The 105,674-nt window shown below is 38.4% G+C and overlaps 8 protein-coding genes across 14 annotated transcripts; 3 read left to right on the top strand and 5 right to left on the bottom strand.

Annotated features, from left to right (window-relative positions):
- Positions 1-12,308: 12,308 nt before the first annotated feature.
- helt (helt bHLH transcription factor) lies at positions 12,309-14,028 on the bottom strand (the record flags this gene model as incomplete). Its single annotated transcript, XM_083924772.1, has 4 exons — positions 12,309-12,784; positions 13,048-13,144; positions 13,318-13,422; positions 14,002-14,028. 4 exons carry the CDS (start codon positions 14,026-14,028, stop codon positions 12,309-12,311), a joined length of 705 nt encoding a protein of 234 aa, XP_083780898.1.
- A 6,711-nt stretch (positions 14,029-20,739) lies between these two features.
- acsl1a (acyl-CoA synthetase long chain family member 1a) lies at positions 20,740-44,828 on the top strand. 4 transcript variants are annotated; one of them, XM_083933432.1, is made up of 21 exons: positions 20,740-20,799; positions 33,820-34,032; positions 35,568-35,682; positions 35,764-35,828; positions 35,921-36,022; positions 37,739-37,838; positions 37,969-38,144; positions 38,394-38,426; positions 38,656-38,707; positions 38,796-38,869; positions 40,230-40,307; positions 41,002-41,136; positions 41,357-41,491; positions 41,709-41,804; positions 41,897-41,969; positions 42,066-42,154; positions 42,532-42,648; positions 42,767-42,910; positions 43,001-43,102; positions 43,183-43,254; positions 43,662-44,828. In XM_083933432.1, the coding sequence occupies exons 2-21, from the start codon at positions 33,838-33,840 to the stop codon at positions 43,800-43,802; spliced, it is 2,094 nt and encodes a 697-aa protein (XP_083789558.1). In that variant the 5' UTR covers positions 20,740-20,799; positions 33,820-33,837; the 3' UTR covers positions 43,803-44,828. The 4 variants fall into 4 exon arrangements, with proteins under 4 accessions (XP_083789558.1, XP_083789560.1, XP_083789559.1 ...); XM_083933434.1 differs by lacking the exon at positions 40,230-40,307 and adding an exon at positions 40,092-40,169; XM_083933433.1 differs by lacking the exon at positions 20,740-20,799 and adding an exon at positions 30,310-30,392.
- A 411-nt stretch (positions 44,829-45,239) lies between these two features.
- Positions 45,240-49,412, bottom strand: primpol (primase and polymerase (DNA-directed); the record flags this gene model as incomplete). The annotated part of the gene is given in 14 exon segments (XM_083931908.1): positions 45,240-45,473; positions 45,586-45,632; positions 45,766-45,865; positions 45,869-45,925; positions 46,345-46,454; positions 47,044-47,130; positions 47,215-47,312; positions 47,405-47,567; positions 47,770-47,918; positions 48,009-48,105; positions 48,181-48,328; positions 48,798-48,936; positions 49,038-49,132; positions 49,239-49,412. Coding segments are annotated over 14 exon segments (1,698 nt in total).
- Positions 49,413-53,754: 4,342 nt separating this feature from the next.
- LOC310961760 (ecto-ADP-ribosyltransferase 5) lies at positions 53,755-57,560 on the top strand. Of its 2 annotated transcripts, none has more exons than XM_083933971.1 (4): positions 53,755-53,829; positions 54,625-54,722; positions 54,840-55,549; positions 55,913-57,560. In XM_083933971.1, exons 1-4 carry the CDS (start codon positions 53,790-53,792, stop codon positions 55,986-55,988), a joined length of 924 nt encoding a protein of 307 aa, XP_083790097.1. In that variant the 5' UTR covers positions 53,755-53,789; the 3' UTR covers positions 55,989-57,560. The 2 variants fall into 2 exon arrangements, with proteins under 2 accessions (XP_083790097.1, XP_083790098.1); XM_083933972.1 differs by lacking the exon at positions 53,755-53,829 and adding an exon at positions 54,335-54,421.
- A 1,280-nt stretch (positions 57,561-58,840) lies between these two features.
- Positions 58,841-64,250, bottom strand: LOC310964498 (neuromedin-K receptor-like; the record flags this gene model as incomplete). The annotated part of the gene is made up of 5 exons (XM_083937644.1): positions 58,841-59,054; positions 59,155-59,351; positions 62,111-62,261; positions 62,383-62,571; positions 63,883-64,250. The coding sequence occupies 5 exons, from the start codon at positions 64,248-64,250 to the stop codon at positions 58,841-58,843; spliced, it is 1,119 nt and encodes a 372-aa protein (XP_083793770.1).
- Positions 64,251-70,737: 6,487 nt separating this feature from the next.
- LOC310962172 (N-acyl-aromatic-L-amino acid amidohydrolase (carboxylate-forming) B-like) lies at positions 70,738-76,674 on the top strand. The gene is made up of 7 exons (XM_083934553.1): positions 70,738-70,972; positions 72,997-73,217; positions 73,351-73,543; positions 74,162-74,255; positions 74,346-74,453; positions 74,563-74,675; positions 75,986-76,674. The coding sequence occupies exons 2-7, from the start codon at positions 72,997-72,999 to the stop codon at positions 76,175-76,177; spliced, it is 921 nt and encodes a 306-aa protein (XP_083790679.1). The 5' UTR covers positions 70,738-70,972; the 3' UTR covers positions 76,178-76,674.
- Positions 76,675-76,900: 226 nt separating this feature from the next.
- cldnd1b (claudin domain containing 1b) lies at positions 76,901-82,080 on the bottom strand. 3 transcript variants are annotated; one of them, XM_083935649.1, is made up of 5 exons: positions 81,960-82,080; positions 80,976-81,441; positions 80,331-80,438; positions 79,724-79,861; positions 76,901-78,317 (listed from the first exon to the last, which is right to left on the bottom strand). In XM_083935649.1, exons 2-5 carry the CDS (start codon positions 81,259-81,261, stop codon positions 78,097-78,099), a joined length of 753 nt encoding a protein of 250 aa, XP_083791775.1. In that variant the 5' UTR covers positions 81,262-81,441; positions 81,960-82,080; the 3' UTR covers positions 76,901-78,096. The 3 variants fall into 3 exon arrangements, with proteins under 3 accessions (XP_083791775.1, XP_083791777.1, XP_083791776.1); XM_083935651.1 differs by having other exon boundaries at positions 81,003-81,441; XM_083935650.1 differs by having other exon boundaries at positions 80,976-81,264; positions 81,960-82,049.
- Positions 82,081-83,521: 1,441 nt separating this feature from the next.
- On the bottom strand, positions 83,522-94,445 carry glb1 (galactosidase, beta 1). The gene is made up of 16 exons (XM_083924401.1): positions 94,280-94,445; positions 92,173-92,342; positions 91,161-91,311; positions 89,895-89,955; positions 89,723-89,817; positions 89,448-89,628; positions 89,114-89,172; positions 88,902-89,023; positions 88,696-88,736; positions 87,410-87,522; positions 87,177-87,251; positions 86,936-87,025; positions 86,733-86,846; positions 85,109-85,240; positions 84,640-84,873; positions 83,522-84,369 (listed from the first exon to the last, which is right to left on the bottom strand). Exons 1-16 carry the CDS (start codon positions 94,328-94,330, stop codon positions 84,088-84,090), a joined length of 1,971 nt encoding a protein of 656 aa, XP_083780527.1. The 5' UTR covers positions 94,331-94,445; the 3' UTR covers positions 83,522-84,087.
- Between the last annotated feature and the right edge of the window lie 11,229 nt (positions 94,446-105,674).

The raw sequence follows: 105,674 nt of genomic DNA, 5'->3' as shown, positions 1-105,674 counted from the left end.
GTTTTTTTAATCTGTCTCTTGTGATGGGGGTTAATGTTCAAATGCTTGCATTAAACTTACCACCACACCACCATATCGACCATGTAGGCATATACAGTAGTTACCCAAGTAATGTACTTAAATTCAGTGTTGAGGTACTTGTTATTTACCTGAGGATTTTCATTTTATGGTTACCTTATGTTACTCCAGTATATATCAGAGGAAATATTGTAACTTTTACTTCATTGCATTTATATAACAGTTACTAGTTACCTTATACGTAAAAAATCAATATGATTACATGATATGATGCCATAGCACACTAACGAATGGATTGCCTCCACATTTATGAACTACAACATAAAAACACACTATTAAAGAATATTTAACGCCATGATGGAGCCATACTGCATAATGAGTCTTTTATTTTTGATACTTCAAGTTCCTTTTTACTGATAATACTTATATCAGAGTACTTCTACACTGCCTTATTACTTCATTCACTTAAGTTAAATATCTGAGTACTTCTTCCATCACTGCACTTGCTCTTTTATGCACAGTGTGATGGGGAGAGAAAAGTGTGTTCATCTCAGTAACTGGAGTCACATCAGCGTGGATTAGTGGCTGCAATGAACAGAGAAATTGGTAATTGTACTTAAAAGAGACAAGTTTTTAGGGTTAAACACCCCTGCTGTGACCCAGCCTGTCCAACGGAGAACATTTACCCAGGCAAACAGTGGCCTCTCCCCCGCCCCCACCTCCACCTCCACCCCAACACACCCACTATAGTGGATTGTCGCAACCCCAGGAATGAAAAGAGGAGCACTGACTCAACCCTCATCCTCTCCACCACTGTCCGAGATTAAATCATGAAATCATTTAGTGTTTGTGTGGTCTTCTCTTGCTGTGAGGAGAAAGGATGGACTAGGGAGACAGGGAGAGAGAGAGAGAGAGGGGAGAAAGGGATCCAGCTCGAGTCAGTGTGTGGGAACCACATAGGGAGAAATCCCTGGCTGATCCTGGCCAAAACACTTTGTTTTTCTCCCCTCCGCTCCCTCCCCCTTTCCTCCCTCTCTTTCTCTCCATCCATTTTTGGGTTTTCATTTTTATTCATAGGGTGGTCGGGGTGGAGGGAAGGGTGTCAAGAAAGCAGGGGGCAGTTGTGTGTGTGTGTGTGTGTGTGTGTGTGTGTGTGTGTGTGTGTGTGTGTGTGTGTGTGTGTGTGTGTGTGTGTGTGTGTGTGTGTGTGTGTGTAGGAGGAAGGGATCGTTGGTCGGCTGATGCCAGTGGATGTAGGTGCAGGCCTCAGACCAGGCCTGCCAACAATAGCCACAGTGTTGTTTGGGTAGTTGCGTCCAGGACTCTTGGACATTCTTCCCATGTCAGTATAATCACTACTGGGAGGTAGCTCCATTACGGATTACCATATCATTAATAGTATCCATGACTTTTGTTCAAAGGCTACTTGTGTAATGTTGCCTTGTGGATGACGGCTAATCCTCTGAGCTGCAGCTGTAGGAAAGAAGAGGGGTAGATCCCACCATCAGTCTCTCTCTCTCTCTCTCTCCACCTCACACGCACATACTCACTGCTCCACACATGCTAACACATATAGAGGCATCTCTCTGTCCAGGCCCACGGGGATCAGGCCCCTGAAAGACAGATACAAACAACAGTCAAATACAAAGTTCCCCCCATAGAGAAAAAGAAACATCCATTCTACACTTCCCAACTGATCCCCTCCTTAAAGCCAAAGACCAACCCCCTGCCTCCCCCCTTTCTCTCCCCTTCTCCTCCCCTGTCCCTGAGTTGGCTCTCGTCCTCCCATTAAAGCCCCCCGCTCTTTAGCGCAGCCCTCCTCTCAGATGGTGGGCCAGATTAGGAGGGGAACAATAACAGTTTTCAATGTAAAATGTGCATCTTGTTAGTCCTTTTTCTCTCCTCTCCGATCTTATGATGGGGAGAGAAAAGGAGAAGCGTAAGCGGCCATTCAGAAAGTTATCTGTGGGTGTCTTCTCCTCACAAACGCTGGCTTGTTCTGTGGCTGTTTTTAATCCTCCTATTTCAGTCTACCGCTGGATTTCAGCTGAGAATACACAACCGAAACCTATAGACCAGGGTTTCCATAGGCATTACAGATCAGCATTCAGCAGATATAAAGTTTTAAAAGGATGCATCTTTGTGCATTTTCCTGCTGGAACTATTTTGGAATGAAAATAAAAATGTCCTCCTGTCAAGTGAATACGTTTTGAATTTGTTCTTATTTCATAATGATTCGTTGAGCTGAAGTACATTTGAAAGTAATATAAATTGAATATAATTCGTTGTCTTTCTTTAATGGGTTTTGTCCACTGTAACAGCATCACTTAGCTTCAATTATACCTTTGTGAAATCAAGCATCTTTCGTTTTCTTTGTAAGACTGATAATGTAATGGAAACCTCTTTCAATTTCTTTTTTATCACACAATGGTGAAAAAAAACACAATATTTTTACAACCCTAGTTTATATTTGTTCAGAAATTTGCTATATTGTCTTTACCAAGCAAATAACAGAAACCATGTACTTTCGGTTTTGAATAGTAGTGACGCTGAATACTTTTTCTAGATTAATGTCTCATACCAAACAACGTAAAATTGAATCTATGTGTTCAGACAACCACATGAGCAGTTTATTTGATCGTTGTTTGAATGGATCCCGGCCCCTCCTCGGGAAGCCTGATGTTGGCATGTTGGTTGAGCAGAGCTGCCAACTCTGATACCTCTGAATAATGCACTCTCAAGCCCTTGTTTGTTTTCCTAATGGGTATTAATGTTGGGTATAAAAAAACAGTCCTTGTGTGTGTGTTGGCGCTGTGCTGATGGGGAGAGTTTAGAGGGGGTGCCAGGACGGATATTCTGCAGCAATGTCTTATAAATGTATAGAAATCATATGAAAAATGATTCCACAAAATAATCTTAACTCAAAGTCCACTTAATTTTATTCCCAGAGTTTCTAACTGCATCTTATCTTTATTGAAAGGCTTTCTTATAATTTCTCATTTCATTTTTGGGTTCATTTTGAACTCTTTGGTCTCACTGTGCTTTATTCTCGACACAGAGAATAAAGTAAAGTGTAATCCTCGCTTTTTAGATTTATTCCTCTTTTTCTATGCTTGCCTGACTATTCAAACATTACTGTGTGTTTTATTGTAATTTTTAATGTGCTATACACTTTAATTCTTTATTATCTCATGGTCTCATTTAAAGCTTCAGATTGACCTTCAAATTAAGATTATTTTGACACCCTGCTGTTTCCCAGGTTATGAATAAATTCCTCTCTCACTATCTATGAAAAAAAAAATTTTGTTTGTTTAATTCATACATTTACCTGCAAATGTTTTTGGTGATCACTGGGAAAAAATGTGTAAGCATAAACAACTCAATGTTTGTAAAACAGTCAATCAATTCAAATGTATTACAACTGAAACCTGAGGATAAATTAATCTAATATGCAGTACTGTCATTATGATGTTTTAACATCAGCTACTGTTAAATGGTCTTATAAATAAAAACATCATTGACAAAAAAATCCTTTTATTTAGTTTATTTCATTTTAGGTTTAGAGAAAATTTACGACAAAAGAAATATTTACAAACTACGAACAATGAAAGAAACGTACACAGTAACAATAAAACTGCTGAAATGTAACAACATACGTAAAAAACAAACAGCTCAAACAAAACAGATGTAGAATATGTAGAAATAAGAACTCTTTTTTTTAACTTTCCGGTCATTATAATAAAGGTTATATGCAATTTGTTAAACTTGATAAACTGCACCAACTTCAACTAAAAAGTGCTCTGAGATCCACATACTGTGACCGAGGCTGGGAAAACAGGGTGGAGGATAGAATAAATAACGTCTCTTAATTATTATCAGAGACACAAGTGCACCCTGGTGGCTACGGGTTTAAGGGTGGCCATGTCATCACAGTGTGTGACATGTCGTTCTCCCTCTCTCTTCTCATTTCCTGACATCTCTTTATTGCCATATACATAAAGTCAACAAAGGCCCGACAAATGCCTTTAAAAACATTTCAGAATCATGGAGAACTGCCTCAGCAGCTCAGTGTTCAATGATCAATCAGAATCCCTGATTTTCTGGCAGCTCGGTCTGTCTCATGTGATGACCCACTTGTATTATTTCAAACTGATTTATTGCCTTATGTGGTTGTTGTTCCATAGTCTGTGTTGTGCTGCATCATGTTCTCGGTGTCGGACATGGGTGCCCTGCTGGGAAGGTCATGGTGAGGTCACTTAGGGTATGACCGCTTCGCCCACCACCCCGTTGACCGCTGACATACCACAAATTAGACTTTTAAAACACTGTAAAAACCAAAAGGAAACACTGTATTGAAACATAATATTGTGTCTAATTTTGTAAATAGCTCCCCTTGTCTCTTAGTGTCTGTCCTCTCGGTGTCTGGATGTCTTCTTGAGTTGCTTTATCTTCATTTATCCTTTAAAAATACCTCTTTCAGCTCAATTAGAAGCACCAGTCTCACTATCAGCATTCATTCAGAAAATGTATTTGCTGGATCTTATTCAGTTTGATTGCATGTAGTCGCCTGAGATGAAGTCTTCGACCCTCACTGGTCGCCAATCTCATTTTGTCTTTATTTCTTTTTCTGGACTGGTTACTCAGATTGTGACCTCACAGGGTGACCTGTGGCGCCCTGGGGTCCCCCCTCGCTGGCCCTACGCTGGCCCCGGACACAGTTAAATACAGAGGAGCGTCCGGACAAAAGGGCAAACATACCATGCTCGCCTCTCATGAGTCCAGCCAAGCGCACAGGGAGCACATTAAGACCTCTGGGTTTTATTTACCCTTTCTTTTTGGCCCTGCAAAGAGTCGACTGGGGCGTCAAGTTTGTCAGGTGCCTCGGCTGTGACCATCTGACCACATCACACACAAACACACACACACGCCTTTCACATTCCCAAAGAGCTTCATGTTGCATTCTCCTGATTCACGTTGTCGGTTTTCATATTCTCCGTTCGCCACTGAAGCGTTATGTTTGATAAAGATTTCTGACAGGAATAAACCAGTCTCAGTACAACCTAAAGGCTTTCTCAAAGAAACCTTCACACGTGAATGCAGCCTCACAAGCACGAGAGTGATTGAAGCTGAAAGGGCGGCTCTCCTCATTGAGTCCCAAGATGGGAATTCCATTGCTGCTAGAGATCTTGAGCACTACTTGCAGAAAAGAGGAGAAAGAGGCGAGTTAAGTGTGCAATGCTGGGAAATTAGAAGTGAAGTGACGACGGGCACGAGGGCAGTTTACAACCCAACAGGTTGATTGAATTATTTTCATTTCGAAGCAGAGATAAAAGCTCTGCTTCTCGTCCTGCAGGATTTCAATAAAAAATAAAATAAATAATCCTTAACAAGGAACGTAGAAGCTATTTTTATGAATACTCGCTATATGATTTAAAAGGCTGGTTCACCCTATTCACAAACAAGCATATTTTCTCACTTTCTCCGGTGGTATATCTGCTTTTTGATTCTGTCTTTGGCTTTGAGAAGATAAAATCACAGATATGTTCATTTAAGCTAGGTAAAACTACTTAGTTACAAGTAGCAGTACCGCAATGTACAAAACACTTCTTTTGATTAAGTTGTTTAACTCAATCTTCAAGTTGTTTAACTTACACCTTTTAACATTCATGCACAGTCGAGACCTTTTTCTGCTCCTTAACATGGAAACATTGGGGTTTTTTTTCTATTTGGGCAGTTTAACTGAGAGCAGGTTCAATGAGGAAGTTTACTCAAATTTTTTTGTGTCCACTAGATTAATCTCAGACATCATTTTTGAGTACCTCCAGTTTTTGAGTACCTCCAGTTTGGCTTGTTTGAATATTCAGAGTGATTGCGCTCCATTAAGAGAACGAATGTTTTGAATAATGAGAAAAAGTAGCCCATCCATGGGTTTAGATAAATCATTATATTTGCTACAGAATATTTGGAAAAGTTAGATGTAATAAGGTATGTTTTTATTTATAGTATATTTGATTTGTAAACAATGCCAAGCAGTGAAGTCCAGTGAGTGCAGTATGCCTGTAACAGCCGGTGAATGAAGCTCAGTGAATTGGAGACGAGTTGTGCGAAGTGTTTTGCACATTACTGTGTGCGTTACAAAGTTAGAAATCCCTGAGAGCAAGCAGACGAAATACAGAGTCAGAGCCTTGACATCCTAACAAAAGCAAAATATTGCAAGAAAATGTAGATATTGCATTTCTGCTGTTGATTTTGGAGTGCAAAATTAGGAGAATATCTTTATTAAGGGTTCTCTAATTTAACACATTCTTCTAAATATGAATAATTTATTGATGTTGTCCAACTTAATGCCATTAGTCTGTAACAAAAAGGTCTTAAATCATAGATTATGCCACTCTATTGGAGACGTCTTGTGAAATTACTCACATGGTGTTGTTGTTATATTTGCCTCCTCTTTACACATACTCCCTTTATAAACACACACAGGAACTGGAATGTATGGCGCCCTTTGTCTAACTACCATGCAAAATTACCTGATTTATCTCGAGCACTTTCCGATGTCACACTGTCTGTGCTCGTGACAAAAGTGTCCCTTGTTGTGGCACACCAGATAACCAAACCCACCCTCGTGGAGCTCACAGCAGCACCACATCTAAAACACGCTCTCTCTCAACCTTTTGTCCCCCAAAAACAAAGAACTGCACTTTCTCTTGGCAAATGATGCCTTAATTGTGCAAGTTAACAAGCTTGCTCTTTTTTTCCCATGAATAACAAAGAGTTTGGTCCCAGTTTGTTTCTTTTTGTTTGTTGTTTTTGTGTCTTTAACTCTTTTTTATGGTGTGTTGTTGCAGGCTTGTTGGACTGTTCCCATGCTGCACTCTGCTTCCATATTTCTCAGATTGTGAGTGGCGGCGACGGCGGCAGTGCTCTACATGAGTAAAACAAAACAACAGAAGAAGACAAAGAGCAAGACACTTGTGACTGAAATGATGTTCCACAGTGGGACGTTCTGTACAGTATTCATTATGTTTCATTTATATTGTAGATGTCTTTGACCCCTCTCCTGCTCTTGCTCCTTTAAAACACTGCTCCTTTTATCACTCTATTCATTTTTGGCTCAAATATCTCAGTTCTAAATGGAGGTACTGTTGAATGGGACATCTCCATGGATTTGCATAATCTGATGGCATTGCTGGTGAGCACATAGAGGGTTGTGCCAAGTGCAAAAAGGTGAAGCCCTCATCCCTTGGCAGGGGGCAAAGCAGACTGTGAAGAAGCAACTTAGTCAGATTTCATATCTGAAATGTCAGACACTACAAAAAATCTGTTGAAAATGATAATATATATATTTATTTTAGTTGTGTTTACCTCCAGAAACGTTTGCTTATCCCTTTGCTTATCATTGCACCAAGTATTGTCACTTACACTATACACTCAGTGATCATCAGGATCACTCCCGATCAAAAGGCATTCATATGTGTTTTCTTTTCTCCTAACAGACTCCATTCATGTCTGCTCCCTTCTTACAGTGCCCGTCATTCTTCACACACATTGCTGGTGCCAAGGCAGTAGGATGGCTGCCTCTTTCTGATGGGAAACTGTTGCTCATGTGCTCTGGGTTGGCTGCCAAGTTTTGGCATTATTGGTAAGAGGAGGAGGGGGAGGGAGGGAGGAGGCGGAGGAGTGGGGGAGGTGTACAGAAAGGAGGCCCTTTAAACCCTGTGAGATAGTGGTATCTGTTGTGGGAATGATCTTCACCCCTTTCCCCCCTTTTCTTAACACTCCCTCTATCTCTCACTGTTTCTGTTTCTCTTACTCTCCCCCATCCCCCCCCCCCCCCCCCCCCCCTGCTCTGTGTCTCTGTCTTTTCATGCTGGAGATCAGACGACCATCCTGAGGTGAGCCGGCAGAGATCCGATGCCACACGAGGACTTTGATTACTAACCAGCAGCACTGGCTGTTGGATTTCTCACAGCTTGTGTACTTTTTCTTTGGCTTCCGTCCTAAAGCTGAACTGTACCCCTTTTTCACACACACACACACACACACACACACACACACGCGCACACACACACACACACACACGCACACACACGCACACACACACACACACACACACACACACACACACACACACACACACACACACACACACACACACACAGGCAAAACAAACACGACACCATGGTAAAGGAAAGGAGATTTGCTGTTGCACTCTCAGAAGCTTAGCTAACCGTCTAAGTCTGGCTTTGGTGCTCATACGGGTGCAAAGATCAAAACAGCAGCTCTCAGACACTTACGGGTCCCTCTTCGGGCGACAGCAGCCAACTTTTTGAGCACACAAGAGATAGATGAGAGGGTTGATACTCTAAAGTCTGTCCACTAAAGCAACAGCCAGCAGGTGGTTAGCATAGCTTAGCACAAAGACTGGAAACGGTGGTAAAAACAGCTAGCCTGGTTTTGTTCAAAGGCAACAAAATCTGCCTACCAACAGTGTAAACATTTAAATTATTACTGATGCATTTATGTAATGCCAGTATTTTATGCTCAGTGGTGGTTTCATACTTGTGTTTTGGGTTCATACTCAAACATGTTTACATGATTTAATTTTCAAAAAACACTTTATTTTTCTTATACTGGCTGAATATACCTGTATTCACCCTCTGTCTGAAACGCTCTGTTTTAAGCCACCCTCCTGAAAAAGCCCAGTCTGCTCTGATTACTCAGCATTACTAGGTCTTCTGTATCTGCACTCTCATCGTCTCTGCACCACCATTGCAGCTGGAGAATGACTGTAACAACACTGTAGCATCATTTGCTACCTATACATCACAACAGTACAGAAGTCCTGACGGCTTGTTTCAAGCAACAGTTTCTGAATATAGACTGTTTGCCTTTCTCTGTGGATTGAGTGTTTTCATACTTTCAAAGTATTTTTTAGAGCATCTCAACGTGCTTTTTAATAAAAAGGAAAAATGTCTCACTTTTTACAATATAGGACCTTTTAAATATCAATATTATAATGTGGTAGTAGCTCAGTCTGTAGGTGCCTGGGCTGGGATCCGGAGGGTTGCTGGTTTGAGTCCCTGCGTGGACCATGAATGGAGTGTGGACTGGTGGCTTGAGAGGTGCCAGTTCATCTCCTGGGCACTGTTGAGGTGGTGTTGAGCAAGGCAAAATTGAATTTCCCCATTGTGGGATTCATAAGGGAATTCTTCTTCTTAAGAATGACACCATTCAGTGTTATCATTCATCTTCAACCGCTTATCCCGGGGTCGGGGTCGCGGGGGGTGCTGGAGCCGATCACAGCTGACATTGGGCGTGAGGCGGGGTACACCCTGGACAGGACGCCAGTCTATCGCAGGGCACATAGAGACGAACATAGACCGACAACCATTCACACCTACGGGCAATTTTAGAGTCATCAATTAACCTAACGCTGTGAGGCGACAGTGCTAACCACTACACCACCGTGTAGCCCATCATTCAGTGTTATCTTGTTATAATTTTTTATTTTTATCACTGATGCAATAACGTGTAAACAGAATTTTAATGTTTCAGTTAGACTAATGTCAATGATTTTATATTCTGCTCGGTCATTTAATCTGTAAAAAGACATCATATTTTATGAACTACTGACTTGTATGTAAAATCTGTGTGTGTCAGATAAATGTAGTGGAGAAAAAAAGTGTACCAGGCTAGTACTTTCCCTCCGAAATTTACCACATGAAATGGAAATACTCAGGTTAATACCTCTGTTTACCTGTGTCTAAATAAATAAATAATTAAAAAAATGTAATGAAAATGCACTTCTATCTGCAGACACAAGACTTTTTTAAATGGCTGTTGGTTGATTTATTTATATTGTTGCACTTCCGTGTGCACGTAGATGTTTTTGTAATTGGATGCACAAGGCTTGCCAAAATAGCATAACTGATGTAAAATTTTGTTTTTGGTTTACTGATAAGAAATATTTTACATTTATAAGATTAAAACAAAAAAGAACAATAACGTCTTGGACTTTATTGATTCCCATCATCGTCCCTCTTTCCTCATGGTGATCAAACGTCTTTGGCCCCCTCATAAACTTTAATGCTCATCACGGTTAAAGTGTAGACTCTGAGAGTGAATTGAGTTTTCCTTTGACATCCCAGTGATGAATAACTTTTCTTCAGGGCAGATTGTTAATGTTCAACATGTGATATTAATGCGAAAGATAAACATTCCCACAGTCTAGCTTTAACACTATGGCTCAGTTTACATGACAATAAATGGTTTGGAGTCCCCTTTTTATCCGTGCTCATTTTATTATTATTCATGTGATGTGCTTTGGTTGAGTCTTTCCCATCTGGCTGAACATGAGTCTTCTTTTTCCCTGTTTAGAGTCAGGATTTAAACCAATATTGGAGCTGTGGGGATCCAAGTATTCCCTCAAAGCCTTTTCTCCTTTATCGTATTGTCACTTTTCCATCTGCGTGGACACTTGTCTTTCATTTCTTTCATTTTCTCTCTTGTTGCTTGTCGTTTGGTCAATGTGGGTTTATCCAGCCATCCAGGCGATTAATGTGGGCTTATCCATGCATTTTTACCCATCCAGCCAGAAAAGATTCTTCCCGTCCATCATATCCCTCCATATATGTCAACATGAGGGCTCCTGCTGCACACCTTGCTTGCTGTGTAACAGTAAAGTAAGGTATAATTGCCTATGTTGACACAGGAGAGATGCATGTTTAATGATGTATTTGCTTCTAAAGGAAAACTGTGAGGAAAAGGTGTTTTCTTGAACACTTCTCAGAAAGAATCTTTGATTTCATGCTCTTGATTATTTTTCTTCGCAATCACTCAAGGATAAACCACAAGAGACGCAGAGATTGTTCCCCATTCAGATGCACTACAATGGGGCTCCTTACTCGAAAAAAATACAACAAGGAGTTCCCTCCTGCTCCTTTTTTAACTCCTCCAACACTTTAAAACTTACTTAAAGGAAGACAGAAGGAGCCTGAAAGCAGTTTAATGCATTCATTGAGACTCTGTGGTCTCATATAGCAGGCACAAGGTTGTCAAAAACAATTCTCTTTTGATCAAAGTAATTCCTTATTCTGTTGGAGGCAAAGAGCCCTTTCTGTCAGTAACTTTACCAATATGGCTTCCCTTTAGAGAGAGAGGATTTGCAGTCATTGATATTTTCCTGTTGATAAAACGTGTCGTTGTAAAATACGTTTGTATTGTTCATGTCAATGTAGAGCTGCTAGATGTTTGAATAAAGAAATTACACATTTTACATGAAAATACATCCCACATTTTAGTCTGGGTGGCTCTGTCTTCCCTGTATAACATCCCTCTTTACTCCTGATGAATAGTAAACCCTCATTTCCCTAAACAGATGGAAATAGTCAAACTTGGCTAAAGTTCAGGAGGAAGAACTTTTATCTTGTTTTGACACTTTCTTCTGTAACGCTTTGAGATCCTAAATAAAACGTTTTTTTCAAACACATGGTAAGTATTTTCTTTCCTTCATTATGAAACTGTGTGCCTTGTATGGACATCTTTATTGACTTATTTTCTCTTATTAGGTCCAAAGATGTTTTGTATTCAATCACAGATTTGAATGCTAAGGAAGGGGGAGTGTTGGGTGAGTGAATGGTTTTGTTAACTGCAGGTTTGTTTAAGTCAGGAGCTGGTGGCCCAGTGGGAATCAGGCTCATGTCTGCCCCCTGGAAACCTGCTGCGACACCCATTAAACCCACAGATCAGCCCAGAAACACAGCTGTGGATCAGGCTGAGGAAAACTAGTACACAAATGAGCCTTCTGATACAGATTTAACCCAGCATTGTCCCAATGATGCATTTTGCTATGAAAATGACCCCAAACAGTCTTAATGTACTTCATTGTTTAATTTTGGGTCATAAAAAAGACATATAGGCTAAGCTCTGGTTCAGGCTAGATATGTGTTTGTTTAATGATGAGTAGATATACAGAAAATAATGTGTAAGGCAACCCCGTAGCTATAATTCACTGAGGATGGAAAATGTCAGAAATATTATATATTTTCACAAAGTTTCACTGGAAAATGTTTTTGCTATCTTCTCTTCTCTTTTTTTTTTTATTCCTGCATGTATTTCACTATTATCGTGGAGATTTCTGGACGTATGCACTTATAGAGCGACACCTAAAACTGAGTGTAAATGATCACAAAAAAGCTGAGTTTGAGTCAGAAATATTTATTCATAACATGTACAAGATCCATTTCCATCATTCACAAATATATAAATAAAAACAATATAAAAACTATTTACATAGCGTGTTGCGCACTGTGCAAACTGAACGTGTTTGCGTGCGTGTGACCGATGAAGTTGAAATAGTGGTGATCGAGTCCCTGCACCGGTGACAAGTAGCCACCGTGCTGCTGTGTGTGCGCAGACAGCGGCACTGTTGGGTACGAGATGCCCGGGCTGCGGGTCGAGCTGTGCCAGGAGAAGTGTCCCGGTGGACTCTGCTGGTACACTGAGTCAGACGGACTGTGGCTTTGGTGCTCCGGAGAGGAGTGCAGCTGGTTGAGGTAGTCAGAAGGTTCTGGCATCGAGACGACAGAGCCGAACACAGGCTCGGTGACCACACGGGATTTTGACTGTAAGAAGGCAAGGATCCGTGCGTACTTGATGTCTTTGGTTTCAGCCCTGTCCTCTGTGGTCAGGTAGTGCACCAGGTTCTTCATACACTCGTGGTATCCGTAGTGGAAGTAGTTTGCAAACTCAGACAGCAGCTCACCTGTAATGAATCACAGTAAACAGCGATTACAACTCTGCGCGTGAAATGATAAACGAGTCCGACGCAACATAGTTTTTGTGCGTAAAGCTTGACCCGCAACAAAATGTATACATATAAGTTCGGTTAAACTAAGGATTACATAAATACACACATAACCCAGAGTTATACCTAATCAGTATTTCAGAAATGTCGACACAGTCTATTATCAGAAATGCGGGATTGGGGTGCGTAAAGTGTTGGGGCTCCGTAAAGAGTTTGCTCACCTTTTTCTCTCCCACGGGGGAAATCCGCCGAGTGGAGCGCTCTCAGATACTGAACTGTCATTTCCAAGATTTCAGCTTTCTCCAGTTTTCCAGAATTCTACCAAAACATCAAAAAGTTCAACATTAGAGATAGTTTGACTGCCAATATTACATGACCAGATTCTTCGATAAACATTGCCTAAGAAACCATTTCTTGCCTAATTATCAACGTTGTAGAATGAATAAGATATATCCAACATATGATTTACATTACACTCTACAACACCATACCTGTTTTGCCAGGGCCATTGGTACAGTTTTTCCTAATTCATTAAGGCAGCGGTTAATGCGGTCCCGTCTTCGTTTCTCAATGACTTTGTGAGAGATGGGAGTTCTCTGTGAAAACAGGAGAGGGAATACGTGAGCACACAGAGAACATATAATACGCCTCATTTACAAATATTATTTCAATCAGAAACACGAACATAAATCAAACAGGAAGGTATTAATTAAAAGAAATGGAGCGACGAAATATTTTGAAGATCTATAACTCTCCAAGAGTTTTGCGCCGCGCGCTGAGCTGCTCCAGAGCGCGCGGCACAAAACTGCGCTCCGAGCGGTTTCCATAACTCTGAAGCCATATTGGTAATGTTTTATATCTCTTTTAGTAAATTTAGCATACAATAAGTGTTTGCACCCCACTTAATTCCATAATAAATGCCAATTATTCGGTAAGTGTCAGACAGACTGTTTTACACCAGCAGCACGCTGTAGTTCCCCTGTAACGCGTGCCACAGAGGCGATGGACAATAGATTTCCCACCACTAGCATGAAAATTACTCCAAGCTGTGGTCGAACAATATTTGTAGTAAATACTGAAATACAAAATTCCATAAAGTGACTCAAAAGTGTGAAAAGTGCAGCGTTGCCAAAATGTTAAGTCCTCATAATGCAGAGCGCACATGGAGCGCGTACCTTCCTGTCTTTCATTTTAGATGCCATTGACGAATGTCTGAAAAACTTCTGAAAAAATCAGTTGATCTGGATGTTGGAGGGATGAGGTCCTCTAGCTGGAAATGAGGCAGTCTGAAGTTTGAGGGGAAAGCTGATCCTTATAAAGGGCTCATCCAAGGGACTCTGGCATTCATGGTGTAAATTATTCCATGGGATTAGAGCCATGCATTGGGTAAATGTGTGCATTTAGGATCAGTTAAAGAAATAGTAAAAATCTAAAGCCATGGGCTAGCAGGGGGGCAAACCTGCTTTGTTAATCCACGTGGCTGTTCAAAAGACACGTGATTACTTTTGGAATATTATTTGCATAGTAACAACCCAGGCGGGAAATAAGAAGTGAGCGTTGGGATCGCCTGATCCGGCGGGGCGCACTGTGCGCACTGAAAACAAAGCCGGCGAAAAAAGAAACCCTCTTTCTTCCAACTCGCGTTTCTCACACGATCGCCTGTTTACAAATCCCAGCAAGCGATCTTAACTCTCATCCAAGCCCGGTCCGAGTTTTAAGGCCTGTCCAGTGTCATTAGAGTAATTAAGTAAGCCTTTAATAGGCTGTTCCGCCAAGTTCAGGGGAGATCTTTTGGAGACGGAGTCCCCCCGTTTGTTCTCGGCGTTTCTCACACGACTTGGTGACACGTCCATCTTTTATGAGAGATGGCAAGCTTTTTGTTTACATTCTTTATTTTGTTGGACTCCTCGGCAGGTGTGTGATTAGCCCTGGCACACGAGCGTCGTCTGCGTCAAGGCCAGCGTCTCCAGCAGCCTCTGGCACACGAGGGTTACCCACCACTGGAGACTCTTTGGAGAGGCTCAATTTGTATCCTATTATCCTATAAGAAAATGTCTATTCAGTCGAATGAATAGTTTCATTGGCCTAAATTTTAATAATGCTGTGAAAGAAAGGGAGAAATAAAGAAGAATGCAGCTGGTGTGAACGCGCATTATTCCCCGTCACCTGCAAGATGGGTAGCCTGGAGACCCCTATTCATTTGCCTAATTTCGGTCAACTTAACAAACTTTGGGAGAAATTATACTGCCATTGTTATGAAGGGTGAAGCTTTCTGATCGAATTAACAGCATGTTTTGATCCGGTAAATGTCATTAGAAAGAAAGAAACAATCGCGTTTAAAGGGGCCTGGGTAATGCGCCAAGTGGAGACGCCAAAGCGCAAACTGCACAAAGGGTGCTAGTAAATGCCACAGGGGACTTTTGTACCCTCACATTGCTCAAGTTTTTCCCCCCAAACAAAGGGCATTATTTTATACTTGAATACATTTCATACAACAATTGGCTGTTTTCTTCAAACATATTTTCACAGCAAGGTTAACAACAGGTTTATTGTGTGCGCTCCTCACAGATTCAGACTGCTCCCATGCGCCAAAACAGTTTGCTCCGATTCTTTTTTTTGTCACTGAGAACGTTTTAATCTCGAAACTTTCACTGTGTTTAGATATATTTGATCCTGTGAGCGATGTCGAAGAATAAAAAGCAGCGGTGGTTGAGAAAGAAAGACTCACAAGACATCTAAAGCGTTTGGAGAGTTTTCAGAGCACCATGGAGAGAAAGGCGCGAGCGAGTGGGACCGGGGCATAAAATCCAATTACTTCACTGTGCAGTTTTAACACTTTTTATGTGTTTGTCCTTTAAAATATGGAGGGACTTGTGTGCTGTTTCTTTTTTTGTTTAAACTGAATTAAATACTGGAAGTTTTTGCTGACAGACTTTGTAACCCGGGTATTGCGTCACAACGATGCCAAACGATGCGTCAGGATATATTGTACAACTGGGATGTGAAAATTGTATTTCCGTGTCAAATATTTAGTTGAATTATGTAACCACTATCCGATATTGTTAATCTTTTGATATACTCATATTTATTGTAGGCTTTTCTGAGTAAAACATGTTGTTATGAGTTATTCAGAATGGCTGCAATATTTGCGCATGTGACAAATTAATGTTTTCACAGTTTATCGATTTTTAATTTATGTCCTTATTGCATTGATCTAATTAGATGTTTTTGACACTAATGTGCAGTATGATACAGCAGAATATTTAACAGAATATTGAATAGCAAAACTACCCTGAGTCATAGAGAGATGCTGTACTCTACATATTAATACAACTACAATAATTTAAAGGATGCAGCATCACCACAAAAAAATACTTTATAACAATACGATGCAACATGGAATACACAAGCTTTAAGGAGTAGGATTCACTGGTGGACCATATAGAAATACTGTGGGCATAATTGTTGTGTTTTCCTTTCTGGGGGTCCTGCAGATATGCTGCCCACAGCTTCTGAGTGAATAATAGAGAAAAGATGGATAGAGAATACATTTTACTTTCAATTTTGGCATTTTTGACGTACTATCCACTGTCTTACACAGCAGGGTACACGGTGCTGCACATTCAGCTCTGGTCCTATCACTGCGGGTATTGAATTTACAGAAAATATCTTGTGTGCACCAATCAACCAGTTTAGTGTCTGGCTATTTTCCATGCAACCCAGAGCAAGAAAATATAATATAATATTATATTAAAAATGTTCAGATCCCTCAACAACTGAAATCAATCAGGTGGGAGCAATAATACAAGAAACTATCGTCCTTAATTGTGTGATATGAGGCAGATATTTTCAATACTACTATATTATACAATTCACAATATTCAAATGAATGAAACATATTTGACATGTTTCTATTGCTACTATTTACTGTTTCAAATCAAGCAGCTTCTTTTTTCTGCATTAAAACAAAACAAAAAAACACGTTTATTGGCTGTATTTATATTGAAACGACGAAAACTATGTCTGTTTATACGTTTACTCGTCTATTTTTATTCTCCGGTGGTATCACTATAGGACTACAACATCACTAGTCCACCAATATAAACAAGCCCCCAGTCAAGCCTAATTTGTGACAGCAGCTCTGTGTGTGTGTGTGTGTGTGTGTTAGTGTGTGTGTGTGTGTGTGTGTGTGTGTGTGCGTGTGTGTGTGTGTGTGTGTGTGTGTGTGTGTGTGTGTGTGAGTGTGTGTTGTCAGGCGCTGCGCTCTGACCCGTGGTGACCTCTGAGGGTCTCAGACCCAATCCTTTGGCTTGGTGCGCCACCCTCCGCCTGAACTGCAGCAGTTCACACGGTCCCCATTGAGCCCCCAACGATGTAAAGCTGAGTTCAGACTACATGGTTCAGCGGCTACAGGCCCTTTTGAAAAACAAATACAGCAGCAACAGAGGCTGAAGATTTACTCATTAAAGCTTGTAAACATAAGAGCAAAGTTTAAGATCACTGGGTCTGATTTTCTATATTAATTCAACCCTCTAGGAGCTGAATTAATAGATTGTATTCCTCTCACAAAATGTCTAGTGGTATTGTAATACTCTATTATAGTGATCATCCAGAAGGTAGAACTATTCTAAATCACTATGAACTCCTCAAATATTTACAGGAAACATCACAGTGATTTTTGTATTTTTATCACACTAGGATAAAGATTTACATTATGACAATATTTCTTAAAACTCACTTTTTACCGCTTACTCATTATAAACTAATATTTAGCAGAGCTATTTGCACTAAAGAGTAACTACATGTGTCTGTAGCCAAAATAAAAGTTCCATTATCCTCCTTTTAAGTGCTAAAGTGCTCCCTCCGGTGGTACTTTTTGGAAACGTCAGTGTCGGTTCACTGGAAGATATTTAAAGATGCACTGAGACTTTTAGAAACTATTGTCTATTTCATTTAAATTAAAGTAAACCTATTACTAATGTTACAGGGATATTTATGCAGACATTAGAGTATGAATGAATTTGAGGTGTCAAATTAACGTAACTCAGATAAAATCCATCAGTAATATAATAAATCACAGATTAAATCCAATAAAACTGAGAATCATGTCAATAACTTTATTTGTATAGCACCATTAAAAACAAACGTTTACAAAGTGCTTTGACAGGCAGAGCAAACACAAAAACACATACAACCCATACATATATAGACATATAACAAGTGTGAGAGAAAATTAAAAATATCATATTGTAATTATACGAGATTAAATGGGTAGAATAATACTGGTCATGACATATATTTTTAGACATTATTTGAAAATGTGATTTCTGGTTTCTAGCCTTCAGCAAAGGTTATAGCTCAAAATAATGTTAGTCCAAATCCAGATAAGAAGCTATGACAATGAATAAATAAAGCAAAGTTCCCAGATGCATGGGGAAGAGTAAAGTCGATTTCAACGCATTGGCCACATAATGAAGTTGTTCTTTTATAATGAAAATGACATTAAATAGGTTTTGAACCCAAACATGATGCTACTGTAAGTTTAGTTCAGTGGTGAAAGATCAGATCCCTTACTTTAGTAAAAATAGCAACACTTCAATGTAAATTAGTAAAGGTCCTACATTTAAAAAATACTTAAGTACACAGGTGTGGACATATTTAAAGAATTAAAGTTAAAGTTCTCATTATTGAAGATGGCACCCTTCAGAGTGTTTTATGGGATTCTTATGGGATTCGTTATGAGATTCTTGAGACCAATGCGGATTTTAGAGGGGAAAAATTCACCAATTACCGACTTTCAGTTTGCCTCCAAGTGCAGGATAGGCTGCATGTGCCTTTTTAGCATGTGCCTGTGGGTAAAGACACTCTGAAACCTTTACTTATACATGTACAACAACTTAAATGTATTTTATTGAATTCAAAGTGTATGTTATAGTATCAAAAAGAAAGTAAAAGTAAAAGTAGTAGAAAAATGCCCATATATATTGTTATATATGACATTTTTATTGTAAATGATGTAATAATGCTTAATTCTAACTTTCTTAATGAAACTTTTGATCAGTTCAATCTCAACAGTGCAAATGTCCCAATCATGTAAAGATAATTTAGGCTATAATTGGGTCCTAATGACCTTCTAAAAGAAGTGAAACATCTGTTAGTGCAGTTAGTTCAACCTGTTTTTATTAATAAATAACAAGTCTAAAGTGCAAATGGCTATCTTAAAGCAACAAGGTGTGCCGCTGTAGTAGAATTATGAAAATCTTCATTTTACTTAAAATAATAACAATAACTAATTGATTTGCATTGAAAACAGAATATTCTCACTGCACTGGGTGGATTTTTAAAGGAGCAATAATAGTAGTTTAGTTGAAATAAAGTAGAGTAGAAGTTTAGGGTAGAAAAAAATGGAGATACTCAAGTAAAGTAAGCAAGGGTGAAAAAATGACTCAGATGTTTGACTTTAAATATAAATGTACTGTATATTAAGTTAAAATACCAGTGTACAAATACACTGTTATAAGTCAAGTCCAGCCTTCACAATCTTTAATAAAACCACAGAAGTATAAGCATAAAAATATACTTAAAATACAGAAAGTAATGCAGTAGTATAATAATACATAATCATTGTAATAGTACTCATTATGCAAACTGGTCAATTTCAGAATTGTAATATTACTGGTTCCTATTTTGCAGCTAAAGGTGGAGCTCATTTCAACTATATATATATATATATATATATATATATATATATATATATATATATATATATATATATATATATATACATTATATCATAATTTATTAGTTTGTTATCTATTAATAACATTAATCAGCAGAGTTACTAAATGTGTCAAATAAATGTAATGCAGTAAAAAGTACAATATTTGCCACCAAAATGTGATGGAATAGAAACTAAAATGGAAATAGGTCTCAAGTAAAGTAGGCTACAATAAAAAATAACAAAGAGTACTTGATTAAATGCAGTTGTGGAAAGTAACTGAGTACATTAACTCAAGTACTGTACTTAGTGCAATTGTGAGGTACTTGTACTTTAGTAATTCAATTTTAATCTACTTTACACTATTACTCCACTACATTTCAGAGGAAATATTTTTATTCCCCTACATTTACTAGTTACTTTACAGATTCAGATTATTAAAACGAAATATTATCAACAAATGAAACATAATATATTGTTTTAGATTAAGCTACATTGAAGTATAAGTAAATAAAATTAGCGCCACCTTTATCAGCTGCAACATTAAAGTGATATTTACATTAATCTGTCGATAATTATAATCTAATAATATAATAAGATATTTCTTTATTAGTTCCACAAAGGGGACATTTCCTTTTTACAGCAGCAAAGTGGATAGCACACATAGAATAAGCATAAATAAGAAACAATAAATTGTAGAAAAATGAACAATATAAACACAGGGAAATATGTACTAGAGGAATAACAGCAACTACTGTATATGTACAATATTTTAATATGAAACAGACAATTCTGCATAATGAGCTCTTTGACCTTTTGTACTTTAAGTATTTTTTGATGCAGCTACTTTTGTACTTCTGCTTCAGTAACATTTTGAATGCAGAGCTTTTACTTGTAACAGCTTATTTCTACAGTGTGGTATTATTACTTTAGCTGGAGTCAAAGCTCTGAGTTCTTCTTCCACCACTGATTTAATGTGCTTTCTAAGCCACCGTACTTATCTACCGCTGCATGCATGTGCTGCTCCTCAAGATGCCTATTCCGGTTATAATCATAATACAAATTTTGTGTGTGAGTTTCCGCACAACATATTGACCAATGACAGCGCGGCTCTCACACTTTAGGCAACGCAAACACGTGTGGCGGCTCCTGATTGGCTGAGAGCCGCAGCAGCCGCGTCAAACGCAGACAGCTGCAGCCGCTGTTGCTTCCTCAAGACTCAGGCTCAAGTCTCCGGATCCGCTGCTGCCCACAGGTCAGTGCGTAACATTTCACACCTTTTCTGCATCAATTATTCACTCGTACATCGGCGTACACGAGATGATCTTATTTAGATATTTGTTAAAAACGTGATGCTTTTACGAGACCGCAAGAAGAAAAAAAATCCTTCTCGTCTTCGCTTAAAAAACGAGCCGAGCCACGTTTTGTATCTTTTCTCCACACCACATCTCCGCTTCCGATTATCTCCTAATGTTCACATCGAGGGCGTGTTCAGTCCATGTCCTGCTTTAGTCAGAACAACGTGTCCATGTCTTTTACGTGTCGGTATCGCTGAGATCCTCCCGTGTAAGTGTCTGAAGCCCATGCCCTGAAATAACAGATTTACATGGGCACGTAGCATCTGATCAGCCACTGTGTGCGTGAAATTATAATTTGTTTGGAAACTTTTTTTTTTTAATTTAATCTCCGCCTCACCTGCTTTGTGTGTGCCCAACTTTCCTGCACACTGACGCCATTGTAAAATAAGATTACAACCCGGGCAAAACAGGAACAATGTGACCATTATCAGGCGCATGTAGAGGCACGCATCCCCCGCCATATCCGTTTACTTCACTATGCGTCTGACCTGGTAACCTCACACCACCCATCCCACATGCACGAGAAGAGTTTTATAGCACATCGAGGAGTAGACAAGTAAATACGGATTTTCAGATTACAGCCACTCCCAGTCTTTCATACAAAGTCTTATGAAACCTGTTGGACGTGTATAATCAATCATCACAGTGAACATGTAGTGTTAGGCTAAGGTTACCTTTATCATCATGCTGTTTGGTAATGCACGACTGTGGGCTTTTAAAGGTGATACCAATATTTGACTGAAAGATCTGACGCATATAACAAACATAGGGCATTCCTAAAGTAGTCCACTGAGATATTAGATTATTTTTTCCTCCTTTCACAACAGAAATAAATAAACTTTGTGAAGCAGATTCTTATTCTCAGATCAGTGTGCAGTGGCAGATAGCCCACCAGCCTTTTATGTCCTGATACCGATATTGTTATTATTATTGTTATTGGAACCACTTTGTTCAGAATCATCTTTATTGACCAAACACTAATGGGGCACCAAAGGTAAACATTTTGTGACACTTTTCCAGTGTTATATTCTGGCAATGGAACCTACTTTTCTTCACATTTGAGACCGAAATTCATGTAAAATAACATGTTATATGTGTTAACACTATGCTTTTATGTTAAAAAAATAAAAAGTTAAGTCAAATATTGCTGCTGTTTGCGGGGGCTGAAGTGAAGTCGCTGAAGGTCTCTCTCTGAAGCCTGCTCTTCTGCCGGTATTTATAAGCGTAATAAGTTTAATTAACAGTAAATGTATCTAATTCAGTGCTCCATATTGTTATTTTCCAACTTACTTTAGCTGACATGTTTAACAGGACCCACATTCAGTGCTGTTTCCATGGTAGTGCATCTTTAGAGGCTTTCCTCATTGTGTGTGTGTGTGTGTGTGTGTGTGTGTGTGTGTGTGTGTGTGTGTGTGTGTGTGTGTGTGTGTGTGTGTGTGTGTGTGTGTGTGTGTGTGTGTGTGTGTGTGTGTGTGTGTGTGTGTGTGTGTGTGTGTGTGTGTGTGTGTGTGTGTGTGTGTGTGTGTGTGTGTGTGTGTGTGTGTGTGTGTGTGTGTGTGTGTGTGTGTGTGTGTGTGTGTGTGTGTGTGTGTGTGGTTTACACTCATTTCTGTCCCAGATGTGAAAAGTAAACGATAGCAGGCCCATATGCAAAGAAGTATGGAAACTTAAGTCTGCCTGAACTGTAGGAAAATAACATTCAAAAATCTAATTTAATTGAATTTGATCAACAAAAATGTGATATGTAATTTTCCGTTAACTTGCAAAAATGCAGATGTGGTCCTTTTTTAAACTTCACTGCATACTGTAGAGAAACAAACGTTATTAAGATCAGAGGTTTGACTGTTGGAGGTGGGTGGAGGTCAGACACATCTTGTATTGTGAGCAGGTTTTCAGAGCTCAAACTTGCTGTAAAATGAAAGTTAAAGCAGATCATAACCCACCAGGAGGTGTTTTATGGCAAACTTCCCCAAACAGGAATGTGTGGAATGTAGCTCGAGTGGGTGTTTGTCTTTTCCTCCCATCATCATTTTTAAAACACTAGGTAATGCTCTTTTGGCCATGGTCACAGACATGGGATAGTTGTAAAATGACTGCGCAGTGACTCAAATCATGTGTGATTTTGCCCTTGAGTACAGTAGGAGCTTTCATTACAGCAAACAGAGAGGGACACTGTGGTTTTGTGCTTGAGGGGCAGTTTGGTCATTTGAGAATACCAGCATCAGCTAATCATCCTGTGTTGGTGTTGATGGCATGAAAACGAGTCTATGTTTTCACAACAACGACTCTGATGCGAGACCTTTTTAAAGCAGGAATTTCAGCTTGGGGCATGATTTTAGAAAAGTCATCCAAACCAACTTCTCCCTATGTCACTAACTGATTAAAGGCAATTAAGAAAGAATCATGTGAGAGCAGTAAGTTGAAGATCCTGGTTAACAAGCTAACCTCAGTTTATCAGGCGTCTGCATGAACGTTGAGAGAATATTGCGTTACTGTGAATGCTGTTTCTTTTAAACTGGAGGCATTATACAATATCAGCTAGTTAAAAGAAATCATCCCATTTTGGGAAAATAAGATTCAGTTAAATAACCAAAACACCATGACAATTCATATCTCGCACCATTTTGTACATTAGTCACTCATCCAGGGGACAATGTGGTCCTGCTTCACACGACTACTGTATATATTGAGTGTAATGTCTGTTCAGGTGCTGACAGTTTACTGTGGTACTGCTACTGAAAAACTACTCATCATTAGCTGATCGACAGAATAATAATCAGGAACTATTATAATTGATTCATTGTTTAAGTAATTTTCCAAACAACAATCCCTGACATTCAGAATCCGAATCAGCTTTATTTGCTGAGTAATTGTGTACACAAACAAGGAATTTGACACACTTTTTTTTTGTTACTCTCAATGCTCATAGACAAAAGAGCTAAAGACAAGGCCAACAAAACAGAACGAGGTAAACTTCAATATATAAACTGTCATTCATACTGACAGTGATGATATTTAGCAGAAGGGTATGTAACTGTAACCTTGTATGATGTGATGGTAAACTGCATATTTGGTAGTTTTGCACTGTTTGTTGGACAAAATAAACAATAACACGTCATTAAATGTGATTGAGATAAACCTTTATTGATCCCCAGTAGGAAAATCTGGTTGTTGCCGTAGTTAAAGGCCAATAAATAAATACAGATAAGTATAGAAAGTGACAGAAATATATAACTAAAATAAGAATAGAATAGAAATAGACTACACAAGACATGGGGCCAAAATCACATGGTGAAGTGACAGTGGTGTGATAATATCTGCAGAGTCAACAAGTCTGTGTAAACAGTGTAGTCCAGACCAGTCTAGACTATGTCATTGTGACATTGTATTGATTAAATGACTCAACAAATAATCAAGAAAGTAAAAGACAGATGCATTTGTGGTGAACAGAATAGCTGCAGCCTGATTTTAAATGAAAATTTAAAAACTAGCACCAAAAAGTTAGGTGGAGTTTTTCATTTTTATTCCAAGTCACTAAAAATTAAAGCTGCGTGCGGCGGTGAACGGGCCCTTGTAACCTCCTGCACATCGGATTGCTGGCAGGACGCTGGTCGCTGCCTCCGTGCATTCCCACTATGTGGTGTTAGACATCAGGCACTTAATCCATATCAAGTGTAGACAACACAATGTAAATTTAGTGCCAATCTGATGTTTGTCATATAAGGCTGACTTTGTGTTGGCAGTGCTATGAATGTGAGTGAATATTAGCGTGTAGAATTCCTCACACCTGGACTCTTATCAAGTATGAGATATAGGGGGCAGATTGGACAATGTACATTCAAGTTGCGACAACTTCCTGTTTCCTGTGCAAAATGGCTGCCACAGTGTTGGGCAACATAACATGCACGTAACATGCATTATGTTGCTCTACATCAATGTAAATTTCATGTCAATCAGATGTTTGTCATATGAGGCTGACTTCCTGTTACAAGTAGAGTCACATGTTTTCACATAGATGTTTTCAGGCATGAGAGGTTTGGGAACAATTTACAGTTTTACAAACCACTTCTTCTTTCTTGGTGAGACATTGAAATTAAAGGCCCCACCCTTACACGTAAACTCAAAGGCTTTAAAATCAAGCTTTGGGAAGTTCTTTAGATTTTACTGAGTAGTAGGTTAAAGTAAAGTGCCTGGAAGTGTTTAAAAAAAACAAACACTGAAAATACTTGGGCTGCCCCCGACCAAGGATCTTCTTGGTCGACCAGCGGTCATCATTTAAATCGATTAGTCGACTAATGGACCAATGAGTCGACTATTTGGGGGCAGCCCAAGAAAAGACACTGAAACCTGTTGTTGAATGTGAGTTAAATAGATAGATAGTCAGAAACTTTATTGACCCTGAAGTAAATTCATGTTTAAGCTGTACTCAAGTAGCAAGAAGGAAGTTTACAAAAATATAGAAATAGAATATAGAGGAAAAATATGATAAGAATGTACAGTTGTGCGGTGAGTGTAATATTGGCGTGTGCGTGTGTGCGTGTGTGTGTGCGCGTGCGTGCGTGTGTGTGCGTGTGTGTGTGTGTGTGTGTGTGTGTGTGTGTGTGTGTGTGTGTGTGTGTGTGTGTGTGTGTGTGTGTGTGTGTGTGTGTGTGTGTGTGTGTGTGTGTGTGTGTGTGTGTGTGTGTGTGTGTGTGTGTGTGTGTGTGTGTGTGTGTGTGTGTGTGTGTGTGTGTGTGTGTGTGTGTGTGTGTGTGTGTGTGTGTGTGTGTGTGTGTGTGTGTGTGTGTGTGTGTGTGTGTGTGTGTGTGTGTGCAAATAGCAATAAAGTGACCAACCAGCAACTATGTGTGCGAATGAGACTCAAGTTCTGAAAGCACTTTACCGCTAAGGCAGAGATGCGCTATATAAATGGTATGTATTATGTCTTATTTAGATTGTGAGTGGGTCCTAACTGTTTGTTCATGCACACAAGGATGTGATGTACATTCCTTGTGATGGTTTCATGCTATTTTGCTGATTGACAGTTGGTGGTAGTGGCACATAAAGAGTAGCAATGCAGTCAAAATGACTAGTTAAAAGTGCACAATTTAAAAGTCAGCTTTGAATGTTTTATCAGTAAAGAAATACATTTGCACTTTTGTAAAACCTTAAGGAACCAAACAATGTTGTGTTAAGAGTGAATCTGAAGATAACGTTTGTTACTTACCAAGAAAACTCTGACCTTTAAGTTTGATTTGCTATCCAGACTCTACTGAGACTCCTGCACAATCATTTCAAAACGCCAGCACGTTTTCTTTGACCTACAGTGTTGTAGAGGTCATGTGTCCTGACGCTGTGTTGGTAGCTGCTGACCTTTGTTCCACTAAACAAATCCCATCCTCCACCCTCCCTTTCCCCTATATTTCTCCACTGAAACCACGTGACTGGGAGTGTGCGATTTCACCAGGGAGGTCGGGACCTCCAGTGTTTAGCGTGGTCGTCTTGTGCAAGGTCAGCCTCTTGTGTCTCAAAACTGGGGTTGAATGTCACTGGAGGAGGATGGACACGAGTCAGGCGGAGGGGTGAAGCAGATGAAAAGATGTCACACTGAAGTCACATGAGCTTCAACCACCATCCATTAGACGTGCAGTGACAAACGTGCACTGAGAGGGTTTAGGTTATGGCTTCCTGTTCACGCTTTTACAGCTTTCCTTTAGAGTGCCACTCATCCACCACAGTAATCAGGAAAAACTGGTCAATAAGTTGTCTTGGTGCATCCTCATGATACACTACATAATACCTGCACAGAAATACATTGACTCATCCTTCTTTTTAGATTACTGACATGCTGTACTGTAACCATTGAAATATCGTTGAGGCATTGGTAGCTCGACTAAAGCAGATCCAACAACAACATCCAATAAATCAATAACGCATGATTTTCAGATGTCAACGTTTTGCATTTTTAGAACAGAGTCAATAGTGAACGGCTGTATGTGGTTGTTGGTTTGGTTTCAGGTTGACACACTTTTTTTATCGAGCTATATCGGGCAGAAAATCTGTAATGGAGAAGCATTGATGTAGAACAAGGATGTGGAGGAGCTAATGTTTTACAGATGTCTATGACATCCGGGCTCCAACTAACTATTCATTTTGTCATCTATTAACCTGCTATGGCAGCGTCTTGCTACCATAATAATAAAAAAAGTACTCTGTGTCTCTTTGATATACTTTTCAATTCATACCAAATAATTTGGTTTACAAGACCAATAACTTTCTCTGTGTATTAAGGCTGTACTAAATAATTTGAAGCTTAATTCAAAATAATGTTCACATTTCAATCCTAAAAAATTTCAATACTGCACAGTTTTGTTGTTTTTGCTTGTCTATTAATAAACCACAGACTTGTACCTGCACAGTTACAGATAAAGATGAGACTAACACAGGCTTGTTTCAAGCTAGTGTGATATTCTAAACATCTTTAATATCTTCAATAACTAACAGAGCGTTGTTTCTGTTGTAGCACAATGTTGTTTAAGAATATAGTTGGGATTATTGGATTAGCCTCCCGCCTACATGTACTGTAATGTACACATATGTTGAAGAAACATACTAGTTATATTCATTAAAGAAAGTTGATTATTTTTTTAGGATTATATTTTGGCGGTTTTTCAAGCCTCTTTATTAGACAGGAAATGGGAAGAGAGAGAGAGAGAGGTCAGGGTCGAACTCGCCCCAAAGAAAGTAGATTTTTGAATCTGATGAATGACTTTATTCAATCTGAGACTTTTTTTTCAAGGATTTTCTTTTTCAGACGATGATGACATCATAGACAGACATTCGCAGAACAAGTCATGATTTTGCTAGATAAAATGACAAATGTTTACTAAATGTAGCTAGCGAAGTACTTACGCTCACGTTAGCTCGATGAGTTGAAAACAGCTGTCTCCTGGTTGACTCTGAATAATTAATAATCTTGTATAAAGGTTCTAAATTAGATGCACTTGATGGCTACTTGTGACAATTTGCTAAAAACTTGGCTGAAGCTAAGTGTTCAGGCAAAAAGTCGGCATAGTAACCACTTGATGATAAATGTAGAAGACAATATTATTGCCATGATGTGCTCCTGAGCTATGTTAACTACTTACTAATGGAGGTTGTAAGCTAGTTAGCCAGATTTGTTAATATACATTCATTAGATCTGTGCACTTGTCTTCTTTGTTTTGGAAATTCTTAAAAAGGCACCAAACTCTTTAAAGTCAAGTATCTCTATTACTACAGCCCCAAGTATTGATTTATCCACTAATTATTTCAGCTGTGTGTGACATAAACCATCTGAGAGAAAGCTGCCTCTGAGATCTGAAAGTGTCCTTGTCAAAAAGGGATTAAGTAAAGTTTGTTAAAGGGCTCCATGTGTTGCTCCTCCGGTGATAAGGTTGTAATAATGAGTTTAGTTTATCTGACCTGGTGCCAAATAGCTGCGTGGTGTCACATTGCTTTTGGTCTTTTAGCTTCTTTTTTTTTTCTTTCTCTCTGTGTGCCGTCCCACGAAGAGGAACTCAAACATTTTTGAGGAAATCGAGTGTGACCGGCCGACCACGTGTTGCAACTTCCTGGCTGTGGTTTCAAAATTACAGCTGTAGTCTGCTCGCAAGCTGCAGTCTTGATGTTCTGTTATGTGTCAAATGAACCAGCTGCCCTCTCCCCCTCTTTTTTCCAATGTCTTGTGTGCTTGGGTGTGGGGTGACTGGCGAGCCGGCTCTGCCATTGGCTTGTAATCTTCCCAGTCCAAGTATGGAGGGCAGAGGTGGTGGCGGGGAGGGGGGGTGTTGCATTACCTTTTGCCTGTCAACCACTCTCTGCCAAGCAATGCAATCAGTGGTGTGTGTCTGCACTTGGACATCTGACCGGAAGACAAAAAAAAAGAGAAATCTGGACCCAAATCCCAAGATAACATATTTCCAAAGACCAATTCATGTGTTAAATTTGCATAGTGATTAATCGACTCAGTAATTTCCTAGCAAAAGAGTGAAAAAAAACGGTTCACACAGATGATTTGCAGCTCCACTTTGTCGCATATAAAAATAAATAATAAACTGAACTAATTCGTGTTTTGGACTTATGTTCAGACAAAAGGAGAAACATTTTTATTGGTATTTTTACAATATCTGACATTTCGTAAACCAAACAAATAAGTTTATCTAAAAAATATTTGAAATTAAAAAAGTTTCAGCTTTTAAACTTTGTTTGATATCATACAGGGAAAACAATGAAATCCTGTTATTTCTAAAGCTGTAAATAAACAATTTATAATTTGACAAATCACTTATGATGATTAATTCATTTTTTTGGGTCATATTGCAGATTTTAGTCAGAGTGGCCATAAGAAGATTTAGCATCAATGTGATGAAACATCTCTGTTTGTCAGGTATTTCATTTGCTGAATCTTGTTTTATGTTTAATCCTATCCATAATATCCTATGTCTATCACCAAAAACATTGCTAATTATTGTATCTGTGCAAGTTAGACACTGTACAAGGGTTAGTTTGCAACTTTATGACCTGCTCGTCCAAATCCAACGCAACTGCCTCATGAAACATACGTACATAGCATTTTATTCATACCATCCTACTGCTGCATTTCAGCAGCATTATCATACACCTTTCTGTTCCACTCCAAAAAGATACATGTGCATTTTTCTTGTTATAGTTACAGCTGAAGACACTTAGTTCACTCTCAGGCTTGATACTTTTTACTCTGTCTTTGTTGTAGCAGACAGTTTAAGCAAGAAATCCACATTGTGCCAACAGTCTTCATTCGTCTCAAATTAATGAATTGTCTCAAAATACAAGAAAAAGAATGTGTCGTCTCTCAACTGTAGGTAATTAACTGGAAATGATAACTTATTTTTCATCTTAGACTCCGTGGAATCTGCACATGCTCAGGCCCAGTTTAATCAGTGTTAGTGCTCACATACTCTGGGATATCAGTATGAAAACAGGGGGATTTCTTTGTCAACATGTCTATTATGTAGAATACAAAGACCTTTTTTGTAATTACTGCGTAATTCTTTGTCTGACTAGTTTCACCAGTTTGGATGCTTGGCAACACAAGAATTGCACACACTGTACATACACCAGATAATGTGTGATAAGATATTGGGCATTGAATAAACATTATTGAGAAATGTTGAAGTCACTCAGATCGACCATCAGTTCACAACCGTTACCTTTACACTAGTTTTACACACAGACAAGTGCACTAAAAAAGCTCAGGCTCCTATCAACCCACTACTCCAGTGAGTGGGTAGTTTTGCCTCACGCGTCTGTGTTTCTGTTTGAAAGGGGCGTGTTTCTGCTATTCATAGTTGTGAGAACCTCAGAGGTCTATTAGAGGTTAGTGTGAGTCCTTCTAATAGCAACTGCTGCAGCAAAGGGCCTGCCAGATAACTGTACCTCCGCACCATTGGAGACAGTCTGTACGTTTCTTCGTATAAAACACTGTGGGACTGTGAGTAAAGAGATTTATTATATCCTCGTTTGTCAATAATCAATAGTGTTTGTTTTTTTTCTTTACTACTTTTTAAGTTTGTCCTGGTGCTGAGAGAAGTGGTGTGATCATCTTGTCTTTCATAGTGGGGATTAGAAACACCTGTACGACTAGTGCAGCATTTGTGATGTTTAATATGGCGTTTTGGTTATTGCGTTTTTTATTTATGGCACAAATATAACAGGACAGCTTTCAGGATTCTTTCTTTTGTTTTGGTATTTGAATGTATAAATTAAGGAGATTGTAATTAATCTTTTTTGATCTTTCGGCACATTCAACAGCTTACTGCTTAAGTTGTCATTAAGAGTCAATTAAGGTGGCGACTTGTGAGATTTTGGCGGGTTTTGTTTCCATACGTGTCTTCATTCAGGCTAGTTCAAAGAAAACATCCAAAATACACATGCAAGTGTTTATTTTGCTACACTCTGTCTATTTGCACCTGTAGATTTCTCCTTAACTCACCAAATTAGCATTAGCTAATGCATCATTTGCATATTTACACAACATTTCAGAAAACTTTTAACAGAAAAAAAGTCTTCATTTAAGTAACCAGCTGGGAAGGTTCATTGTGATTGTTTTTTTATGGCGATTGATAGTATTTTCAGTGTGAACTATCCTCAGTTAAAACCTCTGTTTAACTGAGGATATGTTGACAAATATGTTGACAAAATGAAACAGGATTTTTTTTTTAAGATAATGCCTCATTTCAACATAGCATTTCAGATAACATGTAAAACAAAATAATTGTCTTAATGAAAGTAATTAAGTTTCTTGGTGATGTCTATTACTCAAAATTGTTACCCTTATCACCTGTACTGTCTCCCTTTAAAGAAAAGTAGCGTGTCGACTACTACCCTCTCAAAGTTGGCACTGGTCCCAGTTGCCATGAGCTCTGTGGTAATAATAGAAGTAGGTGAGAAGTCAATTGTTACCTATCATTCGCGGTGGTTGTTCGTCTACCTTCAGGGCTGTAACAGTCAAATCTAGAGGTCAAACAAGTTGAACACGATGTACATAAAGCTGCCCAGTTTGATAATAAATTAAAATTATAGTAGCTGCCTGGAGAGTTTACATTAGTCCTTGTTGCCACAGGCTTGTCTAATCTGCATTTTTTTATATTAACATGTAAAAAGTCTGACTGACTCACTTCCCCTCAGACATCAGCAGAGTGTTCAGCATACAGTGTCTGTGGTCATGTCCTTATACCCCCATGGAGGCTTGTGATGTGCAAATGTGTGTGGAGTCATATTTCCTTCCTGTGTCTTTGTTTCCAAGTGCACAGCTGTTGAATGGGATACCACATCTTCCTTTTGTATGCGTTGTTTGTGGATGTGCAGAACAAGAACAATGGCCAACGTAAAAGAACTTTCAGCAGCGTATCTCTGTGAGAGTTTTGTCGTTGAAAACAATCTCCATCTGTCTTTTTATGGATTTAAAACATAAAGACAGCTCAAGAAGTTTCATTACTACTATTGTTTAACTTTGTGCTCAGGTGAATAACTCACATATACATATTATCTCACAATGTTTATAGGCTACTTTTTAAAGAAAGGAATAAAACAAAAGTAGCTATAAGATTTCTCTGAAAAGTGCAAGATCTAAACCAATTAAAATCAACTTAAAGTGTTTGATTATGATGATTTCTGAACTATTTTTATTGAAGGATAGTGTTAAGGTCATTAAAAGGTTCCTGCGGCAGAAAAGTTTGGAAAAGGGGAAAAGAGTTTGGAAAATGTTTCTAAAATAAAATATATTAATATATACAAATCAAAACAAGTTTACTAACGCGACGAAGCCGACCTGTAGATGATATGAAACTAATCAAGCTGGCTGTAGAATGATGTCAGGTTACCATGGTTACCATTTGTCCTGCGACTGCAGTTCTCATTTTTATTGGATTTTCTTTCCCATGCATGTCGTCGGCATTTTATTTATGATTTATTTTAATTCATTATCATTTATTTATTTACAATATGTTTACTCCATCTAAAGCCAACAGAGCAAAGACTGTTTTCCTCTTTTGTTCCTGGTTAATTGTTCATTCCTACTGTTACTGTCTGGGCTGCAGGTACACAGTTATTAATTTCACTCTTTAAGCATTTAGTTTGAATAAAATGCTGTGCATTGAACATGTCTCGGTTTGGAGTTCATTTACTTATATGAGCTACAATGCGTATGTAAAAATGTCTTTAATTACTTTGCAACCTAATGGCATACATAGTCAGAATTTAACATAAAAAGTTGGATTTTTTAAACCATTTATTATTATTATCCCCGAGAAGTGTGAACATTTCTGGAAAAGTGTGGATTTTTGAAACGGAAAATGTTTAGGAACCCTGCTCATGACACAAGTCAAGTCTGAATAGTTGAGACAGTAAACAGTGATATATCTGTAATCTGCCAAATAATCAGTAGCGCTGAATAGTGCTGCTGCTCTGTACGATTAACTGTAGATTTATCCTTTAAGCTTGTTTGGTTTCATACTGTCTGTTTCTCTGTCATTATTAAATCGTGCCAGAAACAAGTATTCATACTAGTGCTGTATTATGTCAAACTTTGCGTACTGTGTGTTGCTTGACAGCTCCAAGATAAGAAATAACACTATGCTGCTGTTGATTGGAAATATATTTGACAGAAATTGTCACATTTGAAGGCAAGAGAAAGTTGGATATTTTTTTAAAACTTGAAAATGACTCGCATAGTATTATCTAGGGCATTATCTTTGATATATTCATAACTGTTGCATATCATATCTGCTATTTGTTCCATTGCACTATTTATCCTGCTGCACTAAATAATTAGGCATCATTTATACTATCCAATTCTAATAGTTTTATAGTTCAGTTGTACAGCATTATTTTTTATTTATTTTTATCTATACTGTCTTATATTCACAATAACTGTTCATAGTGTTTTTGTTAGGGATTTTGTTTCCAAAACATATGTGGAAATGACAATTAAAACTTAAACTTGAACGAGTAATTTGCTGTTTGTACTGTATCTTCCAAGCTTTGAAACTACCTTTTGAAGACATTTTAAACATTTATTGCATTGGGTGTATTCACAGATGGGAGTGGATTTGTCTATAACTCTGAATGGGCCCACTATTTTTCTTCAGCGTGAGCAGGCTCTCATGTTGCTGCGTAATGGTCTAAAACAATAGACCCATTGATAAAAAGATAAAATACTACCACATCCTGAAGGAACCACATTGTAGACAATTTCCTTTTGAAATGAGAAACCTTCAGTTTAATAAGAAATGACTAAAAGAAAGAAGTCTATGATTAAACTCATCATGCATGTTAATTTGTTTTATTTTGTGTTTAAATCATACGTATCTCAGAAAAACGTGCAGTTGCCTTCTGTAATAATGTTCCTGTCTCTGTAGGGTCAGTGCAGAACAGTCATGCAGGCTCAGGAAGTCCTGAGACAGCTGCGCATTCCCGAACTGGATGATCTTCGGCAGTATGTGCGCGCCTTGCCCACCAATGCACTCATGGGCATGGGTGCCTTCGCCGCCATAACCACCTACTGGTTCGCCTCCCGGCCAAAAGCCCTCAAACCACCCTGTGACCTCGGGCTGCAGTCTCTGGAAATGCCAGTAAGTGATCTTTTTTCTTTTGGTAATATCAGAAGTCATACATGAATTCATGCAACATGGAAGTACAACACAGAAAACAAGTCTGTTCATGCACCGTCTAGTAATCATGTGCGATTGAGGAATAACTGAAGCATGATCCAACTACTGGAAGGAAACTAGTCAGCAGACCTCATTCAGCAGGAATTTTCATGGCACACGTCCCAGAAACTTTAATCCCAGCTGAAGTTCTTGAAATTGCAAGCTTTGTCATCCTCATCTCACTTAAAGTGCTAAAAAGATCATCTCAGACAAGTTATCATTGGCCGTGCTCATACTGTAAAGTGCACTTAATCAATATTTTTAAAATCCTTTCTAAAAAAAATAGAAATTCAAGCCATTAATTAGAGCAGCTTCTAGGTTGCCAGGTTGTGAAAAATCCCTTTGGTTGATGTTTATCCGTCAGCAGGACACTCTCTTTTCAGCTTTAGCTTTTAATTCATGAACTGTTGACCTCTGATCAGCTAATTTACAATTGCAGACCTGATGGATATAAAGCCTTTATAACTTATTAACAATAACTGCACAGTTAATGGCTAAGTCTCTTTTTTATGATTAATGGACATTTATTTATTTAAAGAGGAGCCAGGTGGGTTTTTTACAACCTAGCAACTCAGTAGTCATTCTCACAGTGTGAGTGTCTGATAATTGATCTATAAAGCATTAGTAAATAATGACTAAACTATTAATACAGCCATTAGTTGCTTTTAAACCCCCTCTCAAAGGAGGCTTTATTAGGTTGCAGTACCTGCCGCATTATATTGGAAATATTTCAGTAGAGTATACATGGCTGGCACCAACTATTGCTTCTTTTGTCCCACTATTTTGTGTCATTACTCAGCTCAAACTACACCTGCTGCATCATGAACACATTCTCCTGAGTGCAGATATACCACAATATAAATCCAAGCTCTGCATCATCTCACTTGGACCCTGTTTACAAACGTGTGTTGGGCGATCGAATCGTGGACATTGCTAAATAAACTGTAAACGACTACTGAGGCGCAATGTGATCCAGTCAATCTAACCACTTGAACACTTAACCTCTTGGTGTGAATGCCAATGTGTTGTGATGCATCCCCGACAAGGACATAAAAGTAAAATAAGTAATCGATGCAGGACGTGGTGACAGTGCGGCACTGGCTTTTAATTTTCCCATTTTACCACCAGCTGGATGACGTTTTGCATTACTGTTGTTTTGCTCTAGGGAAGGAGATGTGTTGGATTGTGCTGATATCTCCATGTATCTGTTACACACAAGAAAAACGCTAACTTGATTGACAGGAGTGTGGACCCAATAACTACATGTATGTGTGCGGCCATTTGACCTGCCAGCGGACATTACGTAGGCAGTGAACAGAGATGTGTCTCGCCTGTCCACACGTGTTCGGAACACATAAAATGGCTCAGGATCAAAGAAACGTGGTAATGCGTCCTGAGGTAGAGGAGAAAAAGGTTCAGTCAATGCTGATCATAACTTTGTGCTATTTTTCTCCTAGGGTGGAGAATATGCAAGGAGGTCAGTACTGAACGACAGCGATGAGCACATGACGCACTACTACAGCGATGCTCTTACGATGTATGAGGTGTTTCAACGAGGGCTCCGAGTATCAAGTGAGTGTATCTCTTGTATCTGTTACATATGCTCAAATTCTTTCAGTGAATTTAGAAAGCGAGCTTTATTTTCTTTCGCAGATGATGGACCTTGTCTAGGTTCGAGGAAACCAAACCAGCCGTACGAGTGGCAGTCTTATAAAGAGGTGAGAGGTGGACCACAGACATGGAACTCTAACGTTCAACATCAAGCCAATACCTTTTAAAAATACAAAAAATTCATTTTTGTTTTGCACAGGTGGCAGACAGAGCAGAACACGTCGGCTCTGCTCTCCTTCACAGAGGACACTCACATACAGGAGACAAGTTCATTGGCATCTTTTCCCAGAACAGGCCAGAGGTACAGCAAATCAATCATGCGTTAATATGGCACAGTTTTGACTCAGATCATCCCATAATGCAATCCAAGAAGTTTTGAGTGGCCAACAAAGCTAATTGCTATCATACATTACAGAAACAGAAAAAGGGTGAATTTATATGACCGCAGGATGAGAGTAATGACCTGAGTAGTGTCCTTATTTGTTCTTTAGTTTCTCCATTTGACAATGACATATAGCCTGGTTCCCCAACTTTGAATCACCCACAACTCCCACGACAATATTTCCTCAACCTGATTGAAATCTTTCTGATTAGAGATTCCAACTTCACTGTAAACATGGATGTTAAACTAAGTATATATAACTGTTTAGACTTGCTCACAGAGGGTGTGAGGCGTCTAATCTGAAGGAAATATATCAGAAGAAGACGTTTTTGTTGGGTTTTTTTATACGACGTTATTGAGAAAATGTAATAAATTCAATACATTGAGTACAGGAGCAGAATATTTGGTTCCTTCCTTAACATAAAACACAAAACATTTTTTATTCATTGGTCAATTCTGAGATTTTTTTTTCAGTCTTGTGGAAAGAAAACGTTCAAAATACACATTAAGGTGTTTATTTTACAACCGTGTCCGTAAATTCACCAAAAGTTAGCATTAGATTATTACTCAATTACTAAATTAAACATTCAGAACTTCAGAAAACATAGACTTTTCTCAAAATATTTTTTTTCTCATTCTGAGCCAGAAATCTCCACTTTAGTAGCATTTACAAACACCAAGTTGTGCAGTTTTTTTCCAATCTATATTCTGAAGGTTTTTATTGAGGGGTTTTGTTCATATATCATTTATAGCCTGATTTATATACATTAACACATTAACATTTTATTCCTAAAAACCTTTTATGGCTGTTTATTTTCTGATCAATGGAGTGATAGAGAGATATCCAAAATCCCCCCAGTAAAAACCTTTGACTCTAAGATGTCCACAAAATGAAACAATAATCTTTAACCTGACTTTATCCAATGTTCAGATTTCTGTTCTGTAAATATGCAAATAGCACATATTTTACAAGATAATGCCTCATTTGTATATTTAAACATCAAATTTGACGACTGGTTCAGTTTCATGCAGATATTTGCAAGTTCATCTGTAGTATCTCCACTTAAACAAAAAAGCTGTGTCAGCAACAGATGACTTTTGTTTTGTTCCTGCCATGCTTTGGTCCCTCGTGGAAGCTACGTCATCCACGAGGGGTAAAAGAATATATTTATGTCAACCAGAGAGAAGCGATCAGATTAAGTTTTTACATGATTATTTGGCGCTTTTTCCTATTGAATGGATTATCAAAGGTTTATACCACGTCTCTTAATCAGATCTCTCCAATCAGGCCGGTGTCTTATCATTGTGGTGGTAACATGAGGCATTTTTATTCAAATTATTACTTGAATATTAGGGTCCATGTAAATGCAGCTGGTGCTATTACACTATATAACCCTCCATATAGAATTGTTGTGTACAAGTATCCTGGTCATGATCAGGATCCTGGTTATGTTTTGCAAATGTTAATGGCTAATCCTGGTTTCAGTAGTCTTGATTTACTACGTGGAGTTATAGCCATATGTTATAGCCATATTATTTGCTTTTTTGTTTTTGTTTTGGTGGGCGGTGGGGAAGTAATTTCCTACAAATGATTTTTTCCCATTTGTAATATGGACCTTTATTTTTGTTTCTCAGTGGACCATTTCAGAGCTGGCCTGTTACACATACTCCATGGTGGCAGTTCCGTTGTATGACACACTCGGCATCGAAGCTATCGGCTACATTATCGATAAAGGTACAAAAAAAGTTTACATTTGAACTCTGACCACACACCACTTGCAGCGCTATCGCAGCAAACCAGATCAAAGAGACTAATACTGACAAACTGAGTGGTTAATATGATGCCATCTGTTTTTATTTTTCAGCTGACATCTCAACAGTGATCTGCGATGTACCCGAAAAGGTTCAAATGATTCTGGACTGTATCGGCGAGAAGGGACGAACGGTGAAGACGATTGTGCTCATAGAGCCATTTGACAGCGAGCTGGTGGCCCGTGGAAAGGAGTGCGGCATTGAGATTCTGAGTTTGAGGGAGTTGGAGGTGAAAATAACAACCTAATCTTCCTCTGTACATCGTTACAACATCTATCTACTGAGCGTCAATCGTCAGCAGATGTTCAGGAAAATGAGCTGTGTCTCCTGTTGTGGCTATTTGAGTCACACTCAGATATGTTCTGGTCGGAACTAAATGGAAAATAGGCCCTGGGGCGCTGTGTTTTCAAAGCATGATTATTATCAGCATGTCCTGCAAACATGCTATATCTCACTGTATGTTTTGTACTTGTTCCAGGCCTTGGGTAAAGCCAACCTCCAGAAACCAGTGGTGAGTAGGAACAGCACACTTTGTTTGACGTGATTATGTGACAAAAAAGCTCTTTATTGCTGCAGTGAGAATCATCTTTTCATCTATGATAATTCATTTGTAATCAGCAGGACTCTGAGAAGAAGATTAGGTTTTACACTGTTATAAAATATATTATCTTGCACATTTTCTAATGCAATAGCAATGCAGGTTTCATATGCATTAGTGTAGCTCTGTGATCTGATTACAGCCCCCTAAACCAGAGGACCTCGCAATTATCTGCTTTACATCTGGAACCACAGGTACTTACACAACTTATTTACAACTTAAACCTTTTTGAAATTGTACTATTGACCTCATGTATAATCATGATCATCATTGTCCTTTCAGGAAACCCAAAAGGTGCAATGCTTACTCATGGAAATGTAATCTCCAACACTGCAGCTTTCATTAGAATAACAGAGGTAAACAACCACACCAGCCAGACAATATAAGATTGAAGTATTGAGTCTTAAGATAAATGACACTGTCTAATAATGTAGGTTTGATTTAAATCTTTGTTCTTAAGCAGGCTTTTACTTCTCTTAATTTTGTATTAATTTATGCAAAGTGTGATTTCCACTGGTGTTCCCTTCACTTTTCAAAATCTTTGTTTTCAGTCTCAGCTTGAGAGTAAGACTGCCAACACTTAAAGCTGAATAAAAAAAAACCTCCACCTCCTCTGCATGCATGCAAATAATTTAATCTATGTTTTGTTTACAGTTAATATTACCCAAAAAAGACAGTTGAAATGAACATCACAGATAAGACTCTAAAGGACAGTAGTCTTTATAAAGAAGCAAATACTATCTTCTATATCTTGTTTATTTATTTGTTTATTTTCGGGCATTTCAGTTAGATAAATCATCATCACAAATTATTTCTGTTTACAATTCACATGACCCAAAGGGAAAGCGGGAGAAGCAAAAGCTTATCTAGTCCCGCCCCCAATTAAACATGTGATTTAGTGAATTAAGAATGTACCGATTTACAAAGCAAGTTTGTTATACTACCACTGTTTTTTCAAAGCTAAAAAGCTATTTCATCAAAATTTGGTATTTGCTAGATATGTCTAAAAAAATGCAGGAAATACCATACTCATAGTAGTAGTACCTGGCATTATGCAGAAAGTATCAAATTATTAAGTCATCTTAAAGTATGATATCAATACAAAATCATAGTATAGCATGTCATAAAAAGTCATAGTATGTTGTAAAAAAAGTATGTAATAAAAAATGTCTTAAAAATCATAGTATGTTGAAAAAAGTCATAATATAGCATGTCATAGAAGTATAGTATGTTGTAAAAATGTCATATAAAGTCACAGAATAGTGTCGTTAAATGTCAAAGTATATTATGTTATTAAAAGTCAAAGTATGGCATAAAAATGTCAAACGTCATAGTGCATACACACACACACACACACACCCCAGACATACATCCTTGTATCCATGACGTTTGGATCAAATATAATGTAACATGGAGCGGTTTGACAAACCTTCCTCAAAATCTAAAATCCCTGTCTGACTCAGGTTGACCCTCGACCCTTTTTATATTTTCCTGTCCATCTTGCCTCTGTTCCTCTGTCCTCTTTTGTCCGTTCCTCCCTCCTCATCTTCCTCACCCTTCATGTGTGTTGTCGTCCAGGGCATACTGAAGCCCAGCAATAAAGATGTGCTCATCTCCTTCCTCCCTTTGGCCCACATGTTTGAGAGGGTGGTGGAGGTACAGTACACCATGCTTGACCTGCATACATGCATGTGTTTTGTTTTGTGTGTTCTGCAGGTGCACTGCATGCTGAACCTCCATGACATTCATGTATCCTATCTCCCCCTAGCTCACATGTTTGAGAGGGTTGTGCAGGTATGTGTTGGACTTATTTCCCTTCCAGTCTCAGTATTAATGAATGCACACAGAAGGATTCAGAAATGTATTTCAGGATTTACATATAAATGACTTCACTCCAAGTGAAGAATTTTCAATGCACCAAAAAGTGGTTATGGTTGTATATACATATAAAAAAGATTCTTAAAAAATATTTCTGATGCACTCAAGTATTTTTCATTTAAAACCGTAGAAATTCACAAATCTATTTAAAAAAAATCTAGCTTAATAGTATTTGCATATTCATCAAAAACATGGATTTGGTTGTTGTTACATGTATATACAAACTGTTGAACCTGTATTTACAAACTGCCATCTTTGAAATTACTGCATTTATGTTTGTTTTAACAAGAAACAATCTGTAGCCAGTCTGATGGCTCCTTCCATTGTGTGATCAGCACGTTGTGGTGTTATATCCAGAGATATATACACTATGCACGATATTTTAAATATAACTGCTGATCCTTTTGAGAGGCTTGTTTTATTTCTGTTCAATGTGTCCTTGACCTTCAAGGTGACATAGTAGTGTGACCAGAAACAGCTTCTGACTTGTGAAAATAGTGCAGTAGGCTTTTGCAGTGAAATGTTTGTATCAACACTGCCCCCTTTTGGTCAAATTGTCACACTGATTTAACTCGCAACAAGCAGGAATGAGCAGCTCTTTCTTCATCAGGGTGTCATCCTCATTCACGGGGCTCGAATTGGCTATTTCCAAGGGGACATTCGACTTTTGATGGATGATTTGAAGGCACTGCAGCCAACAGTCTTTCCCGTGGTCCCACGTCTCCTCAACCGCATGTTTGATAAGGTCAGAGTTCATCTGTTACTCATGTAAGTCTATAAGCCATAGTTCAGAGACGAGCCAGCTGATAGTTTTCTTTTGTGTTTTTCTTCAGGAATTTCCGTTTTCGACAATTGTGTTTTTTATTTTTAATCAGTTAATTTACATAAGTCCCATTCCTCTACCTTGTTTAACGTTTGATATAAAATGCAGTGACTAAAATAAAGCCTGTCTCAATCCTCCACAGGTATTTAGTCAAGCCAACACGCCGCTGAAAAGATGGCTGCTCGATTTTGCTTTCAGGAGGAAGGAGGCAGAGCTTAAAGGTGGTGTGGTCAGAAGGGACAGCATGTGGGACAAAATCATCTTCAAGAAAGTGCAGGTAAATATGGCATCTTGTCTTTTTGTTCAACTCAGCAGATGCATAAACAGAATGATAAATGTCTAATTATTTTTTAAATATTCGATGATACTGTTAAAGGCACGTTAATTACTTTAATAACTTTTTCTTTTTGAAGTTCCTTACAGCAACTTTAAGAATTCAATCATCAGTTGGTTTTACAATATAGAATAAACAACGGTTTTCCTACACTTTGCAGGCGAGCCTGGGCGGGCGTGTCAGACTCATCATCACAGGAGCAGCGCCAGTGTCTCCAACCATCCTGACGTTTCTACGAGCTGCACTGGGCTGTCAGGTGAGCCACAGCCACTCGCCCATCTCATTGATTGTTTAAAGATTCTTCATCAACGGCAGTGAGTGTCACTAAACATATGTTCTGCACTCCAGTTTTATGAAGGTTACGGCCAGACTGAATGCACAGCTGGGTGCTCTATGTCAATGCCCGGGGACTGGACAGCAGGTGAAAACCCTTGGTCATTCTCATGTCCTCAGTGAAGTTTGAAGTCTTGTTTTTCGTTCACCATGAAACTGTACTGTGTCTATTTTGCGTCTGCAGGTCACGTCGGGCCTCCTCTGCCCTGCAACGGTATCAAACTGGTGGATGTGGCAGAAATGAACTACCTGGCAGCCAATGGAGAGGGAGAGGTGAGGAGTGCTTTTTCAGTAACTATCAAACACATACAGCCAGTGGGTAAATGTATTTATTTGCTTTGTATCCAACAAAGGATCTTGTAGAGATACTGCCAGCATTATTTTTAACATATTATAATTATTATAATAAGCAAAGAGAGCAAATCAAACAGTACATTTCCCCTACTGATCAGTCCTGTCTGAATAACCAGGCCTAAAAACACATCCATAAGCAAGAACCATTAGTATATAAATAAATACGCCATACTGTTGCATTTGGGGATACATACTCTGTAAACAGACATTGCCTTCCCTAAAACTGTGCCACTAGCATGGCTAAAAACATAGCATGAGTGTCAGAACTTTGTAAATGATATCATCTCTTCCTCTAGATATGTGTCAAAGGACCAAACGTATTCCAGGGATACCTGAAAGATCCTGAGAAAACTACAGAGGCAATTGATCAGGATGGATGGCTGCACACAGGAGACATTGGGAAATGGCTTCCTGTAAGTAGCGCAGGCTCAAGGGCAATCTTGTCGTTGTGGATGGATGTATTAAGTCGAGTGGCCTAGCATCAGTCGCAATCTTAACTTCAAGTTGTGTTTCTCTCCTGGTTTGTTGCAGAATGGCACCCTGAAGATCACCGACAGGAAGAAACACATTTTCAAGCTGGCTCAAGGAGAATACATAGCCCCAGAGAAAATCGAATGCGTGTATAACCTCAGCGACCCAGTGGCTCAGATATTTGTTCACGGCGACAGCTTACAGGTAATTCATGTGTAACTGGTGTAAATCATAATGCACAGTTTCTAGTTTGTGTTTCACTGATCTTCATGTTATCTGTGTTGGATTTTTCAGGCATGCCTGGTGGGGATAGTGGTACCCGATCCAGACTTTTTACCTATTTGGATCAAGAAAAAAGGGATTGAAGGCTCTTATTCTGAGCTGTGCAACAACAAGGTGAAAGTTATAACCATCAGCACCATTAAACACACAGCCATGTGCTAATACATGCTAACATTTTTCTGACTGTTTTTTAGGATGTGAAGAATGCCATTCTGGAGGACCTCCTGAGGTTGGGCAAAAACGCAGGACTCAAGTCTTTTGAGCAGGTGATTGTTGCCATGTTTGATTACAGTATCTTCGAGTTCTGAATTTTCCCTTCTGCTACTTTTGGTCTGACAGCAGAAACTTATTTTTGTGCAACAACATTTGTCATTTGATCCAATAATAATTCTTTATTTCCCATCTTTTAATTAGAGCCAAAATAAGTAGCACATTAATCTATTTAATCAGCCAATTGAATAATTCAAATCAATTATAAGCGATTTTTTTTTTTCTTTTTAAAAAATGGCTTATTTACAATTCCTCAATTGTAACAATTTGCTGCTTATTTTTGCAGAATTTGTTTGGAAAATCAAGCAAAACACAAATATGTTTGGACACTTCATAAACCAAATAATTTAGGCAAATATTTATTAGGACTTTTTTTGTTATTCATTCTCCTTTTTCTCTGCAGGTTAGAGATATTGCGTTACATCCTGAGCTGTTTTCTGTCCAGAACGGCCTGCTGACTCCTACTCTGAAGGCTAAGAGGAATGAGCTCAAGAGCCATTTCAAAGAGCAAATTGATGAACTCTATGCCAAAATTAAGATGTAAACTGGGATCGAGATGTACTGTAGGGAAGGTAACAATCACTTAGAGCACACCAAGTTGTTAATTAAGGGGGATTTTTAAATGACAACCTGAGATAATTCATCTCAGTCTTAAGTATGTATTGTCCCTGCATCATCTGGTAATTGTACCACTACATTTTCCCTGCAAACACTGGCTCATTAGCGCATAATGTGTCATCATGTTACTGGTATAATCTAAGAGAAAACGCAACGGAGAATGTGACTTGCTCATGCCTTAAACTGCCATTAAGTCTGGCTACTTCAGTCAGAAAGGTGAAATCTTGTTTTTTTTATTCTTGGGAGCTGCAGAGAGGAGAAGTCCTATAAACATGCTTTTAAAGTGACTTATATTGACTATTTATATACCAGACTATTTAAAGTTTTAGTCCATCTATTTAAGTTGGTATTTAATGTAATCATTAAACATGTAAATAGTGTATCTGCTGAAAAGTCTATTTGTATGCAGAGTATTGTGCCTGATACTCTGTAGTTGTAATTCCCAGCATTCCTGTGTTTCTCAATGCTGAAGTGTACAATTTGTAGTTAATGGCCTTTTGGGAATCATGTTGCTTGATACTTTTATTTTTCTTTAAATACTGCATGAGAAACATTCATTGTTGCTATACTGCACATGCAGTTCTTCCTTTTTAGACTTTCCCATTTCAGTGCCACAGGTTTCAAGATAAAGCTGCACACAAGTTTTCAGGGTACATATTTCGAACAGAAAAATGAATTCCATGTCCTTGTCAGACTTTTACATTAACGTTTCTGGTGGAAAACGGAGCAACATTTCAGTTGTTGGACAAGATTATTGTGAATTCAGATGTTTTTGACTAAATTGTATTAAATACACACATCTAAATCATGTCGAGGCCTCCTTGACAGTTCAAGCCATATTGTTCTTTTGTTTTTATTTAATGACTCGTGTTATGAGAAGGTCAAAGGCGCAGTTTGTGTTGAAGTTTCAAGTACAGTATATTTATCTCTCAACTGTACCAAATAAATACTTTCTTCCAAAAACTGTGTTGTTTAGTTTTTGTCTTTAAAAAAATATTTTAATGGACCCCTTGTTTTGAATTTCTTCCCCTAGACCTATTTTTGTTTTGTTAGAGTGCATCAACACTTTAGGTCCCCCTATTATCTATTTCAACATTTAATAAATGGTTTATAACACTAATATACCCAGCTATAGTGATATTTTAAGTGTTAAGGTGAGCTCTCCTATGAAGACATTTTATATTATATAAACTATTTTACTTTGTCATTATTGTTTATACACACATCTTCTCCAACTACATTATGGTGTGTTATAAACCATTACACGTTATACTGCTTATAAATGCTAAACAGGAGGACAAAGTGTTATGAGTGTCTTTGGTGCTGTTTACCAAATGCAAAGTAACAAACCATAACTCACCATTTACTGGGGGTCAAAATCTTCCATACATTTGAGCAGAAGCTGATCAGAGATATCCCCACTGTTTTGTTCAAAGTTGTCCAGACTCTCTAAATAGTCCTGGTCTTCCTGTCTGTCTCCCCACACGTCAGCAGACCCCTCCTCTGGACACACTTTTCTCTGTGTGGCCTGTAAAGGAGCCTGGCTGCATTCAATGTTGCCAGCATCGTCCATTAAGTAAGCCAGGTCCTCCTCATCCTTTAAGTGAACAGAAGACATGATCTTACACACGATTTTGAGCTTCAAAAGGATTTACCTGGCATGTTAAGCTTAGTCAGTCAGGATGGTGGTAAAGGTAAAGCAAACCAACCAGTGCCATGATGTAGCTGACGCAGATTTCCTGTGGCAGTGGGTAACCTGCGGCATAAGAAATGTTTATCTTACACAGGTTGTGTTACCACCATCGTGCAATTTATCACACAGATCATGAGCCCTTGTGTTGTTTTGAATATAAAAAGTCAGGATGGCAGCTTCAAAGCTGGTAACTTACTTGAGGACCTGAAGTTCCTGCATTCAGGATCGTGGCACTTCTGGTACCACACTTCCTCTTTGAGATCCACAACAATCCTGCAGAGGGGGATGAGACCAAATCACAAGGGAAGCGGAGCACGCTTAAAGTCATAATCCGTAAGATTTGAAATACTTTGTTTCTAGCTGATTCTTTGGCGATACAATGTAATTGCAGATGAGCCTGTTCTTTCTATGTTACCCTCTTAAATCCACATACACTTTCCCATTACAATTCTGACTTTACTACAAGCCTGACTCAGAATTTGGAAGTTCCAGATTTCAAAGTACAAGTAAACGCAGCTCCACTGACCAATCGCTGTCAGCATCGTCACTAACATGGCAGTCCATTTGAATATAGAAGGGAATGTCTCCACAGACACACAGATTGAAATACTCGTGAAAAAGGCAGGTACAATTGCTTTCATTAGTGGGTCATGTGATTAGTCACCATAGTTTTAACTCACTCTTTGATAGAAAGTAACTTAACAGACAATTAACTAGATGAAAATCTTATGGATTATATATTTAAAGACTGTAAACAAAACATGAGACACACTTACATGATGTTGTTGCTTTTATGAAACCTTTTCACATTTTCACACAGGCGGTATTTTGCGATGTCGTAGACAAGCAGCTGCTCAGCAGCAAAGTAGTTCCACCGTCTGATGCCTGTTGAAGTTAACATAAAAGGCAGTCCTGACATTACTTATGTAAACTGTTACTGTTGCATAGGGATTTCAAATCTAAGAAAACACAAGTTCAAGTTATAGCACAATAGTCACTAAATGTCCTCACGGATAACCAAAATCTGCGATGATATCTAGTATCACATCCTGATATTAATAATATATTGATAATATATTAATAAGCTCTACGAACACATTTCACACAGTATTTTATCATTTTCATTTTGCAACAAAACAGCCCATGTGTTGTGTGGGGCTGATACAACCAATCAAGCTAAACATTGATATGTTGCAGTTTATTAAATATGAGGGTTTTCTGCTCTTCCATGTTTTATAATTGTGAACTTAATATCTTTGGACTGTTTGGAACAAGACACCTGAAGTAATTACATTGGCCTTTAGGAAGTTGTGACAGGAATTTTTCACTTTTTCCTTTCATTTTATAGACCAGTTGATTCATCAAGAAATAATCGGTAATCAAGAATATAAATGATCAATAACTGCAACTCTAGTACTCAAACAAGACATGCAAATTAAACTGACACATATTTTGCAAAAGCCAAAACACTTACTTCCATGTATGCCATCTTTTTTAACACAAGTTAATACAAAGTTGTCAACTTCTTGATGAGGGGACGACAGGCAGCCAGACAGTGAGCCTGCAAGTGATGGACAGGAACATTTTTACATGAATATAACATTTATATAACATACAGAGAAGCCTGTTGTCAGTTCAGTGTAACCTGGATCTGTGGCTGATCCCTGCTGGCAATGAGGCCTTGATGTTTTGGATTCCTTTGTTTCTGGGACGTCTAACGTAAGAATTCTCTGATCTGTGAAACTGATGATAAACAGAAATGAACAGGTGTCATGGCTTTATGAAGGTAATATTTTCAGCACGCATAAAACTGACTTAAAAGGTGTTCATCATACCTCACATTACAGACTAAGGAAGCCAAGAACACACTTTCCTCCGCAGACAATCCCTTCTCAGGTTTGTCAATAAACTTGTTGTCGTCTGCCACGGTGAATGCAGCGTTCTTTCCCACTTTTGATGACTTGTAGAGGCGGAAATTTCTGTTCTTGGTGTAAACACCTGTTTTTGTAAATTATAACCAGTTATATATATATATATATATATATATATATATATATATATATATATATATATATATATATATATATATATATTCATATAGGAAATATTGTGATGCCTAAAAAGGGGTGCAGCATTTAACCCAAGTAAGTGCCTGGTATAAGTGTAAAAAAGACGAATAGAAGCTCATGGTTTCTTTTACCAAGATCAACAAAGAGACCGTCTTGGCCATCCTTGTTTTTCACCCGGAGGAACCCGAGGTCTCTCTCTTCCTGCTTGCACCTCTTGGCCGGTGGACTCCCGGCCATCTCATCTGCTTTTGCTGGCGTTGACTCAGAAACACTACGTGTTCTGCTGTCAGTACATAATTGACAAGAATTAAACAAAGTGATTGTTGCAAAGAATTTTGAATAGTTTTTTTCCAGAGTCTAAAAAACAAACCGTGTTTCACTGTTTTCTGCCACTGAATTCGTCTCAACTTTCAGGCAACTGTTGGGTGTGCTCAGGATGTGGTGAAGAATTTGATGGATAAAACGGCCTAAAAAAAGCCAGAATAATATTTAGTAACATTAAAACATTTTTTTTGTTGCCTCCGTTCAACACTAAAACATACCCATATGTATGTTGTCTTTAAAAGCTGCATTTTGGAGATTGAAGATGAGATGTCGACTGAACTTCTCTTCTGTGCTGGAATCAAGATTGAGGACATTTTCTGCAGAGCATTCAATCCCATAGACTTCCTTTAGCTTGTCACAAACATACTGTCAACACACAAAACACAGACAGGTAAATAAACTTTATATTTTACATTTTCAATGAAACAAAGTAAGAAAATAAACTACACATGATCTATCCAGATGTTTCTCCCATATGTGGCAAATTCCAGAAACTTTAATTAGTTGTGTCTATAGGATAGGTTTATAATTATCAAGTCTAGTATAGTTTAGAATTATGGTTTTGATTTAGTGAATTACAATTAATGTCATTATCATCAGTGTCTGTTTTAATTTCTATTTCTAAAACTATTTGTATCTTTTGTATCACTTCCTTTATTTTTACTAACTGGTTGATTGTCAAGTTACTTTGAAACACTGTTTTGCTTTATAATTGTTAAATAGAAAAACATCTGAATTATTGTTATTTTGTATTGAGCCGCTTGCTTCACATGCAGATATGTTTGAACAGAATACAGTACGATGTCTTGTCAATGAGGATGTGAAAGTACTCAACCTGGATAAGAGAAGAAACCATAGTCTTCCCATCCGCTGCTTTGTTGGAGGGCTTGTGGAACTCCAGGTCAAAGTAAAGCTTACACACAGCGCTCTCTGGTATCACCTCATAGCAGTGCATCAAGGACTGTGTGTAAGTCCTGCAAATAAACAAGAGAAAAATCATTATCTATGCACATCATTGCATTTTCCCCAAAAACACAAAAAGGAGATGCACCTCATTTTGCAATGTATAAATTACCTGTAGTAATGCCACAGCTCACTGTAACTGGTAACCAGGAAAATCCTTTGACCCAGCGATGCCTTTTCTTTTTCAAGTGCAAACACGTGTACAGCCTAGAAATACAAGTCATGTTTTTTTTGCTTTTACATAGTAAAAAAGTAAAATCTAAGGTGAAAACTGATGAGAAGGTCAAGCATCGGAAAAATATTGTGTAACTACCTCTTTGCAGCTCTGAGTGAAGCTGATAGCCATACTTTGACGAGGGAAAAGCTTCCAGACGGAGGAAGGCTGACACGGCCACAGTCGAGGTTTGTAGTGTGCAGCCAGAGGATTCAGCTGGAACGACTGAGCAAGCTGCTCAACCTTCTTCAGTCGGTCGCCCCACTTCCTCATCTTCAAGAGCTTATCAACCACTTTATTGCACTCACAGGGCAGCTGTGGAGCTGGTAGAAATGCAGTGACTTGCTCAAGGGAACTTCAGCAGAGTGGATGGTGGAACTTTGAAACCTGAAAAAAATCTGCATAGTTAGGGTGGACAAAAGAATATGAACAACTGTCAGTATAACACGCTACAGTTACACAGCACGCAAATGACGTCCTCAAAAATGACTTTCTAACACAGTTTCGATAACAAATTAACATTATAATCACCATGAACCTGAGATAAATGAGATCAACAGCAATAAAATGTGCGCCGAAATGGCTAGGTTTCTGCTTAATCGGTAAGCTAACTTTCATGTTTACTTAGCTGTAACGGTAACTGTCGGTCAAACTCCTCTGCGATACTTGTTTTTTATGATGCGATTTGCCGAAGGGGAAAGACTCCGGTCACCCGTAGGCTACTGGGCCTGGTCTGACAAACCTGGCAACCTCACTGCTAAATTTATTTTTTGTTGTCACGACTACGATCTCAAGACACTAGATGGCGTTGTTGCTCGTTCTCCATATTCAACCTTTAAATATAGTTTTGAAAGCAGATCTTTAGTGGAGTACATATGTTGCAGAACTGCTCTTTTTTTTTTACCCAGCGCTAGAAGACGTATTCATTCATTATATTGCTGGACTATTGTAGTCAGGATGCATTAACTTCGTTTACATTTCCACCAATTTTACATACATATATATATATATATATATATATATATATATAATTTGATTGAATTTTTATTTATCTCAAACACTCAAAATACTGTGACAGAAGAAGAAAAATAAGATACAAACACAAAGATAATACACAAACAGATTAATCAATTCTGATTGATTCCATCAACCAAAAACAAAAAAAATCTAACAAAAAAAGTATGCGTTGGAGGAGCAGGCAGAGGCATAGTGTTTTTATAGTCCTGCCCCCACTTTACAATATCATATAATTACATAATTAAATATGTATGAATGTATACTGCATAAGATAATGCAGTTCATACAACAGCACTAACATAATTATTATTAGATTGTCATATTCTATCATCTTAGCTGGGACTGTTTCTACTGTATTAACTACCATAACATATAAGTCATATTCACATTACTATAGACATAATTATAGTTGCTGTTAGTTTTGTGGTTGCTTGCATCTCTGGGACTGTCTGTCTGTCTTTGTCTCTCTGTCCATCTGTCTGTCTCTTCTCTCTCCTATTCTTTCTTCCCAACCGGTCAACACAGATGTCCATCCTCCATAGAGCTGGGTCTGTTTGACGTTCCTGCCTGTTAAAGGGAAAGGTTTTCGTTGCCACTGTGTACTCAAGGGGGAATTGTTGGGTCTATGTAAATCATAAATTAGTCATGGAGTGTGGTCTTTACCTACTCCTTATGTGAAGTGTCCTGAGATAACTTTTGTTATGAATTGGCACTATAAATAAAATTGAATTGAACAATACAACACTGCAACATCATACTGTAAAACAATAAACCGACCAATATTGTTTTCCTGTATTTATTTTTGAACTGTATAATATTATGTCTTCGATTGCTCTTTCAAATCATTTATAGTAATTTATTATAATCTTCAAACGAGCTGTAAATTAACTATACATGTTAAAGTCCAGTATTTACCATCGCCCTCTAGAGGACAAGAACTCTGAAATTAAACTATTTAAGTTCAAGAAACTTAAAAATGTACTTGAGTGAAGAGTTAGTTTCTACCCATTACATTACGTGTGTTAAAGTAAATAAATACGTCTTCCACTACAGACTGACGTCATGCTAACTGACGGAAGTACAAAACGACTATAACATTAACTTTAACGTTCATTTATTATTAAAATGTCTTTATAAATAAGTTTGCTACAACTCACCATTAACTTTATGACTCGATGGTCCAGACAGTCCAACGACACAACACTACAGTAGGTTACATTTCCGTGTTGTTTGTTTTTCTGTCATAAGTTGTCACTGTAGCAGGAAACAGTCGGATTCCTATTTTCATTTTGGCGCGACTGGAACCGGAACCGGAAACAGCGCTGCTTACGGTAATAAAACAGTCGTTTTTTATTTTTTATTTATTTAGAGTTAACACAGTCGTCCCCAGAAAACAATATTGTTTTTTCCCCGTTGTTAATTAGACGTGTCATGAGCGCTTTTTAAAATTTTATTTAAAAAAAACATAAAATATAAACATTTATTTACTTACATGTTCCAGTTATACACAATACCAAAAATGCATTTCTAAATGTATAAATAATAATAACATACATTAAAATTTACAAAGAAAGTAAAACATAGAAAAAAGAAGGAAGAAAAACAAAAACATATGTGATCCGCTAAACTAAGGGAGTAAATCGTTTTTTGCAGATTTATTATTTTTGAGTTTAAAGTTTTCAATTATGGTTGAATATGATTTAAAATCTGAATCTTTTAAAATGTAAAAAGGAGGGTAAGTGGTAAAGCCAAATAATTTTATGGATATAGTATTTTTCTAAGATAATGATCAAATTAATTATGTAAGTTGCATCTGCCGAATTATTTTTTTATTTTGATGTTGTTATAAAAATAACAATAATAAATAGTAATAAATCCATCTTTGTTAGAATAACTTTTTTACCAGCGTTTTTCAACGCTTACAATCCATCATGCATCGTAATCTACACACTACCAGCTACATTTTTCAAAAAATAAATAAAAGCCTTTCACTTAAAATGATGAGTTAAATGTAGAAATGGGAATAAATACAAGAACTATGAATAAATATAAAACCACCTGGGCTTGTGAGAGACGTAGCGCTCACAGCCCTTCCATATTAAAGGGAAATTCAATAATTTTCAACCTGGTCCCTGTTTCTCCATGTGTTTCTGTGAAAGTGACTATTGGCGACATCGTCCTCTCCTATTTAGCTGCCGGTTGTCCAATGGTCTGTAAGGTGCAGTGTTGGGTGTTATGAGGATCCATTTGTAGCACAACTAGCCAAAACTTCTGCCTGCATCCCAAGTAACTTTAGTTTATGAAAGGCAATGAAACATTGTGTAGGCACAATTGGGAAATGTGCCTATACAAACCATTATTCTAATTAAAAAATCATTTAGATAACACAAAGATGCTTACACTCCCTCTCTGACGTAGCCACTAAAAAATGTGTAGCCTATAATTATTTCAGACTACATACACTGCCCTCTAGGCTACCACAGCCTGGAACTGTTTCAATCTCGAGAGGATGGGATCTAAAATTCCTCTTCCTGCTTCTCAAACTGAACAGTTTTGATTAAAGAAAATACTGTTTTCATAGAGTAGGTCCTCTGCAAATTTGAGCTTCAGCAGGCTCATACTGTACCGGCAAGGAAGGAAGGAAGAGAGGAGGTCAGCAGCTGGAACATAACCTTCCAGAAGAGGAAGCAGTCGTTTTAAGGAACAAACTCTAGGGAGCACCAGCGAAAACTACAGTAATCAGTCATCACGTAAGTATTTGAGCAGGAAGAACTGCTATTTTAATTAATCAACAATAGAATATCCAATGGGCATCAGAGGATCTTTTTACTCTTGTTTTACTTTTTAAAGATTGTATTAAAAGGTTCTGCAATTCAAGATTCAAGATTCAAGATGCTTTATTTATCCCGAGGGAAATTATTGTGCAACAGTTTCAATACAAAGATGGGAAAGGATCAGAGTGACAATAAGCTAACATAATCAAATAATATAAAGCTAACATAAAATAAATCAAACAATAACTAAGTGTGACAGAGTGCAACAGACACTGTGGTTAAGCGTAGGTATATACAATATACAACAATACGCGCTGTGCAGTTTAGCAACATATTGAATTAAGATAAGTACAAACTAAATAAGTGGTAAGGAGCGATAAGTGAAAACAGTGTTAAAAATGTAGCAGCATTTCCTACAGAACTAAGTAACAGTAAAGTACAGTGAAGTGTAGCGGCAGTAAGTTACAGTACCACTAAATAAAGTGATGTAGTGGTGATATATACTTTACTAATACTTTACAATAAGCTAAGTGCATTTCTTCCATACTGAATACAATATATGAACGCATAATGTAAGTAACTAGTGTCTGCAGCAATGAGGTTGAACTATAACTGAGTTCTGAGTTATAAAGTTCTTGGTTCGAATCTGGGCTGGGGCCCTTCTGTGTGGAGTTTGCATGTTCTCCCCGTGTCTGCATGGGTTCTCTCCGGGTTCTCCCACAGTCCAAAGACATGTCCGTGTTAGGTTAATTGATTAAAAAATTGCCTGTAGGTGTGAATGGTTGTCTGTCTCTGTTTGTCTCTATGAGCCTTGCAATAGACTGGTGTCCTGTACAAGGTGTACCCCGCCTCACACCCGATGTCAGCTGGGATTGGCCACAGAGCAGAATATTCACAACGTAAGGTGTTTGACCTATTGATATCTGACTTTTAGTAATTCCTTTTTATTTACTTTCAATGAGCCAATGTGCACAACCAATCCCAAAATAGTTTTGTGTGCAATTGATTGGATGAGACTTTTCTTTTAACTTTGGAGATACCGCTTGATTTGTCAGACTGCTGGGCCTAACGCTAGGAGCTGGTTAGAAAGGGATCTTTTTACGGCCTGTATGAACAGAAAGAGTGATTAAAGCATAAACTATTTCAGATATGGGCATGTGAGCATTGTTAAATGAAAAAAATACAAACTTATCTTTTAAGAAACAAACTAAGAAATCCAGTTTGTGAATTTATCTCAAAATCACAACTTTATGTGCATTGAAAGCAAGAAAGAAAGCACAGTAACTCAGTAGCTGGAGCGGAGAAAATAACTCCACATCAGGGCTCCCAACGGCATGTCGTTTCCTTCTACAGGAAAGGAAAAGGCGTTGCTTGGTGTGATAAGTTTTCACTTCCCCAAAGATAGTGCTCTCCAAACAATTATCATTGCTCGGCAGTTTAATGTACTCAGCCTTGATTTTTGCTCTAAGAAATTAATTTCCCCTGCTTAAGGTATGTTTCTACCATTTTACTGTTTAATTGTTTATGCTTATCTAGGATGGGAAGGTGGGCGCTGTGAGGAAAATGGGAAATAGATTGAGGGCTTGTCTAAGCAAAGTATCTGAGCAACAAGCTGGATCAGCCCAATTCTGGACTGTGTACAACTATTTATTCAAGTTTGGTCCTGCAATGCTTTTCTTGGATTTGTGTTTCAGTACTCTGTGCAGACGGAAGACAAGAGGAGCCCTTTATAATGTGTGACAGAAGAAAACTGCTTCTAGCTGCAATCACTTTCACAGCTCTGTGCTACAAAGTAAGTAGGCTCTTATTTCTATTATGATTAGCCCTTCAAAACTCACAATGTTTTGTCATAATTTAAAAACAGTATCTTCTCTTGAAACTGTATTTGAAATTCCATACTCAATTAAAGGTGACAAGCGCAAAACTGCTGGACATGGCCCCAGATGCCGTAGATGACATGTACAAAGGATGCCGTAAAGACGCCATGGAGAAGTTTATCCATTTGGGCCTCTTGAAACAAGAGCTAAACGGCAGTGAGGGATTCCAGAAAGCATGGAGTGCAAATACCCAGTGTTCAAAGTTGATCCCCGGAGGTACTAAGGAACACACTGCTGCACTTTTGGCATATGTTAATGGGGATAAGGATTTTACAAAGAGCTTTGACGATGCTGTAGAGACAATGGGTGGAAATGTTAGCACCTATGAAAACCACTTCCATTTCAAGTCCCTTCACTATCTCCTCATGGATTCAATGTTCCTGCTGAGTCAAAAGAAGTGCAAGACTGTGCATGCTCTCCAAGAAGAACAGTACACAGCACATCAGGGCTCAAAGGTGAGATTCGGGAAGTTTACCAAAGTTTATTCAAGCTATAGTGGCCTACGGGAAATGGAAGATTGGGACGGACAAGTCCTCTTTAATATCACTACTTGCTTCTTTGTCAACTTGGGAGGCGACATTTGCAGTGATGACCCGGATATGGCACTCTTATCTCCAGCAGAAGTGTTCACTGTGAAGGCAGTAAATAAAATAACTGATGACAGGAATGACTCTGAATACACGGTGATCGTTTTGAACTCGGAACAGACAGACAGCTCGCACAACTGTTACATCTTTTCACGGTAAGACATTTTCTTGATAAAAAAATAAAATATTTCACTCAATACTATGATTATAAAATATATCTTCTTTGTCAATACGGTGTGTGGTAGTTTTAAATTTTACAGATTTATGAATAATTAATGAAGAATTGTTTGGTGTCAAATATTTGAAATGCAAAGTACAAAGAAGACCACATACATTTCCCTGAATTTATGTAAATTTGAAAATCACTTCACCCAAGAATATCCATGATAGTCCCAAGCTCATCTAATGAAGGATAATATTGAGTAAATAAGAAAGGTTTTCAGGGCCTTTAGGATATTTTGATTTTACAATATTAAGACATTCATCTATCTCTTTGTCTCTCCATCTCTCTACTGTAGGTCTCCAGCTGAAGTCTCCACCCAGTGGCTGCTGTTCATGCTTGTGGCTTTATCTCTTTTTTTCTTTAACTACTGAAAACTAAAGAAAAACAATTATCAGTACAGATTGCACTGAACTGAAAATTATTAAGACAGAAAACGCTGCTTTGTTTGTACAGTTGAACAATGAACAATATTTTTCACTGTGATGTTTGCTAATTACGGTGCAGTAAGCTTTAGAGGCAGCTGTAAAAAAAATATAGTCAAATCGCTCTTTTTCCTCAGCGGAGTTGGAATCCCTTAGGCCTCATGTTAGGTTTACGTCTCAGTTTATGATTGCATGCCATGGTCGGCACCTTTGCCTCTTTAAGCCATCTGGGTAACCCAAAATAAGGCCATTTCTGCTTTTAAATCAGCTTTTAGATGCATGAGTGGAGCTTTACATAAACAAATAGAATGGTCGAACTTCTCTAGTCATGCCTTAATTTTTACAACTATATGTACATTCCAAGACTGACAATTGAGCATCTTTTCATGTACGATACACAATACAACGTATAACAGTTTTTTTTATTGTAAGCCAATTTCTGGAGTGAGTTTCATGACTGCAGTTCAGAGAACCATCTGTGGAGGACAGCAGATGACAATGAAAAAATTTGGTTGAGTGAAGTTGCTACTTCACAAAGTACAGGGGAATGGGAATGGTTGTAATATTTTTGATATTACTGTCAGAATCTTGGAGCTCTTTTAAGCATTTGTCATCAAAATGTGCCTCAAACTAAACCATTGGGGCTGCTATTAAATAGTATAGCTGCTATCTCTGTAACACAAACAGAACATGTATGGTTTAGTCTCAAACACAAGGAGGGAAATGTTACAATCCACCCCATAGTTCAGGTTAATAAAACATATAACAAGCCTGGGGGGAAATGTAACATTTTGAATTAAGGATTATGATTGTATTCAACATTTAAATGGCTTTTTTATACAGGCTAAATGGTGTGTATGTGTATGTTTGTGCCTGTTTGTCTTGCAATGTCTGCTTTTCTCTGCTCTTTTACATCATTTGATGCTCTTTTCAAAATGTTAAGAGGCACCCATCCTGTCACTCTTTCTCTTCCAAGACTTAGGCATTCTGAAATTCAAAGATAAATATAACTACAAATACAATTTTGCTTAGGGTAGCTTGCAATGGTTTGTCGTTACAACTGCCCCAGACTCTTCTAGCTATGAACTAGCTGACCTTACAGCCAACAACTAAAACATGACAACTACACCACATAATACATATTTTATGTTTTGATAAATATACCACAAAGCAGATTATAAAAAAACTTTCTTACCTCAAAATTTGTTTCCTAGCTGGTTCCTGATTGGATAAATTACAAGTGTTACAACTATTCCCTGTTGCAACCATCCCTGGTCTCCCCTACTCTGTAAAACATCATACAGGAATTTTGTGGAATCAACTAATGTTTTATCATTTAACTCAATGTATATAAATATATACTATATATATGTCGTTTAGTAGACTTCCCGGTTTGCAATGTATCAGTTAAAACTCTAAAGAGATGCTTCTTTTTTGAAGAACACAGACATGATGGAAAGTTAAATTTTGTCTTCAAGATCAATGAAGTCATGGTTGTTGCTTTTCATGATAATAAAAAAAATGAAAACCATGAGGAAGGTTGGTATTGAATTCAGTCCTTAATACATCAATATACGTATTATTAAAGCAAAAACTCTGAGAGTAGCATGCAGGTGTTGTGTTTCAGCAGTCACATACAACTAAGATCCAAGTGTTAAGTGAAGAACAGACTCTATACAGGTATTTATTTGACTTAATATCTTACATTTATTACATTTGTTTTCTAACGTTAGCTTAAGTTAACTCAACTGCTTTTACATTTTCCCAGTAAGTCTACACCATAATACAACCATAAAACCAACAACAAATTCCCTACAAACACTTTGTATAATTTGTCTATAGTGTGTGAGTTTGCACCAAAATCCCATAATATCATAACACATACTGTGCATACACGTGTTATATAAACAAATAACATACTAACAGTTAACAGCAACTTTAAGAACAGTCCCAAACAAGTCGATTTTAAAATGGCACACACAAAATTATAGCAGCAAGCACTTGTGAACTTACAACCAACGAGGATCGCTCAATATCAATGTCACTATTAGATTTAAGGGCATTAACGCTGGAAGAGCAGCGTTAATCCTGATGCTGCAGTTATTGTCGATGAAATCCTGAGTAATGGTCTGATGGCATGAAATGTAATGTCTACTGCAAGTAGAGCATTTAATCAAATGATCATACTACCGTGTTATATTATAGCATACTTAGTGTAATATTAAATGAATGTGATAACAAAATGCCAAAAGCAGTTGAAAGTATATGATGCAGGTATAAATGGCAGGTATCTTAAATTTTTTTATACTTTTGGTTATATCTATAAAAGAAAATAATAATTAAATTAATTAATGAATTAATTAACAAAAGAGATTTGTTTTAGATGTTGGCAAATTGGCACTATTAAAATGATGCATTCAGCATAGAGCTTCGATTCTCTGCCCGAACACGATTTTTTTTTTTTTAGCTAAGCAGGAATGCTTCATTCTATATCTTATAATAATATTAACATTTTTCACTTTGATAATCCTGTTACTGACAGTTGTCTAGAACAGTCAAGAGACTCCCACCTCTCATTAATGAGGAGAAATGTTAAGCAATATTCGAGAAGGAAATTAAACTGAAAAGACTCTATCTTGTCTTACATTTGTGAATAATTTATATGAGAAATTCAGGGTTTTTATCCGGCTCTAGCTCAATACTATACCCATATTTCTAAATGTTCACCACACCCTTCACAGTTAATTATCAGCTCTATAAATGAACAAAAATAAACCTATTGAGCTGACCAGCAGAGACAACTAACTGTCTTTATGATCGGGCTCAGAGCTGAGTCTTGACCTGTGTCCCCGGGAACAAGTGCTCTTGTTTTTGCTGAGAATGCTGGTGTTGACGCGAGAGAGGGTGCACATGCTGCTCTGGTGAAATCTTGTGTTTCGGAGCTCCAGCTCATCGTAGCTTGAGACTCGGACAAAGGGACACCACCGGAAAACACGTTTGAAGCCGGCCCGGAACCTGCACGCAAATCAGTCCATTATGTTATCATGCTGCTGTGTACAAATACAACAGTACATGCGCGTTTTTGGGGTTGTGGGGGAGGCTTCTTTTTACTCACCTGCTGTTGAGGCAGCAGTAGATGATGGGGTTGTACATGGTGGAGCTCATCGCCAGCCACAGAACTGACAGGTAAACCTGCTGGATGTACTTCCACCTGCTCAGACCCTTGTTGAGACCCGTCACAATAAAGTAGATGTGATAGGGGAGCCAGCAGAGGGCAAAGGTCACCACTACGATGATCATCATCTTCACCACCTGCAAACAAAAGACAGAAATACTTACATTATTAGCGGGACAGCACTTTACCTAGACACCTTTCCTCAGCATGCAAATTGCAACAAGTGCAGGTCTGCTTTTCAGCAGGAACAACAAACAAAGCATCCTGCTTCCTCTTTATTCACTGAAATACCAGGCTGGAATTTTAAGATTTATATATTATATAGGCTATTTTGGAAAAGTTCAAGATTTGGGCAAGAAAAAGTGTTGTAGTCGAGATAGAGTGACAAGGTGTGGACGTAACCTGAACTAAAACAGAAACTTTACGGGCTGTATCACCAATACAATGAGTTGAAAAATAGAGGCATAGACTCCACACAGATGGGAGCAACTGCAGATTCCGTTGGTAATTCTCTCAGTTTGTCACTGTTGATTGTTGATTAGTACAGCTCAGAATAATTCAGTTTTTTATTTCTTCCCCTGAGCCGTGTCTGTGCGCTTCAACTGGAGAAACATCAAATGAAGAAAGAAAAACTCTCTAAATGCCATTTCACTTTGATTTTGAATAATTGAAGCCCGTGGCAGCTTTTTTTATGCACATTGTCACTGAAGTAGCGAGTATGTTGTTTGTTCCCCTTCATTATGAATAGAATGAGTTTTCCGTTCAATGAGGCCAGAATGGCTGCCGCAAAAAGGGAGGGAAAGGTCAGCGATGACGCACCTCCAGATCCAGCAGGTTCCAGAGGTAGGACGGTTGAGAGCAGCACAGAACTCATCAGTGTGTTGCAGGTGTCACAATGCAGGAGGCACAATGCAGAGCTGCGGAGGGCAAACAGGAGCAGGAGGCTTTTATAACATCAGCAGAGGCTCATCTGCTGGACAGAGACTTATCTTAACCTCTCATCTCCAGCCCAAATGGAGTGGGCCTTTGAATTGTCCCGACATTGTCTTGTTCCTTTGTTTCCTGGCATTTAGAAATATCTCTCACGGCTCAATTTTTCCAGCAATCTAAGCCTCTGAGATTTTTTTTCTCTTTATAAAGCCCTTGAAAAGATTGTGAATGGCAAACCTGCACCTGTCGCTTTATCTATTTCTGTAGACCCAATATATGTGTGTGTGTGTGTGTGTGTGTGTGTGTGTGTGTGTGTGTGTGTGTGTGTGTGTGTGTGTTTGTGTGTGTGTTTGTGGCGCCAAACATTAATACTAATGCAAGTCTATGTGGGCAAATCTATTTGCTGTTTGTTTTGTTTTGTAGTCCACATCGTATTTCAATACACTCATTTTACAGCATAAAGTTTAATTAAGATGAAATTGATAAGTGTAATTTGGCCATTTAAAAAATAAGTTGCAATATTTGCATAATTTATTTTCGAACTTTCAACCAAAACCTCCTTTATCACTGAATAAATCCGCAGTCTAATGCTTGTGTTGTCTTTTTAAATAATCTGGTGCGTTAACCTGCAATATTTGTGATGTCTATCAATAAATTGTACTCTTTGGTGTTAATCCCGAAGCTGTCTTGTTAGATGCTTGTCATGACAGCTGTGATGACCTTAATCCCTGATCAACCCAACCCTCACAGTAGCTACTGCAAAGCACACTGTCTACCCTCTGGACGCTTTTCTCTTCCTCTGGCTGCAGTTGCAACCGAATAAAAAAAGCGATATTTTCAAAAGTCCGTATTAATACATTAATACAACACATTTTGCTGATCGAAGCTGCACAGTAAGTAGTCCACAGTGTTTTGGATCAGTGCAGACCTGACTGCGTGAAATGTGTTTCACTTCCTCCCCAACAGCTAAATGAAATGTAGAGTAATGTAATGTAATGATCAAACGTGGGCTGGTAATGCTGGTGATGTTTGTTGATATCCTGTATTTCTTGTCATCATTTCTTGCAGAAAGGGAACCATCTTTAAAACTATTTTCTTAATAAGCCTTTGCAACATTTAGCCTACTGGATTGCATCTTTTCTGTAACATTTTTGCTTTTATTTTATTTTCAAACTCTCAATGTGCATATGCTTTCCAACAAAGGGACTTGAACCGCAGTCCTTCATCTCCCTACATGACTTATTAGACTTATAAATCAGAAATGGCTGTCATAGCCATAGACAATTAAAAACTGTTTTGAGTAGAAATGTGTGATCATGGTTGCGTTCAAAATTCCATGATGCTATGTAATAGGCTAAAACAGTATGTGAGATAGCTTTTTGGGGGATGTCTGAAGCCTAAGCATGAAACCAATAGTATGTAAATTGCATACTTTTAAGGTGAAATCCCACAATGCAATGTAGTACCAACAATGTCCATAACAGACAACGAAGCAGCTCTGAAACGTCCATAACGTCCATAAATCTGTAATTTCCATGGTAGAGTATAGGCTTACCTTCTCCAGTAATTTAAGTATTATCTGGCAATGCCGTTAGAGCTGAGGTTTGCACGAGTCACCATGATTACACGTCTCCAACCAGCAAGGAGGAAGTGATGCAGTAATTCCAGTACAGCTCAGTGCATCCAAAAAGACACATGCTACTGTTTTATTCACACGAAAGTACAGTATGTTGAATGATACAATACATATAGTGAGTATGTAGTGCATTGAATGTGATTTCAGACCAGAGTCAGTATCTGCTAGTTATACACAGGGGTTAAAGCGAGAAACAACTTTTGATTCTGAAAAGTTATTCAGGAGGAAATGTGTGCACTGTATTGAATTAATATGAGTTTAAAAACAACTTTAATAACATTAAGCCCTGTATACGCCATTTTGTGTAGATTAAATAAATGTGTGGTTTACCTTGCGTTTGGCTCTGAGCTGCCCATGACAGTTATCAGATGATTCTCCTGGGATCTCCCCTCCCCACAGAGTCACCCCCACGATGGTGTAAGTGATGGCCATCACCACTAAGGGCAGCACGTAGACCAGAACTGTCACTATGATATGATACCTGCAAAAGTGGAGAACAATGAAAAACATTACAGCCCTGCTTTGCCACCAATGATGATGACAATGACGATGATGATGATAATGATGAGGATAATAATGATGAAGTTTGACAGTATACTTACATGAAGGGGTCGTCGGCCATGCGGGGCCAGGCCACATAGCAGAGGGTCCTGCGTGGCAGAGTTCGGATGGTGGAGAAGTAGCAGAGAGGGAAGGCCAGAACCACGGCAAGACTCCAGATACAGACGATGACTCCTATGGTGGCCTTCGCTGACAGGCGATGCTTCAGGGGATGGATGATGGCCATGTATCTACAGGTCAGAGGTCACAACATTGGCAAGAGCTTTGACTTTGTTAGTAAACACAATTCAAACATTATGCAAATAATAACACTGTCAGTATGTTGCACTTGATGCAATCCTTACCACATCTGGCATTTTGCAGGCTAGGTTACTGTGACTCACTCAGTATATATACGTTCAAAGCGGTTCAATAAAATGGGTCAATGCTTCATGAAAATGTCACATCACCTTTGAAAATCACCTAAAATCAATGAAGGGGTTAGCGATGATGCTTATTAGTCATCACTGTTTTTTGGGGTTAATATTCATTCCGCCCTTTCTGGCTTGTCTTTATTTTCTACAGAAAGGTAGCCATCTTTAAAACCTTAAAGCCCTTGTCACATTTGAAGTTTCTCTCTGATAACATGTTCCCTTCAATTAAAGTCTCTCAATGTGCAGATGTTTACGAACCAAGTCCTTTATTTCCGTCCAAGTTTTATTACGCTTATACTCCGAAATGTATAATCATATCTGCCAGTTATACACCATTTTGTTGTCTTTTCAGGAAACAGTTAAGGAATCTTAACTTTTACATTTGGGGTAATCCTAATGTGCATGTGTAATCTGTTTACAGATGTGCCCGTTTGCTTTCTCTCCAAAGACATACAAACAAAATGAATAGGAAAACTGTCAATATAGGGTGTAAATGCACTTGAAATCAATGAAGACATTAGTGATGATGCTACTATTGGTCATCACTGATTTCCCACTTGTGTATTTTTTAGTAAAAAGTGCTCAGGCATCTTTGAAGTAGACGAATAGATAAATAAAAGCACATTCCATTGTCTTACTAAGGTTAAATCAGTGCCAGTAATTTAAAAAGATGTATTTGCTTCAAGTTTTCCATTTTTTAACTGAGTACTAGACCAACATGAAAACCTTGATAACGAAAAAAACGTGAAAAATGAATTAGGGTCAGTAGGCCTACATGGAGGATGCTGAATATGTAACTGATCCTCCATATATAATGAAGTCACAACCCCTTTTTCATTCAGAGCACTTCAGCAATCATTCACTGAAAGATGGCTTAATATCAAAATATTTGATGTAGGGTATTCTTACAAAGGTGACCAAAACTGAGCCAAAGTTCTGCTTTCAGTAACTAAATTACTGTGAAAAGTAAATTGCTAAATGACTCAAATTGTAAAAACAATCAGGAGGCCTGCAGACACTATAATGGAAACATAAATAATGAATGATTCATATATTAATCATCGTTAAATAAATCCCAGTAATAACAGTTCCATGCCTACAGTAGGTTATCACATCACCTACTCATACCTGTCGATGGATATCGCGGTCATTGAGTAGATGCTGGCGAACACAGCGGTGACCGGGAAGAAGTTGTGAAACCTGCAGTACACCTCTCCAAAGTACCACTCTCCGTGAGCCGCGTAGATAAAGTTGATGAGCGTGTTGAACGCAGCCATTGAAACATCGGAGAAAGCCAAGTTCAATAGGAAATAGTTCGTGACTGTTCTCATCCTCTTGTGCGCCAGAATGATCCAAATCACAATCAAGTTCCCGAAAACGGCCACTGCCAGCACCGTGCTGTAAGCCACCGACCACAGCGCGATGCGCCACGCCGGCTGCACGAACTGGTTGGTCAGATTTCTGGTTGCGTTGGATTCATGCCGTTCAGAGGCCATTCCTCAAGTGTCCTCGGACAATCTGCTTCAGTCGGCTGCTGGAAGGCGACGCAAATCACTCTGGCAACTCAGATGCGCAACATACGCTCAGGAGTGTCCAACATGTGACCGGAGAGACAGAGAGAGTGGTGCTGATGCAGCCTGCCATCAACTCATCAGCTCACACAGATGCAGTGGAGGATACAAACATATAATTTCAGTTTATTAGTTTTGTTTTTCTTTCTTTCATTTTTTAGCCTGGCACACTCCCTGGTTACATGCTCTATCAAAGGCGGCCAAGCTGATATGAGCAGGAACTGCAGGCTATTTTAAAACATTCATATTTCATTTATTTACAGTAGTAGGCTATGATACACAAACACATATGTAAATGTAAAAATGTAAAAAATAGCTAGTCCTGCATTGGGATAGTTAACTTGTGTAACAGTATTCAATGCAGGACAATTTCATTTGTGACTGTTGTCCTATTGTGTATTATAAAATAATGCATTAATGTAAGATTTTATTGTGTAAATGGTCCAAGATGGAGCTCATTTGGAATTCCCTTATATTGAACAGACTCATTTCATTATATCAACTTTTTTATTTTTTCAATTAATCAATTTGATTTTGTAAAAATAATGAAAATAGTGAGAAATGTACCCAAAGTGACACCCTCACAATTTTTGTTTTGCCAATCAATAGTTACAAACCTCAATTATTATAAAATAATTTACTAAAATCATCTGACAAAAATCAGCTGGAACAATGAAATGTTTTAGCATGAAAAACGAAAAAATCGATTAATGTACTAATCATTTCAGCTATACTTGTACTTACACTACGTTGGGTAGTTTAACTTATAATAGTGTGCCATATTTTATAAGTTAATCATATGTTTTGTGTTCAAACATTTTAATTTGTAAAGTTCCTAAATCTGTCAAATCATTGTAGTGAAGTAAAAAGAAAAAATTTAATAATAATTGTCTCTGAAATGTGATGAAGTGTAAAGTTGCATGAGAAGAAAATACTCAAGTAAAGTACAAGTACCTCAGATTTGCATCTAAATAGAGAACCTGAGTAAATGTAATTAGTTACTTTCCACCACTGCAATTTGAAATCACATTAAGTTACATCAACTTGGCACACAAGTTACAATATGTGTATTACACCTCCTCCTTCAAACTGATGCTTACCAAATGTGATCAACAGGTGTTTACTGTGGTAATTTCTTCATTTCTAAATGTCTAAAAACCATTTCACTCCAAAGGTTTGAGTCCTGCATGAGAGCTGTCTGAAGCCTCGGATGACTCTGAGTGTGATACGTTTAATCCTGTGCCATCAAAACAACGCTTCAGAATTGTATGTAGGTTGGTCTGCATTATGTAACCATACAGTAAGCTCAAAACAGATCAAGTGTAAAGGCCATTAAGTGTTGGGATGTAAGGAAAATGTTTTTGTTGATATGACTCTCTCTGAATGTTTCTCAGTGTAATGTTTATGTAAACGGTTCATTCTAAGACATCTGCACATTTTTCACCTCAAAAATGATCTTAAGATCTGTACAAAATATCCAGTCTGTTTATAAAAATTCATTTTTAAAATTATGTTTTACCGCAAATCAAAAAATAGAAAGAAGACCAAATGTAAGATTTAACTATTATACATCAAGAATAAGAAGAATCACCTCAAGGAGTCAAGAATTAAATCAAATTAGGCTCAAAATTCTCAAATATTTTTCATTATATCAAACAAAACAAAATAAAAACAAAAACCTAATTGATTTGACAGTAAATTCAAATGTAAAGGTCCCATATTTTAAAAAGTCAGATTTACATGTCTTTTATGATTATAAAGCAGGTCAAGGTGCTATAATCAAATACTGTGAAAGTATCAAAGTGATCAATCCAAAGAGAAATGCACACACCATGTAAATCTATTCTAGTAGAAACCCAAAATACAAACCGGAAAAATTAGCCTAATGTGGGACCTTTAAAGAAAATTTTAGTAACATTGAAATTATGTTTGAGTATCTGAAAGTGAGCCCTGAAAAGACACAGCCCCCAAAATGTTTTTAAATGCTTATGACAAGTTCGTGTCATATCAGAGTTATCATAATTATGAGTTTCACGTCAACAAAGTCGTAACTTATTGTATTGTAAGCGTCAGGTCTTTCAAAACCAAAACATGGCTGAAGGCAAACCAATCATGGGATCACTGATATAAACCTTTGTATGACAGTTTTCCAACATGGAGACTACAGTATGTTGTACATGCTTTTTATGATGTCATTTGTACGTGCTATACTGTTGTAAATAATCTCATTGAATTGCATTGTATCATTTTTAATTGTTTGTATTGTATTATCTTTTATGTTTTCCTGCTTAGGGACCACAGATGTAAATTAGCTGTTAACTCTGGATAATGGTTATGTGGTGCACGGCCCCTGAAACTATGACTGAAATTAAAATAGATATTTCCGTTATTTACTAAACTTCAGCCATCCGCCAATCAGTCAATGTAATTTAACCCGTATGTAATGGCTACGGAGTGGTATTGTAATATTTTAATCCTCATACGACACAGTCTTTAATCATACAACTGTCTTGATTAGTTTAATGCTTGTCAATCATTTACATGGAAATCTTTCTTTACCACCCATCCTATATGACGTGACACACCATTTCCAGCGTTGCCATATCAGATGCCAATGATGTTGTTATACAAACTGATTTTCCTCACAGAAAAAATACCAAATTAGCATTTTTTTCTCTTGCTGGGCACGACTGCCAATTTGCTTAACGTCTACCTGTTTTTATGTGCTGCTTTGTATAATGTGATGTTTCCTTTCCATATATTTTCCGGTCTGGCCTTTGTATAGTCTGGCATCCCCCACAATAAAAAAGTTTTCTGAGGACAAAGAATGATAGATTCTGATTTCATCGGTCAGCCTCTTCACCACACACACACACACAAAGCCGTGCACACTGGCAAAAGACCACAAGAAGGTCAAAAAGTCTGTTTCCTCTCAGCAAGACCTCATTACCCAGAGGCCACCTCTTTTGGCCACTCCCTGTCTCAAATGTCACTGTTCAAACCTCTTCCAAACACACCCTGTTCCCCTGTACTAAAAAGGTCACAAGCTATTAGGTAACAGCTGATATCATTAGCTGCATCAAACATTCTTCTTCCTCTATTTCATATGAATAATTCAGGCATCATCTAATCACAAGGGAGGCAACAGCAGGCGGAGATGAGAGTGTTACTTTGTCTGGTGTCTGATCTGTGTGCAACAGGATTAAGTCTGATCTGTGTGAAGCCAATAACAGCGAAATTGACAAGAGGAGTTTGATACAGTCAATACAATCCTATGGTTAAAGGTAAACTTGTAAAGATGTTTTGCATAATGTTATGTCCTCATCACCAACTGTGTATAAATGTGGATGACATTCAATCTGTTCTGTCAATGCTTCTATAGAAAAACATGGACCTCCACCAACACTAGGCAGTCGTCGATGTCGGCTACTTACTGTACATGTCAGATTTTCAAAAAGGTTTTACATCAGTGGAGAGGCTAATCCTTCAAGACCGTTCCTGAAATTACACACTAGGTATGACTATTTAAATTCTGTCCTGTGGCCCACCCGTGTTACATTTGTTTTAGGGGAAATGTAATTGTGACTGAAACAGAAACGAAAACTCTCCAGAGAGCCCAAAACCTTTGTCTCCTCTAATGCCAGCTGGTGAGTAAAGTTGATGGCAAATCGTGAAATGTCTGGGTTATTTGTGCACTTGAGTTATGCTACAAATGTTTTGCATTCTTTTTGTTTTTGTTTAATGTTTCTGTTTGAACATTTGTGTAGGTAAATTTAATTTGAATGATTACTTGAACTGTAATGCCCATTAAGGGACTGGTGTTAGAGATTAGCTTTATTTATGCTTCTGTAACGGTCAATGTCCCTCTGTACTTGTCCCTTACAAATAAACACATAACAAAGATAAGTACCAGTGCAACAAAAAACAATAAAAAACTGTGGATAATGGTGTGTCAGTGTGTTTCACCAAACACTTTTTGTGAGGGTTTACAAGCTCAAAAGTTTGAGAACCATTGGTAAAATCTTTACCAATGAACTTTGATATGATTATCAGGTTTTTGCATGTAATATCTTAATGAATGAATTTTGTGTGAGTACACAACTGACAAAAACATTATGATACATTTTTACATCCATTTCTAAGTATAAAGCAGCATAAAATGGCAAAGACAAGTAACTCATAACTGCACAAACTGAGCACTGTACTTGATTAAATGTACTATGTTTTCTCCCTCTATTGGAGGGCATTCATTGTTGGGCTTGAGAGCTTTTCTGCCATCTTCTGGCAGAAAACATGAGGACAAAATGCGTGTGCAGGCTTGTGTGTTTATTGTGACGATCACAAACCTGCAGGACATGAACACTCCCTGTGAACACACAAATTAAAACTTTGAAACATGCACAAATTAACCTTTAACCAGCAGCTCAAAGGGAACTGTTAAATAATCCTCCAAAACCTGACATAATGTAACATCTGTTTTGTGTTAAATTGTCATCATAACAGTGTGGCCTTGTCATCAATGATGATATGAAATCAAAGGGCAGGTGTCAAACAGAGCTGAACAGGAGACAGAAGGCACCTCTACCAGCAGGAGTTCATTGTTCTATGGAAATATAGTTTTCATAATTTTCATGCAGTTAAAGGGTTTAACTCAAATTAATTGAAGTGAAATTGAATGCTGTGGATTTAACTGAACTGGCAGAGAGAATGAGAGGATGAGAGGATGAGAGACATAAAGAGAGAGAGGGGAAAGAGTGAGAGGAAGCAGCTTATGATCAAGTGGCTGATCCGACAGGATTACATGTCTAAATGGAGCTTTGGACTTCCCTTTCGAGAGTGAGAAATGGAGGAGACCACGGGGGTTATATGGAGGGTATGATATGAAAGATTTGAGGTAATCAACATTTCAACATTTTCTAGATTAGTGATCCCCAACCTAGGCTTCAGCACCCCTCCAACAGGTCAAAAGGAGCATCTGAGGGGGTCAAAGGATGATTAATAGGACAGGAAAGACTTAGTTCTTTAATTCTTTAATAATTTTCTTTGTGAAATACTGAAACGTTTTGCCAAAAGAGAAAGGTTGGGAACCCCGGTGCCAGATCATAAAAGAAGAGTATGTAATGAGATATGTTGATGCTTGTAAACATTTGGTGGAAATAAAAACTCAGAGAAGGGGCTCGAAGCACATCTACTGTTTCTCCCTCATTGAGAGTTTCTGCATCTGGGCTTGCCCTGTCCCCTGCTGCCCGTGCTAATGCTCATGCTTGCACTTGCGCTCACACTAGATTGAGAATGACAGTGAAAGAGAAGTGCGCAACCGGCCATCAAAATGACTTAACACATCAGAGATGATCAGCCATCAGAGGCGGTTTGGCAGCGGAGCCCCTTGGGCGGATTGCCGATGAGTTTCTGTTGTTTGGTAGCTTGTAACTGTCAGTGGCTGACAGCTATGGGGGCAGTGTGTATTTTCTCTGTACTGACAGTCCACTCTGAGCTGGAGGTTTGCCGCTGTTGTGTCAAAGTCATTTCCCTCTGAATAGTGTTTCACATATAGAACAGCAATTGATTTATGGATTAGTGACATTCCAACTAAAGCTTACCCTGGATATCTTTGAATTTCAATTCTCCTCCTTCGGTAGAGGAATGTGAAAACACCTCTCACCTCAAAATTTGATCAGATACAATTCACTGTAGTCCATTTGAGACATTTTAATTCAATTCAATTCAATTAAATTTTATTTATAGTGCCAAATCATAACAAAAGTTTTCTAAGGACACTTTGCAAACTAGGTAAAGACCACACTCTATGATAAACATAGACCCAACAATTCCCCCCTAGAGTACGGTCGCAACGAAAACCTTCCCTATAACAGGCAGGAACGTCAGACAGAGCCAGCTCTGTGGAGGACGGACATGGTCTTGACCGGTTGGGGAGGAAGAAAAGGAGAGAGAAAGAGAGAAAAGAAGGACAGATGGACAGAGAAAGACAAAGACAGACACAAAGACAGAGACAGACACACTTACAGTTACTATAATAATATCTATAGTAATGTGAATATGACTTTTTTTAGAGGACAATAACTGAAGAAAAACACTTTTTTGAGTGGAGGGGGGCTTTACAGCTCCTGCCTCAAAGCTCCCATGATTAATAAATTACAACAACCAAGGCGCACAGTTCAGCAAGGTGCAGTTGAGCTGAATGAAGCATGTGCAATAGGCTTGTTGTTGTTGTTATGGCACCTCAGAGTTACACCCAGGCCAAAGAGCACTCAGAGCGTCTCCTGCTGGTTTAGTAGAGAATAACAGAGCAAGTGCTTGTTACATCATAAAATGACTAACTGCTTGAAATTTGAGCTGAAGAACATAAAGAGGAGGGCCCCGGGTAAAGTAGAACAAATACAAGGAAGGAGGAGGACCAGCTTTGACAGTCAACATATGTATGTGGTCGGTGCTCAACTTTGCATTCACTCAGGTCTGTGCAAGTGAACTGTTAATGGCTCTTACTGGAAAGTAGCTTGCTGAGTGCCTGTATTATTTTGCTGGCAGTCTGTGAAAAACTGCATTAGTGTCCCGATAAGACTTCCCTCTAAGTTCAAAGGTTGCTGAAGTCCATTGAGTCCAGAGCAGGGCTGTATTTAGAAAGAAAGGTAAGACCCTGTGAGCAATGTTTCTCTTATATATGAATTCAATTTTTGTTAGGAGAGTTGACGTACATGTTCATGATTTCTGTCTGTGCTGATCATGTAACTTGAACAGTGTATAATAACAGCACTCTGCTCACGCCCTGACGTGAGCAGGCTGCAGATTGTGAGCTGGTTGTGAAATGAATACCCGATTTTGTTCATCTGTGTTTGTGTATTTTTATCACTGTGTCCCACTTATGTTTCTACAGGCCACATCCAATAACTATTTTTATACTGCCTTTAAATGCTAAATGGGTGGGTTGAAATTGTTTGGCTACCTTTTCAACAAATACAGTGCTGACTGTACAGATGTTTATTACTATCTTCTGCAGATGTTGTAAAATGCTGATCCAACTGTTTACTTGGCATCATATCGTATCGAGTATGACAGGGTTAACATAACTGGGGTGCACCAGCAGTCACTTAAACAGCATTCCTGCATTTTGTTGGAATAAGAGTTTATGTGCAAACTGTTAAATCAAATATCATTTAGTTTTTGAGATGAAAATATGTTGAAATGTTGGAGGTGCAAATTATGCCTAAAGTCCTATAATTTAGGTTGAATAAAGGGAGTTTTTTTTAACAAAATAAACTAGGGCAGTGACCGAGTTCCCTGCACTGGGGCCTCAAACACCAGATGTGTGAACCCATGTGTTTTTTAGTGTTGCCCTGAGGCACAGGATGTTGAGCAGTGGATCTAAGACAATTTTTCTGCACTTATCACAGATTTTAAAAAATAGCAGCCTGCAAAACTATGCATTACGCTACATCCTATACCAGGCAAAGTTCATTCATTCTTCTGTTTAGTTTCCAATTAAAGGAAATGATGATGTCACAGCAGTTACACCCAGGGGTGCTAGTATGCAGCCTCTTTGGTGGCACCAACCTTTTTTAAAATGCAGAAGCAAGACAGCTGACACTACAACTAACACATAATTGATTTTAATTTCTTTCAAAATTCTTATTTGTTAGCTTGGTCCAATATTTCAGAATTTTTAAGACAAGCAAAGGCACTGATAATTCTTTGAAAGTCATTAGTTGGGAGAATAAAACATGTTAACTTGACTGACTTGCACGCTTCATACAGTGGTGAGAAAGGCAGGGGAACAGCCTGATCTTAGACACCACAGGAAATTACAGATTTCCTTTGAAATACTGAGGAAATGATACACCTGCACTATCGACAGCATCCTCGAAACTTTGCCTGTCAAGCGATATCCGCATTCAATAATTTTTGTACCCAGATCTGGAAAAAAGTTACTACTTGCAGTTTTACTTGCAGCCAAGCAGACGCAAGCGGTTTAATCCGACGCGTGATTGACCCACTACCACAGCAGCTCCAACTCATTTAGTCTGTGGCGTGGTGAAGTCGAGCGCTGTGTGGTTGACAGCGTTGCACAGATTTGTACAATTAGCTAATAAATATTTATTAATTTGAATACTAAATATATTTGTGTAAAAAATCATTTGTAAGGGGAGAAGAGCAATTGAATTCTTCCATGACGCATATCAAATGTAGAAAAGAAAATGTTATTATAATTATTAATATTATCAATATTATATTATCAACAATAGGAAGGACACCAGTAAATGGACGACCGCAGTTAGTTGTGTTCAGGAAGTTGTCAGGAAGTTGTCTGCAATCATTCACAAATCTGCATCTGCATACAATGTTTATCTAGAGGTTAACAGATCATCTTCCCCTTTAATGTGACTACGACTGGCTTGGTCACTTATTAAATTAAAAGACTCACTGACTGTTATTAAGCAACACTTTTTGATGTTTACCCCAGTTTCTGACCAGAGGTTGAACCTCAATTCAGCATCCAATAGGTTACTCATGTTTGTCTGGTTTATGTGTAACATAGGTTACACATGCTGCATTGAAGTTTGACTTCACTTGCTGGTCAGGCTGGTTTGGGTTTGCGTGGTTAAAAAGTAAGACAGGACAACAATTGTCCAACAACCTATTTTTTTCCTGCCAACAGATGGACTATCGCTCTCTCCCACCACTGTCCCGTGTTGCCATTTGTGGTGGCACCCATGGAAATGAGATGTCGGGGATATACATGGTGAGGAATAAACATAAAGCTGATCAGACTGGATCTGTTTCTATAACTACTGTCCTATCAAATCCACGGGCTGTGGATGTTTGCAGAAGATACGTGGACACAGATCTCAATCGTTGTTTCACAGATGCGTTGCTGAGGTAAGTAGAAAAAAGTACTTTACTACTTTAAAAGATAATCTGTATTTGAAAACGGCCTTGTAAGAGCAAAATAAAACAGTTAGACAAGAGTATGTGTTGTTTGAGAAAACTCATTACATCATCTGGCTTCCAGTGCCCCGATAACAGACTCTTCACCCTACGAGTTGATACGAGCCAGAGAGCTGAACGCTCAGCTTGGGCCCAAAGGAAGCCATGAGGCAGTGGATCTGCTCTGCGACCTCCACAACACCACTTCCAACATGGGCATGTGCCTCATCTTTTACTCCATAGACTGGATCGCACTACACATTTACAAATACATACAGGTAAGAGCTTCATGGAGTCATCCAGACAAATATGTCAGGGATTTCCATTTGACTTCATGACATGCAGCTTTTTGACTTTGACTGCAATAATACCAAAGATCTGATACAACAAATGTAGAGGACAAAATTCTGAAACTGTTAGTAGATATCATAATGTTCAACTTTAAATAGGTTTCATTTAATAATGAATATAATGAATTTTATTTACATGCAATATAAAGAATATCCTAGTTATCAATAAGCAGCAAGAAGACAATTTGTGCAGTGACTTTGGAGTTAGTAACACCAAAGGAAGATAGATATAAAGGCTTAGATCTCTAATTTAGTCATAACCCAAAGTATTTAAATGGTTTGACCTGACGGTGGCGCTACGGGAAAGGTCAGAGGGTCAGTAGGATTCATCCTCTGGAAAATCACGGCAATCAACCCAGTTGTGGTTGAGATGTCTCATTTTGGATATTTATGTTGTTTGTGCTCCATACCATGTAATCCTGGTTTCAGGTCAATAAAATACTGAATCTATGGTCAAATGCCAGGCTCTATATATTGTATATTAAAGCTCAAAGGGGAGGTATTGATGTATGCAGTGCTGTAAAAATTGACCTGTTTGGTTTTCAGAGTAAGATGACCTCTGCGCCTGTGAGAGCTATAATGCTAGATAAGCCCATTTCTGAGGCTTATTCCCTGGACTCAGTGGGCAAACATGGCATCTGTAAGTGCGTGTCTCTCTCTCTCAGTCTGCATCTAAATAATTGAACAGATTCAGATGTAAGATGCTGGCATTGTTTATCGTCCACTGCAGCAATAGAGGTCGGTCCTCAACCCACCGGTGTGCTCAGAGCGGATATCTTTAACATGGCGAGAGAGGCAGTGGATCTCACAATAGAATGGCTTCAGAAATTCAATTCAGGTGAGAAACAACCTCTGGTATTTCAAGGGTCAGATTACCTTTTCAACAACTTCTTTGCTCCTCCTAGAGTACACCAGCACTACTAATTATCGCTGTTGTTCGCTAACAGGAAGTACCTTTGAAGGAGGTGAAATCGAAGCATACACTGCTGTGAAGAGTGTCGACTACCCCAGGGATCCTACAACCAATGAGATTACTGCCACCATCCATCCTCAGCTCCAGGTACAGCAGAAGGATAAGCATTCATTCAAGTGACTACAATCTATGTTTTTTTATAATGCTTTTAATGACAACATGAAAGGGGTCTCTTTTGGGGGTTATGGTAAATAAAAAAGTAAGTTTCATACAGCACTTTTTACAGACAAGCTGTCACAAAGTACTTTAAATTAAGGGTAATTGAAATTTTAAAACAACAATACATCACAAACATGATAAAACAAAGTAATCATTTTACGATGCAAAAGCCTGTTTGAATAAAAAATGTTTGAAGCTGCCTTTTTAAACTCTACAGAGGCAGCCGGATGTAAACAAGGAGGAAGGGAATTCTAGAGAGTGGGGACAAGAAATGAAAAGGCATGGTCACCTTTTATTTTTAGTTGAGTTTGATGGACAACCAGTGGGTGGAAGACATGAGTGGTACAGAGAGTAACTTTCAGCATCTTCAGCTCCGAGATGGTCCGATACCATTTTTCCCCCCTGATTCTGAAACCTGAACTTTCGTATCAGCCAATACTGAGTACTGATCTGATACCAGTATACAGTATATTTCCTTTTATTAGCTGAACTGAACAGAACTGTCTTTTATTATATATTTTCACAGTCAGTCATAGTGGAAAAACCCAGAAAACTTTAAGGTAGATTTTTTTGGGGCCTAATATATCAGACCAGTGCTTAGACACACATACCGTACTTGTTAAATACCGATACAAGCACTTCAGTCTGTATCGGAGGCATTTCAGATACTTCACCTCCCCTCGGCTTTGTGGAGCTTTAAAGAGAGTTTCAGCTCATTGTTTAGCTGTCCAGCCTGATACTTTTCTGCTTTATTTCACTGCCATTACATTTCAGGATCAATTCTCTAAAATCCCAATGTACGCTACCCATAAGAGAGTTTACAGCTAAACCACCCAAATCAATGCAAACGTTTCTCTGTATCAGCTGAATGTCTGTTTTTTAACATGTTCGTTGTCCATATCAACTCAAAAAACTGATGAGATGACGATGTTCTATGTGCTCACAACTTGTTTCCATTGCCCCCAAGTGGCCAAAAAAATCAGTAGTTGCATTTTCAGCTCTCAGCAAGAAAGTGACGACCCTTTTTACGCAAATATTGAACTATTCCTTTAAACGAAGCTCCATATGGTAGTGCTGTTTGCAGATAGATTTCCTTGCATGAATCCATAAAGTCCTGATTTTGACTATGGCAAAAACTATGGCACTAAGACTAAACACCATATTTGCACACATTCAAAAGCTGCCCTGATAAGGCAACGTCATAATGAATAACCTGTGAGCTTTCTGCCTTTCTCCAGGATAATGACTTCAAGCTTCTCAAACCAGGGGACCCCACGTTCCTGTCATTTTCCGGGGAGACGGTGAAGCATGAGGGAGAGGAAGTCTACCCTCTCTTTGTCAACGAGTGTGCCTACTATGAGAAGAAGATTGCTTTCCATTTATCTAAGAAGGTCACTTTGACCTTCCCATCTATACGTGTGAAGGACTGACAGTATGGAAATATATTGGGATTGGGATATAAAGTAGACTTCAAATTATAAATCACAAAAAATGTGCACACTTCATGTATAATCTTTTTGGTAATGAATCAAATGAGCAAATTATCAATTACCGTATAGGCTTGGACATGATTACCTCCTCATTCTGTACAGTAGCTCTACAACAGCACAACCTCTGTGAGGCTAAAGAGGGGGCTCATGTGTTTTGTACTGAAGTGAGAGTTCTGGTAAATTGTAAATGGATTTGTACTGATATGCCGCCTTTCTAGTCTTCGGACCACTCAAGGCACTTTTACACTACTTGCCACATTCACTCATTCACACACTTTTTGCAGAAGTTGCCGTCTATTCACCAGGAGATAATCTCAACATTCAGACACACACTCACAGACTACACAGCCTTCAGGAGCAGGTGGAGCTGGGGTTCAGTGTCTCAGCTAAGACACGTAGACACCAGGACTGGAGGGTTGGGAATCAAACCCCCCAATCGGATGACACACTCTACTGTTTTTCATCATTGATAAACGTTGTGTTTGAATAAATGAAAATAAGGATCACTTTGAAGTATATGGTGTGTTTTGACTTTGACTTTTAAGTGATAATATGCTGAAAGAATTGCATTGCTATGCCAATAGCAGACACAGACATGGCAATAACAAAGCATCTCTGTAATATATAATTACACTCTAATGGATCACACAAAAACGTCAGACGTAAGCAAATGTCAAATTTATCAATACAGAAACTGGTACAATGTGCTTCTGAATACATAAAAACATTTACAAAAGCCAGAGTGTATACACATCAGACAAGTAACAAAACGATGTGACACAAATACATCACAATTCTTATTCTGGAGCTAAGAAATTTGTTATTTTGGACACGCAAAAAAAGTAACAAATTATTCACTTTCCAGGTGATGTTAAGTGTAAAGATGTGGATTCATGAGGATTTTCACTTGCAAATTAATGTTTTGTAAATTCAATTGGTATTGAAAGTACCAGTGTTTCTGACTCTGGAGTAAAAGGCTTTCATTGATGGCTAGCTGTCAGACCAGTCAGTTAAACAACTGATGAAGCTGAGCTCCAAAGGGAACAAAGAACCATGTATATAAAAACGTGTCAAATGGCAGTAGTAACGTATGGGACTGAAACATTAGAATTTAAATGCTACAAAGAGATCACAGGTTTGCTTGAGTGGTATGAAATCAATTCAACATTTAAATGAACCTCATTAATAAATATTAGATCTATAAACACAGGTGACAATTAGAAGGTGAGTGGTTACATTAAGGAAACCCATACCACTGACTGAAATCAACAATTACCACCGATAACAGAAATATCAGCTTAAAAGGCATGCACAGCAGAGCACAAATATAAAATACTATTTTTCATGCACTGCTATAGAAAGCTACCCTGTCTTAGATGACTGCATGTTGGAAGTTTGTGTGCAAAGTGATAATCTATATCTGATTTAAGGGCAATGTGGTGAGCAGCTTTAGAAACAATGGCAACCGAAAAGAAGGCATTAAAGTACGGCACAGCAACACAGTTAATACCAGAAATAACAAACGATCCACAATATCGTGCTGTAAAATACCCTAAAGAACATGCTTTGGATAACATACAGGTTAGAAATGCTAGAAAACAAAAGGTGAAACAACTCAAAAGTATTAAACCCCTAATTATGAGCACTTATGATGATTAGCTGCAAACTGGTTTGGCATGTTCCTGCCTAACTCTGTGATATCATGAAACTGTTCTGTTAAATTTTAAAAACAAGATTGTTACAGAAGAAGTGAAAAGTTACAACCAGTTCAGTCCTTTCTAAACAACAACCCTTTTTTTTTTTAGAAAGTCCTCAGACCAGTTGGCTGTTTTAAGGTAAGTTGTTGTAGTAGCCTCTCTTTAGGCTACCCTGTAAGCAGTCATGCGGGTGTAGTTTTTGCTGTGACTCCTGGCCGCCCACAGGAATAAAGCAGCTGCCATCATCTGCAGAGGGAAAGAGATGAGTGCGAGGTAAAGGGACCAGCCCAACGAGCCCTCCACTCCTTCTGGTGGTGGGGAAAACTGTTGCAGTAAATCCACTCCGGCCAGGAAACAGCAGACGGTGCCCAGAGTGCACAAACCTGTTGAGCAGAGAAGAGTCATAAAAGATGGACACCACAAAACTGTGAAGGCAGTAGGGTGAGAGAGAAAAAGATCATTTATATGTTATGTCAACTTGTTTTAGTGTTTCCCACAATCAGGATTTTGTTCATACTGCCAAGGATTGATTACATTACATGTATTAAGGTCATTAAACAAAGCAAAAGAAAACTTCCTGAGGTTTATAAAGCTGGTAAAGTAAATGCTAAAAATTCAGTTAGTTGTATGAGGAAGAACTCACCTTACAAGAAGAAGGCCACAAGCAGCATCACCAGGCTGATGTTAGTTTTAATCATCACGTGTTAGGCACAAAAGGCGCTGGCAGCTTAATACGCGTGTACAAATACTTGCAACAATTGTTTCCTATGCAAGCTCACACACCAGCGTCGTCATGGTCAGTCAGTTAGGACACTCAACTGTAAAATCTTTACACATTTTCTCGCTGTGCAATATGGCCCGCTTGTGTTACACGTTAACAAATAGTCTGCATTATATTGAATGAAGAACAAAGCAGCAGCTCTGTCTGTCTGCTTCTTCAAAACATACTGTGACAAGTACCACCCCTGCCCTTAATTTGTAGTGTTTCCCCTACCATTATATTAGGGGGGCCCTGCGCATGTAAATTCTGTCTCTACATGATTGCATGTTTATAATTCTCAAAATAACTCAGACAGTGTTGGAGATTCACTTATTCAAAGATCGTTTGTTAAATTGTTTGGGAAGAGGCTCCACTCCTAACGGGGGGAGATCCTACTTCAGAGATCCTATATTGTTTAGTTCGAAAAGATGAATCGCTCCTACAAAAAAACAAAAACCAGCACTAAAACAGAATTACACAAACTGAAATTCTTTCTTTAGTTTGTTGTGCTTGAAACCAATAAGTGATTTTTGATTTACCTTTGGACTGTTTCTGTTGGAGAACATTATTTGGACCTTTTGGACGATTATTTAAAAGACATTTTTTGATGTTGAGTGTAGCTCATTGTGCAATACACTGATTTAAACTAAGTTTGCATTGTGGCTCTGATTATTGCTGTACAATTGTGATCCTTCTGTCTGGTGATTTTTAACACCTTTTAACACTGATCCATTTATCCATGTGGAGATTGACCTTTCAATACGAACCTAACCATTAAATTAAACAATTAAAGAACATTCAGGCAATCCGCTACAGTGCATACAAAACCCAAGAAAACCAGGATTCCTTTCATTTTTTTGTCATTGTGCATTGTCACCCCCCCCCCCCCCATCTTGTTTACATTATTGCCAAGATGATGGTGTGCATCACTTGCTGAAAATCCATATATTCCTTCAGAACATCAAAGATGACATGCCATTTTTAAAAGTTTTTTTCTGTGGTCCATGTCTTTAAGTGCATTTCTCTCACCTGCGAGTAGATGTAGCACTCCCACACCCAAGGTTGGGGTGAAGCTGCGGCACAGGCAGGCGCAGACCCCAACAAGGCCGCCGAGGAACACCAAAGCCAAAGACACCAAGGGTAGGAGAAACTGGCACCTCCATAAGTCTGCACAAAGACCAAACATTAACTAAACTAAACTCTTAAAATCTACATGCAAAACATTATCTTATGTTCAAGAAGGTATAGTTATTTGTTGCAGAGTAAAATGCCTGATACTTAAAAGTACAAGTCAATGAATTTGAAGCGGGACTGTACAGTATTTTGATGCCTGAGCTTCGCTCTCCAACTGGTATCTATAGCAGATTTTGTTTTCACTTTAGTTGAACATTATTTTCTGAATCCTCTGGTGCATACGTTGCCCTACAACTCTTATGGTTAATAAATCAAGATTTTAAATATTCCATATATAAAATAGACCATGTCTAAAATAGTTTATTGGTCATTTGTGACACAGATAGCACTCAACAACAAACAGTTCACAGACTGCAAGTGGATTCAAATGGAAGCATGATAAATGGGAAAACCATAAAAATCATGTTAATGCACAGACACAGGGAGAACAGGGTGGACTCACATGTTCTCAGCAGATCTTCTTCGCTGTTGTGGTTTCCAGGGTATTTGTACTTTGGACTAAACTGCTGAGGAAGCGTGAAGCTCACACACTGCCTCTCCATCTTTGGATCTAAAGTCAGAATCAGGGAGAAAAGGTTATGTATACAATAGTACTCCATGAGAAAATAGAATTGTGTAATTTCTCCTAGTTTATACTGAGGTGGCTATCCCTTTCACTGCTATATTGCATTCACTATATTGCAGATGATGATTCATATCGATGAAGAGAGATTTGTGGCAGTAGGGATACACAGATTCAACTTTTCCTCAAGTCTTATAAAACTAAATAATCTTTTTTCTGTATCGTTTTAAATAATCATATTCTGTACCGGTGTTTCACGGAAGCTCAAACACCCTTTTTATCACTTTGAAATTTTATTAAATAAAAAAATACTTGTTTTCTCAATCATTATATTCACAGTTCCCTGTGATGCAGCAAAACATATGTGTGTCAACTTTGTGATCTTAACTACAAATTAAAATAAATTATTGCAGGCATACGCACAAGCCTTTCTGCAAAACAGGGGTTTATAATGTGATATCTACCAAATAGTGTTGGTGAAAGTGCAATCTCAAAAGATGTAATATATTGCAAAGGAGCTAATACCTGGCTCTTTGAACCAGTGGGACTCACTTGGCACCAGTATGCACCTCCACCACAGTCCCAGGGTGCCGTTCAGGCGGAACATGGTGTCACTGTAAGTCTTCTCATCAACCTCTTCATTGATGAACTCCTTTCTGAGCTCGGAGGCGTTGCTCCCCTCACGTTTAGACGGTGGACAGCTGTACTGGTACCAGTGCTGAGTTCCCACCGCCACAGAGAGGTACACTGTCGCCAGCAGGCTCAGCACGGAGCCGATGACCAGAGCTGTGGCATAGCGATTGTCTACCATGGTCTAGATAAAGACAGGAGAAACTGCTCTCTGTTTTGTTTTTTGTAGTTTTACTGAGTGATGGTTAAACGTTATATTTCCGCTTAGTGTTTAAACACCACGGCATATCTGTTAATAATATCAGGTAGTATGACAGTGTCTCAACATTTTGAGCAACGATCCAACACGAATGTTTACAACCTGCAGGAGAAACAAAGATCAGAATCAAATTAATGGCTGAGTAAGTGTGAACACATACAAGGAGTCTTATTATCAATTTACAAACACACACATATATATATACATATATATATACAAACCACAGGAGAATTAAATTGTAAAAATGACATTAGTGCAATGGTGTAGAGTGCAAAGGATGCTGTAATACATGTTGGACTATTCATGTACAACAGGCTTTATGGGGATTGTTTCTGACACTGTGGATATTAAATCTACACACAGGATAATGATTAGCTCGCTTTCGAAGAGTTGTATTTGCCTACATCCTGTTTACACACATGACAACAGTAAAATGCTTTTACAGATAACTTGCTTCGTACGGATAATAGAGATAAAAGCAGCTTCCTCAACTGTATGGCTAAGTTAGCATCTTACTGGCTAGCTGACGCTAATTATAGTGAGCCACAGCTGACAACTTACGTATCGATACGATTTAACTGACGTTAAATATTTTATTCGAGGTTGTTATTGTTGTTTACCTTATCACTGGACAAAACTTCCAAACATTAAGGTTATCTCCTCTGCATGATAGCAGGCCTCCGCCCTCTACTTCTACGCCTCAAGTTTTCTTCTTCTTGACTTTTGACGATGGTCATGTGCAATGGCGCCACCCTCCGCTTCGGAGTGTGCACTACATACCAAACCCTGCTCTAAAGAACATTTTGAAAGAAAGGAAGAAAGAAAGAAAATCTGTCCCTACCAATTAATATATGGGGTTTCCTTACTTTTTCAACCGTAAACTGTATGTTCAGGTCCTATCTTGGTCAGATATTAACAGTTATAGACCTTTTCAAAGGAATCCCATTGCTAGGCAACAGCCTGGTTCCTTGTTAAAGGTTGAATGTGTAGAATCTTAATTAAAATCTATATTATTTAAAACATAATACACCCAGTCGGCGTACAGATGTACAGAATTAACCTATTTATTTTCCATAAAAATAAATTAAGTCTGAATTAATATTTTTTTTTAAATTGTGACGGTTTGTTGACAATGACTTTCTGTCACGTTCTGTTTATATTGTACCAGCCAATCCGGCTTTTAAGTCTGATTTAACGACACCCTTTCAAAATACGATTTCCGGATCCAAACGCTCCATTGAAACAAAACAGACAACAACGGCCGAACACATGAACAATTTCGATCACCTTTTAATGTCAGCTAGACAAAACAGTTCAACAAACAAGTTCATTGTCTCTTTCTCGTGGATGAAAAAGGTCTCTAGCTGAAAAGATCTGAGTTTTGTCCAACAACAATGAAATGACAATTACGTTGTTTTTCAAAACTCAGATCTGTTCAAACAACTGCTGTGTTGTAGAAATGCCAGGCTGACCGGCTTGGACCCAGAAAACATATCTTGACTTAACAGCCTGACTGCGGCCAGTATTGTGGGTTGTTTGTTGTTCGGTGCAGCTACTGTAGGCTGGCACTGGGTGAAATGGAGTTTGCCAATCCTGCAGCTCATTTGTCCCAGCAGCTGAGTGACCAGAGACAGGCAAAAACGAGAGTCAATATAGGCATTCACTCGATGGACTGAGATAAAGGAGGCATTAAAACGCACTCTGAAATGTCTACGTTTCTCCCTAACTGGTAAGCTAACTTTCATGTTTACTTAGCTTTAATAACGGTAATGGCTAACGGTAACTGTCAGTCAAACTCCTCTGCAATACTTGTTTTTATGGTGGGATTTGCCAGAGGGGACAGGTTCAAACAGGCTCAAACAAACTCCAGTAGGCTACTTAGCCGGGTCTGATGAACATGGCAACCAGTGTTTGTAATTATTTTTTGTTGTTGTGACTACGATCTTGAGACACTAGATGGCGGTGTTTTTCTCATTCTTTATATTCAACCTTTAACTTCCTGTCAGTTGATGTCTGTCACATACACTGCAACAGGAAATAAACTGGGTCATGAATGTTAATGTGAAATGGTTTACAGGGATCCTTATTGAAACGTGTTTGTTTATAATCCGTCTATGGGGATAAAATGTGTACGCACGCATGCACTCACATTAAAGAAAAATCTTATTTTATTGCAGTGACAGTCATTAATCTCATTCAAATAGATCTTATGGTGGTACATACATATGTCTGACTAGCATATCTTCACACAATGAGAAAGGGGGATCATAGGTTCAGGGCATATGCAACATCATTTACAAGTCCCACAATGTATCTCTAGGTGTCTGACACTTTTTCCCTGATGTGTTTTTCACATAAAAAAATAGAACTCTAAAATACAGACTGCTTTGTTGTTTTGGCAGTGCTTCAATTGGCAAGGATCTCTTTCTAAAGATAAAAAGATGCTTTGAATGAAATTGTTCTACAGAATCAGTGAGGTAGAGACGCCCACAGTTGATGTGATGGTTAAATACAATATTGTCTAAAGACACATTTAATCACTTTTCATAAAGACACATTCAATCACTGATGCCGTGTCCCAAAGATACCTTCTTTCACACATTACAGCTTTTTAAAATCAGGCATACATCCAGTGCTGATTTGTGTTTGTACGTCAGCGAATAGAGTTGTGCAAATGCAGCAGGGAGTTCCCTTATTATCACAACAAATCGTCTTTAGCGAGAAGAGCCTCCTGTGATCGTCGGTGGATTACAGAATGGGCTCTGGGTAATAGTCTGCACCTGCACGCCCGTAGACCCATTGACTCACAGCCTGCCTATTCATGTGCTGGACTGTTGCATTCAGGATGGGGGTGTCAGTAAACTCTACACCACATGACCCTGAGCCGCAGGGAGCCTCTTCCAGCTCCAGGACGGTCACATTGTTGGGTGCAGCTGTGCTGAGGATGTTGGCAGGGACAAAAAGTGTCACCTGAGGGCCTCGGGTCGGCCAGTAACGTCCCAAGTTGAAGCCGTTAATCCAAACTTGCCCCTGAAAAAAACAAAAACAAAGGACTGATTAATTAGTGTAATGTATTTTAGGAATACGTCTTTCATTAAAATGACAAAACTGACTAAACATTTCATAGGGCCCATTCTGGGGAATATCTTGAAATTATCAACCAACATGTAATTTTATTTGCAATTTCTTGAACCACATTTAGAGAAGTGCAGTTGCTAAACATTATTTTAATTTAATCTTATTTGTTACTATCTAAAATGGAGCAAATTAGGCCGATATTTTCATTCGTGGGTGACATGCCTTCCTCCAGTTGGGCAGTTTGATGTAGGTGTCCTGGGGGAGGGCTGGGATGCCGTCGGGAATGATGAAGCTTCCCTCGTAGAAGGCTGGAAGGGAGAGCGCAGCAGGTGGAGGTGGGTCTGTTGGTTTCGTTTTACCAAGAAGGCCCTGACTGACGGCTTCATCGATACTGAGGCTGTACATGGTCCAACCGCTGAGTGCATCTTTCCCCAGAGTCAGGTTGGACACCAGGCCCTGTGCAGCAAAGACACCGGGCAGGAAGAGAAGATAATTCACACCCACAACCCAGAGCCTGTTGAAACTGTGAAGTTCAACCGCAACAAAAATATACATTACGATTTGGTTGCAGTTAAATCAAATCTTACTGTTTTTAGGCTTGCACAACATGGAATCTGAAATACCATGAAGCCATGTGACACATATATGCCAAAGAACAACTAGTGACTTTAAAATGTAGCTGGAAAAAAACCTTTAGGTCGTTGATGTCTCTTCCGTAGTTTACTCGGCCCATATTCTCCACCAGTATGTCCACCTGACTGCCAGCTTTCCCAGTCACGTTCACAGTTATGGCTTTGTTCCTTTCAAGAATCCCAACAGCGACCTTGAGAAGAAATCAGCATGGTTACATTTTTAAGTAGGAATAAATTTAACACTTTTCTATAGTAGTGTTGATACCATAACGAGTCCAAGTAAAGACACCAAAACAATACCTTTTCCTTTCTATTTTCTATACCTTACCTCTAAGTATTTTTTCCCCAATTTAATCAAAAGAAGCTTACATTCGTAAATGTTCAAGTGATCGTATAAAGGCCCCTACACATCATACATATAAATGCTTTGCGTCAGCCATTCCAGTCATTTCCTATGGTGGAGGCGGCAGCGCACAAGTTAGCAGCGCGCGCCGCTCGGATTTCCTTCTCTGCTGCTGCACTCAAAGTTCAAATCAGTTGAACTTTGACTTTGTTTCCGCTGACTTTTCAAAAGCCCAACCAAAGAGATAGAAGCTTTGAATGTGACGTTTACGTTTCCTAGGCAACCAGAGAGCGGCATCAAGCCAGCTAGTAAGATGGAGGAAAAACTCATTCTTTGTGTGTTCAAGTTTCCCAAACTATTTAATGTTACATTAAAGTCGTATCACGATCTCATGAGAAAAAATAAATGCTTGGAGGTTCATAAGCAGTCACATCGGATTACCAGGTTTGTGAATAGGCAGTCTACAAGCTAACGGTTGATTTAGCCATTTGTGTATGTTCGCTATGCCAGGCCTAGCGAATTTAACCGATGATGAGCACAGCAACGTTACATATTATTTTGGTTGGAAAAAGTCGCTGGGGCACTGCGCCCAACCTCGCGGTGAGGGCAGCGCAAAATCATGTGAAGGCTCCTCAAGAAGTACTGCCAATCTAAAATTGGTAAAATAATGATGATGCTACAGACGTATTGGGTACCAACAAAGCATTGAAATTTGACTGCATAAAACATGTACGTAGGGTCTGTGACGTCAACCATAGGTTGGCTCTGGATGTTGCCATCTTGGCCGTGTCGGACTTCACCTGTTCTTGCCTAATCTAGAAATAGGCAAAGAGGCGGAGCGTGGATGGAGCTAGGGCGCGCCGGATGAAGCCTACAGTCTATGCTCGTCACATGTGACTCAATCAATTGTCACTCAAAGCTGCATGGCATTATTTCGCATAACTTCAAGCCTTAATAATTAAATGTGTGAGTTACGTAAACACTCAACACCCCCCCTTCCCCCCTATACAGTTGTCATGAACGTTAAAAAAATAACAAACAAAAACATTTCTGTTGTACCATGCTATACACACGTTTATTTCTGCTGTGAAGTTTGCCATTTTAACATGGAGAGGCTATGGGGGATTGACTCAGTGTTGGAGCCAGTGGCCACTCGAGGAACTGCAGTTTGACGCTTCCACGTTGGCTTCATTTTTCAGCCCTAGAGGGGCCCTAGGGGGGGACCTAGAGGTTCCACTTAAGGCCAGCGTTATATTTAACTGATCTGGTGATGAGCAATGACATCAAAAGAAATGCACGTGGACCTGCATCTAATATCTAATAATAATAAGCAGACTCACCCCGTCCACTGACACATACGCTCTGTCATGGATGCCGTTTAGTGGAGAAGACAGTGGCGTTGGTGTGCTGCAGTCAGCAGGCAGAGTGGTCCTGTAGAGCACATAACCAAAGGCCTAAGGGACAAACAGGAGAGAGATATGTTTTAAACAAATTGAAAATCAATCATTTAAAAAAATTAAAACAGAAGAACATTAAAGTATACCTGGTTCAGTTCAGTGAAAGTCTGAGGATACGTGCTCTTGATGGGGCCGGAGAAAGACAGTGTTTCTAAGGCCTCTGTTATCGTCTGGAGCTGTGATGGCAGAGGGCTGCTTTTTAGTATTTATTCATGTTTTAAATCATGCAGTGAGTTGCAATCGAACATATGAAATGCTCTGATTGAGTTTGACAAAGTAAAATACAGACATGAGTTCAGAGAAACACCATGTCCACTGAGTACCTGCCTTTTTCATCGCAACAGTCCCATAGGCATACTTTGGAGTTGTTGGTGGTACTGGTCCCTCTGGTATCTTGTGGTACTGTGGTGAAAAGATGCATACATTCTTGCAGATGATATACACTCTGTGCATACACTACATTGTACATACTAGCGCAACACTTATGGTATTGCACATTAATAACAGCCCTGAATTTTAAACAAAACAGCCAAAGTGATTTCCTGCAGTAGTGTTCTTACCATTTTGATCACCTCTCGAATGGCAAAATACTTCTTTGTGAGGTCTCCTGCTTCCGTGAGTGGGGCGTCGTAGTCGTAGCTCGTGGGCTGCGGGCTGTATGGCGCATTGGCACCTGATGTATAAAGAGGCAATTAAAGGGTGAGTTTCATCCAATACCATAACAAAAACACGCTAACTGTGAATGGGCCCCTTACCTGCATAGTGAGGAAAGGGTATTTATCATTTAAACACACAGTGGAATTGAACAGACCACTTTAGAGCACTAAATACTTGCTGCAGATGTGCTACAGCGAGCTAGTTTAAAATATGACTCATTTATTTAAATTACTCTTCAATTAGAATAAAAAACTTGAACACATAAGGCGGTAGTCGCTCAGTCCACAGGGGACTCGGCTGGGAACCGTAGGGGCGCCGGTTCAAGTCTTTGTGTGGACCATGAATGGAGTGTGGACTGGTGGCTGGAGAGGTGCAAGTCCATCTCCTGGGCACTGCCGAGGTGCTGTTGAGCATGGCACTGAACCCCGAACTACTCAGGCCCCAGCCGTTGGCAGCCCCCTCGCTCTGACATCTCTCCATTAATTGCATTTATAGAGGTCCTGTTTGTGCATGTGTGTAATTTGGGCCTCTGTGTGCGTAACATGAAAAATAATAACGGAGTGAAAAAAATTGAATTTCCCCTAGTGGGACGAATAAAGGCATTCTTTCTTTCTTTCTTAATGTGGTTAAAGCAGGGAACTCAGTAAATCAGTCAGATGCTGAAGACAGATATGTTGAGAATTCTGCATTCTCTGACTGCATTTACCTTCATTAAATCGTCTGAAAACCCCAAGTTACTTACAGTATGACAAGGATTTCATCGAAGTTACTGTAAAAAATCCACCTGTCCTTATTCTGAACGACAGCAGAAATTTACTGAACAAAGAGTTTTTATGTGGGCTCCATGGGAAGATATCCACCGGGATTTTTTTATTATTTTATTTCCCTGCTCACCATCGTGAGTACAGTGAATCTGTGAAGCATGGGATCTGGGAGCCCTGATCAATCAACGTAGATATGTTTAATATGTTCAAACACATATATTAACACTGTTTTATTCAATAAGCTCTCAATGTAGATAAGGGTTTACTAAATGCCTCAAATCAGTGTGTTTTTGACAGGAGGGGGGGGGCCCGATTGGAGTTCTTCGTAAGGTTCTTCTTTTGGGCAACACAAAAGACTCAAGATGCTTTGCTGTGAGTCACTTAAAGGGATAAATCATCAAACCAGTCTGTGGATGTGCACTCACCATTCCAGTACCCAAAGTTTGTTCCTCCTATGAACATGTACCTGTGAGGAGAGAAATTAAACTGAAAGGTAGACAGAGACGAAACACAAATAGATTCTATCAACTTGAAACCACAAAGTTGTTCTTTCCACAGTCTTACAGTATTTTTCAACTTTGTATGCCTTTATCTGTCTGCATCAGTGTGTGTAAACCTATCACAGACTCACAGGTTGACGTTAGCTCCCATGGCCAGCATCTCGCTGAGGGACTTGGCCACTATGGCAGACGACACAACAGAGTGACGTGACCCCCAGTGGTCCAGCCAGCCAGTGTAAAATTCAGAGTTCACCTGTTAATGCAGAACGAAGCCCTTATGAGCGTCTGGCAGAAAATGAAGCGGTGTTTTAGAATCACAGGCCGTAGCAAGGGAAATGCTTACCAAAGGTCCATGAGGTTCAGCGTGTCTCTGTGCAGCGAAGGCACTGGTCACATTTCCCCCTAACAGGTTCAAAACACAGAGATAAACTCACAAGAATCTGTGCGACTTCCTCATGACTTGTGACTGATCTAACATGTGACAATAAGTCAATGTGGAGGAAAAACCAGAAGCTGAGCACACAAAAGATTTTACAACAGTTGTAATAATAATAATAAAGTATACTTCTAAAGATAATAGTGTAATTTACAATGACCAAACATAAAACCAAACCTTTAACCAAAAGTCAGTATTCGCTGTAAACTAAAATGCATTGACTAAGACACCTGGCACCTACCTGGCCCAAAGTCAACGGTAGCGTAGAGACCCTGTATTGAGCCACATTTGAGGTAGCCGAGCCCAGCTCCATCTGTGGTAAAGAGCACCACCTCCTCGCCCAGGTGAGACCGGAACAGCTTGGTCAAGTGGCGCATGTAGTTGTAATCGCAGGCGAAATAACTGCCATATTCATTCTCCACCTACCAAACACAGGCACAGCAAGAAGGCAGTTGTTATTCCCCTTTATTGTAGTACTGTAATGACATGTAATTCAGAAATAAGTCCAGGACCCACCTGCACAGTGATGACAGGACCGCCGTTCTGGTAGAGATAAGGCTTTATCATTGGCAGTAACTTCCCCATCCACTTATCTACTGCTGCGATGTAATCTGAAACACACAAATTACACTGTTGCATGTACTGCAGCATGCCACTGTTTCATCATTTATCTTGTTTTCCTTCTCACCTGAATCTGAGGACCGCAGCACAATGTCTTTCTTGTTGAGAAGCCAGGCAGGCAGCCCACCCTGGTGGACAGAATAATGCAAAGTATGGCAGCAGGTTTTTGGTGCAACTTACCATGTCAAACGCGTCTGTCCTAAGTAAAGACGGATGTTTGTGGTCTTCTTAAATGTAAATCAGTGATAATTAGGGCTGGGCGACACAGCCAAAATCTTCTGTCCTGATATATGTCAATTCATATCCTAGTAACGATATATAAAATGATATAGAATGTTCCCTGGTAACTTAATTAATAGTTATTCTATATGAAATAACCACATGGTAAAGCCTATTTGTGTGAATGTAATAGAGAAAAATACTGAGTGTGCGTTTTCTCATTTTTTTAAGAACTTAGGTGCAAAATTTCAATGTGATTTCATCACTATGCAATTCTGTTGAAAGACGATAAACAAACATATCCCCACAACCTGTTGATAATATATTCCAGAGACAAGTTCTCATACTGGATAACAAACTCTGAGACATCCATAGATATATCTAAAAACACTCCATCAAACACTTATATTTTCCCAAAGCATATTGCTAAATACACCACTCTGTCAGCCCGACATATACCTACTTATTGTATTTGTGAAGGCGCAAACTACAAATTTGTGCAGCCACCACCAATTAAAGCATGACTTTCTAGTTTTACAAACAGTAAACATGTGACCTTTGGCACCGTTATACTGTATTATCCCTCTGTGTGAACAAAGAGAAAACAAAGTTTTAAGGATGTATTGATTTAACATAAGTAAAAGTAGCAACACCACACGATAAAAACACTCCATTACAAGTTAAACCCTGCATCCGTATGTTAGATGTAAGAAAGTATCAATACTATGAAGGCATGTTAGCATATTATTGAATTATTATTACTATTAAAGTTTATTAATGTTTTAACTGGTTTAGGTGGAGATAATCACGACTACTTTATGTACCATTGGGTTGTTCAGTCTTAAAATGCATCACATTTTATATTTTCAGATGTTTTGTGTGTATAAATGGATCTTTACAGTAACCAACTACTGTATAGATGTTGATAAATGTAGTGATATAAAAAGTGTAATATATAAATTCCCTCTGAAATGTGTTGACATAGAAGAATAAAGTAGCATAAGACGGAAATACTCAAGATTTGAATGTTCCATATTTCTTTCTTCTTCTTGTGTCAATCAATATGAATATCAATTGAATATCATCAAACCCCAAAACGTGTACATTAACTCACCATGTCCCACTCTGCACATATGTAGGGTCCAGGCCGAAGGATCACCACCAAACCAATGTCTTGGGCCAGCTGAAGGAAATATTCCAAATCCCTGTCCCCACTAAAATTGTACCTGCCTGGAGATTCCTCGTGGTAGTTCCAAGGAATGTACCTTCAACGTAAATAAAGTGTTTACAGTTTACAATCACACAAGACTACAAACCGGAAAATATTCGGAAAAGCTGGGACCGGAGAAATATGGCTTTTTACTATATATATTATATTTTACATATATTTAATATTTAAATTGATAAATCAACCATCAAAATTGTTGCTGATACATTTGTGTGTATTTTTTGTATCAACCTTTATTTAACCAGGTTAAAATCTCTTTTCCAAGGGAGTCCTGGCCAAGACAGCAGCATACACGTTTCATTTTTTTTTTTTTTTAAACAACACACAACTAAACATGATAAAACAACATCAAAAATAAAGAAACAGATCAGTGCTCAGAGACAGTATATGTGCAAATTGTATTCAAAAAGTCCTTAATCCTGCTTTTGAAACGGACCATGCGGATGAGGGATTCCAGTTTGAAATGACCCTGTAGTTTATTCTAAGATGAGGGTGCTAAATATCTACAAGCACTATCAACAAACACAGTGCTGGTTCGAGGAACATTAAACATAATAAGGCTGTGGTGGTGCAGGTGGTGCAGGTTCTGGTGTTTCTAGGAGCCAGTAGAGAGCACAGATACGATGGAAGTTGATGTAAAATAGCCTTATAAAGAAACACATAGCTCCATTCTACGGGTGTGTAATGAAGATAGTCCTTTCTCATACAGAGCACAGTGGTGTGTTCGGAAATCAGAATCAAAGATGAATCGTAAAGCAGTATGGTACACAGAATCCAGCATTTTTAGGTAAAAAAGCCTCTAACTCAAGCTTAAAATCCTCCTGAATAGTTTTTTTTATTGAAGCCAGTTAAAACGCGACAACAACCTGTAAAACAAAGAGCGATGAGGCAAACCTACGTCTGGATGGCATTCAGGCCTGCCATGTACATCTTGAGCAGTCGATCCTTCCAGTACACTCTGGGGATCCGGCTGTAATGGATGCTTCCTGATATGTAACGAAACTCTTTCCCATCTCTCCTAAAGCAGTCGTTCTTGTAATCCACGCTGAACGACCGAGGTGCCCCGAGCTGCAGGTCAACACATCACGATTTAACTCACAAATGATCATCATAATAAAAGTAACAGAGTAGAGTACAGTAAATGATATAATAAAACTATCACTTTGAATTGTATTAAAATTGCATTATGATTCACGAGATTGGAGGGAATAATAATTTTTTATTCATTTTTTTTCCTAAGTCTGTAGCAGGTAGGCCGGCACATCTCTGCAGCACCACAATACTTTATTCAGAATGGTATTTTGACACATATTTTACCTTTAGTATGTCCCACATTTGTTCTTGTATAACCAGAGTGAATATGAACAGTGTGAACCTCTTGAATCATATGTCACTTTATATTATGTTCCATGATGAGGGTAAAGTTTCATGTTTTTTTATGGTGCAGGGCTGACTACTCAGCTGACTTTAAAGGATGCGTCATTCACACACGGTAACCCTGACTGTCCACTAAAGGTTGTGAATAATGCTTCAGTGTATGATACTGTACCTATCAACCGACGTACAGTATTTTTTTTCCAACAAGTGTGTTTATTAATTTTCAGTATAAACAATCACACTACAAGATATAATACAAGTGCAAAACTATCACAAAACTATCATAAGGCTCATCTTAAAGGAGATAAACATCACAGGGCAGTAGCATGAATTATTTGTCACAGTCCAAAATGTAAATAATCCGTCAACTCCCTTAGGGAAAAGCCTTTCAAATAAAAAATTAAAAGAGCAAAAAACAAGAAAACAAACAGACATATAATAAATACATTGTATTTACGTTTGTTGATGGTTTTCATACAGGGGGGGGGCATGCCTCCAATGCTTATCTCCCCTCTAAGAACACCATAAAAGATCTCCACATACTGTCAAAAGTGGGATGTTTACCCTTTAATGTGAAGGTGAGTTTTTCCAGTGGCAGTGAATCGGATAGTCTTGCAAGTCAGACACTAATACTTGGTAATACTTAGGTTTAGTAGTGGATTTCCATGATTTGGCTCTAGTGTATTTGGCTTGTAGCATGCAGAAAATAATCATAGATTTATTTGCATGGCTAAGGTCAGGGTTTATTAGAAAAATACGAAGGATACATAGTTTGGGGTCTAATATTAGTTTTATACCTGTAACCTGCAAGATCAAATCCATCACCTCACCCTTAAGGCCTGAATCAGTGGGCAGTCCCACAGGGGATGGTATCGCGTGTCCTCTCTACCACACTTGTAGCACCTGTCAGGGTTATTGGGGTTGAATTTATTTAGCTGAGTTGGTGTTACATACTGTACATTCTCATTATCCACTTGCACTGAAGTAGTTTAAAATGAGTATTTACTGTTTGTGTTTGAGATTTTAAGCAAGTCTTCTGCCAGTCCTCCAACATACAGTATTTTAAAAGTGTGTTTTAGCCATATATACCACACACACACACACACACACACACACACACACACACACACACACACACACACACACACACACACACACACACACACACACACACACACACACACACACACACACACACACACACACACACACACACACACACACACACACACACACACACACACACACACACACACACACACACACACACACACACAAGCCCGTTTATTTAACTGAACTAATAACTCAAAATATGAGCCAAGGTCAAACCTTTTACGAACATTACATATGTGAACATGTTTTTTTCCAGCGCTCTAAAAAACATGATTAACTCTGCATAACATTTATATTTTGTAAGTCTGTGTATTTAAATAAACAAAGTCAATTTAACAGGAAGTTCCAATCCTTTGCTTTGAATTTCGGTGGCAGGGCTTTTATTAAACAGGATATAGTCTAATCATCTGTCTAATCATCATCATTTCTAATGTTAGTGGGATGAGGCTGCAGGTTTAGCTCCTTCAATGTCGGCTACAGAGTATAAAAACCTTCAAAAACTCAGAGGTACTCACTGAATGTCCAAACAACAGCAGCAGCATGACTCCACATTTGAGCAGAGACATGATGGGTCCTCACACGAGGCGTGCTGTTTAAACGGCTTAAACCAAAATGCAATAAACGCAGCTTTTCATGCGGTATTTACTCCAACACAGTTAGTTATGCCTTCTTTAGACATCCCTGAGGGGCGATGTTTTGAACGAGTGTGGCAGGACGAGTTGCGGAAGTAGAATCATGTGATGCGTTTACTGTTGCGGCGTAAAAACGCGTTTCCACCAGCAGGAGGCAGCGTCGCATTGTTTACACGCGAGACTTGAGACGAGATGAGATGTGAGGGGTTCAGCGGAGTTTGTATGGGAACAGACAGCAGGTGGAGGAAAAATCCACATCTTTAACTCAATTAAAAGTAGCAATATTCTATTTCATGAATAGTTTATATGTTTTTAATTACCTAGTTCCAAGTACATTCAAAAGTAAAAGTGCATATTAGCAGTGATAGAAACATACTTAAAGTTACAAAAGTAAAAAGCGGTCATTATGCAGAATGGCCTATTTCAGAATATATGATAATATGAATTTATATTTATCAATGCATTCATGTGTTCATCACTTTAATGTTGCAGCTGGTAAAGGTGCTCACTACTCTGCTCTTTTCTGGTAAAGGTGCAGCTTTTTTTATTTTTTAGAATATGGGTGGTGGCATTGATCCATGGCTGCACTAAACTTGACTCTTCCTCTTCGTCATACCACATTGGGCCAGCGTACTGAACTGATCACTCACCGTATACACAACACTAATAGATAGTATGACTGCAGACCAAAATACTGCCAGAATCTATTGCAGATTACATCCTCACAGATTATTATTATTATTATTATTATTATTACAATAATGATCTAAAACATTTCATTGTCACTATTGTTTCTGTCTCTCTTGAGTAATTGTATAACTATTACTTATCCAATTCAATTCTATTCAGTTCAATTTTATTTACAGTGCCAAATCATAAGAAAGGTTATCTCAAGACACTTTACATATAGAATAGGTTAACACCGAACTCTATGACTTATTCATGATTAACAAAGACCCAACAATCCCCCCATGAGCAAGTCACATCTTTATTACTTAATTGTTACAATTTATATCTTTAATAAAAAAAAAAAGTAACAATTATTATAGCTATTATATACCGTATTAATCCAGTAATCTTGTGCACACAGTGGCCACGAAAAGCTTTAACCCTTTAACAGGCTGGAATGTCGAACAGACCCAGCTCTACGGAGGACAGCCATCTGTCTCGACCGGTTTGGGAGGAAGAAAAGGAGAGAGAAAGAGAAAAAGAGGGTGACAGACAGGAAGGAGGAAGGTCTATCTCGCCAAAAATGCCCCTAATTTGCATGTGAGTCGCTCAGGAGGCAGCATTTGTACTGGACACGCCCACAAATCTGCATCTTGTCTTTATTGGTGGTTTTGAAGGTGCATGAATAATTTACACATCCAACATTTCATCACAAAGGCTAATTATTTACACTGTACAGTATTTAGACACTCCCATGAAACTGCATGGGAGAGCTTTAAAGGACATCAAAACTAACTCCTCCACCTCCTTGGATATATTTGTGATATATAATGATAAATCCCCCACCATATGACTTCGTTATACCTACCAAGGTGTTTTAAAATGTGTTAAGTATATTATGTTTGCATATGGCATAATTTAACTGCAGATACACTTGTATCTAGGCTGCTGAAAGTTCCTCACTACTCTCCTCTTTTCTGGTAAAGGTGCAGCTTTTTTTATTTTTTATTTTTTATTTTGACTTGGTGGCTTAATTTATAATAATAATTTATCATAATGTTTTAATTTATTTACATTATGTATATATAATCACAATCTAAAAAGTAACTGATCAAAGTTATCAAATAAATGTAGTGGAGTAAAGAGTAATATTTCTATCTGAGATTTTGTAAAGGAGAAGTATAAAGTACCATAAAGTGGAAATACTCAAGTGGAGAAAAAGTACCTCAAATGTACTTATGTGCTGTGTAAATGCACTTAGCTGAATTCCACCCCTGGGAGCAGGTGAACAGATATAGATATAAACAGATATTAAAAAGTAGAAGCATACAATGTTAACAATAACCAGGCCTAAAAAATAGAATAGACAGAAGTAGCAGGGCAGATGGACCAGAGAGAGAAAGGGGGGTGGAAAATAGTTCAGATAACACATTTATCGCTCATTGGCTACACAATGACATGTTTTAGGAGGAGATGTGCAGACAGAAACCTGTAGAACACAAAATATTAAAAATAATTTAAAGTGAAATGAAAAAACATAATATTCACATCCCAGTGAGTTTATGAGACTTTGAATTATTCATCATAACAAAGCATAAAAATAATTAGACCCAAGGCCTTCCACGGACACAGCATGGCTAAGTAATGGGTTACAATGGAGCAATAAACAAAGCAGATCATTATGGCATTCTGCTAGAATTAGGATGGCTATATTTACTATTTCGCTTGACTGTGCTCTGTCTGTTGTGTTGGTTAACCTGCTAATAGACTGAGATTGCAAATACAGTCCCCTTACTCAAAATATCACTGATTAAATAGAGTAAAACTTTATTGTATTATTGATGTAATGCTTTCTTTTACACAGGCGTTTCCCTTTCACAGTTGAATGAATCACGTCCAGACATTTCATAAACACTTGTATCAACCTGTCGTGTCAGCCCTTTGTTTACACAAGTGATTGTCGCAATCTTTCTGATTCAGCTTCCACAGAATATGGGTGGTGGCATTGCTCCATGGTTGCACTAAACTTGACTCTTCCTCTTCCTCAAACCACATTCGGCCAGCGTACTGAACTGATCACTCATTGTTTACACAACACTAATAGATAGTATGACTGCAGACCAAAATACTGCCAGAATCTATTGCAGATTACATCCTCACAGATTATTATTATTATTATTATTATTATTATTATTACAATAATGATCTAAAACATTTCATTGTCATTATTGTTTCTGTCTCTCTTGAGTAATTGTATAACTATTACTTATCCAATTCAATTCTATTCAGTTCAATTTTATTTACAGTGCCAAATCATAAGAAAGGTTATCTCAAGACACTTTACATATAGAATAGATTAACACCGAACTCTATGACTTATTCATGATTAACAAAGACCCAACAATCCCCCATGAGCAAGTCACATCTTTATTACTTAATTGTTACAATTTATATCTTTAATAAAAAAAGTAACAATTATTATAGCTATTATATACCGTATTAATCCAGCAATCTTGTGCACACAGTGGCCACGAAAAGCTTCAACCCTTTAACAGGCTGGAATGTCGAACAGACCCAGATCTACGGAGGACAGCCATCTTTCTCGACCGGTTTGGGAGGAAGAAAAGGAGAGAGAAAGAGAAAAAGAGGGTGACAGACAGGAAGGAGGAAGGTCTATCTCGCCAAAAATGCCCCTAATTTGCATGTGAGTCGCTCAGGAGGCAGCATTTGTACTGGACACGCCCACAAATCTGTATCATGTCTTTATTGGTGGTTTTGAAGGTGCATGAATAATTTACACATCCAACATTTCATCACAAAGGCTAATTATTTACACAGTACAGTATTTAGACACTCCCATGAAACTGCATGGGAGAGCTTTAAAGGACATCAAAACTAACTCCTCCACCTCCTTGGATATATTTGTGATATATAATGATAAATCCCCCACCATATGACTACGTTATACCTACCAAGGTGTTTTAAAATGTGTGAAGTATATTATGTTTGCATATGGCATAATTTAACTGCAGATACACTTGTATCTAGGCAGCTGAAAGTTCCTCACTACTCTGCTCTTTTCTGGTAAAGGTGCAGCTTTTTTTATTTTTTATTTTTTATTTCGACTTGGTGGCTTAATTTATAATAATAATTTATCATAATGTTTTAATTTATTCATATTATGTATATATAATCACAATCTAAAAAGTAACTTATCAAAGTTATCAAATAAATGTAGTGGAGTAAAGAGTAATATTTCTATCTGAGATTTTGTAAAGGAGAAGTATAAAGTACCATAAAGTGGAAATACTCAAGTGGAGAAAAAGTACCTCAAATGTACTTATGTGCTGTGTAAATGCACTTAGCTGAATTCCACCACTGGGAGCAGGTGAACAGATATAGATATAAACAGATATTAAAAGTAGAAGCATACAATGTTAACAATAACCAGGCCTAAAAAATAAAATAGACCGAAGCAGCAGGGCAGATGGACCAGAGAGAGAAAGGGGGGTGGAAAATAGTTCAGATAACACATTTATCGCTCATTGGCTACACAATGACATGTTTTAGGAGGAGATGTGCAGACAGAAACCTGTAGAACACAAAATATTAAAAATAAATGACAACTTGATATGTAGATGTGCATTTAAAGTGAAATGAAAAAACATAATATTCACATCCCAGTGAGTTTACGAGACTTTGAATTATTTATCATAACAAAGCATAAAAATAATTAGACCCAAGGCCTTCCACGGACACAGCATGGCTAAGTAATGGGTTACAATGGAGCCATAAACAGAGCAGATCATTATGTCATTCTGCTAGAATTAGGATGGCTATATTTACTATTTCGCTTGACTGTGCTCTGTCTGTTGTGTTGGTTAACCTGCTAATAGACTGAGATTGCAAATACAGTCCCCTTACTCAAAATATCACTGCTTAAATAAAGTAAAACTTTATTGTATTATTGATGTAATGCTTTCTTTTACACAGGCGTTTCCCTTTCACAGTTGAATGAATCACGTCCAGACATTTCATAAACACTTGTATCAACCTGTCGTGTCAGCCCTTTGTCTACACAAGTGATTGTCGCAATCTTTCTGATTCAGCTTCCACAGAATATGGGTGGTGGCATTGGTCCATGGTTGCACTAAACTTGACTCTTCCTCTTCCTCAAACCACATTCGGCCAGCGTACTGAACTGATCACTCATCGTTTACACAACACTAATAGATAGTAAGACTGCAGACCAAAATACTGCCAGAATCTATTGCAGATTACATCCTCACAGATTATTATTATTATTATTATTATTATTACAATAATGATCTAAAACATTTCATTGTCACTATTGTTTCTGTCTCTCTTGAGTAATTGTATAACTATTACTTATCCAATTCAATTCTATTCAGTTCAATTTTATTTACAGTGCCAAATCATAAGAAAGGTTATCTCAAGACACTTTACATATAGAATAGGTTAACACCGAACTCTATGACTTATTCATGATTAACAAAGACCCAACAATCCCCCCATGAGCAAGTCACATCTTTATTACTTAATTGTTACAATTTATATCTTTAATAAAAAAAAAGTAACAATTATTATAGCTATTATATACCGTATTAATCCAGTAATCTTGTGCACACAGTGGCCACGAAAAGCTTTAACCCTTTAACAGGCTGGAATGTCGAACAGACCCAGCTCTACGAAGGACAGCCATCTTTCTCGACCGGTTTGGGAGGAAGAAAAGGAGAGAGAAAGAGAAAAAGAGGGTGACAGACAGGAAGGAGGAAGTTCTATCTCGCCAAAAATGCCCCTAATTTGCATGTGAGTCGCTCAGGAGGCAGCATTTGTACTGGACACGCCCACAAATCTGTATCATGTCTTTATTGGTGGTTTTGAAGGTGCATGAATACTTTACACATCCAACATTTCATCACAAAGGCTAATTATTTACACTGTACAGTATTTAGACACTCCCATGAAACTGCATGGGAGAGCTTTAAAGGACATCAAAACTAACTCCTCCACCTCCTTGGATATATTTGTGATATATAATGATAAATCCCCCACCATATGACTTTGTTATACCTACCAAGGTGTTTTAAAATGTGTTAAGTATATTATGTTTGCATATGGCATAATTTAACTGCAGATACACTTGTATCTAGGCAGCTGAAAGTTCCTCACTACTCTGCTCTTCTCTGGTAAAGGTGCAGCTTTTTTTATTTATTTTTTTTATTTCGACTTGGTGGCTTAATTTATAATAATAATTTATCATAATGTTTTCATTTATTTATATTATGTATATATAATCACAATCTAAAAAGTAACTGATCAAAGTTATCAAATAAATGTAGTGGAGTAAAGAGTAATATTTCTATCTGAGATTTTGTAAAGGAGAAGTATAAAGTACCATAAAGTGGAAATACTCAAGTGGAGAAAAAGTACCTCAAATGTACTTATGTGCTGTGTAAATGCACTTAGCTGAATTCCACCCCTGGGAGCAGGTGAACAGATATAGATATAAACAGATATTAAAAAGTAGAAGCATACAATGTTAACAATAACCAGGCCTAAAAAATAAAATAGACAGAAGCAGCAGGGCAGATGGACCAGAGAGAGAAAGGGGGGTGGAAAATAGTTCAGATAACACATTTATCGCTCATTGGCTACACAATGACATGTTTTAGGAGGAGATGTGCAGACAGAAACATGTAGAACACAAAATATTAAAAATAAATGACAACTTGATATGTAGATGTGCATTTAAAGTGAAATGAAAAAACATAATATTCACATCCCAGTGAGTTTACGAGACTTTGAATTATTCATCATAACAAAGCATAAGAATAATTAGACCCAAGGCCTTCCACGGACACAGCATGGCTAAGTAATGAGTTACAATGGAGCCATAAACAGAGAAGATCATTATGTCATTCTGCTAGAATTAGGATGGCTATATTTACTATTTCTCTTGACTGTGCTCTGTCTGTTGTGTTGGTTAACCTGCTAATAGACTGAGATTGCAAATACAGTCCCCTTACTCAAAATATCACTGCTTAAATAAAGTAAAACTTTATTGTATTATTGATGTAATGCTTTCTTTTACACAGGCGTTTCCCTTTCACAGTTGAATGAATCACGTCCAGACACCTCATAAACACTTGTATCAACCTGTCGTGTCAGCCCTTTGTCTACACAAGTGATTGTCGCAATCTTTCTGATTCAGCTTCCACAGAATATGGGTGGTGGCATTGGTCCATGGTTGCACTAAACTTGACTCTTCCTCTTCCTCAAACCACATTCGGCCAGCGTACTGAACTGATCACTCATCGTTTACACAACACTAATAGATAGTATGACTGCAGACCAAAATACTGCCAGAATCTATTGCAGATTAAATCCTCACAGATTATTATTATTATTATTATTATTATTACAATAATGATCTAAAACATTTCATTGTCACTATTGTTTCTGTCTCTCTTGAGTAATTGTATAACTATTACTTATCCAATTCAATTCTATTCAGTTCAATTTTATTTACAGTGCCAAATCATAAGAAAGGTTATCTCAAGACACTTTACATATAGAATAGGTTAACACCGAACTCTATGACTTATTCATGATTAACAAAGACCCAACAATCCCCCATGAGCAAGTCACATCTTTATTACTTAATTGATACAATTTATATCTTTAATTAAAAACAATTATTAAAAAACAATTATTATAGCTATTATATACCGTATTAACCCAGTAATTTTTTGCACACAGTGGCCACGAAAAGTTTTAACCCTTTAACAGGCTGGAACGTTGAACAGACCCAGCTCTACGGAGGACAGCCATCTGTCTCGACCGGTTTGGGAGGAAGAAAAGGAGAGAGAAAGAGAAAAAGAGGGTGACAGACAGATTCCCAGACAGAGAGACAAAAATGTCCAGCTGTGGTGAATATTGTAGCAAAAACAGCTGAGTTTAGCTAGAGCAGCAAACAGTGAAAGGAAAAGTGTTCAACACACAGAACCTTTGGCGCTGTATGACCTGAAAGCAGAAGTATCCCAGAGAATCTCAGCGGAGGACTTGACCTCTGTAAACTGTCACAGGGCCAGGAGCACCAAAAGGACCGAAGCTGGCAAGCCCAAAATCCTGTCTGTGTCGGCAACCTGTCAAGCGTTATCAGGGGTTATTGCTTCAAACATTATCAGTATCAATAGATATGGAAAGTCATAAATTTCAAAGGGAAAAACCTCTGAAGTTTCATTTCCGACTCAAAGGTCATGCCTCACCAATCCTGACATCACAATCCAACAGGTCCTGCGTGTATTGATTCCAATGGGAGATGTAAACATGAACACTGATTATGGCCTTTCCCTTCACCCCATAACCACTGAAGTAAATATTGGACCCATTTTTCACAAGCCACCTCTGGCATAAAATGGCCTTTTCTGACAGACAGATGAGGAGAAAATTAACTTTGTTTGAGACCTGTTTCTGTCTCAGCAACAAAGTCTCATGAGATCTGCGAACACGGCTAAGCTTACATTCGCAAACGCCTCAGACAAATACATTTTGCAATGTTAAATATGGCTGTTAGTGTGTAAATATCAAATGTTAGCAAAAGAAGATATAAACAATTTATGTACCCCATCACAGCGACTTCCTGGTTGATCGAATAAGGAATAAGGTGCCAAAAATTGCATTTGCCCAAAGGCCACTAGGGGCCGGTTTCATAATAGAGCAGTTTCTCATTGACCCCCCTGTTAAACAGGCCGTTTCCACAGCAAAATTAAACCTGCTTAAGGCCTGGTACAAAAACATTCTAGTCTGAATGTGTAGGTCATATCTCCATGACGACAATGAGGGGGGTTAATTTTTTGTACCAGGCTATTTTTTTTTATTTGAGGTTAATGTTTATGAATAATTAGGGGTGTGGATGTCTTGAGTGATCACTAGCCGCTGGCCCTCGCTTCACTTTGGAGGTATACGGACATATCTCCCTCCCCAAATGTCACATTGATGTAAGAGGTAAGAGGAAATGAGGCGGAGTCAAAGCGTATAAACATATAATTGACAGATATACAGTGCTGTAAAAAAGCACTTCTTCCAAACTTTGTTGCATTAAAGACTCAATTTAAAAATAGATAGAACTGAAATATCACATGTGCAAAAGTTTATGATCCCTTTATTCAGTGCCTTGTTAAAGCACCATTGGAAGTAATACCAGCCTGATTCCTCTTGTGTATGAAGATACTGGCTTTACACACATCAACATCACTAGACTCTTTATATCTGATTAACAGGGAACCTTACAAGAGATACCAAAACCTCTCTGCATTTGAATGGATCTCTATGAGAATTTAAGATGGGACTAGATTCAGATGCAAATGACACTGGTACAGTATGGAGCAGGTGGTTTGATAAACGGCAATAAGTCATCAGGGGTCCGATGGATCAAGTGAGCCTCAAACCATCACTCTGCTGTCAGATGTGCAGCAGAGGTGGATGGATAACTTGACAGGTTTCTTCTCCTGACTAATTCTTAAATAGAGTTCAAGAGAAAAGTCAGTCCAGAGATTCAGCCCTTAAAGTAAGAGGGCCCTTACCTGTTTTAATAGAGAACCCTATTATTCTCCTAGTTGTAATATTGACATAAATTACTCAACGTTTCTCAGGAATTCTAGAGTTTGATAGCGCAACCTTGAGTTGTTACCAAGTGATTGCCGCAATCTTTCTGATTCAGCTTCCTGATTCTGGGTGGTGGCATTAGTCCATGGCACTTAACTTGACCCTATCTCTCCTTCAGAACACAGTCAGCCAGTGCACCAAATTCCTATTGAATTATGTTGACATAACTGAGATAAGCAGTACTGCCATTTACAAGGAAGTAAATTAAATTGAAATTTACACAGTACAGTATCTATATACACAGTACAGTATCTACATAACTGAGATATGCAGTACCACCAGTTACAAGAAAGTAAATTAAATTGAACCACTGGCAAGGTGCGTAAGACACCTTGAATGCAATGAAAACAGTCCAACAGCTTCGCCTAGGGCTAAGAAAGCATTCACACTGGTTTTGTATTGTTCCTGTGGTTTTGCAGGTGCATGAATCCTTAATACATATCCAACATTTCATCACCAAAATAATTATTTACACTGTACAGTATCTAGACACTCCTATTAAACTTCATGTATAAAAGAGCAACAGGTGGGGATTACTTTTGCCAAAACAGCACTCCATCAAAGGAACGTCTTTGTCTCATTAACAGGTAAGTGCATCGACTTTATTATATTTGTTTAGAAAAAAAATACATATATGAGTTGTTATAATACTTATTGCCAATTCCATTTTCATTGTGATACAGTCCAACAGCTTGGCCTGGCTGGGGCTAAGAAAGCATTCACACAATCCTGGCACAGTCCTAGTGGGCTAACCACCGACTTTAGCCTTGGGCTTGTCGACCCTGCTCCAGAGCATGGTTAGACCCGAGTTTGAAGGGTTAGCCCCTGAAAATCAACTTAAACAAAGCTAAGAGGTTGATGGTGTTGAAAAGAGGCAAAGTAAACAACAGAATTCTACAATGTTAAAATGAGTAGGTTGTTCCAATGGAGACTTAACCTGGGGTAGTAGAAGTGAAGTGTGAACCCGTTAGCCCTGGGCTAAGAAAAGGCAATGCGAAAAACCCTGAAGAGAGGTGATAAGTTATATGTTTTAGCAATGATGAGGCCATTATTGGTGGTTTAGTACTTGACTACATTAGCTCCAGAAGTGTTTCTAGTATTTTGTATGTAAAAAGGGAAGACCAAAATTAGAAACACCTTTCATTATAGTCAAGTGCATCATCACCTTTAACTATGAAAACATTGCGTTACTCTGGCCCTTCAGCACCAACAGGCCTTCCACTAGTTCCAGGGTGAATTTCTGGGTAAGTGTATCTAAATCAGGGGTGCCCACTTCTGGTCCTTGAGGGCCACTATCCTGCATGTTCTAGGTTTCTCCCTGCTCTAACACGCCTGATTCTAATGATTTTCAAACCTGTGCTTGAGAACGAGCAAATCATTAGAATCAGGTGTGTTAGAGCAGGGAGAAACCTAAAACATGCAGGACAATAGGTGCGTTTCCACTGTGGTCGACTACCCAGAATGAGGAAGGTCTATCTCGCCAAAAATGCCCCTAATTTGCATGTGAGTCGCTCAGGAGGCAGTTTGACCAAGTAGAAAGTGTTTTAAGTAATGTCCACTGTCCATGTGACTTATTGCACAAACTGACCTAGCTAAAACCAGCTTTCACATCAACTATTCAAGTTTTACTTTCACTGTTACAGCTCCTGCTTCTGCTTTTCTGTTTTGTTTCCAGTGACTAGACATATCATCTGAGATGTCTTATAAATACACCCTGTTTCAGCTTAATAAAGAGTCCAATATTTCCTCTGAAATGTAGTGGAGTAGACATATAAAGTAGCACAATGACATAGTATTTGCTATGATACAGAAAATGGTTACTACCATTTTAATGGTCTGATTAATCTGGATAAACTGTGTAGGTGAACATTTCTGTAGCATCTAGAAATCTTAGAATTTAATCAGAATAAATATTTTA

This window comes from Echiichthys vipera (genome assembly GCF_963691815.1).
Source record: "Echiichthys vipera genome assembly, chromosome: 2".
Classification (NCBI taxonomy): domain Eukaryota; kingdom Metazoa; phylum Chordata; class Actinopteri; order Perciformes; family Trachinidae; genus Echiichthys; species Echiichthys vipera.
The sequence above is the reverse complement of the archived record's forward strand: the minus strand, read 5'-3'. Positions and strand labels throughout refer to the sequence as shown.

Coding starts and splice junctions, on each gene's coding strand:
- glb1 (XM_083924401.1), bottom strand. CDS start 94,330: ATGTCTCTGCTCAAATGTGGAGTCATGCTGCTGCTGTTGTTTGGACAT. Junction 92,343..94,279: donor TGCTGTTGTTTGGACATTCA/GTGAGTACCTCT, acceptor GTTGACCTGCAG/CTCGGGGCACCTCGGTCGTT. Junction 85,241..86,732: donor CGTATGTGTCAGTGGACGGG/GTGAGTCTGCTT, acceptor TTTCTTCTCAAG/GTCGCTGTTGGGATTCTTGA.
- LOC310961760 (XM_083933971.1), top strand. CDS start 53,790: ATGTCAGCTGGGATTGGCCACAGAGCAGAATATTCACAAC. Junction 53,830..54,624: donor CAGAGCAGAATATTCACAAC/GTAAGGTGTTTG, acceptor TTTGTGTTTCAG/TACTCTGTGCAGACGGAAGA. Junction 55,550..55,912: donor AACTGTTACATCTTTTCACG/GTAAGACATTTT, acceptor TCTCTACTGTAG/GTCTCCAGCTGAAGTCTCCA.
- acsl1a (XM_083933432.1), top strand. CDS start 33,838: ATGCAGGCTCAGGAAGTCCTGAGACAGCTGCGCATTCCCGAACTGGAT. Junction 35,683..35,763: donor ACGAGGGCTCCGAGTATCAA/GTGAGTGTATCT, acceptor TTTCTTTCGCAG/ATGATGGACCTTGTCTAGGT. Junction 41,970..42,065: donor GCCCGGGGACTGGACAGCAG/GTGAAAACCCTT, acceptor TTGCGTCTGCAG/GTCACGTCGGGCCTCCTCTG.
- cldnd1b (XM_083935649.1), bottom strand. CDS start 81,261: ATGGTAGACAATCGCTATGCCACAGCTCTGGTCATCGGCTCCGTGCTG. Junction 79,862..80,330: donor AGAAGATCTGCTGAGAACAT/GTGAGTCCACCC, acceptor GTCTTTGTGCAG/ACTTATGGAGGTGCCAGTTT. Junction 78,318..79,723: donor AGTGCTACATCTACTCGCAG/GTGAGAGAAATG, acceptor TCTGCTCAACAG/GTTTGTGCACTCTGGGCACC.
- LOC310962172 (XM_083934553.1), top strand. CDS start 72,997: ATGGACTATCGCTCTCTCCCACCACTGTCCCGTGTTGCCATTTGTGGT. Junction 73,218..73,350: donor TTCACAGATGCGTTGCTGAG/GTAAGTAGAAAA, acceptor TCTGGCTTCCAG/TGCCCCGATAACAGACTCTT. Junction 73,544..74,161: donor ACATTTACAAATACATACAG/GTAAGAGCTTCA, acceptor TTTGGTTTTCAG/AGTAAGATGACCTCTGCGCC.